Source organism: Haliotis cracherodii, unplaced genomic scaffold (assembly GCF_022045235.1).
Source record: "Haliotis cracherodii isolate W230 unplaced genomic scaffold, xgHalCrac1.p SCAF_1, whole genome shotgun sequence".
In the NCBI taxonomy this organism is placed as follows: domain Eukaryota; kingdom Metazoa; phylum Mollusca; class Gastropoda; order Lepetellida; family Haliotidae; genus Haliotis; species Haliotis cracherodii.
Genome location: NW_027266264.1, coordinates 87,933,045 through 88,048,139, shown reverse-complemented (window position 1 = coordinate 88,048,139; position 115,095 = coordinate 87,933,045). Strand labels below are relative to the sequence as shown.

Genomic DNA, 115,095 nt, shown 5'->3' with positions numbered 1-115,095 from the left:
AGGACGCTGTTATGGCAATGTCAAGGACGCTTTCAAATCTTAGGCTAAAGCTCCGCCGGAAACATCTGATCCAAATATAGTCTATTTAGCTCCTTCCTACACGCAAAAGTTAAAATCCGCCAAACCAACATTAAGATCGGTGAAATCTCGGATACTACATTCTCTTTATCAATTGAAAGGGTGCCTTGCTTGGGACGTATTCGTGAATTGGAGCACGGACCTTGAGGGACTGATTGATGTTGTAACTCATTACATAACTTCAGAGTTGACTGTTTTGTGCCTTCAAACTGTCAAGATCTTTCCGAACAATAAGACGTGGAAAACAAAAGTACTAAATGAAAAGGAAAGGGCTGTTTGTGCTGGGGACAAATTGAAGGTTGCAACTGTTCAGAAAGAAATATCATGTGCCACGGAAAAATGTAAACAATACACGTCAAAAAAAGAAAGACAGTTTGCTGATTGTGATCTTCGACGGGCTTGGAAGGGCGTTAAGGCAGTGGTTGACACAGATAAGAAACGAGCAGAAATAAGTGTTGCATATAACTTGTAACTTGAACTTTGCCAATAGTTGAATGTGTTCAACGCTAGCTTTGACACTACAGTCTGCAAAGCTAAAGGTCCTGATGATCTATGTGGGCTGGTGTTAAAGGAATGGCGTGATATATATATATATATATATATATGTAAACATTTTGAAACTTCCAAATGAATTCATTTGTACGAATCTTGATTGCTGACTTCTCCCCTGCTTTTAGTACCATACAGCCTCAATTGAATATGCACAAAAATAAATTGGATGTCTGTTAATTCAACAATTATTAAATGGATAGAATCTTTTCTTGTAAAGTTAACAAACCACAGCCAGTGACTGTAAATGGCGTAAATTCATCTGTGACCTTTACACCTACGGGTGCCCCTCAAGGATGTGTGCTCTCTCCTGTTTTATTTGTTTCATGCACAAATGACTGTATCAGTAATTTAAAGACTCGTTTAACCGTTAAGTTTGCAGGTGACGCAGCGCTGGCCGGAATTATAAAGCGGTCTGAAATTGATTATCGATACCAAATTTCGAAATGTGTCAAATAGTGCAAGGGTAATTATCTTTCTCTGAATGTTAAAATGACATAGGGATTTTAGATCTCAGAAAAAAGCAGACTGACATTCTGCCAGTGGTTAATGGTTACGAAAATATTGACTTGGTTGAACAATATAAGTATCTTGGTGCCATTATTGATTCGAAAATCACTTGGAATGCTGACACGGAGCATATTCATATAAAAAGTGCCAAAAGCAATTGTATTTCTTTCGGCGTCTTAGGTATCTTTAATTTGATAATGCAATATTCTCTCAGTTTTATAGAAAATTTCAAAGCATTTTAGCTTTTAATTTTAACTGCTGGTATGGGAGCATGTCTGTTCCGATAAATCTAAATTTCATAAAATTTCAAAAACCTAAAGCAAACTCTCACTTACCCAATTTTAACACATGGGCGATATGTATGACCAGCAAATTGTCAAAAACATGCGTAATAAAATGACAGCAGTCATTTTCTTCATTCCGAATATCAGTTTCAACCTTCTGGCCGCCGACTGCGCATGCCGATGCTAAAAACAAACAGGGCCCGGAAATAAGTCATCCAGCAAGTATTAGTCTTTTAAATGTTTAGGTGATTGATACATGTTATCAGTTCGCTGTACACAAATCTTAGCCTGTCATTATCCCTTTTATTAAAGTTTACTCTTGCTGTGATATAAATACATATATACTCAACAACAAAAGTTCCTGTGAAACCAATATGTTTGTGTATTTTCAAACAAGTAAAGTTTGGTTTTCAATATTGTAGTACATGTATGGAATCAAGTCACAAAAACGCAACTGCTACAGAAAAGCATCCATTTCCCTGCAAAAGTTGACTTTTATGCAAGCCCCATGCATTTCACTACCAAAGAATGGGTATGAAAACATGTGCGTTAACGGGATTCCATATGCATTGTTAAGCATCGTGCTGACAACAACCACTCAGAAAAACAACAAAATTCCACATTCATTGTTCAACATTACGAAATGCCACGCCTGTCCGAAAATGAGCGTCTGCGAGCCATTGGTATGCTTGAAGCAGGATCGAGTCAACGTGATGTTGCAAGACAAGTTAACGTCCACAGAAACACCATTTGGTGTTTATGGCAACAGACGAATGCAGTCAGAGACCATCCTCAGAGTGGCAGGAATCGACAAGACAACTGGATTCGAACAACACACCTACGAAATCGATTCCAGCCAGCAACAGTGACTGCAAGAAGCATCCCTGGCCTTCGACGAATATCTTCACAAACCGTACGTCGTCGACTCAGATGTGCAGGGATTGTCGCCAGAAGACCCGCAAGACGTCCCATTTTGACAGGAAACCACCGTCAAGCACGTCTACAGTGGTGCAGACAGCGTCTACGTTTGACGGCCATGCACTGGGGACAAGTTCTATTCACTGACGAGTCTCGTTTTCACCTCAGCCACAGCGCTGGACGGATTCGAGTACCGACGTCGAGGTGCACGTTACGTCAATCATTGTATCATGGAAGAAGATCGGTTCAGAGGCGGCAGCGTTATGGTATGGGATGGGATTACAGCAAGACAGAGGACCCGTTTGATAGTGGTAGAGGGAAATCTCGATGGACAGCGTTACCGCGACGAGATCATCGGCCCAGTTGTTCTACCGTTTTTGTGTCGTCATGGCCCAGGCATTACTTTCAACATGACAACGCCCGGCCTCATATAGCTCGACTTGTTCAGGATTCTCGGCAACAAAACAACGTGAATGTCATCCCCTGGCCGGCTCGCTCCCCTGACCTCTCACCAATCGAGGATATGTGGGATGAGATGGATCGGCGCCTTCGACGTCAACCACGTATTCCACAGACACTCCAGGAACTTCAAAACATGCTCCAGCAGATATGGACAGATATCCCACCGGACTGGTCCATTCCATGAGACGAAGATGCGTTGCTTGCATCGCAACCAGAGGTGGACACACGCTGTTGATTTGTAAATTGACATTTTGGCATGTTCATGTGTGTTATGAAATCACGGATTTTCTAAAGTCAGTATGGCAAATTAAACCATTTGAACACTTACATGAGTCTTTTATCTGTTGCATACCGAAATTGTTTCAGATTTGGTAAAAAACATAACTTCGCATTAAATCTTATTCAATGTCACGGGACATTTTGTTGTTCAGTATACTTTAAAATTCCATTCCTTTTCGTCACTGTGATAGTGTTCGATTATCTACGTTTTTACTCGTTGTTATATTAGTAAGTGTCTTATTTTCGTATGTACATATTTCAATATCATATATTTCCTTTTTTTTGTATTTTAGTGCTAATCAATGGTTAACTGTGCAATATGAATTTGAAGTCAAAACTGATTTTTTTTCTTATCTCTTATTTGACCTAGTATGTCTTAAAATTCTCGATATTTTGCTTGTTGTGCAGTTTTAGATGTATTTCTGCCTGTTTATAATTAGAGGGAGACAGTGATACACGGGATTTCGGGGGTACATTTAGAGGGTATTCGTTACTCAGCAGTGTGATACACGGGATTTCGGGGGTACATTTAGAGGGTATTCGTTACTCAGCAGTGTGGTACGCGGGTGTTTCGGGGGTACATTTAGAGGGTATTCGTTACTCAGCAGTGTGGTACGCGGGTGTTTCGGGGGTACATTTAGAGGGTATTCGTTACTCAGCAGTGTGGTACGCGGGTGTTTCGGGGGTACATTTAGAGAGTATTCGTTACTCAGCAGTGTGGTACGCGGGTGTTTCGGGGGTACATTTAGAGGGTATTCGTTACTCAGCAGTGTGGTACGCGGGTGTTTCGGGGGTACATTTAGAGGGTATTCGTTACTCAGCAGTGTGGTACGCGGGTGTTTCGGGGGTACATTTAGAGGGTATTCGTTACTCAGCAGTGTGGTACGCGGGTGTTTCGGGGGTACATTTAGAGGGTATTCGTTACTCAGCAGTGTGGTACGCGGGTGTTTCGGGGGTACATTTAGAGGGTATTCGTTACTCAGCAGTGTGGTACGCGGGTGTTTCGGGGGTACATTTAGAGGGTATTCGTTACTCAGCAGTGTGGTACGCGGGTGTTTCGGGGGTACATTTAGAGGGTATTCGTTACTCAGCAGCGTGGTACGCGGGTGTTTCGGGGGTACATTTAGAGGGTATTCGTTACTCAGCAGTGAGGTACGCGGGATTTCGGGGGTACATTTAGAGAGTATTCGGGACTCAACAGTGTGGTACGCTGGACTTGGGGAGGGAATATTTAGAAGGTATTACGGACTCAGAGTGAGTGAGTGAGTTAAGATTTAAAGTCATATCGACAGTATTTCAGCCATATCGTGACGATACGGACTCAGAAGAGTGGTACGTGGGGTTTCGGGGGTATATTTAGATGGTATTTGAGACTCAGCAGTGTGTTCTTTCTCATTTTGTTCGAAAAGTGTCTCTATTCTCCCAGCAGAGCAGTGAATGGTGACGTGACTGCCTCACAGGCCTCACAGGAGAGTACTTTCAGCTGTGCATCTGGCGCTTTATAAAGATACACATAATTTAAGGACCCCAAGGATCGTGATAACTCTCAGTTTTACTCGACCCTCAGCTGCAGTGGGGGATAAAGAAAACCCTATCAGCACCAGTTTCATTTGCTGCCACTAACAATATCAACGTATAATATGCTGCCCCATAACAGTATAGTGATAAATAGCATTAGTGGCGTTATAACTGTTGTAAATATATTTGTAAAATTTTGTATTAATTGTTAGTAGCAGCAAATGATTGAACTAGTCGTAAATACAATATCAAGCAATGTCGTGGTCGGCAGAAGGTTTCGCACTGTCAGAGTTATCTGCCCTATTGATTCAGGTATTCCCAAGGAGAACAATTCCAGAGTTGTCTGCCCGTGTTCATCATTATTGATTCGGGTATTCCCAAGGAGAACAATTCCAGAGTGATCTATGGCATCAGAGTTGTCTGCCCGTGTTCATCCATATTGATTCAGGTATTCCCAAGTAGCTATATGGCACCCTTTGTGTACAAACTGTTCAGGTAACATTTATTTGATGGTTCAGAGTACGACAATAAAACAACAAGTTATTAATCTTTGTTTTATTTTCAGTCATGATCATATGTTAAAACAACAAAAACGAAAAAAACACATGTAAAGTATTGTATAATTATAAACATGTAAACCGATGTATATCTGATAAATCTATATATCTTAATTCTATAATCAAATGACCGTAAAACATTGTGATAAAAATACACAGTAGCCTTGCACAACTGTTCTGTGATTGCAGCCAAGATCGCTGAATTACTGAGCAGGTCAGGTTTGTTTGCAAATATCTGTACCAGTGTACATTCAGCGAAAATTAAGACTACACTAAGTGCCAAGTAACCTGTAAGGGGAATGTGAAATGTCTTAAAAAGTAAAACTCCCAAAACAATAAAAGGAATGTAGAAGGATCTGACGGCACATGCAGTTGAGTATCGTTAATTCCCTACACCACCCACCCAACTCCATCCACCCCCGATTTCGTAACGCGATTTTGATTGGACTTGGTATAGACTCGTTAGTCCAGCCAAAATGTAAGCCCGAAATTCCAGCCAAGGAATTCTGTCGGCAAGGACAGAAACTGGACCTTTATAGTCAGTAAACTCTTTTGCCTCGATAAGATACCTATATATGTAAAACCTGGTTACAAAGAAACATACCCCACATATCAAAATTATACATATACACCTGACCCGTGATTACTGAACCCATTCCCTCCTTGTTTACGCAGTCGTCCATTGAAGCTTCAACAACACCAAAACCAGAAATATTGTTGTTAACACGAATTAAGCAAAATATCGGAGGGGAGTTGTTTTCAGGGGACTTGCCAGTCAGCAATACTATATCTATATCACGGCAACCTGTAGTCAGCAATATTACAGCTGTATCAAGGAGACCCATAGTAAGCAATATTCCAGGTATATCACGGCAATCTTTTGTCAGCAATATATCATCTTTATCGAGGTAACCTGTAGTCAGCAATATTCCAGCTATATCACGACAACCTATAGTCAGCAATATTCCAGCTATATCACGACAACCTATGGTCAGCTATATTCCAGCTATATCACGGCAACCTATAGTCAGCAATATTCCAGATATATCACGACAATCTATGGTCAGCTATATTTCAGCTATATAACGGCAACCTGTAGTCAGCAATATTCCAGCTATATCACGGCATCCTATGGTCAGCAATATTCTAGCGGCTGTATGGCCACAACAGAAACAGACTGGAATTGGGACTTGAATGGCGATGTACTGGCCTGCCTGATGTGTACCCGACATGGCGTCAGAGAGGGACTGGTATAGCCATTGTACTGAATGTGCAACAAAACTAGACAGGCACAAGGGCTGTTTGGCGTTCAATGCATTTGCTCATGGCAAACTGATTGGAGCTCAGTGATATCCGAAAACGGATCACAAGCATGTTAGGATGAAATGCTAGCAGTGATGCTTCATGGCCATGGTAAATATTTCATGAAGTTTAGTGTCGGAATCATCTGCCCAGGTGCTCGTTGTAGAAACACGATACATTGACTTCCAGGTGTCTCTTAGTTTAGAATCCATGGGTAGTAAAGCACTTCGTGTATAGCACCATGACATTCGCCATGACATTCACATGACCTGATCATGAACCACGTGATCTAGTCACATGATATGTTTGATGCGACGTATTCACGGAGGTTTCTTTCTGAAAAGTTCGAGTAATTAACTGTGATCATCTTCAACCCAGGTGAACAAAAATGTTTACCCCACATAATGTAATGAGCAGTTCCCACATAAATGTCTCACGTCCAGGTACACGGCTATGCTCTGAGGCCGCACACTCGCGGCACAGCCAAATGATTTCTGATGTGTATATACACGGCGATGATATCTAACAATGGCGTCCCCCGACCCGCAGTCCTCGGTGCGCCTGTGGAATATTTGACGCCATTATATAGGGACTGTGTCGAAAAACGTAGCCCCTGGTGTGACTGTCCAACCCATGATCCCGACTTCCGTCCGCTACTGTACTGCTAGACGTGAGACTGGAGCACTTGGCCACGTCCGTGCGCGCCATGCTCGCCCCAGCACAACGTACAACACCTAGCGCTGCCCACACGTCTCCACTGGCTTTTGCATGGCCTGACACAACTGAGTATTATTTTCTCTCACAATTTAACCTCTTTGTTAAGAGTGATGTTGGCTGCCACTCTCGCCCGGTCTTTGAAAGAGGGGTCATGCTGTGAAAACCTCCACTTCTGACCCTTATTGTTGTGGTCACATTTCTGAAGGGTCAGCCTCGGACCAGTCATCACCTCCAGACAGAGTCCAGTCTTCTCATGCTTCAACATCCCGTCCTGCAACAGGAACACAGGCATGCAGACAGAACAGTGAACACAGACACAACAGGGAACACAGGCATGCAGACAGAACAGTGAACACAGACACAACAGGGAACACAGGCATGCAGACAGAATAGTGAACACAGACACAACAGGGAACACAGGCATGCAGACAGAATAGTGAACACAGACACAACAGGGAATACAGGCATGCAGACAGAATAGTGAACACAGACACAACAGGGAACACAGGCATGCAGACAGAATAGTAAACACAGACACAACAGGGAACACAGGCATGCAGACAGAACAGTGAACACAGACGCAACAGTGAACGCAGAAATACAAACACAACAGTGAACATAGACACACATACACAACAGGGAACACAGACATATGGACAACACTGTTTGGAATAAATGAATGAATGTTGTTTCAAGTCGCAGTTTGACATTCCATCTTTGTCTTCTGCCTGTAACTAATCCAGTCTCAACCAGGCAGACCAGTGGCATGCGCAATCAGTACATGCATGGGACTGACAGACGGACTGACAGACAGACAGACAGATTACACAACATGGGACATTCCCGAGGGAGTTATGAGAGACTGTGTAAAGGATGATATACAACCTATATACAAATACTGTTATAACATCACCGATTACACACGTTTCTCCGTCGTGGCAGTTTAAAACATGTTCAAAAAGATTTTTTGCAGATTTTCGCTGGACATTGAAAAGCACATAGCTGTCCAACTTTGTATGATTTGGAATAGCCATTTTAGTAGGATTTTACGAAAATCATGAAGTACTAGAAGCCCGGCACTATATATATGACAGCAGCAAGTAAATATAAACGAGTCTGGACCAGAAAACAAAATTTGTACAACGTCCCACGCCATCGATATTTATCTGACGGGAAAGAAGTCACCGAGACTGACCTCCCAATCCATTCAGACCAATCCTAAACCGGAAGCCCCACAAGGAGCCACCGGCACTAGTCGCCATGACAATACCCAGAGTCGGTTATCCTTACAAGCCTATTATGACATATCAATAGCCTTGCTCCAAGGCTGTACTGAATGAAAAGTCCATGGACATATAGTAGTTCTATCCTCCTAATAGGCAATTCTAGATGTGTGGACAGTCTAAGGACTCCAATCTCTTATAACAACTTGTTCTTATTATTTACAAATCTATGATGTAAACTAATAATTATTGCCTTAGAGACTTGTGCAAGTCTACAATATAAAGGCTAAACCAACTTGTTACTCTCCGCTGCCGAGACTGGGCCGCGCACAGCAAAATACAACCTCTGCTGTTTTGACCTCGGTGAACCCTTCTGCTCAGTTTCAGATACTCGTCCTCACTTAATCCTGCACTTAATTCTATATGAATTTCTTTTCCCAGTCAGCACACTGCTGTCGACTGCTGTCGGTGTGTTGTATGGGGTCTCACCAGTATGTAGTCCCACGTCTCCCTGGGGCCCTCGATACAGTCCTGCAGGAACGGCACCACGTCCATCTCCTCCGTCAGCACGACGACACACTGCAGGGTGGTCCGCAGCTGTCGCCCGTGCGTCCACGAGAAACCCTGCAACAACGTCAACGTCAGCCACAACCCACTTGACAACTAGTTCATACCCCCGAGACGAGGGAGGTAACTAACTCCAAAAGTCCAGTTTTCACCATTGCCGAACTAGGCTGGAATTTCTGGGCTCGATCGAGGCGCCACCAGTGACCATTACGAGTTATGTCCCTTACAAGTTCAGATCCATTGACAAATCAGATTCCACCTCTCATATTACTTGCATTTCACTCAAATAAAATGGCGTCGCACATCTGATCGAGATCTCTCAAGATCTATGTTGTAATAAAGCGATTCTTACTTTGCGAAGTGCATCAAATCATGTAAGCACCTTGATTAAAAAACATGGCAACATCTGGAAAATATCAGTTGGCGCCAAGTTGTCGGAACACATGCTTTGCAAATCCTGCAATGAACCGGATGCCGATTTTGATTGGACTATGCATAGACTCGTTAGTCCAGCCAACTCAATAATTCCAGCCTAGTTCGGCAAGGGTGGAAACTGGACTTTCATAGTCAGCTAACTCCCTTGCCTCAGGAAGACGCAATTGTTAAACCATGTCTCCATTGTCTTTGTTCTAACAAAATAAATTGTTAGTTAAACACCACTTGGGAATGACGGAATGAGCGGAAGGCTCGAGGAACGAACCGCACGCGCATCGCGCATGTCGACTCACACAGTGTTCTCACAGTTAAACATAGAGTTCCTGAAATTTTTTTGAAAAAAACTTTAACTAAACAATGTTTTTTAAGCATTTTTGGTGATATAAATGTTGGACATGGTTTAAATAGGTTTGATCACACGGACCATGGTGTCTAATCGTTGACTAGACTTAAAACAACTTTCACAACTCTTTCAACCTGTCATGTGGCACGTCTCGTGGAAACTCGCGACACCTCCGATTTCACATAAGACGTGGCGTGTAACGTCGGTGGCCGAATGTTGTTTCGTCCGCTTGAAATACTTTATCGCACTTGCGAGACGTTTGCATTTTATCACATACTGACTAACAAGCGATGTGGTAACGTTCTTTGCGATGACAGTTATTTTCCTACATTGAAATCAGCTAAATAAGTGCTCTCGTGTCGACAAACCTGAACAGCCAACACGCCCAACAACATTAGCTGTAAAGATACATTTGCCGGCGTGAGGAAGCACTTCGTGGCACGCATATTTGTTCCCAATTAAGGCAAAAGTTGTTGTGGAATATCTCGACTGGTCTGTGTGACAATAACAACACAAACAAGTCAGTGTCTACTCACATTGCAATCGTGCCAAGTTTAATTGGTTAAGTTTTGCAATACAACGCTCCTCGTCTCAAATACACCTGTATCAACAAGCCTGAATGACACTGTATACACCAGCTATAAAAAAAACGAGTTTTTTTTACACTAATCAACAACCAAAGTGCAAAAGTACAGCAGGCTGTCAGGACCACTTTGTTATCAAGGGAGACTACTCTGAGTGCCCTAATGCTTCCTTTTTCACATCAAGTTGCGAGACACGAACCAAGTATGGAGGGTTGTGATGTGACCGACAGTCATACTCAACAGGAACGGATAGTCACACGTGGTTGAGTGTGCATCACCATGTCTGTGTGCCTTAATGCCTTTATACAACAATGACGCGACCAATCTCATTACAATCCGATTTTAAGGCTTAACAAAGATCGCGCATCTCCAGTCATCTGTCAGATGGGACAACAAGTACACTTCCGGGACACGCCCATTAATGCCTTGACTCACCTGCGCCGGGAGGCTGTTTGTACAGGGTTTGATGGTGAGCGGGTTGGGCGCTTGGAACAAGTACTCGTCATTGTCCAGGCACATCCTCAGGTCGGGGTTCTCGATCTGTACAATAAACCGATTTATTAGCGTTGCTCCAAAAGTACTGACAGATGACATATATTAAAGTGGGTTGGACACACCGTCTAGCTGTCTTCAGCGGGGTCTCCGTTTTAATCAGATTCGACTGTTTCTGACGGGTCAAACGAGGAGATCAGGGTCTGGCCGGAGTTGACAGCTAGAGCTGGTATTGAGACAAGTTGCCTAGCGCGTAGTTTGTGTCACACATGTGTAATTCACACAGATAATACACACATATGATAGGATATTTCTCCATACGTTTAAGCATGACCCCCATATATCAACGCCCCAGCCTACCTCACCCACAGCGTCTACACTGACCTCCCCGACCCTCATCCCCAGGCCCGATCCCACGACCCCTATAACCAGTCCCCAATCCCCAACCCCAATCCCCAGTCCCGACCCCAATCACCAGTCCCGATCTCTCGACCCTCATCACCGGGCCCGACCCCTATCACCAGGCCCGATCCCACGACCCCTATCACCAGTCCCCAATCCCCAATCCCAATCCCCAGTCCCGACCCCAATCACCAGTCCCGATCTCTCGACCCTCATCACCGGGCCCGACCCCTATCACCAGGCCCGATCCCACGACCCCTATCACCAGTCCCCAATCCCCAATCCCAATCCCCAGTCCCGACCCCAATCACCAGTCCCGATCTCTCGACCCTCATCACCAGGCCCGACCCCCATCACCAGGCCCGATCCCACGACCCCTTTCACCAGTCCCCAATCCCCAACCCCAATCTCCAGGCCCGACCCCCCGACCCCAATCACCAGGCCCGACCCCCATCACCAGGGCCGACCCCAATGACCAGTCCCGACCCCAATCACCAGTCCCGATCTCTCGACCCCCATCACCAGGCCCGAACCCCCGAACCCCCGACCCCCATCACCAGGCCCGATCCCCCGACCCTCATCACCAGGCCTGAACCCCCGACCCCCATCACCAGGGTCGACACCAATCACCAGTCCCAATCTTCCGACCCCAATCATCAGTCCCGACCCCCCGACCCCAATCACCCCCAGCAAATACTCACCCCTCCCCAGGCGAAAACGTCCTCCCCGTAAGCAAACAGCTCCGGCCATACGTTGTCGAGGAACCATCCAAAATCTCGACACTTGAGCCTCTGTCGTAGTTTAACGCGCTCGCTCAAATCCCCGGCGTCAAGGTTCTGTCAACAAAGCACATTCATGTATAGTTGGGGTTGCAGGAAGACTACCAAAACAACACATTTTTAGAATCTCAGCAGACAATAGTATTAACCAACATTTTTAAGAAGTTTTCTTCAAACAGTTATTTTCAGGTGTAAAGTATATCTAAGACGGGATACACTCATGCCAAATATTTCGTCGCCCATGTTATTTTGTCAAAAATAAAAAAAAAAACATTGTGCGTGAGCGGCAAGAGGAATATGCAATGCATTTCTACATGAAGATGATTATCGTCTCAGTTTGAACTGTGCATTCGACGCCGCTTTACTGTCTTACACTGGGAACTATACACTTGTCTCCGTAGAGCGGTGTGGGTGTGTGGGTGTGTGGGGGTGGGTGCTCTGGTCTCCTAAACCATTCCTTACCTTCATGGCGGGGAAGTATTCGTACACGTATTTCTTGTAGTCGCCCATCCACACCTCCACTGCTCGCTTGTAGTTGTGCATCTCCGTCTGGTAGCGCCCTGCGGGGAAGGAGTAGGGCTGGGACCGGGCGATGTGGCCGATCTTGGAACAGGGACTGTGAAGCAGCTGCCCCCCACAAAGCCATACCTGTGAGAGAGGGAGGGGCATGAACAGGTGTGTCTGTGTGGACAATCCTGGATTCCTGGTATCAGGCTCAGGTTATCTGAACGTGGACTTCCCTCACCTCAGTGTGCCCCTATCCTCAATACACGGTCGATAGATGCATCTTAGAAGAACGCTTACATCGTAGTACAATCCTAACATGCAAGTAGAACCCTTACATAAAGGTAGAACCCATACATCTTAGTAGGGCCTTCCATCTTAGTAGGACCATTACATCCTAGTAGAACCCCTTACATCCCAGTAGGACCCCTTACATCCCAGTAGGACCCCTTATATCTTGGTATGACCCTTACATCTTAGTAGAATATGTACATCTTAGTAGGACCCTTACATCTTAGTAGAATCTTTCCATCTCAGTAGGACCCTTACATCTCAGTAGGACCCTTACATCTCAGCAGGACCCTTACAGGTCAGTAGGACCCTTACATCTTAGTAGGACCCTTACATCTTAGTAGGACCTTTAACACATTAGTAGAACCCTTTCATCTTAGTACATCCCTTACATCTTTGAAGGACCCTTTACATCTCATCTCACCCTCATAGCCAGTTCAGTCCGACCAATTGCCCTATCCTGCCTTTCTCACCCTCATAGCCAGTTCAGTCCGTCAAATTCCATACCCTGCCTTTCTCACGGCCAAAGACAGTTTAGTCCGTCCAATAGCCCTATCTTGCCTTTCTCACGCCCAAAGACAGTTCAGTCCGTCCAATTGCCCTATCCTGCCTTTCTCACCCTTATAGCCAGTTCAGTCCGTCCAATTCCCTATCCTGCCTCTCTCATCCTCAAAGACAGTTCAGTCCGTCCGTTTGCCCTATCCTGCATCTCTCACCCCAAAGCCAGTTCAGTCCGTCCAATTGCCCTATCCTGCCCCTCTCACCCCTAAGACAGTTCAGTCCGTCCAATTGCCCAATCCTGCCTTTCTCACCCTCAAAGCCAGTTCAGTCCGTCCAATTGCCCTATCCTGCCTTTCTCACCCCTAAGACAGTTCAGTCCGTCCAATTGCCCTATCCTGCCTTTCTCACCCCTAAGACAGTTCAGTCCGTCCAATTGCCGCACCCTGTCTCACTCACCCTCCATGCCAGTTCGATGTTCTCTCCGCCCCAGATTTCCATGCCGCTGTCGTATGTTCCGATCTCACGGAAGTAGTCGGCATCGACAGCAAACGCCGGCCCCACCATCACAACACCTCTGCAGCACACAAAGCGCAAATCAAGGAAAGGCATATTTAGATAATGTGTTTGGTTAAAACATGTATGTCCCCCTGCGCTACAATGTATCTATCCTTCATTTTTCAGTTATTGCCATTGTTTATTTTTTCCAAATGAGATCAAACTCGATTTTATTGATACTGCAGCAATGGCATGTGATCTTTGTGTACAAAGGTGACACAGGTCGCAGACATTTACCACTTCGGTGAAACTCACAAGCAGTGCTGACAGACCATGTGGTTCAGTCATTAATCAAATCTACAACCAGCGCAACCTTCCCCAGTGTTCGCAAAGGATCAAGTTGAGCGTATATATACTGAACCGCAAAAGGTCACCCAAGTAACATTGCATGAAATGTTGTCATTTTAATATCTGGGTCATTTTTGTCAAAGTTTCTAAAATTTAACATTACCTTGTCCGGTAAAATGAAATTTGATGATAAAAAAGAAAGCAGATGACAATCGCCCAAACGCATCACGGCAACGGCCATGGTAACCCGATGCACGTGAGTACCGTGCAAATTGAAATGCACATGCGTTCCCCCATTTCTTGCACTATAAAAGTCCATCCAGATCGGATAACATTCATTCGTTATTGAATTGCTACCACATGCCAAGATTGACAAAAATCAGCGACACCAAGCCCTTGGTTGATTGCAAGCTGGACAAACCGCCAGGCAAGTAGCCAATGCATTTCAAGTCAACGTACAGGCTCCAGCAACGGTACCAGACCACCAACACTACAGAGGACCGACAAAGTAGTGGAAGACCAAGGGTCACTACCCGACATCAGGATCGTCAGATTGTGCGAAAGCATCTTCAAGATCGCTTTGTTACTGCTGCGGAAACTGCTCGACAGACCATGGGGACACACCAGCGACACATTAGTGCGGACACCGTGCGTCGACGATTGACGAGCAGACACCTCCACTGGCTCAGGCCACACCGAGGACCCATTCTAACACCACGTCATCGCCGGGACCGACTTCAGTGGGCAACACAGGGCCAACATTGGCGCCACCAGCAATGGAAAAGAGTCCTCTTCTCAGACGAGAGCCGTAACTGTATCTCAACAACAGATGGCAGAGAGTCTTGAGACGCCGTGGGGAACGTTACTCGGATGCTTGTATTGTTGAGAGAGACTCGTGGGGTGGTCCGTGTACCATGGTATGGGGTGGAATTGGTCTTGCACAGAGGGTCGGCCCGGTGGTCTTCCAGAACATCGGTCCAGTGAGAGGCAATGGTGTCACATTGATCGGTACATTGATCAAGTCTTGAGACCACACGCCATACCTCATTTGGCACGTCGTCGCAACCACGAGATTCAGCATGATAACGCCCATGCCCACACTGCGAGATCAACAAGAGACTTCCGGCAGCAGAATGGCCTGCCCTCAGTCCTGATTTAAATCCCATTGAGCACCTGTGGTAGGAGATTCAAAGACGACTCATTGACGTCCGACCAAGGCCGACAACTGCAGCTGAACTGCGTCAGGCGTTCCTCAGAGTGTGGGCTCAAGTGCCTATGGCCTTCATCAACCGCCTCATCCATTCCGTGTGTCGACGTTGCACGGCAGTCATCTATGCAAATGGCGGACACACAAGCATGGATACTGACTTGTAATGCCATTTTCTCAGAGACTAGTTTTGTGTTTCACTTTAAGAACATTTGACACTTTCATTACAACCTTGATGATCAGTTTTGCCAAGTTTTATCTTTTTAATATGTCTCAAAGTATGTTTACGGTGTTTGGTCAAATAAGGTTTCTCATATATCTGTCCATGGTGACGTTTCTTTTGCGGTTCAGTGTATATGTCTGCAGAACCCACGGTAGAGATTCTGTCTCTGACTTGGGCTCCTGCTGGTTCTTGCGGAAATAGGTTTCAAAGAAGACGAGTCGCCAGTCGAAGCCGTATCTCGTCTTGTAGCCGGGCTCGAAGTCGTACTGTAGGGTATCTGCCTTGATGTAGTCAAGGTGCCCCATAGCGACCGTGGACCGATTCCTCTTGATCTCCACCAGGAGGGGCTGGAGCCTGTGGAGGAAGAAGTCATCACACCTTGGTTAGTACGAGTGCTTGTTTGTTGTATAACACTGCTATCAGCAATGTACCAGCTGTATGACGGCGGTCTGTAAATAATCGAGCCTGGACCAGACAATCCAGTGGTTTCAGCATCAGCATCGATCCAGGAAACTGGGATACGATGACATGCATTAACCAAGTCAGCAAGCCTGACCACCCGATCCCGTTAGTCGCCTTTTACGACAAGCATAGCAAAATTGGTTGCTGAAGACCTTTTCTAACCGGGTCTTCACTGGTTCAGTAGTAAGAGTCAGTAAGTTGGGTTTTAAGACCGCTTTAAATTTATCAATAAGAAGCAGTTGGGACACAGCACGTGCGTAGAGACACGTGTGGCTGGTTCACTTGAGCCGTGACATATATACCTCACATCTTTACATGGAAGTCATGGCCCAAACAGATCGCAGTCGGCTATATGACAGCTAAATCACGACAGCAGTGTGGAGTCAGTGTTGCGCAGTCTATAAGTGAGTGAATGTTTAGAAGGGTTACTGAGAGTGTCGTACCAGTCGACGTTCACCTCCATGTGGCTGTCGAAGAAGGATACAACCTCCCCCGTGACGTACTTGAATCCTTCGAGCCGCGCCTTGATCAGACCGACTCTCTTGGGAAGGCGGATCAGCTTGACGCCTCGCTTCTCCAGGTGAATCTTGATGTATTTGTCCAGTTCCTCCTTCAGTTCAGCTGCAACAGCACGTGGTAATTGATATCGAGACACATTAACCCACAACAAGCCTCGAGGACCAATATGTTTGTTTGTTTGTTGTTTAACGCCGCACTCAGAAATCTTCCAGCTATATGACGGCGGTCTGTAAATAATCGAGAATGGACCAGGCAATCCAGTGGTTTCAGCATCAGCATCGATCCATGTAATTGGGATACGATGACATGCAACAATCAAGTCAACGAGCCTGACCATCCGATCCCGTTAGTTACGACAAGCATCGTCGCCTTGTACGACAAGCATGCTTGAACACCTCTTCTAACCCCCAACGCGTTGTCGTTCGTAGCTTGAGAAAGCAACACTTCCGTAACATACAGATGACATAGTCCAGGTGCGTGGAGAATAAACAAACGCCTCGGTCACAAGTGGTCAGATTGACTAAACGATAAATTATGAATTATTGTTATTCACACAAATCCTGTAACTCGCCTCGAGACATCATCCGTCATGCGTTACCCATGTCGACAAACACTCCATAATGTAGGTGCTTGTCCGTGGCGAGACTCTACTAGTCGAGGGGATTGAAGGGACATTTCAAGGCTCTTTATTATGTTTCATTCCCCGTTAAATACACAAACGATGTAAACACCTCGCTGCGGCATTCTCGTTGTACAGAAAAAAAACGCGCCCTTAATAAAATACCCTGCCAACAAATTTGTGAGTTGTCGCAAAACCCGTGAGTCAGTCAACAAGAGGCGGCATAGTACGAATTTATTTCAACGACAACTGAGTTTGCAGTACCCTGCGATCAATGAATGCCTGTTTGAGTTTAACCATGCCCCGCCGCAAGCAACTCTGCTCGGACGTTTTTCTACTTTATCTTGAAAACAACATGCATGCAAAAAACAGCTTCCTGGTTGTGTGCTTTTTGAATAGAATCTTGAAAACAATTAGTGGCATGTTGTGCAGAATAATTCATACCGATGTCCTGTATAATGTTCTGCAGAGTAATATCGTTGTCTTGAATAATGTTGTGCAGAGGTATTCATTTCAATGTCTTGTATAATGTTGTGCAGAGTAATTCACATGGTTGTCCTGTATAATGTTGTGCAGAGTAATTCACATGGATGTCCTGTTTAATGTTGTGTAGAGTAATTCACATGGATGTCCTGTATAATGTTATGCAGAGTAATTCACATGGATGTCCTGTATAATGTTGTGCAGAGTAATTCACATGGATGACCTGTATGATGTTGTGCAGAGTAATTCACATGGATGTCCTGTATAATGTTGTGCAGAGTAAAGTAATTCACATGGATGTCCTGTATAATGTTGTGCAGAGTAAAGTAATTCACATGGATGACCTGTATAATGTTGTGCAGAGTAATTCATATCGATGTCCTCTTTAATGTTCTGCAGAGTAATTCATATCGATGTCCTCTTTAATGTTCTGCAAAATGCAAACGGTGATATATACGTCGGTCCAACATTTATCAACTGATTTATAATGATCTAACGCCTTGTACAAATATAACAAGTAGATTTACGAGATGTCAAGTATCCCACGTTGTGTACTGTATTTGTCTAGAGTGTGGTGCCACCTGGTGTTAAGCTAGTGAACTAAAACTTACTTCTATACTATGTTCATGTCTTCCAAGACGCAAGCATTGTTGAACTGGTTAAATCATTTGACATTCGCTGACAGTTCGACTCAATGTGGTAGCATGTATCAGACGTTTCACGTTTCAGAGCAGGGGGGGGTAGGGGAGGGGACTAAATGCAGTCTAGTAAAGTATCGATGGAACATTAATAACTATTGACCCGTTTAGACAACATACCCTTCTCTTAAACCGAATTCTACCATATCAATATCTGAGAACACAGCCGTGTTTTTGTCACGAGCAACGCTCCACACTCGGCGCTATTTGTCCTAGTTTGACTAATATATGTCAACATAATGTTTTCGCAATCGAAATAGCAGGTCGCGGGAACGGGTTTATCACGCATTTAACACTGACTGTAGATTAAATCTTTGAAAGGCATTTATAAGTGATAGACATAAGGAAGAGAACTTATGGATGTCTACTTCTTTCGGAGCATATGCTTACTCCTTCATCGGGTGAATGATGGAGTAAGCATATACACCGAGACGTTGCATTCCTCAAAATGAAAAAAGGCTGGATTCTCTTCCTTATTATAATAGAATAATGTATTTTTTAGTTCTGACATCCACCCCTAGAGCTCTACACCAAGACACTCGCTGGTGACGACTTCAGACGGTGACAGAGAAAGATTCTCATCTTTACCAGCGATGACAACATGAGACTTCTGTGACAGGACTGGTAAGACTACCTAGTAGCCAGTCCTGTAGTTTGAGGGAAATTTATTTCAAGTTTGCAAAAATAATAGCTTAAACAAATAAAGTCCCTCCGAACTTAAGTTATTTATTGCTTTGATCTTTGTCGGCTTCCATTTGCCCCTTGCTATATCCATTCTTCACCGATCAGTGCTAATTACCCCCGGCCTCCCGTTTGTCCATTGTCCATTGTCCATTGTCCATTGTCTATTACTAATCTATGGTAAGTACTGGCGTCCATACTATCAGCGCTAATTATTGTAAAGTGTTGGCTGCTATTGTCTATTGCTAATCACGTATCAGCGCCATTCATCTGCTGGCTTTTTAGTTTCTACCCTTTGTTATTTTCCATCTTTTGTTATCTTATTAATTATGTTGTCCTTACATGTATAGATTTATAATTATGCTCTCTGCCTCATGGCATTAATTCACCTGATGAAGGAGTAAGTATATACTCCGAAACGTTGTGTTCCTCATGATAAAGAAGTTGACATCCATAAATCCCCTTCCTTTTGTGTATCACTTCTAAATGCCTTTCAAAGACCTATTTATTTATTGTATTTATATTTGGTACCTTGACCTTGTCGTTATCGCTAATACAAAGTCCGACATAAAACGAGAAGGCTTATACACGTTCTCTAATCTGGGGCTATTGTCAAATATCAGCAGCTACAGTCAGTGAGCGATCTGCACGACACTGGTTGTGAAGGGTTCTCTCACACGCTTATTATACATGATACTTATTTCTGAGGTCAGGAAATTCTCGTTATGTTCAGCAAACAATTTAGCCGCGAGTCAGCCTTCTGAACAGTGGTACTAACTTGATGCAGAAATTCTGCATTAGAGTTATGCTTTTGTGTCAGGTATATAGTCTCCCTGGTTCATAACGCCCCCGACATCGCCCCGCTATACCACGACTGTGTCCTTACCTCCTTGCTGCCATACCGCTGCCATACTATTGTCATACCACTGTAAAAATCTGTTATATTCCCGGGTGGAATAGGTCTTAAGCAACTCATGCTTGCCGTAAAAGGCGACTATGCTTGTCGTAAGAGTCGACAAACGGGATCGGGTGGTCAGGCTCGCTGACTTGGTTGATGCATGTCATCGAACCCAATTGCATGGATCGATGCTCATGATACCAATCATTGGATTGTCTGGTCCAGTCTCGATTATTTACAGACCGCTGGTATATAGCTGTTAATGTCTGTTACACCACTGTTACACCACTGTTAAAATCTGTCATATTTCTATTATACCACTGCTATTATCTGTCATATTCCTGTTATACCACTGCTATTATCTGTCATATTCCTGTTATACCACTGCTATTATCTGTCATATTCCTGTTATACCACTGTTATTATCTGTTGTATTCCTGTTATAACACTGTAATAATTTGTTGTATTCCTGTTATAACACTGTAATAATCTGTTGTATTCCTGTTATACAACTGCAGTAATCTATTATATTCCTGTTATACCACTGCAGTAATCTATTTATTCCTGTTATACCACTGTAATAATCCATTGTATTCCTGTTATACCACTGTAATAATCTGTTGTATTCCTGTTATACCACTGTAATAATCCATTGTATTCCTGTTATAACACTGTAATAATCTGTTGTATTCCTGTTATACCACTGTAATAATCCATTGTATTCCTGTTATAACACTGTAATAATTTGTTGTATTCCTGTTATAACACTGTAATAATCTGTTATATTCCTGTTATACCACTGCAGTAATCTATTTATTCCTGTTATACCACTGTAATAATCCATTGTATTCCTGTTATACCACTGTAATAATCTGTTGTATTCCTGTTATACCACTGTAATAATCCATTGTATTCCTGTTATAACACTGTAATGATCTGTTGTATTCCTGTTATAACACTGTAATAATCTGTTGTATTCCTGTTATACCACTGCAGTAATCTATTATATTCCTGTTATACCACTGCAGTAATCTATTGTATTCCTGTTATACCACTGTAATAATCTATTTATTCCTGTTATACCACTGTAATAATCCATTGTATTCCTGTTATACCACTGCAGTAATATATTTATTCCTGTTATACCACTGTAATAATCCATTGTATTCCTGTTATACCACTGCAGTAATCTATTATATTCCTGTTATACCACTGTAATAATCTATTATATTCCTGTTATTTCACTGTTATTATATGTCATATTCCTGTTATACCACTGTAATAATCTGTTGTATTCCTGTTATACCACTGTAATAATCTGTTGTATTCCTGTTATACCACTGTAATAATCTGTTGTATTCCTGTTAAAACACTGTAATAATCTGTTGTATTCCTGTTATAACACTGTAATAATCTGTGGTATTCCTGTTATACCACTGTTATAATCAATTATATTCCTGTTATACCACTGTAATAATCTATTATATTCCTATTTTACCCCGGTTATATACTGTTACACTCTCATTGTATCCTTGTAATATAGTGTTACACTCTCATTGTATCCTTGTAATATACTGTTACACTCTCATTGTATCCTTGTAATATACTGTTACACTCTCATTGTATCCTTGTAATATACTGTTACACTCTCATTGTACCCTTGTAATATACTGTTACACTCTCATTGTATCCTTGTAATATACTGTTACACTCTCATTGTACCCTTGTAATATACTGTTACACTCTCTTTGTACCCTTGTAATATACTGTTACACTCTCGTTGTATCCTTGTAATATACTGTTACACTCTCATTGTACCCTTGTAAAATACTGTTACACTCTCGTTGTATCCTTGTAATACACTGTTTTACGACTGTAATATTATTAGTTATGGTGCCTTATACGGTGTCATATTAAGTTAGCAGTAAAATATTTTCTGCTAACCTAATATAACACGGTATACGGCAATTAAAGACACCATAACGAATTTATTATGCTGAAAAGTTTATTCTTTTTGATTCCTACATCGCACATGTCATGTCATAATGAAAACTCGACACTTACAACCGGTATAAACGACAGGACCAGCACATATGTTACCGATACAACATAAACGTTAACAATGGAATATATAATGCACTAAATGTGAACGTTTAAACAAGTATTAAAGCTAAAATGGATGGAATTATTATAAAAATGCCCCATTTTATCAGAAATGTGCGGGCTATTGTAACTTGATGGCAGTCCGCTTTTCCCTAACGACGGGCTGCTATCTATACTATTACTATGTGACGTCATTGGCTGTTATATGGCGTTGCTATTTTTTACTCTGTGATCTCCGTTGTAAGCGTGTAATAGTTTTTATCAATGAAGTCAAGAAAGTAAAATTCTTCAAAAATTAAAGTCTTTTCACATTACAATTAATGATATTAAGACACAAAACAGTGTCGAATGACGAAATTCTGTACCAGAATAGTCATGTGACATATGTGAGGCTGGTGTTGGAAAATCCAAAATGGCTGCTACTGACGGTATACGGTCTCATAGTAGGCCAGTGACAACCATCTTGGATTTTTACTGACGGTATACGGGCTCCTGCGGGTTCAGTATTTCTGCTCTCTGATTTCTCAATCTCACTTTAAGATCATATTATATCCCTGCTATACTCCTCTTATTTAAGAAATGAACGACGAGAGGGAGTTGTTTATCATACAATAAAATACTGCGGGGACAATCAACCATGAGGGGCGCAGGCCCGAGTGATTTATTCTCCTTGCAGTGTTTATTGAACGATAAACAACGACCACTAGTACTATACACAACAAATCAACATTATTTACAACATCTCTAAGGATGATAATAAGATTTCAAGCTTTAAAAATATTTATCCTTATTTAAATGGGGGTGAATCCCTGAATACAATCCCATCTAGACAATAACGGACAGGTCCATTTGATGTACAGGTGAGTAAGTGTTGTATTTCTTGAATATTCTGACCATTCTCGCGTCGACTATCTGTAACTTTTCTCCAAAATCAGATTGAAATATCTCGCCCACTTTTGGATGCGATCGTTCGCCCATTGTGTTTATGTGTGTTACCAAGAAACACCTATGTGGATAACTCTATTCCCTCTCAAAATTAACGTCTTCCAATTTACGACGTCATCAAGCTGTGAGCGTATGTTCGAATATTTAGAAATGACGCCATAAAAGAACAACGTTTTATTGTGAAATAAACCACGCCTCGTTCTTCATTGTTCTTTGCGATTTACCGCGTAACTATGTGATAAATCGTAAAGAAAAAAGACGAAGTGTGGTTTATTTCATGATAAAGCAATGTTCCATAATGACGTCATTTTTGGAGATTCGAATATTCGCACGCAACTTCATGACGTCGTATATTGGACGACGTTATTTTTGAGACGGGAATGTCTAGTGAGTTGTTGCCCATAGGTGTAGCTGGGCAACATAGATAAACGGTATGGCCGAACGGTCGCACCCCAAAGCGGGAGACATAGGGCAATCGTCATTGGGAGAAGAGGTGCAGGTAATCGATGTGAGGATTGTAAGAATATGCTCCAAATACCCGCTTCAGCATAAAATGGGCTAGTGTGACATTGTCGAGATCGGATTCTATTGAGGGAATCATCATTATTAAAATACGGGTAGATATTTTTGAAGCGTCTAGTTGTACACTTCACCACCAGGCTGTACATAATGTTAACATTCCATATAAGACATATCATGTTATGAAGCCCGCCCTGAAGACGGGGAAAGGTAGAGGTTACTTTAATTTTATAACATGTATTTCGCCATTTTGGTTTATTGAAATTTAAAACCACGTAGTTACAGAAACGAAACATACAAAGTATGAGCATGAAATATTAATGCAATTTGTTTCCAGCATTAAGACACGCTACATCTTTATGTAGCTAATTCATGCATCTGACTATTTATCCATTAATTCAATATGCCCATGCCATTTCTTCCTCAAGGACTAATTTTTCGATTGACAAGGTCACTTCTTAGAAATGTATTGTTTTGTATAACGTGACACATCTGATACGAAATACTACTGCTTACCTTTAAGTCATTGTAACTCCGTATCCGTCATGTCGAGGCGTGAACTTGCTGTGGCTCACGACAATACAGTCTAGCATTTGTGCATGTGTAACTAAAATATTCCCACACAACTATGGATATTGATACCCAGGTTTCCACATAGATTCCTTTTCTTGGACATTGACTGATTAGCATCCAAAATATCCTCTGAAGATATATTTCAAATTTGGTAATAATATAGAAGAATGCCCTTTAAAACTCATGAAAATGTCCTGTGGTCAGTTTTCTCTTGCAAAATCACTGAATGCAGATATGTCTAGGTTTTCTCCCCTTTTACGAAATCGGAACCACAACAAATATAGTAACATGCTGAGTATATAATTACATTACTCCTAATATTCCTTCATGGTATTAATAATTTCGATTAATAGAACATACAAATAATGTCAGGCTTTATTAATAGAACAGAAGACACACCCTAACGCAGACAGACACATATGAGTTTCAAATGGTCGGCCCCTACAAACGATCACCTGGTGCAGCCTTCAGACGCCATTGTTCCGCAACAAAACCATAAAATACACAGGTAAAACAAACCATTCCGCCCACACTTGTCTAAACATTGATAAATCTATAGTGTGACGATTTTCCTTCAAGTAATATACATTTACTTTAAACTAAAAAGATTATGGCTTTTTTAATAAACTTATTAACGATTTATATATATTTGCCATTATGAATATTCACGATACTCCATAGGAAATATGTATGAGATGCAGTGTGTTACATTCACTTAACATCTTGTAGAAAGGGGATGCTTACTTGGCAAGTTGAACGCGAATTTCTATGTAACAATGCAGATTATCAAAAGCTTCATGGATATTATCATAATGGTATTTTAAATATGTATCAGTAACAGATACATGTACCTATATTGCAGCATTGAAATTTACTGTCTGAAAAGATGTTTAAGAGACATTCAAATCATAATTCAAGATTGAAACTGTGAACTTTCATGAAATTAATAATTGTTGTCTACTTCCAACACCTCAAAGAAAATACCAGTTGGTAAAACCATGTTGACGTATGACCTCACAACCGGTAACCTATTTGCACAGGATGTTAATTTTTGTGTAAAACATACCTCCCATTTTGTACGAATTATTTTGGCATATGGAACCCTTGTTATTATCTGCATTTACATTTTAATAACCAATGCTCCGTTTTTCCAAGTGCAAACACAATGTGATTATATGTTATTTGAACATGTGCATCTGTCATTATTGTTGGCAGTTTTGATGCTTTTTCCACATAAATATTTTTGTCCAAAAAATGCTGCCATGTCATACGATATACTTTTTTTAAAACAATACAGCTACCCTACGCAAAAGGAGCATCTGTACTGAGAAAGACCCGTTATAAATAGTACTTTGTATTTGTTTGTATACCAACCTTTGCATGCATTAAATCATAATTCCATACCTCCGTAACATCATAATTATGCAGCTGTGAGACATCACATATGGCGGGGGAGTGTAATGCTCTGCAATAACATTATCTTGTACTCGTGTAATATACGTTATACTCCCATTATATCCCTGCTACATTCCTGTTATACCCCTGTTATACCCCTGTTATACCCCTGTTATACCCCTGTTATACCCATGTTATATCCTGCTGTGCTCATGTAATTATTGTTTTGTTCTCTTATTATATCCGGCTATACCCCTACTATTTTTCTTGCTATACATCTGCTACTATTAGATTATGCTATATGTAGAGTGTATACCAGCCGTGTTGAACTGGTGTCCCGTCTCTGATACTCACCTAAGTCGCTCTCGTCGTCGACGAGGATGATCTCCTTCAGCAGGCGGCTGGGCGTCCTGTTGATGATGCTGTAGACGGTCCTCAGCAGGATAGAGGGCCACTCGTTGTGGAAGGGGATCACAATACTTGTCGTGGGGAGATCATCCGGGTATGTCATGCTCTGGCACCTGGGAAAACGACATCGGCATCGTAAAGGAAGGAAAACTAACCAGAGAGATAAGGTATATGTGAATAACTCCCTGTGTTCTGCGTCTACACCCCTCCATACAGTCCCCGAGCTGTCCACACTGCCTAAGGTTCCAGCCAGACCAGGCTTTAGATAGGGAGGTGGTCAGGAACTTACAACTGAAACAACTACTTGTGAACAGAGACATAGAAATAACCACAAGGCACATAAACATAAACATAAAGTGTCCAGATTTTCAAGATTTTCTGGATAAATATGATCTTTTAGGTCTGAAAGAAACCGAGATAGATACTGTAGATGAAATACTACTTGATAATTATAAACTTTTCACACATAGCAGATTCAAATTTCAAAGGAGATCTGGAGGATTAGGAATAGCAGTGGAAAATGAATATGCAGATCACATAACTGTGATTGAAAGTGAAATGGACTGTGTTTTGTGGGTAAAGTTGTCAGGATCTCCATTTGACTTGCCTCGTGATCTCGACCTGGGAGTTGTGTATGTGTTCCCTGGGTCACCCAAGTATTCATATGAAGATATAGTCCAGGACATTGGAAACAGTGTTGTGCACATGCTGTGTGGACGTGACCTGGTCATGCTGATTGGTGACGTTAAGGTCAGAACAAGACTTCCTAAACATTATTGCACATTTGACAACCACAATGAGCTTGATTTAGATGTTGATATGATGAGAGATGAACTTGGTCCTGAGTTAGTGCGAGATGATCTTTGTAAGAGAACATGGACACATCACAACCTGGCTGATATTTGTAAAAGATGTAATTTATTTATATGTTATAGACGAATTGGAAAAGATAGGACAGTGGGTCACCAATACCCGTATAATTGATTATGTCCTTTTTTCTGCTGAGTGTTTCCCTCTTATTACAAATTTGTTGGTCTCGGTATACAAGTCCCGTGTGATCATGTAACCAAGGGTAATGTTAACAATAGGCAACTGGGGGATGAACGGTAAACGAAAACCGAAGTTAAACAAAATTTTGATCAATGGTCGTGTTAATCATCTGTCTTCGTAGATAACATAGGCCGCCCCCGTGGTCTAGATGTAGAGCGTCCGCCTGGAGAGCGAAAGGGTCAGGGTCATGTAGCCAATGATCTTGCGCTCGCCCTTCGTGTACGTGAACATTTGGGACTTCTCCATACAAGGTTAACAATACTACTCGTAGTAAAACGCACAGGCGTGATCATAACCGTTGATTTGGCAATGACTGTAAGCAGACTCGGAGAAGGATTTTCAAGACAAAAAATATTTATACAAGGAATAAATGTAATTACATAGTATATGTTTAATATGAATTAATACTTTCGTAAACATAGACTGAAAATAAAATCCACTTAGAGAAAATTTGAAAACATCCCCAAAAGAGTATTGGGTGCTACTAAAAACAAACCCTGTGATAAACAAAATAGAAAGGTCCATTTTTAGCACATTCTACGATTAGTGTAAGAAGATTAACAGCAATAGTGAGGAGACGGACGGCCACTTGTTCCCCGATGAAGAAGACGTCCCAGATTTTAATGATGAGGTTTTGAATAGTGGCATTGCAGAGACAGAAATACTGACAGCCATTAAGAGATTAAACACGAGGAAGTCTTCTGGACTAGGCCACTTTACAACGAATATTTAATTTCTCCAGTTTCAAAATCATTACCTTTCTACATTGAATATTTTATGACGGCGGTCTGTAAATAATCGAGTCTGGAACAGACAATCCAGTGATTAAAATCATGAGCATCAATCCACGCAATTGGGATTGATGACATGCATCAACCAAGTCAGCGAGCATGACCACCCGATCCCGTTAGTCGCCTTTTACGACAAGCATAGTCGCCTTTTACGGCAAGCACGGGTTGCTGAAGACCTATTCTACCCCGGATCTTCACGGGCCACTATAACTGGGAGGTAGGGGGTAGATATGCGGAGAGAGAAAAACCACTATATAATCCTATTGTAGCCAATTAGATCAATTATTTTCCCATTAATTTAAAACGTTGAATGCTCTGTATAATTAAGATCAAACAAATAATGACGTCTATTAGGGCTGGTCCAGGTAAATCTCTTATGTTTTGACAAGCCATCTCTACCAGACTGTCTAACAAAGGGGGTGTCTCACAAATTGGGTATCTGACAAATGGGGTATCTGACAAATGGGGTATGCCTGCTGTAGTAGCACATCTCACTAACGCGTCAATCAACAGGACGGTGTAAGATACGAGCAAACGCGTAATTCCCTCAGCGCTCTGCTGCGAACTAGTCTGATTACCACTGGTTAAGAATGCGGTCTTCAAAGGCCAAGCAGGCGAGGGCTGGTTGCAGGAACAGCCATGTTTGCTTACACTGGACTTGAGAACAAACTGGCTCACATATCTCAGTTGGTGAGCATTGTGTAGAGACACTGTCCTACAATCAGTTTCGCAAAGCTCCTGTGGCTGATTTACCCCCAAACGGCCGAGCACGCTACATACATATCATGCTTTCATACATACAGCATACACGTTTCCATCGCACCCACATGTACCGATCTTAACACGTTTTGATAATTTTTCATGCCTATCCCCCTACGTGAAGAACGTAACTGGGGAAATATACCCCGTTGTCAGCCACTATACTGCAGCAACAGCGACACAGCATCGCGTATTGTATTAACCTTGATGTAAGCTCCGTCTGGAACACAACTGGTCATAGGGCAATATTTCAATCTTTGCTTGTTTTCAAATTGTTGGATAAAATGGTCGTACATCAACACCCATCTGCACCAAGTCATGCCAAGATAGCTTACCCCGCGTATCGCTTCAGTTGACACTAATGTCGCTTTTACTAACTGAATTTGGTTGACTCTTTCTATCCGCCCTATTAATTCTGATCGTAACGGTTGGGTTGAATCTAATCAACAAGATACACTTGTATAATGGTGATTGTCCACCTGTCAGACATCAGATCGAGAGAACGATGATAAAGAGAAAATGGTAGTGACATAATCGTTAAACGGTTATACAGCATAGACAGGGGAACGTAGAAATACACTGCGACTGAAAATTCTAAAGTAATACTATTATCACGGTGAAATATTTGCGTGCCCTGTACTACATTTCCTCGGCCGTTTTGATGCTGAATATGTTCAAGTGTAATTCTACCTCTATTTGAGTCAAGCCATCCCTCCCCACCCCCCCCACCCCACCCCCACCCCCCATCCTAAGTAATCTTAATAAGACCCACACTGAGGGTCATATGACTAGTCTGACACCGCGTCGTGGACATAGAGCACCGGGACCATGATACCTTATCACGCCATCAGTGATATATGCTACTTACAAGTGATAGATATTCTTTGCAGTGGATGGTTCGTTTCACTGCCAACGTGTACACTGTTTAGCGTGTTTAGTTTTGAATTGAACACCACCAGTTCATAGTAGAATAGACCCACATGGCAATTTAGCATAGACCCACACGGCGCCGTAGCATAGACCCACATGGTGCCGTAGCATAGACCCACATGGTGCCGTAGCATAGACCCACATGGTGCCGTAGCATAGACCTACACGCGCCGTAGCATATACCCACATGGTGCTGTAGCATAGACCCACACGAGCGCTGTTGCATCGACACACATGGCAATTTAGCATAGACCCAAACGCGCCGTAGCATAGACCCACATGGCACTGTAGCATAGACCCAAACAGCACTGTAGCATAGACCAACACGGCGCTGTAGCAGATACCCACATGGAACGGACCCGTGAAGATCAGGGATAGAATAGGTCTTCAGCAACCCATGCTTGTCATAAAATGTGACTATGCTTGTCGTAAGAGGCGACTAACGGAATCAGGTGGTCAAGCTTGTTGACTTGGTTGAGGCATGTCGCCGTATCCCAGTAGCGTGGATCGATGCTCATGATGTCAATCACTGGATTCTCTGGTCCAGGGCCCTGTTTCACAAAGCGATCTTAGCGCTAAGACTACCGTAAGTCTATGTTATAGTATGGGAGTCACGATCGTCTTAGCGCTAAGACTACCGTAAGTCTATGTTATAGTATGGGAGTTACGATCGTCATAGCGCTACGATCGCTTTGTGGAACAGGGCCCTGACTCGATTATTTACAGACCGCCGCCATATATCTGTAATACAGTGGCGTTAAACATGACCACCTATACACCATCCAGAGTGGACGGTAGGTACTGACTTGATTATCTGGGTCAATATCGTGTTCGGGAGGGGCAAGAGGCTTTATGTGCACGACTCATTATATTGCCAGAAAGTTCATCAACTCCGCGGGGTGGGACAATATTAGAATATGAACAATAGGCTGTAGCTAAACACGACAATAAACATCCCTCCATTGTTTACCAACACAACCACTGTCAATGTTTACACGCGCAGCGAACTCCGCCCCCTCCTTGCATCGCGGCACGATCTGTAGATAGCATCCCCCTAGCATTGTTTGCGATTTCTCTTTAGGGGAGACGATATTATTGAAAGCAAACATACGATTCCGTATGTTCGCAAGTACAAATTATTAACTTGCTCTCTGCTTGTGTCTTGATTATGACTTTACATCATGTACATTCTCCTTATGTTTATCGCATTAAACAGTTTGTGTTTAATAAATGTATTTCTGATTGTATGCATGAGATGGAACACTCAGATAGGTGGTGTGGGTCACGACTGTCTTATAATCAAGCAGCGAACACATACACCCGGCTTAATTACACATTTCTCAATAAGACGACGCTGAAAATGAAACAATCTGTGCAACTTTAGTAAAGCTGAGAATGGTTTCGGATTTACGAACGCAATATCACCAAGTGATATTAAACGAGTCTTCCCAGCTCTCGTAAATCCCGAACGGAACAAGAAACAACTTCGACAACAGATAACGCGGATGTTCGTGGGCATAACCAGATTGGCAATCGGTGAAACATCAATAGGGATCAAAGCATGGCATGTTTACTTCTGGGACGGAATGATGGGAGGGCAGCCTAAAGCTCCACACGTCTGTTACATCCCCATCTATCCTGATAATCAGCCTGACGGCTTCGATGCATCCAGTTGGACAAATGGAATTGGGTTATATTTGATCAATTAAGTAAAATCGAAATTGTCACATTGTCACAATCCAAAGTATCCCCATTTGCATTGACACCATTCGCAGTGTCATCATCCAGAGTGTCCCCAACCACAGTGTTACCATCCGCAGTGTCATCATCCAGAGCGTCCCCAACCACAGTGTTACCATCCGCAGTGTCATCATCCAGAGCGTCCCCAACCACAGTGTTACCATCCGCAGTGTCATCATCCAGAGCGTCCCCAACCACAGTGTTACCATCCACAGTGTCATCATCCAGAGCGTCCCCTACCACAGTGTTACCATCCGCAGTGTCATCATCCAGAGCGTCCCCAACGACAGTGTTACCATCCGCAGTGTCATCATCCAGAGCGTCCCCAACCACAGTGTTACCATCCGCAGAGTCATCATCCAAAGCGTCCCCAACCACAGTGTTACCTTTCAAAGTGTCGCTATCCAGAGCGTCCCCAACCACAGTGTTACCATCCACAGTGTCATCATCCAGAGCGTCCCCAACCACAGTGTTACCATCTGCAGAGTCATCATCCAGAGCGTCCCCAACCACAGTGTTACCTTTCAAAGTGTCGCCATCCAGAGCGTCCCCAACCATAGTGTTACCTTTCAAAGTGTCGCCATCCAGAGCGTCCCCAACCATAGTGTTACCTTTCAAAGTGTCGCCATCATGAGCGTCCCCAACCACAGTGTTACCTTTCACAGTGTCGCCATCCAGAACGTCCCGTACCACAGTGTTACCTTCCACCGTGTCGCCATCCAGAGCGTCCCTAAACACAGTGTTACCTTCCACAGTGTCGCCATCCAGAGCGTCATTATGGAGAGTTTCATGATCCAGAGAGTCATCATCCAGAGTGTCAATTATGGAGAGTTTCACTATCCAGAGCGCCATTATCCAGAGCATCATTTTGGAGAGTTTCATTATCCAGAGCGTCATTTTGGAGAGTTTCATTATCCAGAGCGTCATCATGCGGAAAGCAATTATGGAGATTTTCACGTTCCAGAGCGTCATCACGCAATGCGTCATGATGGACAGTTTTATTATCCAGCACGTCATCATCCAGAGCATCATTATGGGGAGTTTCATCATCCAGAGCATCATTATGGAGAGTTTCATTATCTAGAGCGTCATTATGGAGAGTTTCACTTTCCAGAGCGTCATTATGGGGAGTTTCATTATCCAGAGCGTCATTATGGAGAGTTTCACTTTCCAGAGCGTCATCATCCAGAGCGTCATTATGGGGAGTTTCATTATCCAGAGCGTCATCATGCAGAGCGTCATTATGGAGAGTTTCACGATCCAGAGTTTCATCATCCAGACTTTCTCTATCCAGAGCGTCATCATCCAGAGCGTCATTATGGGGAGTTTCATTATCCAGAGTGTCATCATGCAGAGCGTCATTATGGAGAGTTTCACGATCCAGAGTTTCATCATCCAGACTTTTACTATCCAGAGCGTCATCATGCAGAGCGTCATTATGGGGAGTTTCATTATCCAGAGCGTCATCATGCAGAGCGTCATTATGGAGAGTTTCACGATCCAGAGCATCATTATGTGGAGTTTCATTATCCAGAGCGTCATTATGGAGAGTTTCACTATCCAGAGCGTCATCATCCAGAGCGTCATTATGGGGAGTTTCATTATCCAGAGCGTCATTATGGAGAGTTTCATTATCCAGAGCATCATGATCCAGAGCTTCATGATCCAGAGCGTCATTATGGAGAGTTTCACTATCCACAGCGTCATTATGGGGAGCTTCATTATCCAGAGTTTCATCACCCAGAGCGTCATTATGGAGAGTTTCATTATCCAGAGCATCATGATCCAGAGCGTCATTATGGAGAGTTTCATTATCCACAGCGTCATTATGGAGAGCTTCATTATCCAGAGCATCATCAGTCAGAGCGTCATGATCCAGTGTATCATTCTATAAAACATTACCATCCATGATAGGAGCAGGACGATAAGCTGACAATAATAGTCTCGGGGGACGTCATGGGGCACTGGGTACACATTCTTGGACAACGGGGCTGTGGATACCAATTCTAGGACATTGGGGTTCTGGGTACCAAATCTTGGCCAATGGGGTTCCGGGAATCAATTCCATGACAAAGGGGCTCTGGGTACTAATTCCAGGACAATGAGCTCTGGGTACCAATGCTTGGACAATGAGCTCTGGGTACCAATTCTTGGACAGTGAGGCTCTAGGTACAAATTCTAGGACAATGTGCCCTGGGTACCAGTTCTACTCCGGAATCCCGTCAGTGAATAGTGCCACAGCAATGTGGCTCACCTGGATATGTAGACAACAGTTCTAAATGCCAAAGTCACGTTCTTTCATCACTTATACTCTAATACCTTCTGCAAATAAACTAAAGATTATTTAAGTAACAATAAACAACCAAGCAAAATATGATGTCATCATGAGACATACAGGTTTTACAGTGTTGGAGGAGAGCAGTGTTTTACTACACAGACAGCTTAAGAGCCTGAATCAATGTAATACTACATATAATTCCGATATGGAGCGAAGTGCACCCTTCGTCCACCTTATCACGGAACACCTACCTACTGCGTGTTCAACTTTTTAATGTGTGTGTGTGTGAAACACGTGCACGCAATCTTTCATATATCACAAATAAACTCGTCAAGTTTGACTGCTGTTTCTCCGTTTTGATACAGGTCATATTGGCGTAGGCGTAATGCAGCCGGAAACGTAGGGTCGTGTTGATATGTACGTTAATGACGTCCTTCTGATATTTGTGAACGTCAAAATCACAAACAGCATTATCGATACTTATGTTTTCAACGCGCACATTGTACCAGCTGTTTCACCGCCTGCGTGTCTGAAATATAAGGTATCGAGTGATGGTTCTGGATGGTTGAGAAAAAGGAAGGAACAGGTGGAACATGACATCCCCAGAACAGAAAGACGACAGGGGTGTGTAGTCAAAATATGAACGTTGGAGATGACTTGATCATCAACGGGTCATGCCACCACAAGTGGTCAAACACTCGTTACACGGCGTGCTGTGGGCCGTATCAGTCTCCCAGTGAGTGTGATCGGACTCCTCTTGCAGCGCCTGGCCCAGTTTGCCCAGCTGAGCGGGTAACACAGGCACTTCACGAGTCTCAGATTATCCTCTTTACTATGTGTTTCCCATCCCGTGCTCAGGTTTACAGTGGCAGTTAGCCGGAAAGACATTTGGCCGTTACACGTGTAACACGATATTAGATGCCAATAGGTTTAACATTGTGCATATACATATAAACTCGCGACATCAGGGGTTGTTGTAACCCAGTAGAGAGCTTATGATAAAATATATATAAATATATATGCAGAGTGGGTGTTACTACATCTACTGGTGGCGAATGGGTGGATATCAAACATTGTTTTCGATCCTGAGCGGAGCGGTAATGTCGGGTAGGGAGGAACAAGGACACAAAACAGGCCGACCGAGCCTAAATGTGCATGAGCAGCTCACAGAATGATAGACATGTAAACGAAAAAATGTCTTTTGAACATGCTTATCATGTTCGTGTTGACCTGTGTTGACCTGTGAGTGCTCAAAGTTGAACACCGCTTCTGTTTTTATTCTTCCGACACGGCGGGTTGCTTGCTGGCATGTGGCACGACTCTCGCCGCCGGCGTGTTAGGGACATATACGCCATTAACTATTGATAAGAAGTGTCCGGCTTCCAGCCATTGCTTTCATTAATATCGCATCACGTGGGCACGTGGAGGTGTTTACAGTATGTTAATGGGAAATTGGATCACAATTTATGCTTTGTTTTTGTAAAACATTCTTCAAATATCAGACGATGGTTTGCTGCGAGTCATAGATTAAAACCATAAAGTCTTTTCCTGTGCATTTGCAATGAAATAAAGTAGTTTTTTTTAAGTTTTATTATTTTGTTGGTCTTTTGGTAATGCTATTGCTGATGGCTTGTTCATGTTACGATGCAGAATGAGGGTGTTTAGTGACATCTGACGTAACATTTACAATACATATACTGATATCTGCCCGTACCACTTACACAATGTTTACTGATATCTGCCGGTACCACTTATACAATGTTTACTGATATCTGCCCGTACCACTTACACAATGTTTACTATTATCTGCCCGTACCACTTACACAATGTTTACTGATATCTGCCGGTACCACTTATACAATGTTTACTGATATCTGCCGGTACCACTTACACAATGTTTACTGATATCTGCCGGTACCACTTACACAATGTTTACTATTATCTGCCCGTACCACTTACACAATGTTTACTGATATCTGCCGGTACCACTTACACAATGTTTACTGATATCTGCCGGTACCACTTACACAATGTTTACTATTATCTGCACGTACCACTTACACAATGTTTACTGATATCTGCCGGTACCACTTACACAATGTTTACTGATATCTGCCGGTACCACTTACACAATGTTTACTGATATCTGCCGGTACCACTTACACAATGTTTACTGATATCTGCACGTACCACTTACACAATGTTTACTCGTCTGATATTTGCCCGTACCACTTACACAAAGTTTACTGATATCTGCCGGTACCACTTATACAATGTTTACTGATATCTGCCCGTACCACTTACACAATGTTTACTCGTCTGATATTTGCCCGTACCACTTACACAATGTTTACTGATATCTGCCGGTACCACTTATACAATGTTTACTGATATCTGCACGTACCACCAACACAATGTTTACTGATATCTGCCCGTACCACTTACACAATGTTTACTGATGTCTGCCGATACCACTTACACAATGTTTACTGATATCTGCCGGTACCACTAGTATCTTTCGCACTGACTTATATAACAAATGAGAATATAGCACACACTGGCAATAGAGGGTCACTGTGTACACCTATATGGGAATATAGCACACACTGACAATAGAGAGTCTCTGTGTACACCTATATTGGAATATAGCACACACTGGCAATAGAGGGTCACTGTGTACAGCTATATGGGAATATAGCACACACTGACAATAGAGAGTCCCTGTGTACACCTATATGGGAATATAGCACACACTGGCAATAGAGGATCACTGTGTACAGCTATATGGGAATATAGCACACACTGACAATAGAGGGTCACTGTGTACACCTATATGGGAATATAGCACACATTGACAATAGAGGGTCACTGTGTACACCTATATGGGAATATAGCACACACTGACAATAGAGAGTCCCTGTGTACACCTATATAGGAATATAGCACACACTGACAATAGAGAGTCACTGTGTACACCTATATGGGAATATAGCACACACTGACAATAGAGAGTCCCTGTGTACACCTATATGGGAATATAGCACACACTGACAATAGAGGGTCACTGTGTACACCTATATTGGAATATAGCACACACTGACAATAGAGGGTCACTGTGTACAGCTATATGGGATATAGCACACATTGACAATAGAGGGTCACTGTGCACACCTATAAGGGAATAAAGCACATACTGACAATAGAGAGTCCCTGTGTACACCTATATGGGAATATAGCACACACTGACAATAGAGGATCACTGTGTACACCTATATGGGAAAATAGCACACACTGACAATAGAGTCACTGTGTACACCTATATGGGAAAATAGCACACACTGACAATAGAGAGTCACTGTGTACACCTATATGGGAATATAGCACACACTGACAATAGAGGGTCACTGTGTACACCTATATAGGAATATAGCACACACTGACAATAGAGGATCACTGTGTACACCTATATGGGAATATAGCACACACTGACAATAGAGGGTCACTGTGTACACCTATATGGGAATATAGCACACACTGACAATAGAGGGTCACTGTGTACACCTATATGGGAATATAGCACACACTGACAATAGAGAGTCACTGTGTACACCTATATAGGAATATAGCACACACTGACAATAGAGGATCACTGTGTACACCTATATGGGAATATAGCACACACTGACAATAGAGAGTCACTGTGTACACCTATATGGGAATATAGCACACACTGGCAATAGAGGGTCACTGTGTACACCTATATGGGAATATAGCACACACTGACAATAGAGGGTCACTGTGTACACCTATATGGGAATATAGCACACACTGACAATAGAGGGTGACTGTGTACAGCTATATGGGAATATAGCACACACTGACAATAGAGGGTCACTGTGTACAGCTATATGGGAATATAGCACACACTGACAATAGAGGGTCACTGTGTACAGCTATATGGGAATATAGCACACACTGACAATAGAGGGTCACTGTGTACAGCTATATGGGAATATAGCACACACTGACAATAGAGGGTCCCTGTGTACAGCTATATGGGAATATAGCACACACTGGCAATAGAGGGTCACTGTGTACAGCTATATGGGAATATAGCACACACTGACAATAGAGGGTCACTGTGTACAGCTATATGGGAATATAGCACACACTGACAATAGAGGGTCACTGTGTACAGCTATATGGGAATATAGCACACACTGGCAATAGAGGGTGACTGTCTACACCTATATGGGAATATAGCACACACTTACAATGGAGGGTCACTGTCTACACTTATATGGGTATATAGCACACACCGACAATAGAGGATCACTGTGTACACCTATATGGGAATCTAGAACATACTGGCAATAGAGGATTACTGTGTACACCTATATGGGAATATAGCACACACTGGAAATAGAGGGTGACTGTCTACACCTATATGGGAATATTGAACACACTAGCACCAGAAGGACACATGGGCTCATTGATCACCCTGAAATGGGATAGACACATCCTTAACATCGCGTCAGTTATTGACCGCCCTGACAAACCGACACGCATTTCACTAATTCGTTTAACGCCATTCTCCTGTGCTAGGCTGCATGTTAGCGGTTATTGATGCTACAACTACTGGCCATCAAGCAGCAGCAAGTACTGACAATTCCCAGCTACGTAGTCGGGCGTCCGCACTGTGAACATTACGCTGTGGTACGCGTGGCTTTAGTCCCCAATCGGGTGCAATTATCACCCTGAATGTAAGGCGACTATCGCTGTATGGATGAGTGAGTGAGGTGGGTTTAACGCCGCTTTGAACGATATTCCCTATATCTTGCGGCATGGCAGTTTGATGTGGGTTTGTTTGTCTGTTGTTTGTAGCTTAACGCCGCTATCAGCAATATTCCAGCTACATGACGGCGGTCTGTAAATAATCGCGTCTGGACAACACCATCCAGTGATTGACATCATGAGAATTGATACATGCAATTGGGATACAGTGACATGCATCAACCAATTCAGCGAACCTGACCACCCGATCCCGTTCGTCGTCTCTTACGATAAGCATAGTCACCATTTATGACAAGCAAGGGTTGCCGAAGACCTATTCTTGAAGTGGGAGGAAAGCCAGAAGTGATGCAGGTCTCTGACGTTTACCACTTTGGTGAAACCCACGATCATGGATACGGAGCTGACAAACCTTGGATTCGACCCTACGACCATAGTTTTGTGACGAGCCTAGGGGGATGGATGCATTCTACACAGCGAACTGCGGCAGTGACACACTCTTTCTCTTTCTCTTGAGTTGAGTTTAACGCCGCTTTTAACAGTATTCCAGTTATATCGCGGCGTGTCAGCTTAATGTGGGAGGAAAGCCAGAAATGATGCAGGTCTCAGACGTTTACCACTTCAGTGAAACCCACGAGCATGGGTATGGTGCTGACAAACCTAGAAACACAATCCAGGCGAACCGGGATTCGAATCCATAATCATAGGTGTCTGGCGTGCCCAAGGGGCGCATCTCTGCAAAGCGAATCGTGGCGCCCAGCGCAACAGAAGAAGGCAGTTCCAGCTTCCAGATCGAGCTGGTTCTGACGCTGCTGTGAAGCTGTTTTAGTTGTGTCACGAAATGTCACGGGATGTCACGGTGTGTCACGGGATGTCACGGTGTGTCATGGGATGTCACGGTGTGTCATGGTGTGTCGGTATTATGAAACAATCTGAAGTATACCCACACCAATCCACAACCAACCGGTCTATTAATAGCTAAGGGGCGCCACTCTGTAACCATAGTAACATGAAGCTATCGAGAAACAATGTCATTCAGCCGCATCGTCTTTATGTTGTGGTGGAGGCTGGATATAACAGTTTGTTACAAATCAATTACGCTAACGATAGTTTAGTGTCGAAACTGCGGCAATCCCTCCCAGACCTGTATAAATTGTAAAAATTCCAGCAGAAGTTTCCATTGCTGTAGCTCAGTAGTTAAAGTGCCTATTTTCCACACAACTGGTTCGGGTCTGTTTCTCGACACTGACCCAGTCGGGGACAGTTGTCCCCGCCTTATAGCAAAACCTATTTTACTACAGTATTATTGAAACATGATGGTGTATCGCCCGTGTAACCATGGGGACCAACGACCTGAACAACACAACGACCCGAGCGGGCCCAGCACCCCACAATGGGTTCTCCACCCAGACGATTATGTAACAAGAATGTCTCGGATAATGGCGTTGTAAACAAGAGATGAACGTGGATGACATGCACGACATACATACATGATATCACAGGTACACAGATGCTACCTACCCGACTGGCCTTGAGTCCGGGACGAGTCTGTTGAGGGGAATGATGTCACTGGCGTAGACGTTCAGCCGGTATTTCTTCATCGCCCACTCCGCCCGTCGCTTTTCCTCGGGTGCAAGGACAACGCCCCTCCCCAGTTCCCCTGCCAGTCGAAGGTCATTCGTACCATATTTCGTAATTAAAGCATTGTCGTCCTTTGGGTGTCCATGGTTGATGTACACTCTCTTGAGGCTGTCTGTCCGGTGAGTAGTTGTACTGACGAAGTGGTATATCTTCCCCACAACCAGCAAAACAAACACCGTTCCCAGCAGCAGACCGTATCGGAAGTGAATACGCATTATCAATGTCTATGGCCAGAGATCCACGTGCTTTCATCGCAGTCGCCAAGTCTCTGCGTATGTGTTCTCCCTACGCCACTAGTTGAAGTCTCATGTGAACATGTTATTGTTCAACACAGGTATATCAAGACAACCACTGACATCATTCGTCATTTGATCAGAACGGCCGATTCCAATATGTATCACTCGTTATTCCCACACACATAAAGTGTTCCTGACAAGTTTCTCCCTCAGTTGTGAACGTGTCAGCGACACATCCAATATTTATACACGTAAAGTAATTTAACAGACGTGATTAAACCTTTTGTCTGATTCTGTTCTGGATCTTAACATGAAAGGCGAGGCGGGCGCTAACCTGACGTACCTGCCGAGTGGGCTGTCCTACATGTGTTCAGGTATTGATTCCACCGAGTGTATCCCTTGCTCATGTCAGCCACACGTTGTACAATTCCAGTAACGTTTAATTAGAATTCAGCCTCACGTGAAGCTCCACACTGTCCGACGACGACAACGACACTGTGGCACGTCGTCATGCAGCATGACGCTGAAGCAGGCATCACTGCGAGTACCCTCCTCCCGACCCACCTGTGGGACATCCCGCGTGGGTTGCACCTTCAATCAGCCGTCCACAAATCCAGGTATTACAATCAATGGCGCTCGGTAACGCGCGGTGATCAGTGTGGCGAGGTGGTGAGAAGCCAGTAGGTAGACGGTTGTCGGCGCTCCTCCACAACCTACCCGAGGGAGTATCGGACAGCCTAATGCGGAAGTCCCCGTTTACCTTGGCTACAGCTAGCTCACTGGGACTTAGCTCTCTGTGTACATTTCACTTTAGACGAGGTCCGTGTGGTTTTTCAAGCGCTCGGAACACGTACTCACAAGGCAGCGTCGAATGGATACCGACAAATGTAGTTACGACAAACTGACAGAATACTTTGAGAACAGTGCCAACAACACGAGTCTGTCAGTGTCAACAGCCCGGCTGTAGCAAGGACAAGCACAACACACACCGATTTCTCCTACACCTCGATATAACGCTGATCAAACTTCACACCTAGCCGGAAACAGCCCTGGCGACACAATAGCATGCCGAGATGCATGCAGTAGTATGTCTTATGCCGCTCCACACACACAACCGTTCCGCTTCACGAGTCTTCACTGTGGTATGCCCTTTCCTTATGTTCCCGTCTCAAGATTAGGGACAGTAAGATAATCGCCCGGTACAGACCGACTCACGATACCAGCCCGGTCACTTTACACACACCGCCCATATACCTGTAAGCCGCTCTGCGAGCCGATTGACGTTTTCAATCTATTGAAGCGTTACGTCACTGGTTCAAGCTTGCTCCTTGTTGAGATATACTTGCACGTACACCGACCACATCTCACACAAGTGCCACCACGAAAGCTGCTTTTGTGAAACTGGATAGCGCGACCCTCTTGCAATCGTCGCCTGGCATCACCTGTAGCGTCCCCTAACTAGCCAAACACGAGTGACATTGATCCCTTATTAAATGATGATTGGTGACAAGGTGACTGTCTCCTGTCGCCGAGCCACTTCCACTGAGATCTCATCGACGCCCAAATCTCACGGTATCTGCACGCGTTCCCAGGGGAAGGATGAAGTGGGGTCGTCGTTCAGGTTCCCGACTCGTCACCCTGTACCCTCGAGGTATTATCTGTAAAGGTACACAAATCCTCTTGTATCTGTTATCAGACCTCCTTTTTTAGTGACCTCAACACTACACAGATACTGTCAGTAATCACAGGATTACGCTCGTCCCGTTTACCCTGTTTCGCCTGTATTACTTCAGGAGACACACGGGTGGCCCAGTCAACGAAGGGGATGCAATGTGTACTATGCAGAGAACACATGTATGAAATTGGGTTTTCCCCCCAAATCGAGCTAACGTGTCGTGGTAGAACTGAACATTTTGTTCAAAGTAACGTTTAACTAAATAATACTGGCCTCGGACTTCAAACCCCTGTGTACAGTTGAATATTTCATACCCCTGAATCCTGCACCCTGCAACATACCCCACTGGCATACCCCTCCCCCATACACGTGCACGCTCCAACATACCTCTCCGACATACCCCTGCCCCATACACCTGCACGGTCCAACATACCCCACTGACATACCCCTGCACCATACACCTGCACCCGCCAACATACTCCTCCGACATACCCCTGCACCCTACACCTGCACCCGCCAACATACTCCTCCGACATACCCCTGCACCCTACACCCTACCCCTACACTTTACACCTGCACCCTGCAACACACCCCAGCACCATACACCTGTACCCTGCAACACACCCCAGCACCATACACCTGCACCCTGCAACACACCCCAGCACCATACACCAGCACCCTGCAACACACCCCAGCACCATACACCAGCATCCTGTAACACACCACAGCACCATACACCTGCACCCCAGCACCATACACCTGCACCCTGCAACACACCCCAGCACCATACACCTGCACCCTGCAACACACCCCAGCACCATACACCTGCACCCTGCAACACACCCCAGCACCATACACCTGCACCCTGCAACACACCCCAGCACCATACACCAGCACCCTGCAATACACCCCAGCACCATACACCAGCATCCTGTAACACACCACAGCACCATACACCTGCACCCCAGCACCATACACCTGCACCCTGCAACACACCCCAGCACCATACACCTCCACCCTGCAACACACCCCAGCACCATACACCTGCACCCTGCAACACACCCCAGCACCATACACCTGCACCCTGCAACACACCCCAGCACCATACACCAGCACCCTGCAACACACCCCAGCACCATACACCTGCACCCTGCAACACACTCCAGCACCATACACCAGCACCCTGCAACACACTCCAGCACCATACACCAGCACCCTGCACCATACACCTGCACCCTGCAACACACCCCAGCACCATACACCTGTACCCTGCAACACACCCCAGCACCATACACCTGCACCCTGCAACACACCCCAGCACCATACACCTGTACCCTGCAACACACCCCAGCACCATACACCTCCACCCTGCAACACACCCCAGCACCATACACCAGCACCCTGCAACACACCCCAGCACCATACACCTGCACCCTGCAACATACCTCGGCACCCTGCACCCTACCCCTGCACTTTCCACCTGCTACCTGCAACACCCGCCAACCCACCCCACCCTGCACCATACACATGCACCCTGCAACACATCCCAGCATTATACAGCGCCACCCTGCAACACACCCGAGCACCATACACCACCACCCCGCAAGACACCCGAGCACAATACACCTGCACCTTGCAACACATCCCGGCACCATACACCTCCAGCCTGCAACACACCCTAGAACCAAACACCTGCACCCTGCAACACACCCCAGCACCATACACATGAACCCTGCATCACACCCCAGCACCATACACCCCCACCCTGCAACACACCCCAGCACAATACACACCTGCACATTGCAACAACCCCAGCAACATACACCTCCACCCTGCAACACAACCCAGCACCATATACCTGCACCCTGCAACACACCTCAGAATCATACACCTGCACCCTGCAACACACCTCTGCACCATACACCTCCACCCTGCAACACAACCCAGCACCATACACCTCCACCCTTCAACACACCCCAGAACCATACACCTGCACCCTGCAACACCCTCCCAAACCATACACCTCCACCCTGCAACACACCCCACCAACATACACCTCAAGCCTGCAACACACCCAGCACCATACACATGAACCCTGCAACACACCCCAGTACCTTACACCTCCAACCTCCAAAACACCCCAGCAACATACACCTGTATACTGCAACACACCCCTGCAAGATACACCTCCAGCCTGCAACACACCCTAGCACAATACACATGCACCTTGCAACACACCCCTGCAAGATACACCTCCAAACACACCCAGCACCATACACCTGCACCCTGCAACACACTCCATCACCATACACCTGCACCCTGCAACACACCCCTGCAAGATACACCTCCAAACACACCCATCACCATACACCTGCACCCAGCAACACACTCCAGCACCATACACCAGCACCCTGCAACAAACCCATCACCACACACATGTATCCTCCAACACACCCCTGCAACACACCCCTGCAACATACCCCTGTGCCCTGCAACATACAACTGCACCCTGCAAAACACCACATCACCATAAGCCTCCACCCTGCAACATACCCCTGTACCCTGCAAGACACTCCATCACCATACAGCTGCTCCCATCAACAAAATCCTGCATCCTGCAACACACCCAAGCACCATACACCTCAACCCAGCACCAAACACCTGCAACATACCCCTGCACCATGCAACATACCCCTGCATCCAGCAACATACCCCTGTACCCTGCAACATACCCCTGCACCCTGCAACATACCCCTGCACCCTGCAACACACACCAGCAACATACATCTGCACCCTGCAACATACCTCTGTATCCTGCAACATACCCCTGCACCCTGCAACATACCCCTGCACCCTGCAACATACCCCTGCACCCTGCAACATACCCCTGCACCCTGCAACTAACCCCTGCACCCTGCAACTAACCCCTGCACCCTGCAACTAACCCCTGCACCCTGACACAACGTATTGTTTGAAAGGAGGACCCACAATGCATCATGTGTCAGGACATCTAGCAGAGGACCCACAATACACCATGTGTCAGGAATTCCTGCTGATGACTAACAGTACATCATGTGTCAGGACATCTAGCAGATGACCCACAATGCATCATGTGTCAGGAATTCCTGCTGATGACTAACAGTACATCATGTGTCAGGACATCTAGCAGATGACCCACAATGCATCATGTGTCAGGAATTCCTGCTGATGACTAACAGTACATCATGTGTCAGGACATCAAGCAGAGGACCAACGATGCATCATGTGTCAGGACATCTAGCAGAGGACCCACAATGCATCATGTGTCAGGACATCTAGCAGAGGACCCACAATACATCATGTGTCAGGACATCTAGCAGAGGACCGACAATACATCATGTGTCAGGACATCTAGCAGAGGACCCACAATGCATCGTGTGTCATGACATCAAGCAGAGGACCCACAATACACCATGAGTGAGTGAGTATGGTTTTACGCCACTTTTAGCAATATTCCAGCAATATCATGGCGGGGAACACCAGAAATGGGCTTCACACATTGTACCCATGTCGGGAATCGAACCCGGGTCTTCGGCGTGACGAGCTAACGCTTTAACCACTAGGCTACCCGACCGCTCCAATACACCATGTGTCAGGACATCTAGCAGAGGACCCACAATGCATCATGTGTCAGGAAATCCTGCTGATGACCAACAATACATCATGTGTCAGGAATTCCTGCTGATGACTATAGTACATCATGTGTCAGGACATCTAGCAGAGGACCCACAATACATCATGTGTCAGGACATCTAGTAGAGGACCCACAATGCATCATGTATCAGGACATCTAGTAGAGGACCCACAATGCATCATGTGTCAGGACATCTAGCAGAGGATCTACAATACATCATGTGTCAGGACACAGAGGACCCACAATGCATCATGTGTCAGGACACAGAGGACCCACAATGCATCATGTGTCAGGACACAGAGGACCCACAATGCATCATGTGTCAGGACAAAGAGGACCCACAATACATCATGTGTCAGGATATCCTGCAGAGGACTCACAATGCATCATGTGTCAGGACACAGAGGACCCACAATGCATCATGTGTCAGGACACAGAGGACCCACAATGCATCATGTGTCAGGACAAAGAGGACCCACAATACATCATGTGTCAGGATATCCTGCGGAGGACTCACAATGCATCATGTGTCATGACATCTAGCAGATGACCCACAATGCACCATGTGTCAGGACACAGAAGACTCACAATACATCATGTGTCAGGACATCCAATATAAAACCCACAATGCATCATTAGTCAGGACATCTAGCAGAGGACCCACAATACATCATGTTGTTTTGGAAAATTATTCACCAATTCAGAAAACAGACGCCATAAGAAATGTTCTAGATGATCATGGTATCTTGTCCCCGGGGGTTTTCGAAAAAGGCTTTTGACTGTTGGTAACATTTTGGTCTTAAATACATATTTTAAGATTTTCGAAAAAGAAATTGTATTGTGCATTTATTTATTTTACGAAGGTTATCGACACTGTTTGGAGGGTGGGACTTTCGTCCAAAAGGCATAAAAGTGGTATTGTAGGTAAATTCCTAACTTCAGTGAACATGTGTATAGCAGTATAAAATAACTGACACAAGCAACATTATGTCGTCAAACTACTTCCCTCGTTGTACAGATATCAGGCAGGGAGAGAACTTGTCACCGGTGCTATTTTCAATATTTTTAAATGACATTTATATCTAAAGGCTGACGAGGGATTAACATTGACATTAATTCTGCTGATAACTTTAATATCTCGAATATTCTATTTTGGTTTCAGTGTATCATCTGTCTTTATGCAGATGGCATTGTTCTTTTCGATGAAACGCCCCAGGGACAACAGAATACTCTCGTTACATTTTATGATCATTGTACAACGTGGAAACTCAACGTAAATAACGCAAAAAAAAAAAAAATTGGAAAAGGGGGCAGCCAAGTCTTCTAAATTACATTAGCCGGTCTCAGAAATTCAACACCACACATTATGGTCTATGGTGAACTGGGCCGAGAACTTTTTTAATATTTGAGTTTGTTATATCTTTTCGGCATCAGCTTTCTTTTGGAAATAGTCCTCCCAAATTATCCCATTAATCCAGATTATCCCAGATTATCCCATATTGTATAAGACAGTGGCGAAAACGTGCCCATGGTTACACTTTATGAAACAAATTTTAAATAATGTTGGCACATATTTCATTATCCTTCTTTGTGCGCCACGCACTAAGTAGTCTCGAATGTTGGACGAGCACTAAATTCTTTGAGTGAGTGAGTGAGTGAGTGAGTTGGGTTTAACACCGCTTTAAACAGTATTCCAGTTATATCGCGGCGTGTCAGCTTAATGTGGGAGGAAAGCCCGAAGTGATGCAGGTCTCAGACGTTTACCACTTCGGTGAAACCCACGAGCACGGGTATGGTGCTGACAAACCTAGAAACATAATCGGAGCGAACCGGGATTCGAACCCACAATCATAGGTTTCTGGCGTGCCCAAGGGACGCAACTCTCCAAGAATTGGTTTGATAGTAAGTTCAGGTGGAAGTTAATCGAAGGTGAATATCATTTCTTAGTAGTTTGTCCGTGTTTTTGTACCATGAGAAATACTAACCTCAGTATTATTTACTTATTATAATGTAATCAAAATATGAATATTTGTTGGCTGTTGGATAAGCTCATGCTACATATGTGTAAGAAACTCATACCTTAAGAACAATGTCTTGGTAATTTTGCTATCTATCACTGTATAATTTTTTCAAGGATCTTTGTAAAAGGGCCTGTGGCCTTTCTACCGAATAATCCAATCAATCAGTCAATACCGAGTTCAAAGGTCTGTATGTGTAGATTATGCTCTGACGTCATTATAATTAAACACTTTTCCTTGTTGTACAATACGATCCCACATGACAAACTTCATTCCTTGATTCGAGGGGAATGTGTCCCTGAAAGTGATGGACGGAGGTATCATTACATATATGGATCAGAATTTGTGCTCGGATAGGCAAAATCAGAACACGGGAACTTAGGCTTTAGATATATTCCTGATCTGATATCGTTCAATCATGGCCAAAGAACCAATTCATTTTCACTGATTTCCCATAATTTCCTATAATTATGGAAATGTTTTGTCGCTTTAAGTAACGAAAGGCCCGGTGTATGTAGGTCAGTCCCTGACTAGTGTATATGTACACGCCGAGTTGAAAGGTCTGGTGTATATACTTATTCTCTGACTTGAGCTATTATTTGCCACGAAGTACACTCAGTCAATCGAATGTTGTTAACAATTACCGACCAGTTTGAAGACAAAACTCACTGGAATCTTTGACTCAAATAGGCTTGATAAATACGGTCGTACAATATTATTCCAGTGTGGCTTAGGATGACGCACGTCATCACGCAATGTCTGGAGCGCAGATGTGCGGCAGATACAGGACACCCTTAATCTACTACAGCGCTGGAATAACAGCCCCGCAGTTGCTGGAGAGAAATCAATGTCGCAGACTTAGATTAATTCACGAGTATGTTCAGTTTCTATCTAATCAATAGATTATGAGGTGCCGAGTACAGCGGCTAATGGACAGTGTATCCTTGTCCAGGGATATGGAGCACATCTCGCCATTGGGATCGGAGGATGTCGGCAGGGTTTCCAACACATCAGCTCACCCAATTAGCTGACTAATATAACTCACACACATCAAACACACCTCAACTCACACACCTCACCTCACACATCACCTCACACGGCTCATCACACACACATCAAATGCACATCACTTCACACACCTAACCTTACACACACCACCGCACACACATCACATACACCACCTCACACACTTTATCTAACACCCTTCACCTCACACATCCCACCTAACACACATCACCTCACACATCCCACCTCACACACATCCAAACGTATACACACCACCTCACACACATCACAAATACCACCTCACACACTTTATCTAACACCCATCACCTCAAGCACACCACCTCACACACATCACCTCACATACATCAAACACACATCACCCCACACATCCAACCGTATACACACCACCGCAAACACATCACACACATACACACCACCGCACACACATCACACATACAACCTCACCCACATCACATACTTCACCTCTCACACTTCATCTAACACCCATCACCTCACACACATCAAACACACCTCACCACAGACACCTCACCTCACACACACCAACGCACACACCTCACACATTTCACCTTACACACATCCCACACATCTAATACACATCACTTCACATCACACATACCACCGCACACACATCTAATACACATCACTTCACATCACACTCACCACCTCACACACATCACACACATCTAATACACATCACTTCACATCACACTCACCACCGCACACACATCACACACATCTAATACACATCACTTCACATCAAACTCACCACCGAACACACATCCCACACATCTAATACACATCACTTCACATCACACTCACCACCGCACACACATCACACACATCTAATACACATCACTTCACATCACACATACCACCTCACACACATCACACACATCTAATACACATCACTTCACATCACACTCACCACCGCACACACATCACACACATCTAATACACATCACTTCACATCAAACTCACCACCGCACACACATCACACACATCTAATACACATCACTTCACATCACACTCACCACCGCACACACATCACACACATCTAATACACATCACTTCACATCAAACTCACCACCGCACACACATCACACACATCTAATACACATCACTTCACATCACACATACCACCGCACACACATCACACACATCTAATACACATCACTTCACATCAAACTCACCACCGCACACACATCACACACATCACACACATCTCATACACATCACTTCACATCACACTCACCACCGAACACACATCCCACACATCTAATACACATCACTTCACATCACACATACCACCTCACACACATCACACACATCTAATACACATCACTTCACATCACACTCACCACCGCACACACATCACACACATCTAATACACATCACTTCACATCACACATACCACCTCACACACAATTAGTGTTGTAAAAGCGTTGTCATCTGAATGATACGCCGTTCTGACACAGTGACAGTGTTGTAAAGGTGATGTCATCTAAATACTACGCCACTCTGACACAGTGACGGTGTTGTGAAGGTGATGTCATTTCAATGTTATGCCGCTCTGACACAGTGACGGTGTTGTGAAGGCGATGCCATCTCAATGTTACGCCACACTGACACAGTGACGGTGTTGTTAAGGCGATGTCATTTCAATGTTAGGCCACACTGACACAGTGACAGTTTTGTCAAGGTGATGTCATCTCAATGTTAGGCCACCCTGACACAGTGACGGTGTTGTAAAGGTGATGCCATTTCAATGTTAGGCCACACTGACACAGTGACAGTGTTGTAAAGGTGATGTCATCTCAATGTTACGCCACACTGACACAGTGACGGTGTTGTGAAGGCGATGCCATCTCAATGTTACGCCACACTGACACAGTGACGGTGTTGTTAAGGCGATGTCATCTCAATGTTAGGCCACACTGACACAATGACGGTGTTGTAAAGGTGATGTCATCTCAATGTTAGGCCACCCTGACACAGTGATGGTGTTGTGAAGGTGACGCCATCTCAATGTTACGCCACACTGACACAGTGACGGTGTTGTTAAGGCGATGTCATTTCAATGTTAGGCCACACTGACACAGTGACAGTGTTGTCAAGGTGATGACATCTCAATGTTAGGCCACCCTGACACAGTGACGGTGTTGTAAAGGTGATGCCATTTCAATGTTAGGCCACACTGACACAGTGACAGTGTTGTAAAGGTGATGTCATCTCAATGTTACGCCACACTGACACAGTGACGGTGTTGTCAAGGCGATGCCATCTCAATGTTACGCCACACTGACACAGTGTTGTAAAGGCGATGTCATCTCAATTTTTCGCCGCTCTGACACAGTGACGGTGTTGTAAAGGCGATGCCATCTCAATGTTACTCTGCTCTGACATAGTAATTCTGTGAAGGGGATGCCATCTCAATATTACACCGCTCTGACACGGTGACGGTGTTGTAAAGGTGAAGTCATCTGAATATTACACCGCTCTGACACAGTGACAGTGTTGTAAAGGTGATGCCATCTCAATGTTACGCCACCCTGACACAGTGATGGTGTTTTAAAGGCGATCCCATCTCAATGTTATGTCGCTCTGACACGGTGACAGTTTTATGAAGGCGATGCCATCTCAATTTTACGCCACTCTGACACAGTGACAGTGTTGTCAAAGCGATGCCATCTCAATGTTACGCCACACTGACACAGTGACGGTATTGTAAAAGCGATCCCATCTCAATGTTACGCCACACTGACACAGTGACACAGTGTTGTAAAGGCGATGTCATTTGCATGTTTCGCCACTCTGACACAGTGTTATCAAGGCGATGCCATCTCAATGTTACGCCACCCTGAAACAGTGACGGCGTTGTCAAGGCGAAGCCATCTCAATGTTACGCCACACTGACACAGTGACGGTGTTGTCAAGGCGAAGCCATCTCAATGTTACGCCACACTGACACAGTGATGGTGTTTTAAAGGCGATGTCATCTCAATGTTATGTCGCTCTGACACGGTGACAGTTTTATGAAGGCGATGCCATCTCAATTTTATGCCACTCTGACACAGTGACACAGTGTTGTCAAAGCGATGCCATCTCAATGTTACGCCACACTGACACAATGACGGTGTTGTAAAAGCAATCACATCTCAATGTTACGCCACCCTGACACAGTGACGGTGTTGTAAAGGCGATGCCATCTCAATGTTACGCCACACTGACACAGTGACAGTGTTGGAAAGGCGATGTCATTTGCATGTTTCGCCACTCTGACACAGTGTTGTAAAGGTGATGTCATCTCAATGTTACGCCACTCCGACACAGTGTTATCAAGGCGATGCCATCTCAATGTTACGCCTCTCCGACACAGTGTTGTAAGGGCGATGTCATCTCAATGTTACGGCACTCCGACACAGTGTTGTTAAGGCGATGCCATCTCAATGTTACGCCACACTGACACAGTGACGATGTCATCCTAACGGCTTGTGTTGACTTGGTGTTTATGGCGGGTGTACGACATTCGACACGAGTGTGATAACGTGCAGCGGAGGGTTCATCTCAACTGACTGATGTCTGAAGTAAACACCCCACCGACCCAAACCACAACCAGTCGAAAGTACGCATGTGATGAATATACGCTACATAACAACATCCTAGGACAGGCATCAACTGACACCGGCCACTCCTAACATAGGACATCTTGTAGAACACCTACCTCGCAGGCTTGACGCTGTGGAACCACCCGAGGCTGCATGAGCAGGCATGAGTCTGAGAACGTCTTGAGATCAATAGCGCCGCTATGGACATACGCCGGGCGGTGTGTGGAGCAGTGTGTGGAGCACTGTTCCTCCCCGCCCTGGCTCCCTCCTTCCCTCCCAGCGTACCCGCCCTGTATTGATTAACTCCTGCATCTTCAGGGAAGTCATGTCGTAATGGCGCTGCATGCTTCGCCTCGCTTCTTGACGCCGAGCCTGTGATGATGTTGACACCCTTGCTTTGGTTCCTTCATGAACCTTATTAACAATGTAAGAGGGACTGAGAGACTTTGGGACAATGTGAAAGACAAGCAATTAGGCAGGATTTCCGACTGTGCGTTTGATCGCTGACCCATTACACTGCACTGACGTCTGCTTCACTGGAAACATGGGCAGAACAATACAACACACGCATGATTCAACATCGTACAACATGACACAACCTTGCACAAACATGAATCAACATTGTACAACATCGTACAACATGACACAACATCGCACAAACGTGGACAACATTTTACAACGTGACACAACATTGTACAACATCGTACAAAATGACACAACATTGTACAGCATGACACAACCTTGCACTAGCATGGTTTAACATTGTACGTGACACAACATTGTACAGCATGACACAACATTGCACAAACGTGGACAACATTTTATAACGTGACACAACATTGTACAACAGTATATAGCATGGCACAACCTTGTACAACATGACACAACATTGTAAAAGTATGATTCAACATTGTAAAACGTAAAACAACATTTTAAACATGACCTTGCACAAGTATGATTCAACGTAATACAACATTGTACGACATGACACAACCTTGTATAACACAACACAGCCTTGCACTAACATCGTCCAATATCGTACAACATGACACAACATTGCATAAATATGAATTAACGCTGTACAACGTAATACAATACTGTACAACATGACACAACATTGTACAGCACGATACAGTGTTATTCGTTAATGGAGGAGCTGGATGACTGTGGTAGAATTATTTGGGCAACTCATGTTAAATATTTAGTCGACATTTATGGATTTGGTTATGTGTGGCACGAACAGAATATTGGTGATGTTAATTTTTTCTTGCAGCTGTTTAGACAGCGTTTGTTGGATTGTAACAAACAGAGAATACAGAAGAAAATGTATGAGTCTTGTAAATTAAGGTATCAGAGGAAAGGATATTGTTTATTCACAACGCTTTTCTCGGCTATGTAACAATGGTTGTATTGAGGACGGAGTCCATTTTGTGTTTGTCTGCCCGTTTTACGTATCATTAAAACAAAAATATATTCCTGTAAGATTCTATAACAATCCAGGTATCAATACTTTTAGCAATCTCTTTAATAGCCAAAGTGACTGTATACTCAGAAATGTAGCTAAGTATGTGAAGGAAGCTCTATCATTACGTATAAAGACCTAATACTGGACCCTTATTAATGTTTTCAATGTAAATTGCCTCAACTGTGTATTACTATATATAACTGAATTGTACACGGGCCTATGGCCTGCCATACATGAATAAACATAATATATATATATATAAACAACCACATACATAACATCTTACAACGTGACACAACATTGTACAATGTGTCACAACATTGTATAACGCGACCCAACATTTCTCAACGTGACACAACATAGTACTTGTGTCATTCATCAGCGTAATTCAAGTGGACACAGTTTATTATACAATCAACCAACATAAACATTCGTCTGGTTCTGCTCTAATGTCCCACAATAAACATGGCGTATTCAACCTGTACTATTGTATGTTCTGCTCCACTGACAGAGAGTGTTTCACTGACTGACAAGAGGAGAGGTATTAACTGAAGGAAATCATGAAAACAGCGTTCGTAAATATCTTTTGTTTGACATCCAGTTTTCATTTGCTGAGCTTATACTAATGAAACTTTCCCCCAAAGTGTTATTTCATCTGATTCGCGTATATAGTGTATGAGTATTTAAAGAGTAGGTGCATTTTTGCCACGTGTATTTATGAGAACTTGTATCTGTACAGGTACTCTCTCAGCGCCCCACCATTGGGGAGTCCACGACTATTAAACCAGAGTACATGAGGACGGGAAGTGGCCGTTTTGTTATTTCCGCTGATTACTGGATCCCAGAGGCCATTAGGAGCCCGGCATCACCGAACATACCTGGTCAGCTGTGTGTGTGTGTGTGTGTGTGTGTGTGTGTGTGTGTGTGTGTGTGTGTGTGTGTGTGTGTGTGTGTGTGTGTGTGTGTGTGTGTGTGTGTGTGTGTGTGTGTGTGTGTGTGTGTGTGTGTGTGTGTGTGTGTGTGTGTGTGTGTGTGTATGTGTGTTGACTGAGTTTGTACATTATTTCTGAATCGGTTTGTACGTGTTTGACTAACTCGGTATATAATGTTTGACTCGGCTTGCGTATGTTTGATTAAGTATGTACATAATATTTGACAGGATTTGTACAGGTTTGACTAAGCCTTACATAATGTTTGCCAGGATTTGTACAGGTTTGACCGAGTCTGTACATGCAGCACAATGTTGACCCAGGAAAACGATGAATGTGTTTGCATAATATAGCGTTCATCCTCGCCGAATGTTAACAACCTCCCTGGCACCTATAGATACACATTTGACTTACTTTATATGTTCGCTGGCCTGAAATCATGCGATTGATTTAGAGATTGTTGAAGTGGAGTTTATACCAGGACTGGATGCTACAACACATTGATAAAGGGCTGGTGAGATATTTATGGCGCGTGAGTCTGGTCCAGTGAATCTCTTCATGCTGACTTCCCTCGAGTGTGCAATTCAATAGTAAGAACAACAGACAGGGGTTGAACGTGAAACTGCTTTACAGCTTCTCCTTTTCACGTTTTCAGGCTTTTCCGATTTGCCAGATGTGCCAGCAAGAAATAAACCCGCCCTACCCACATCATATAACCACGGCAGGAAGGCAGTGTTCACACTGCATGGTGAGACTACCGCGCACTCTCTTCCACGTGGATGAACCACGCCCTCGGTGGGTTGATGTTAGTGTCAGTCGGGAAGATGATGCGTATTCAATACGTACACGGCGCCAGCTACACTTACATTGACATTGCATGTTTGGCACATCCACACAGATGGAAAGACTTGCACTGGCATCAAATAAATTGTAAACGTTATTCTCAAAGACCTTCATGACGTTGTTGAGGAGCACGTGTCTTCACTCCCTGTCGAAATGAATCCATGTATTAATGTGCCTCTATAGTTATTAATTAAATTAAATTTACAATATAATGCAGACTTTTCATCTCTGATGTGAGTAATCGGTCCATGAATCTGTCCTTGTCAAGGAAGGTTAATTGCTCTAGGAGCTGCACAGATGTATCTTCTTCATGACGGACCGTGAACATCCGGGGCAGAATAGGTCTTCAGCAACTGATGCTTTCCGTAAAAGGCGATCACTATTGTCGTAGGAGACGCGATGGGATCGGCTGGTCAGGCTCGCTGACTCGGTTTATAGGCAGGTATTTGTTACGTCTACCAGTGTGGTTTGTTACGTCTACCTGTGTGGCGGGCAGGTAATTGTTACGTCTACCCGTGTGTGTGTGTGTGTGTGGGGGGGGGGGGGGGGGGGGGGGGCAGATATTTGTTACGTCTAACAGTGTGGCGGGCAGGTATTTGTTACGTCTACCTGTGTGTTGGGCAGGTATTTGTTACGTCTACCTGTGTGGGGGCAGGGGGGGGGGGGGAGGGGCAGATATTTGTTACGTCTACCTGTGTGGGGGGCAGGGGGGGGGGGGGGGGGGAGGGGCAGGTATTTGTTACCTCTACCAGTGTGGTGGGCAGATATTTGTTACGTCTACCTGTGTGGTGGGCAGGTATTTGTTACGTCTACCAGTGTGGTGGGAAGGTATTTGTTACGTCTACCAGTGTGGCGGGCAGGTATTTGTTACGTCTACCTGTGTGTTGGGCAGGTATTTGTTACGTCTACCTGTGTGGGGGCAGGGGGGGGGGGAGGGGCAGATATTTGTTACGTCTACCTGTGTGGGGGGCAGGGGGGGGGGGGAGGGGCAGGTATTTGTTACCTCTACCTGTGTGGCTTGTTACGTCTACCAGTGTGGCGGGCAGGTATTTGTTACGTCTAACAGTGTGGCGGGCAGGTATTTGTTACGTCTACCTGTGTGTTGGGCAGGTATTTGTTACGTCTACCTGTGTGGGGGCAGGGGGGGGGGAGGGGCAGATATTTGTTACGTCTACCTGTGTGGGGGGCAGGGGGGGTAGGGGCAGGTATTTGTTACGTCTACCTGTGTGGCTTGTTACGTCTACCAGTGTGGCGGGAAGGTATTTGTTACGTCTACCTGTGTGTTGGGCAGGTATTTGTTACGTCTACCTGTGTGGTGGGCAGGTATTTGTTACGTCTACCAGTGTGGTGGGCAGGTATTTGTAACGTCTACCTGTGTGGTTTGTTACGTCTACCAGTGTGGTGGGCAGATATTTGTTACGTCTACCAGTGTGGTGTGCAGGTATTTGTTACGTCCACCAGTGTGGCGGGCAGATATTTGTTACCTCTACCTGTGTGGTGGGCAGGTATTTGTTACGTCTACCTGTGTGGTGGGCAGGTATTTGTTACGTCTACCTGTGTGGTTTGTTACGTCTACCAGTGTGGTGGGCAGATATTTGTTACGTCTACCTGTGTGGTGGGCAGGTATTTGTTACCTCTACCTGTGTGGTTTGTTACGTCTATCAGTGTGGTGGGCAGATATTTGTTACGTCTACCTGTGTGGTGGGCAGGTATTTGTTACGTCTACCTGTGTGGTTTGTTACGTCTACCAGTGTGGTGGGCAGATATTTGTTACGGCTACCTGTGTGGTGGGCAGGTATTTGTTACGTCTACCAGTGTGGTGGGCAGATATTTGTTACGTCTACCTGTGTGGTGGGCAGGTATTTGTTACGTCTACCTGTGTGGTGGGCAGGTATGTCACATTGTGTTTCAGACATAACCCTTGACACTGCTTCGTTCATGGTTGTTTGAAGAGTTATCAAGTATCAATATAGCAATGTCATATTTCTCAACAGAAGTCTTGTTATCTTTTAATTTGGTGGCTGTGGGGCGTGAAGTCTCCGCCATGTATTTGTGTCCACAGTTGAATGATATTTCATACACACATCCCCGGGGGTTTGGGGTGGACTGGACCCAAGAAACACCATGTAAACTCATTTGTCCATACTGACGAGTCTTTCATGAGTAAAATGGGTTTCCCGGCACCGATACATACGACCGGTTTGATCTTTATCGCTGCTATACTATAGCTCTTGGTGCAGAACAATCTTAGATGACAAATTCACCTCTTCCAAATTTTCAGTTGAATAATTTATTAAGCTTTTCCGGAAACATTTGTCGGGTCTAAATTCTGGCATACGCATTTTTTAGATTCTTCTAGAAATACAGAACGATTTATGAACCAAAACAAAAGACAACAATGCGCACGTAAAATCGCTGTAAAGCTGACCCTACGGACTTCCGCGAGCTTGTTCACCATGTACATCCACGCAGCATATGCTATCTAATCTTGGCGGCCAATTTATAATCATCCAAACAAGAAGAACGTGAATATCGCTAAAATGGAACCGCAACCATGTGAATGCAGGCTGCGATAGTCCCAGTATCATCCTTTCTGACATAACAAAACACTCGCGCTTTCGGAACAACCTCGCATATTTCCGTAAAATGCGGCTCCATAAATATTATATCGAGTGGTGTCGTCAAGTGACATCCAAAACGGTTCTACCGTAATGTCGATCTCGGATAACGTGTAGTGTATATTTTTGAAAGGATGCATAAAAAAGGTCATTAGCGTAGTGTAACCCGAGATACACAACATTGTGGAGGTAGGTTCATAATGTACTGTTTCCGGCAGGGGAAATCCAATTCTAAGCCAATCAGAATTCGCGTTAGAACGGATGTCAAACAACAACACTGTTTCCGTGAATGGCGGCGGAAACAAATCTGTATCGTAGACTACGCTTCAAAGAAACTAAACACTAGTGCCATCTATGATTTGACGTAAGTACATCCAACTGATGAGAAAACGTGAGGCTTTGGTGGGATTGGTTCACAAATCTATTGAACTATTAGAACTATGTACATTGGTTCACTGTCCCGCCGAATGAATGTGAAGTGAACGCTTCTAGTTCAGACATGTCTCAGAGTTAGAATATTCTGTTTGTACAATGTGATATAAGAATACAACAAATCTCTTTGACCTCTTGGATTATCCACATTCGATGATTACGTGGTCAAGCGCAGATTGCATATCATGTATACAGGAAACTATCTCTATTACGCTGAACACTGTGCTTTGTGTAGCTCTTTAGCATAGTAAAAAGAACCACTTGGGTACCTCTCGGCAAGTTTGGCTCAACACCGGATTATCAACATACAGACCAGAGGTATCTGAGTAGCTACCATACTATAAACACTGCAAGTTGTATCCATATATTGTATAGTGAATGCACAATTTATGATTGGCTAATTTTGTATGTTATATCAAACTCCAGTATAACGTACTTTGATGTACTAATTTGCAACAACAGAGACAATCACAATATATCCAATGTTTATGGTATTTGTTATCACAGATTCTGTTTTGTCCACATTTATTTCATTCAGAGTGACATCTGCTGTTTCATGGGTACATGCCATTTATCAAATATATATTTTGGCTCAAGATTTATGTTCACTTCTCTCTAGACTTGTAGATCTATATAATTTTACCACAAATAAATTAATATGAAATGTATATTTGTTTAAAGATTAGATTAAATCTACCTTGACGTAATTTTCTTTCAGACTCATATGTACACAAACCCACAGTAAGCAATGGTCAGTGTGTAGCATGGTGCCTGATCATGTCAAAACCAGTTAAATCTACAGCCAAAGCATTAAGTTAATGGGATGTAATGATTAAAAAAGAGCATGAGACAGTGTTTTACATGACACACTATTGTGTATCCAGTACACACAAACGTTTAGATTGGACACAGAAAAAGAATCTACTGCGTCCCATGGGACGCACAATAATAGTAATTGTTTCTGTAGCGCATCAAGAGCCGTTTTGAATGTCTGTCATTTCATCCATCGATCATGACCACTGTCCACATGATCACTGACTCAATCAAGGCTGTAAAGTAATCATCAAGACCCACAGTATACCATACCTTTTCATTACTTAACTGGAACCTCGTATTGCCTGCCAGGACCCTTAAAGTTATTGTGTGTCCCCTGGACCCCCCACTGTTAGGAGTTGTAAGACCCTGATAAAAGTCAATAGATCCTTGTCATAGACTTTATGTACAAAGATAACATTTAAAGAGATCCTAGATTCAAATACTATTGGTGCCATCCTCAAGGACCCCAGGACTACCCTTAATTTGAAATAATCAAATTATTTTTATGGCACCAGTACTTCTTGAAATAAAATCCATTCTGCAGCGTCAGTTTGTTGATATGTGTGCCGTATCATGTATCATGACCCTACTATCAGGGTATTTTTCTTAATTTAGATTAAGCTTTCTTAATCTAGAAATTGAGTGTGGATGACATCATACTGTACCAAGAAATTTATGAAAATGTAAACTTTATAATGTAAACTGCATTGAAACTGAGTGTCACTTTTTATTGTGTGTCCCCTGTATGGTAATTGTAGGCAGTTGACAAATTGTACCCCCAATCTAGATTTGAGCTATGTCCTAACTTCAAGTATGATTGCCATAACATGATCTTATTTGCTTCATGGTAAAGGATAAAAATGAGACGTGCATGAACTTGTGGTCACACTGTTATTGTGATCTGTCACAACTGTGTTAAAAGTGGCGACCCCGAAAACATTATATTCACTGTATCCACTGTTTCTCCAGATTGTTGATGCGTGTCTGGTCTGCCAACACCCCTGGTCCCCAGCTGTAGGACACCAACTCACTAGGACACCTACGTGATGGACACCAGCCAACAGGACACCACTTTCAACAGCTTGTCAAACAAGTACATCACAGAGTCGCCAGCGTTTAAGGGACAAATGGACAGGGTATGTTGAGCGATCACAATTTATTACCAGCTGAAGGAAACAGGTGATGTATCCAGTGTTAAAAATTTGCACTAGTCCTGTAGTCCTTACCAAACTGCCCAAAAGTTAAGGTATCTTTATGGCTAGGTCTAATTTGTCATTTTTAAGGGCTGTGCTCTATGTTATCAATTTAAAGACTAGTGGACTAAAACTGTTAGTTTCTACTGCTGTGTATTTATATTTTTCCTAAAGCAGGTCCCACTGCAGATATATTGATCTCTAGTCATGCTAATACTTTCATTTTTTCAGCAAATACAAGGTGTCATTTTGAAAAGTGGTGGGAACCTGTTTCAAAAGAAACCAAGGAAACCAATACAGTCCAATCCAGTTACCTCACATTTACCGATATCTTGAACCTTTTCTCTGTTCCCGCAACTCGCTATATATAAATGCATATGATTTTCCTGCTTATCTCAAATTCGAGATAAAAGACATTTCGCAATCTTGAACTTTGGACTCGGTTCCAACTGTGACTTTACTGTAGAATTTTGTATCTATTTCTCAAAGCTGGTATTTACCACATTAACAATTTTGAGAAGCCCAATTTAATCATCTTACATGGGTTGAGGACTTCTCCTTGTAACCAGAGTTAAGAAATGGTAGGTCGTCTCACGTACACGTTACGTCTGTGACTGGTTATATGCATATCTAGTTTTTTTTCCCATACATCTAAGATCACTGTAAAAGTACAGTGCAATTTGAATCAATTGTCCATCAATGATGTACTTATCTTTTAACCCAAGTGTAATGGTGAGTAGACAGGAGTAAGAACATGGAGGCACTTCCTGTTTACACCATAAGTTTTAATCAAAGTTGGATAAAAGAAATGAAAGTCGCGTAATGCTATTCACAATGTCCAAGCATTGAATTAATCAGCTTGAAGTGAGAGTGGCACATCCAACTAGACAGACCAAATAGAAATGAACTTCAGACGTAACATTATCACATTGTTGCGATATACTGTAAGCAATTCAGTGACCACGGGCCACCTAGACCGCATAGCACGCACTCAGCTGTTGTTGATTTATGACTGCAGGTACTGATGGCTGCTATGCCTGATAAGATGGATGTACATGTACACATCATGTCAATCCTACATGTCATTACACTGTACATAATTTGTAACAATGGTTTTTGTTCATTGCCTGTGAAATACATTTCAATTTGTCATCATAAACATATATTGTGTTCTAAATTTCTCAAGTAGACAATCACAATGATCATACTGCACTGTGTCTATAGATAATGCTGTTACTTGATGTGTCTGGATGTTCATGCCTCGCTATCTCGAATGTCCGGGTATCTTGAATATACAACATGCTCCTGCAATGTTTGAGATAACAAGGTTCGACAGTACATCCTCTTTCCTGAGTTGCCTTTTATGTAAATTGTTTGAAAAAAATATGTAAAAATGTCTTAAAAGCCTTTACACCTCAGTTATATTCTTCAATGATCTGACACGCCTGAACATACAGAAGTATACATCGTACATTGTTGTACAGTGTACAGAGAGCTTTATCCTTGTTAACATGAGCCAGTTGTAGGGAATTGCCATGTCCTGCAGTCATCATCTTCGTCAGATGCTTGTCACCAACCACGGCGCTCACTCCAATTATACTTCAGTTTATTGAGCAGCAGCAGAAGCAGCACCTTGCAGATTCCTGGACCTGTCTGAGGTTAAATTTGACACTGTCATCTCTGGGTGTTTCAGAGTGGTGTTTTTTCCGGTCTACTGGACATCAGCGGTCAGCATGACGTGGACATGAGTCAAATGAGAATCCAGATGAAGCAGTTGAAACTGGACTTACAGTCTGAGCAAGGTAAGTAGAACAATATGTGCGAGGTACGTGGAACAATGTGCGAGATACGTGGAATAGTCTGAGCAAGGTACGTGGAACAATATGTGCAAGATACGTGGAATAGTCTGAGCAAGGTACGTGGAACAATGTGTGCGAGATACGTGGAATAGTCTGAGCAAGGTACGTGGAACAATATGTGCAAGATACGTGGAATAGTCTGAGCAAGGTACGTGGAACAATGTGTGCGAGATACGTGGAATAGTCTGAGCAAGGTACGTGGAACAATGTGTGCAGGGTACGTGGAAAAGTCTGAGCAAGGTACGTGGAACAATATGTGCAAGGTATGTGGAACAATATGTGAAAGATACGTGGTACAGTCTGAGCAAGGTACGTGGAACAATATGTGCAAGATACATGGAACAGTCTGAGCAACGTACGTGGAACAATATGTGCAAGATACGTGGTACAGTCTGAGCAAGGTACGTGGAACAATGTGCGAGATACGTGGAATAGTCTGAGCAAGGTACATGGAACAATGTGTGCAGGGTACGTGGAAAAGTCTGAGCAAGGTACGTGGAACAATATGTGCAAGGTATGTGGAACAATATGTGCAAGGTACGTGGAACAATATATGCAAGGTACGTGGAACAATGTGTGCAAGGTACGTGGAACAATAGGTGCAAGGTACGTGGAACAATGTGTGCGAGATACGTGGAACAATGTGTGCAGGGTACGTGGAACAATATGTGCACGGTATGTGGAAGAATGTGTGCAAGGTACGTGGAAGAATGTGTGCAAGGTACGTGGAAGAATGTGTGCAAGGTACGTGGAACAATGTGTGCAAGGTATGTGGAATAGTCTGAGCAAGGTACGTGGGACAATATGTGCAAGATACGTGGAACAATGTGTGCAAGGTACGTGGAACAATATGTGCAAGGTACGTGGAACAATATGTGCAAGGTACGTGGAACAATATGTGCAAGGTACGTGGAACAATGTGTGCAAGGTACATGGAACAATGTGTGCAAGGTACATGGAACAGTCTGAGCAAGGTACATGGAACAAAGTGTGCAAGGTACGTGGAATAATGTGTGTAAGGTACGTGGAACAATATTTGCAAGGTACGTGGAACAATGTGTGCAAGATACATGGAACAGTGTGTGCAAGGTACATGGAACAATGTGTGCAAGGTACATGGAACAATGTGTGCAAGGTACATGGAACAATGTGTGCAAGGTACGTGGAACAATGTGTGCAAGGTATGTGGAACAATGAGTGCAAGGTACATGGAACAATGTGTGCAAGGTACATGGAACAATGTGTGCAAGGTACATGGAACAATGTGTGCAAGGTACATGGAACAATGTGTGCAAGGTACATGGAACAATGTGTGCAAGGTACGTGGAACAATGTGTGCAAGGTACGTGGAACAATGTGTGCAAGGTACATGGAACAATGTGTGCAAGGTACATGGAATAATGTGTGCAAGGTACGTGGAACAATGTGTGCAAGGTACGTGGGACAATGTGTACAAGGTACATGGAACAATGTGTGCAAGGTACATGGAACAATGTGTGTGAGATGCATGGAACAATGTGTGCAAGGTACGTGGAACAATATATGCAAGGTACGTGGAACAATATGTGCAAGGCACGTGGAACAATGTGTGCAAGATACGTGGAACTGTTTGAGCAAGGTATGTGGAACAATGTGTGCAAGGTATGTTGAACAATATGTGCTAGATACGTGGTACAGTCTGAGCAAGGTACGTGGAACAATATGTGCAAGGTACGTGGAACAGTGTGTGCAAGGTACGTGGAACAATGTGTGCAAGGTACGTGGAACAATGTGTGCAAGATACGTGGAACAGTCTGAGCAAGGTACGTGGAACAATATGTGCAAGGTACGTGGAACAATGTGTGCAAGATACGTGGAACAGTCTGAGCAAGGTACGTGGAACAATATGTGCAAGATACGTGGTACAGTCTGAGCAAGGTACGTGGAACAATATGCGCAAGATACGTGGAACAGTCTGAGCAAGGTATTTTGAACAATATGTGCAAAATACGTGGAACAGTCTGAGTAAGGTATGTGGACACACTTGTGGCATAATGTACAGAAAGGTATGGGTACCGTGAACATGTTGACAGAAGAAAGACTAATTACTAACAGTGTAAGTTACTACTATTGAACAGACAGTTGCACTTCACGTTCACCTTCTTAACTGATTTCAGATCTTACAAATCAACTACGCCGTCGCTTGAACACAGCAGAAAAGGAGCGTCTTGAAGCTGCCAGTCGATTCAATAATGAGGTATGTTTGTTTGATAAGCATTATGATACAGCAAAACATGATATCAATAAGATTGGCCACACCACTGCTTTTGTCCATGCTGTGTTTTTATGCACAATTGTTTTTCCTGTTTGAAACTGCTCTAAGTTGCTAATAGGGGACAACAGTCAGCACACTATTTGACACATACCCATCTTCCTGACGCAAGAGAGTTCACTGATTATAGGCTGGTATTTTGGAGTTACGTTTTGGCTGGACTAACGAGTCTATGCATAGTCAAATCACAATCGGGCAACGAAATTGAAATTTGGTTCGTAAACTGTCGATTGCAGGATTTGCAAAGCATGTGCACCGCCAACTCGTTAACAGATATTTTCCAAATCTTTTCTTGTTTTTAATCAAGGTACTTTGATGTATTTCGCGATGTAAGACACGTTTTATCCCAATATAGACCTTGATTATCAATCAGATTGTCTTGACTGGGCGCCGCCATTTTGTTTAAAGCAAATGCAAGTGATATGAGAGGTGGAATCTGATTCATCCATAGGAGAGGCTTAGAAGGGACAGAACTCTTAATAGCCACTGGTGGCACCACGATCGAGCCAAGTAATTCCAGCCTAGATAGGCAAGGGTGGAAACTGGAGTTTTAGTGTCAGTTAACTCTCTTGCCTCGGGAAGATGCCATATCCCCTGCTACAACACAAGTCCTCCAGCTGCCTATAGCCAGGGTGTCTTTAAATGTTGTAGTTTCTTCCCTGATGTCCTGAAAATCATCTTCATATTGTGCTGGGATAGTCTTGAGTTAGATTTCTGAGATGGTTTGTTTAAGGATCAAGGTGCCGACTACTTTATCCTGCGATAGTTTGTTAGTGAGGTCATAATAGGCTGACTTCATGACGCTGTTCAAATTACCTCCCCTGTGATCTAACATAGCCTTGGTAACAATCTTTCATTACTAACAAGCAAGATGGCACATCAACATCAAATTGATGAAATATAAGTTTCTTTGAATTTGGTGATGTTTTGAATATTATTAGTTGGGACAAAATATGACAACATGATGTCAACCATCTCTCATGCCGCGATTTTTGAAAATAAATACAAACCACTGTCCGTGCCACAGCAGCAAAGTTTTCCGAGATGGGCGTTGATGCTGTAGGAAATAGGGGCTGTTTGTGGACACGGGCATTAGTAGTGACTGAAGAGTTCCATACCGACATGAAGTGTGTGTTACTGTATCATGTAGTGCCACCAGCTCGGTAAGCTCAGTATGTCATGGCTTGCAGTTGCTGCAGTCGGCTAATATTAGTAGTGACTGAAGAGTCCCATACCGACCTGAAGTGTGTGTTACTGTATCATGTAGTGCCACCAGCTCGGTAAGCTCAGTATGTCATGGCTTGCAGTTGCTGCAGTCGGCTAATATTAGTAGTGACTGAAGAGTCCCATACCGACCTGAAGTGTGTGTTACTGCATCATGTAGTGCCACCAGCTCGGTAAGCTCAGTATGTCATGGCTTGCAGTTGCTGCTGTCGGCTAATATTAGTAGTGACTGAAGAGTCCCATACCGACATGAAGTGTGTGTTACCGTATCATGTAGTGCCACCAGCTCGGTGAGCTCAGTATGTCATGGCTTGCAGTTGCTGCAGTCGGCTAATATTAGTAGTGGAGACAAAGTTGCAATGTATAGAACAGAAAACACCTCAACTTACAATAACCAGCGACACAGAACCTCGGCTATGTTTACATGGGTTAGCTCAGCCCCACAATGCACTTGTAAAATGTTTCAAGTCATGTCTTGCTGAAGCAGTTAATATCAAAACTTAAATTTAAATTTGATGTATTGCTGCATGGGGTTATGGATGATGACTCTCTAAACGGACAATAAAATGGGACTTCACCATAAGCTATCAATTTTGTTTTTATAACATACTTTGTCTCTTGTCGTAAGGCTGCGGGCAATTAGTTGGAACAGCCCATCGTTTAGCCCTGTTTGAGGATTTTCAGTTTACCGCACCTCTTACTACAGTTTTGATTTTAAACTCATATCCCCCAAAACACAACGTTGGTTTTAAACTCATATCCCCCAAAACACAAGGTTGGTTTTAAATTTGGCATCTTAGAAAAGTACTGACAATTGCTCTACCATGATGTGTGGTGCAATAAGGTTAAGATTGGCTACAGGAATTATGGCTGTTATGCAATAGACATAGAATTCTTAGAATTTTACACAATGATATCTATTGTTTGATTTCTGTTTTCAATATTATTACACATTATTCATGTTAGAAATATTTATTTTTGTTGTGTGCACTGGTTTTAGGTCACGACGCTGGAAGGTCAGTTGGCCCGAGTAGGGTCCCAGATAGAGAAGGGCGAGGCAACGCGTCACAGTCTGGAGTTTGAACTGACAAAAGCACGGAGGGAGCTGAGTCAGCAAAAACAGACCAGGATGGAGAGAGAGGCGGTCCTCATGGAGACAAATGATGACCTGAAACGTAGGTGCCGCTCTTCAGGCAGGAACATTACAGGTTTAACTCCTATATGCTTGATGCATTGTGTGAGATAGCTGACCTTTGTGATTGTACTTGGATGTGTTGTGATACCTCTGTGTGGATGGGTGATCATCAGATGTGTTGTGATACGTCTGTGTGGATGGGTGACCACCAGTGGTGTTGTTATACGTCTGTGTAGATGGGTGATCACTAGGGGTGTTGTTATACGTCTGTGTAGATGGGTGACCACCAGGTGTGTTGTTATACGTCTGTGTAGATGGGTGATCACTAGGGGTGTTGTTATACGTCTGTGTAGATGGGTGATCACCAGGTGTGTTGTGATAAGTCTGTGTAGATGGGTGATCACCAGGTGTGTTGTGATACGTCTGTGTAGATGGGTGATCACCAGGTATGTTGTTATACGTCTGTGTAGATGGGTGATCACCAGATGTGTTGTGATACCTCTGTGTGGATGGGTGATCACCAGGTGTGTTGAGATACCTGTGTGTGGATGGGTGATCACCAGGTGTGATGAGATACCTCTGTGTAGATGGGTGATCACCAGGTGTGATGAGACACCTCTGTGTAGATGGGTGATCACCAGGTGTGATGAGATACCTCTGTGTAGATGGGTGATCACCAAGTGTGATGAGATACCCCTGTGTAGATGGGTGATCACCAGGTGTGATGAGATACCTCTGTGTAGATGGGTGATCACCAGGTGTGTTGTGATACCTCTGTGTAGATGGGTGATCACCAGGTGTGATGAGATACCTGTGTGTAGATGGGTGATCACCAGGTGTGTTGTGATACCTGTGTGTAGATGGGTGATCACCAGGTGTGTTGTGATACCCCTGTGTAGATGGGTGATCACCAGGTGTGATGAGATACCTCTGTGTAGATGGGTGATCACCAGGTGTGTTGTGATACCTGTGTGTAGATGGGTGATCACCAGGTGTGATGAGATACCTGTGTGTAGATGGGTGATCACCAGGTGTGTTGTGATACCTCTGTGTAGATGGGTGATCACCAGGTGTGATGAGATACCTCTGTGTAGATGGGTGATCACCAGGTGTGTTGTGATACGTCTGTGTGGATGGGTGATCACCAGGTGTGTTGTGATACGTCTGTGTGGATGGGTGATCACCAGGTGTGTTGTGATACGTCTGTGTGGATGGGTGATCACCAGGTGTGTTGTGATACGTCTGTGTAGATGGGTGATCACCAGGTGTGATGAGATACCTGTGTGTAGATGGGTGATCACCAGGTGTGTTGTGATACCTGTGTGTGCATGGGTGACCCCCAGGTGTCTGATATGTTGCTTGCACTTATTGTCTTCATTATTTCCCTGCCCTGATGATGTTGCTCCAAAGCTGCTCATTACCGCCTGAAAGCAACATAATAACTATACAATAATTAATATTATGTTATTCATCACTTGAAAGTGGTTACTGTGGCAAGAGTTGATGTGTTAGTTAGTGTCTCCTTCCTCTATTCCAGGTAAGATTGGTGAAGTGTCGGAAGAGATGCTCGCGCTGCAGAAACAAGTGCAGGCCGTCCACCAGTCCAGTGAAGGCACAGAGATGAAGATGAGGAAAGAACTGGAGGAAAAGGTCAAATGTCATTGATGCTCTTTCTAGTTAACTAAACAATATAATTCATTGAACATGATTGAAGCCAACAAACATGTCAATAGTGTAAATCAGTTCTTTGTCAAAATGTGGATACCTTATAAATTCATGTTGGTTTTCATTAAAACTATCAAAAGTATAAAAAAATTATTGGTGTTTTGGTGACATTCAAGATATATGTTTCTGTATGTGTGCTGTATGACAGAAGACTGACTTATTGAGGCTTTCTATTGATGCTTCATACCCGTGAAGATCCGGGGTAGAATAGGTCTTCAGCAACTCATGCATGCCGTAAACGGTGACTATGCTTGTCGTAAGAGGCGACTAACAGTCATCGTATCCCAATTGCACTGGATTGTCTGGTCCAGACTTGATCATTACAGATGGCCGTCATGTAGCTGGAATAGTGCTGAGTGTGGCGTTAAACAACAAATAAACAAAGAAACAAACTATTAGGCTTCACTGTATAATGCACACCTCTTCTTGAAATTTTATGATTTTGAATTCCTGAGAGGTCATCATTGGGAATTAAGAAATGTTTTTCTACCAGTCACACTATGTTGTTGCTGATAACTACTGGTTGGTGTGACAGGAGTTCCTGCTGAACCGGCACAAGAACGACCAGGAGGTGATGAGGACGGAGAGGGAGAAGCTGGAAGCGCTCCTCAGGCAGCACCAAGGGTAGGCAGAAGCTGATTACATGTGTATTCTTTACAACCTGAGACCCGTGAAGATCCGAGTTGAGAACAGGTCTTCAGCAACCCAGCAACAGGCGACTAACAGGATTGGGTTGTCAGACTTGTTGACTTGGTTGATGCATGTCATGGTATCCCAATTGCGTGGATCGATGCACATGATGTCCATCACTGGATTGTCTGGTACAGAATTGAATATTTACAGACTGCTGTCATATAGCTGGAATATTGCTGAGTGGGGCATTTTCTCATGTGCACATTGATCTAACATCCCCACTGTTTGAAACCCAAGCCTGGTTGTTCCATGGATGACACTATGAGATGGGTTTAACATCTGGTTGAACACAATACATACACTTTCAACACCCTCATACAAGTGTTGAGCACAATACATACACCTTCAACACCCTCATACAAGTGTTGAACACAATACATACACCTTCAACACCCTCATACAAGTGTTGAACACAATACACCTTCAACACCCTCATACAAGTGTTGAACACAATACATACACCTTCAACACCCTCATACAAGTGTTGAACACAATACACCTTCAACACCCTCATACAAGTGTTGAACACAATACATACACCTTCAACACCCTCATACAAGTGTTGAACACAATACATACACCTTCAACACCCTCATTCAAGTGTTGAACACAATACATACACCTTCAACACCCTCATACAAGTGTTGAACACAATACATACACCTTCAACACCCTCATACAAGTGTTGAACAAAATACATACACCTTCAACACCCTCATACAAGTGTTGAACACAATACACCTTCAACACCCTCATACAAGTGTTGAACACAATACATACACCTTCAACACCCTCATACAAGTGTTGAACACAATACATACACCTTCAAGACTTGTATGAGGGTGTTGAAAGTTTATGTAGTATGGTCAACACTTGTATGAGGGTGTTGAAAGTTTATGTAGTGTGGTCAACACTTATGTTGAAGGATGTTAAAGATGATGGAAACTACTCAGTTGTCTGTACTTTAGTTGATGCTCTTTATTTTTAAACTTAGCCTATATCACACTTGAATATTGTTAAAAGAGACTTAAAACCAAACCCACTCACTCATTCACTCACTGGTTTACAATCTCACCTACACTGGCCGCACCGGTCTGTATCTCCTCTGTTGTTAGTCACAGTAGGAGAATTAATCCCTGATACCTGCACCCAGCTGTTATGACTGATGTTGTTGTTATTTATATTCCAGAGAGAATAGCCAAGTTAGGTAACATGACTTGTTGTATTCCCTTTCGAAGTCCTTCATGGGTAGAACTTGTTTAACTAAAGACTGTTGGCTTGAACAGTAGATAGTGGTGCAATCTGTAAAAGATTTGTACAGAGAGATGTGATAGTGCTGAGACTGTAACCATGGTAACAGTAGGTAGGCCAATTAACACTGTAACATTAGGTAGGCCAACTAACACTGTAACATTAGGTAGACTGACTGACTCTGTAACATTAGGTAGGCCAACTGACACTGTAACATTAGGTAGACCAACTGACTCTGTAACATTAGGTAGGCCAACTAACACTGTAACATTAGGTAGGCCAACTGATAACTGTAACATTAGGTAGGCCAACTGATACCTGTAACATTAGGTAGGCCAATTAACACTGTAACATAAGGTAGACCAACTGACACTGTAACATAAGTTAGGCCAACTGACACTGTAACATTATGTTGGCCATCTGACGCTGTAACATTAGGTTGGGCGTCTGACTCTGTAACATTAGGTAGGCCAACTGATACCTGTAACATTAGGTAGGCCAACTGACATCTGTAACATTAGGTAGGCCAACTGACATCTGTACAATTAAGTAGGCTGACTAACATCTGTAACATTAGGTAGCCAACTGGTACCTGTAACATTAGGTAGACCAACTGACAGTGTCACATTAGGTAGGCCAATTAACACTGTAACATGAGGTAGACCAACTGACACTGTAACATTAGGTAGACCAACTGACACTGTAACATTAGGTAGACCAACTGACAGTGTAACATTAGGTAGACCAACTGAGAGTGTCACATTAGGTAGGCCAACTGACATCTGTACAATTAAGTAGGCCGACTAACATCTGTAACATTAGGTAGCCAACTGGTACCTGTAACATTAGGTAGACCAACTGAGAGTGTCACATTAGGTAGGCCAACTGGTACCTGTAACATTAGGTAGGCCAACTGACATTGTCACATTAGGTAGGCTGACTAACACTTACATTAGCACATGATTAGGTAGGCCGACTGATACCTGTAACATTCGGTAGCCAACTGATACCTGTAACATTAGGTAGGCCAACTGGTACCTGTAACATTAGGTAGACCAACTGACAGTGTCACATTAGGTAGGCCAATTAACACTGTAACATGAGGTAGACCAACTGACACTGTAACATTAGGTAGACCAACTGACACTGTAACATTATGTTGGCCATCTGACGCTGTAACATTAGGTTGGGCATCTGACTCTGTAACATTAGGTAGGCCAACTGACTCTGTAACATTAGGTAGGCCAACTGATACCTTTAACATTAGGTTGACCAACTAACATCTGTAACATTAGGTAGCCAACTGGTACCTGTAACATTAGGTAGACCAACTGACAGTGTCACATTAGGTAGGCCAATTAACACTGTAACATTAGGTAGACCAACTGACACTGTAACATTATGTAGACCAACTGACACTGTAACATTAGGTAGACCAACTGACACTGTAACATTAGGTAGACCAACTGAGAGTGTCACATTAGGTAGGCCAACTGACATCTGTAGCATTAAGTAGGCCGACTAACATCTTTAACATTAGGTAGCCAACTGGTACCTGTAACATTAGGTAGGCCAACTGACATTGTCACATTAGGTAGGCTGACTAACACTTACATTAGCACATGATTAGGTAGGCCGACTGATAACTGTAACATTAGGTAGGCCAACTGATACCTGTAACATTCGGTAGCCAGCTGATACCTGTAACATTAGGTAGGCCAACAGCCACTGTAACATTAGGTAAGCCAACTGGTACCTGTAACATTAAGTAGGCCAACTGACACGTCACATTAGGTGGGCCAACTAAAACTGTAACATTAGGTAAGCCAACTGATAACTGTAACATTAGGTAGGCCGACTGATACCTGTAACATTAGGTGGGCCAACTAAAACTGTAACATTAGGTAGGCCGACTGATACCTGTAACATTAGGTAGCCAACTGGTACCTGTAACATTAAGTAGGCCAACTGACACGTCACATTAGGTGGGCCAACTAAAACTGTAACATTAGGTAAGCCAACTGATAACTGTAACATTAGGTAGGCCGACTGATACCTGTAATATTAGGTAGGCCGACTGATACCTGTAACATTAGGTAGGCCGACTGATACCTGTAGCATTAGGTAGGCCGACTGATACCTGTAACATTAGGTAGGCCGACTGATACCTGTAACATTAGGTAGGCCGACTGATACCTGTAACATTAGGTAGGCCAACTGATACCTGTAACATTAGGTAGGCTGACTGATAACTGTAACATTAGGTAGGCCGACTGATACCTGTAACTTAAGGTAACCCAACTGGTACCTGTAACATTAGGTAGGCCAACTGACAATAACAATAGGTAGGCCAACTAACACTAACATTAGGTGGGCCAACTGATACCTGTAACATTAGGTAGGCCAACTGACACCTGTAACATTAGGTAGGCCAACTGACACTAACATTAGGTAGGCCAACTGATACCTGTAACTTTAGGTAGGCCAACTGATACCTGTAACTTTAGGTTGACCAACTAACACTGTAACATTAGGTAGGCCAACTGATACCTGTAACATTAGGTAGGCCAACTGATACCTGTAACATTAGGTAGGCCAACTGATACTTGTAAATTTAGGTAGGCCAACTGATACCTGTAACTTTAGGTAGACCAACTAACACTGTAACATTAGGTGGGCCAACTGATACCTGTAACATTAGGTAGGCCAACTGACACCTGTAACATTAGGTAGGCCAACTGACACTAACATTAGGTAGGCCAACTGATACCTGTAACTTTAGGTAGGCCAACTGATACCTGTAACTTTAGGTTGACCAACTAACACTGTAACATTAGGTAGGCCAACTGATACCTGTAACATTAGGTAGGCCAACTGATACCTGTAACATTAGGTAGGCCAACTGATACTTGTAAATTTAGGTAGGCCAACTGATACCTGTAACTTTAGGTAGACCAACTAACACTGTAACATTAGGTGGGCCAACTGATACCTGTAACATTAGGTAGGCCGACTGATACCTGTAACATTAGGTAGGCCAACTGATACCTGTAACTTTAGGTAGGCCAACTGATACCTGTAACTTAAGGTAGGCCAACTAACACTGTCACATTAGGTAGGCCAATTGATACCTGTAACATTAGGTAGGCCGACTGACCTGAGAACTCTGTTATGCCAAATGAAATTAAAAGATGGTACTTGAGGAGATAAAACAAGGACTGGTCAACTCAGAGCCAGTATACTGTGTCTTGTTTGGGTATGCATGTTAAACTACTACATGTACGTCGTATCTCAGTGGGCTAGCACTAAAAAAATGGAATAAATCTGCACTAGTACAAGCAGCCACACACCATGCACACCACTCTGTAAGTGCAATAACCGTGACCCCCATTCCATCTTACCCCAGACATTATATGTATTTTCCCACAGTTTCAAAACCATCGGGGAAGAATATTGCATAAGCAAGCCCATTAACTGTATTGGTAATGTTTTAACCCCTACACTGGCTACAGTTAAAATACATGACATTCATACAGTTTGGGCCATAATTATAGAAAATTTATTCCATTTTTAGACAAATTCTAAGAGAGTGCTAGTTCTTATTTTCGCTTTGCTATTTGATAAGAACTCTTGCTTTACCTTGAATCATGAACAGCTACAGGCAAATATTGATTATCATTTTTAACTACTAGCCTTGTTTGATAGTATCACTTCAATATGTTCCAAAATATTTTGTTCGATACTTACATGAAAGTTTACTTGACAAAATTTGTGTTATGTTTTACATCGATACTCATGATGTCAGTCATTGGATTATATGGTCCAGGCTAATCTACTTACAGACTGCCGTCATATAGTTGCAATATTGCTGAGTGCGGGTTAAACATCAAACAGACAAAACCAGGTGGTAATAAACTCTCCCATCTGTTTCAGCACAGTGTCAGGGTTGCACGAGCAGATACAGGAACTAGAGAGTAAGTCCGCGCAGTTACAGAGGTTGCCCTCAACCCTGCATCGTTTGAAACATGCCCCTGCCTTCATATACACTGGGGTAACAATGGAGGTCTCATCATATCTTGACATGTTTAATTCAATGATAGTGTAAGTTGAAGAAACATGTTTGTCACCAGCAGGATTAAAAACGTGCCTCTTCCTGGGGCAAAGACTAGAAAAGTCCAGTTTCCACCTATCCTGAACTAGGCTGGAATTCTGGAGTTACATTTTGGCTGGACTATCAAGTCTATGCTTAGTCCAATCAAAATCGAGTAGCTGTCTACACACACTGTTAATAAACAACACGGATTTCAAAGTGCAGATTTCCGTTGACTGCAGGATTTGCAAAGCATGTTTACCGCCATATTTTGTTAATCTATTCATGTTATTAATCAAGGTGCTCAATTGATTCAATTCACTTTGGGGGGTAAGACTTGAATTACAATATATAGATCTTTAATATCGATCAGATCGACTTGACTGGACGCTGCCATTTTGTTTGAAGCAAATGCAAGTGACACGAGAGATGGAATCTGATCGGTCAATAAGAGGGTTATGGAAGGGGCATAATTCACGGGATAACTAGCCACTGGTGGTGCTACAATCGACCTGGAAATTCCATCCTAGTTCGGCACGGTTGGGAATTGGACTTTTATAGTCAGTTAACCTTTATAGTCAGTTAACTCCCTTGCCTCAGGAAAATGGAAACTGCAGTGCCAACAGCTGGTGTGGAAGCTGGAAAAGTTGTCTTTCTTGGTCAGGGCTGAGTTTGCTTATAATCAGGATAATAGGCCCACCAACATAGGCACCTGATTTGTAGGTGATTGATAAACAGGCTTGAGTTGGTTCGACAGGAACTGCACACATTCTCTAGGATATTTCAGCCTCAATACCTAAGGAACATATGATGGGTTCAGGGCCAAATGACACATGCATTATGTATGGGCCTTTCAGATAGCATTCTTAAAGTTAAACATAGACCTCTTGAATGTCTTTTTAAATAATTTGGTTTTAGCAATTCCTTTGTTGTGATTCAGGTGAGAGGACAAGCTTGTCCGACCATCTGCGGAAAGCATTGTCAGAAGTGGATTATGGCAAGGAAAGAGAGGAGAAGATGAAGAAAGATATTGATGTAAGAATGTTGAAGTTGAATGCATGTGGGTAAATACATGTTACAGTTCCAGCAGGATTAAAGAATCTCATTGATCAGATATGGGCAAAAGCAAACTGAACATTAAAACACATCAATTTTTTTACTTATCCTATCTCACGCAATGCATTTCTCCTTCTTCCAATCCTGGTATAGGAAATGCCCTAGAACAAAGTGTCCAGCTTCAGAAAGCATATTAGCCTAACACATCCAAGCATCACCATAGTCACCACCTATCAAATCCGTCACGCACTATAATCCTGTGCACTGCGACCTTTGACGACCTGAACACCTGACATGAGTCAGAAATGAACCTTGGAATTTCACTTCTTTTGTTTATTATTGTTGCAATTTGGGTTGCCAGAATGAGTAGCTTTTGGAGGGCAACTCATCTGTAAAGACAGATTTGAAAACATTTGAAAATTTTACTTCTCCTATCTTACACGATGTCGCCCAACCATCCCTCCAAGCATCTCAGTTGCTCCAGCCGCTACACCTTGAGAAAGAAAATGGTCGGGTTGCACGGGATTGATTGGTGCATGATCCAGATGGACAATGGCTTGGGAACGTATACAACGTGGTCAAGGAAGCTGAGGTCGGGTCGCACGGGATTGATTGGTGCATGATCCAGATGGACAATGGCTTGGGAAGGTATACAGATTTGTCAAGGAAGCTGAGGTCGGGTCGCACGGGATTGATTGGTGCATGATCCAGATTGACAATGGCTTGGGAAGGTATACAGAGTGGTCAAGGAAGCTGAGGTCGGGTTGCACGGGATTGATTGATGCATGATCCAGATGGACAATGGCTTGGGAAGGTATACAGAGTGGTCAAGGAAGCGTAGGCCGGGTTGCACGGGATTGATTGGTGCATGATCCAGATGGACAATGGCTTGGGAAGGTATACAGAGTGGTCAAGGAAGCGTAGGCCGGGTTGCACGGGATTGATTGGTGCATGATCCAGATGGACAATGGCTTGGGAACGTATACAGAGTGGTCAAGGAAGCGTAGGTCGGGTTGCACGGGATTGATTGGTGCATGACCCAGATGGACAATGGCTTGGGAAGGTATACAGAGTGGTCAAGGAAGCTGAGGTCGGGTTGCACGGGATTGATTGGTGCATGATCCAGATGGACAATGGCTTGGGAAGGTATACAGAGTGGTCAAGGAAGCCTAGGTCGGGTCACATGGGATTGATTGGTGCATGATCCATATGGACAATGGCTTGGGAAGGTATACAGATTGGTCAAGGAAGCTGAGGTCGGGTCGCACAGGATTGATTGGTGCATGACCCAGATGGACAATGGCTTGGGAAGGTATACAGAGTGGTCAAGGAAGCTGAGGTCCGGTCGCACGGGATTGATTGGTGCATAATCCAGATGGACAATGGCTTGGGAAGGTATACAGAGTGGTCAAGGAAGCTGAGGTCGGGTCGCACAGGATTGATTGGTGCATGACCCAGATGGACAATGGCTTGGGAAGGTATACAGAGTGGTCAAGGAAGCTGAGGTCCGGTCGCACGGGATTGATTGGTGCATAATCCAGATGGACAATGGCTTGGGAAGGTATACAGAGTGGTCAAGGAAGCGTAGGTCGGGTTGCACAGGATTGATTGGTGCATGATCCAGATGGACAATGGCTTGGGTAGGTATACAGAGTGGTCAAGGAAGCGTAGGTCGGGTCGCAGGGGATTGATTGGTGCATGATCCAGATGGACAATGGCTTGGGTAGGTATACAGAGTGGTCAAGGAAGCGTAGGTCGGGTCGCAGGGGATTGATTGGTGCATGATCCAGATGGACAATGGCTTGGGAAGGTATACAGAGTGGTCAAGGAAGCTGAAGTCGGGTCGCAGGGGATTGATTGGTGCATGATCCAGATGGACAATGGCTTGGGAAGGTATACAGAGTGGTCAAGGAAGCGTAGGTCGGGTCGCACGAGATTGATTGGTGCATGATCCAGATGGACAATGGCTTGGGTAGGTATACAGAGTGGTCAAGGAAGCGTAGGTCTGGTCGCACGGGATTGATTGGTGCATGATCCAGATGGACAATGGCTTGGGAAGGTATACAGATTTGTCAAGGAAGCTGAGGTCGGGTTGCACGGGATTGATTGGTGCATGATCCAGATGGACAAGCAGTGATCATGGTGATGAATAGGGATGTGTTGGAGTGAGATGTTTTTTAAACTTTGTTCTGAAGCGTGTTTCTACACCAGGATCAAAGAAGGAAGAGAGATGCATTATGTGAGATAGGATAATGTATGTAAATGTACAACTTATTATATAATTTCCAATTTCTTCAGTCATCTCGCTGTAATGTCAAATATTGCAACATGACAGAAAAGTCAAGAGTTGCAGTATGTGATAATTTATTCATATTTCATGTCACTAGACTAAATGCCATGTTTTTATTGCAAGTTTGTTCCCTGTTGGGATTCTGGGTGAAAATTGTTCATTCCAAGCAAACTAGGGTTTGTCATACAAGTTGACAAAATGGATTTGGTAGACTTGGTTGGATGAATATCAATGAACCCTAATGGCAGGGGTCTTTGCTCTTAATATCAATCACTGGTTTGTCCATCACAGACCGCCTACGTAGTCAAGTGGTAGAGCTTCCGCCCAGGGAGTGGCAGGTCCGGGGTTCGATCCCTGTCCGTGTCATCCTAAAGGACATTAAAAGAAGGTACTTGTTGTTACTGACATTTAGGGGCTGAAACAATTACTGGTCGGCCCAGAGTCAGTATACTGTGTCTGAGTGGGGTATTCATGTTAAACAGCACTGCTTCGTGGTATCTCAGTGGGCTAGCACTACAAATCGGCATCAGTCCCGACTACTACAAGCAGCCACTCTCACACATGGGCATGCCTATCGCTATGTAAGTGCAATAATCGTGGACATGGACATGAAATGTAATTTGTGGTATTTTTGTAGGTTGCCGTCCACAGGATCAAGTCCTTAGAAGAGAACATCGAAGCAGAGCGAGCGGCTCATCTGGAGACCAAGTTTAACTCTGAGATTGTACAGGTAATTTGAGCAGCACTTACCAGCTAGAGGCAAGTGGAAGTTATAGATTGTGTGGGACTCCTGTTTATGGGATGATAGTGTGGGAGACCCTGATGGTGTCACCTGGTGCATGGATAGTGTGGGTGATCCTGATGGTGTCACCTGGTGCATGCATAGAGTGGGTGATCCTGATGGTGTCACCTGGTGCATGGATAGTGTGGGAGATCCTGATGGTGGCACCGGGTGCATGGATAGTGTGGGTGACCCTGATGGTGTCACCTGGTGCATGGATAGTGTGGGAGATCCTGATGGTATGACCTGGTGCATGGATAGTGTGGGTGATCCTGATGGTGTCACCTGGTGCATGGATAGTGTGGGTGATCCTGATGGTGTCACCTGGTGCATGGATAGTGTGGGTGATCCTGATGGTGTCACCTGGTGCATGGATAGTGTGGGTGATCCTGATGGTGTCACCTGGTGCATGCATAGAGTGGGTGATCCTGATGGTGTCACCTGGTGCATGGATAGTGTGGGAGATCCTGATGGTGGCACCGGGTGCATGGATAGTGTGGGTGACCCTGATGGTGTCACCTGGTGCATGGATAGTGTGGGAGATCCTGATGGTATGACCTGGTGCATTGATAGTATGGGTGATCCTGATGGTGTCACCTGGTGCATGGATAGTGTGGGTGATCCTGATGGGGTCACCTAGTGATGGATAGAGTGGGTGGTCCTGGTGCATGGATAGTGTGAGAGATCCTGATGGTGTGACGGGTGCATTGATTGTGTGGGAGATCCTGATGGTGTGACCGGATACATGGATAGTGTGGAAGATCCTGATATTGTGACCGGGTGCATGGATAGTGTGGGAGGTCCTAATATTGTGACCGGGTGCATGGAATGTGTGGGAGATCCTGATGGTGTGACCGGGTGCATGGAATGTGTGGGAGATCCTGATGGTGTGACCGGGTGCATGGATAGTGTGGGAGATCCTGATGGTGTGACCGGGTGCATGGATAGTGTGGGAGATCCTGATGGTGTCACCTGGAGCATGGATAGTGTGGGAGATCCTGATGGTGTCACCTGGTGCATGGATAGTGTGGGAGATCCTGATGGTGTGACCGGGTGCATGTTTCAGCTTCGTGTGCGGGACCTGGAAGGGGGCATGGACGTGGAGAAGTCGGCCAACATCGAGGCCACCAAGGCAGTGGAGAGACTGGCCAAGCAGATCAGGTAGAACATTTAATTATTAGTATACACCAGGACAGTTCAGGAAGATGATTTGGTGATCAGGACACACCAGGACAGTATTACTGTATGTTGCAGGGAGACTGAACTCTAGCTGTAGTATTACTAAGTGAAACTGACTGACTGTATGTTGCAGGGAGACTGAGCTCCAGCTGTTGTATTACTGACTGCCTGACTGTATGTTGCAGAGAGATTGAGCTCTAGCTGTGGTGTTACTGACTGCCTGACTGTATGTTGCAGGGAGATTGAGCTCTATCTGTACTATACTGAACAACAAAAGTGCCTGTGACATTGAATAAGATTAATGCAAAGTTATGTTTTTACCAAATCTGAAACAATTTTGGTTTGCAACAGACAAAAGACTCCTGTATGTGTTCAAATGGTTTACTGACCTCAGAAAATGTGTGATTTCATAAAAAACATGAACATGCCAAAATGTCAATTTACAAATCAATAGCGTGTGTCCACCTCTGGTTGCAATGCAAGCAACAAATCTTCGTCTCATGGAATGGACCAAGCGTCACACAAAGTCCTGTGGGATATCTGTCCATATCTGCTGGAGCATGTTTCGAAGTTCCTGGAGTGTCTGTGGAACACGTGGTTGACGTCGAAGGCGCCGATCCATCTCATCCCACATGTGCTCGATTGGTGAGAGATCAGTGGAGCGAGCCGACCAGGGGATGACATTCACGTTGTTTTTTTTTTAAAGAGAATCCTGAACAAGTCGGGCAATTTGAGGACGGGCGTTGTCATGTTGAAAGGTAATGCCTGGGCCATGACGACGCAAAAACGGTAGAACAACAGGGCCGATGATCTCGTCCCGGTAGCGCTGTCCATTGAGATTTCCCTCTACCACTATCAAACTGGTCCTATGTCTTGCTGTAATCCCACCCCATACCATAACCATCGACGTCGGTACACTCGAATTCGTCTATCACTGTGGCTGAGGTGAAAACGAGACTCGTCAGTGAAAAAAACTTGTCCCCAGTGTAAGGCCGTCTAGCGTAGACGCTGTCTGCACCACTGGAGACGTGCTTGACGGTGGTTTCGTTTCAAAATGGGACGTCTGGCGGGTCTTCTGGCGACAATCCCTGCACATCTGATGAAACGAAGTACGGTTTGTGAAGATATTCGGCGAAGGTCAGGGATGCTTCTTGCAGTCACTGTTGCTGGCTGGAATCAATTTCGTAGGTGTGTTGTTCGAATCCAGTTGTCTTGTCAATTATTGGTTACGTGTGGCCTGTCACTCCAATGATGGTCTCTGACTGCATTCGTCTGTTGCCAACATTGCCATAAACACCAAATAGGGTTTCAGTGGACGTTAAATTGTCTTGTAACATCACGTTGACTCGATCCTGCTTCAAGCATACCAATGGCTCACAGATGCTCATTTTCGGACAGGCATGGCATTTCGTAATGTTGAATAATTGCGTAATTTTGTTGTTTTTTCTGAGTGGTTGTTGTCAGCACGGTGCTAAACAATGCATATGGAATCCCGTTAACGCACATCTTTTTATACCCATTCTTGGGTAGTGAAATGCATAGGGCTTGCATAAAAGTCAACTTTTACATGGAATGCATGCTTTTCTGTAGCAGTTGCATTTTGTGACTTGATTCCATACATGTTTACTTGTTTGAAAAATACACTAAAATATTGGTGTGACAGGAACTTTTGTTGTTGAGTATATTACCGAGTGCAGATTGAGCTCTAGCTGTAGTATTACTGAGTGCAACTGACTGACTGTATGTTGCAGGGAGACTGAGCTCTAGCTGTAGTATTACTGAGTGCAACTGACTGACTATGTTGCAGGGAGATTGAGCTCTAGCTGTAGTATTACTGAGTGCAACTGACTGACTGTATGTTGCAGGGAGATTGAGCTCTAGCTGTAGTATTACTGAGTGCAACTGACTGACTATGTTGCAGGGAGATTGAGCTCTCGCTGTAGTATTGCTGAGTGCAACTGACTGACTGTATGTTGCAGGGAGATTGAGCTCTAGCTGTAGTATTGCTGAGTGCAACTGACTGACTGTATGTTGCAGGGAGATTGAGCTCTCGCTGTAGTATTACTGAGTGCAACTGACTGACTGTATGTTGCAGGGAGATTGAGCTCTAGCTGTAGTATTACTGAGTGCAACTGACTGACTGTATGTTGCAGGGAGATTGAGCTCTCGCTGTAGTATTGCTGAGTGCAACTGACTGACTGTATGTTGCAGGGAGATTGAGCTCTAGCTGTAGTATTACTGAGTGCAACTGACTGACTGTATGTTGCAGGGAGATTGAGCTCTCGCTGTAGTATTGCTGAGTGCAACTGACTGACTGTATGTTGCAGGGAGATTGAGCTCTAGCTGTAGTAATACTGAGTGCAACTGACTGACTGTATGTTGCAGGGAGATTGAGCTCTCGCTGTAGTATTGCCGACTGCAACTGACTGACTGTATGTTGCAGGGAGATTGAGCTCTAGCTGTAGTATTACTGAGTGCAACTGACTGACTGTATGTTGCAGGGAGATTGAGCTCTAGCTGTAGTATTACTGAGTGCAACTGACTGACTGTATGTTGCAGGGAGATTGAGCTCTCGCTGTAGTATTGCTGAGTGCAACTGACTGACTGTATGTTGCAGGGAGATTGAGCTCTAGCTGTAGTAATACTGAGTGCAACTGACTGACTGTATGTTGCAGGGAGATTGAGCTCTAGCTGTAGTATTACTGAGTGCAACTGACTGACTGTATGTTGCAGGGAGATTGAGCTCTCGCTGTAGTATTGCTGAGTGCAACTGACTGACTGTATGTTGCAGGGAGATTGAGCTCTAGCTGTAGTATTACTGAGTGCAACTGACTGACTGTATGTTGCAGGGAGATTGAGCTCTAGCTGTAGTATTACTGAGTGCAACTGACTGACTGTATGTTGCAGGGAGATTGAGCTCTCGCTGTAGTATTGCTGAGTGCAACTGACTGACTGTATGTTGCAGGGAGATTGAGCTCTAGCTGTAGTAATACTGAGTGCAACTGACTGACTGTATGTTGCAGGGAGATTGAGCTCTAGCTGTAGTATTGCTGAGTGCAACTGACTGACTGTATGTTGCAGGGAGATTGAGCTCTAGCTGTAGTATTACTGAGTGCAACTGACTGACTGTATGTTGCAGGGAGATTGAGCTCTAGCTGTAGTATTGCTGAGTGCAACTGACTGACTGTATGTTGCAGGGAGATTGAGCTCTAGCTGTGGTATTACTGAGTGCAACTGACTGACTGTATGTTGCAGGGAGATTGAGCTCTAGCTGTAGTAGTGCTGAGTGCAACTGACTGACTGTATGTTGCAGGGAGATTGAGCTCTCGCTGTAGTATTGCTGAGTGCAACTGACTGACTGTATGTTGCAGGGAGATTGAGCTCTAGCTGTAGTATTGCTGAGTGCAACTGACTGACTGTATGTTGCAGGGAGATTGAGCTCTAGCTGTAGTATTGCTGAGTGCAACTGACTGACTGTATGTTGCAGGGAGATTGAGCTCTCGCTGTAGTATTGCTGAGTGCAACTGACTGACTGTATGTTGCAGGGAGATTGAGCAGGCCTACAATGATGAGAGGAAGGTGAAGAAAGAAGCAGTACACAAGATGGAAAAGTAAGACGACAATCTACTCTCAGATATTTGAAGCAATAAGGTTATAAGTAAGGATAAGAATTTATGGATGCACAACTTCTTTATTACAATTAAGAGCGACGTTTCGGTGTAGGTTCTAACACCGTTATCAAGCAAGTGATAACGGTGTTAGAACCTACACCGAAACGTCGCTCTTAATTGTAATAAAGAAGTTGTTCATCCATAAATTCTTATCCTTACTTAGTACTCCAACTTCTAAATGCCTATAAAAAAAGAAGGAATAAGGTTATATTCTGGTATGACTATAACTACTACCTAAAAAGTTTTCTCTAATCATTCATTTAAATTTTGTCTGAATGACATATATTTATTACTTATATTAACAGTTGATGATGGTTGTACACAGTTGATGGTTGTACATAGTTGATGGTTGTACACAGTAGATGATGGTTGTACACAGTTGATGATGGTTGTACACAGTAGATGATGGTTGTACACAGTTGAAGGTTGTACACAATAGATGATGGTTGTACACAGTTGATGGTTGTACACAGTAGATGATGGTTGTACACAGTTGATGGTTGTACACAGTAGATGATGGTTGTACACAGTTGATGGTTGTACACGGTTGATGATGGTTGTACACAGTTGATGATAGTTGTACACAGTAGATGATGGTTGTATACAGATGATGGTTGTACACAGTTGATGGTTGTACACAGTAGATGATGGTTGTACACAGTTGATGGTTGTACACAGTAGATGATGGTTGTACATAGTTGATGATGGTTGTACACAGTTGATGATGGTTGTACACAGTTGATGGTTGTACACAGTTGATGATGGTTGTACACAGTAGTTGATGGTTGTACACAGTTGATGGTTGTACACAGTTGATGATGGTTGTACACAGTAGATAATGGTTGTACACAGTTGATGGTTGTACACAGTAGTTGATGGTTGTACACAGTAGATGATGGTTGTACACATATGATGGTTGTACACAGTAGTTGATGGTTGTACACAGTAGATGATGGTTGTACACATTTGATGGTTGTACACAGTTGATGGTTGTACACAGTTGATGATGGTTGTACACAGTAGATGATGGTTGTACACAGATGATGGTTGTACACAGTAGATGATGGTTGTACACAGTACATGATGGTTGTACACGGTTGATGATGGTTGTACACAGTAGATGATGGTTGTACACAGTAGATGATGGTTGTACACAGTAGATGATGGTTGTACACAGTAGATGGTTGTACACAGATGATGGTTGTACACAGATGATGGTTGTACAGCAGTTGATGATGGTTGTACACAGTTGATGTTGTAAACAGATGATGGTTGTACACAGTTGATGGTTGTACACAGATGATGATTGTACACAGTTGATGGTTGTACAGCAGTTGATGATGGTTGTACACAGCTGATGTTGTACAGCAGTTGATGGTTGTATACAGATGATGGTTGTACACAGATGATGGTTGTACACAGTTGATGGTTGTACACAGTTGATAATGGTTGTACACAGTTGATGTTGTATACAGATGATGGTTGTACATAGTTGATGTTGTATACAGATGATGGTTGTACACTGTTGATGGTTGTACACAGTTGATGGTTGTACACAGTTGATGGTTGTACACGGTTGATGATGGTTGTACACAGTAGATGATGGTTGTACACAGTAGATGATGGTTGTACACAGATGATGGTTGTACACAGTACATGATGGTTGTACACAGTAGATGATGGTTGTACACAGTTGATGGTTGTACACAGTTGATGATGGTTGTACACAGTTGATGGTTGTACACAGTAGATGATGGTTGTACACAGTTCATGGTTGTACACAGTAGATGGTTGTACACAGATGATGGTTGTACACAGATGATGGTTGTACAGCAGTTGATGATGGTTGTACACAGTTGATGTTGTATACAGTTGATGGTTGTACACAGATGATGGTTTTACACAGATGATGGTTGTACAGCAGTTGATGATGGTTGTACACAGATGATGGTTGTACAGCAGTTGATGTTGTATACAGATGATGGTTGTACACAGATGATGATTGTACACAGATGATGGTTGTACAGTAGATGATGGTTGTACACAGTAGATGATGGTTGTACACAGTTGATAATGGTTGTACACAGTTGATGGTTGTACACAGTTGATTGTTGTACACAGATGATGGTTGTACACAGATGATGGTTGTAGATAGTTGATGGTTGTACACAGTAGATGTTGTATACAGATGATGGTTGTACACAGTTGATGGTTGTACACAGATGATGGTTGTATACAGATGATGGTTGTACATAGTTGATGGTTGTACACAGTTGATGGTTGTACACAGATGATGGTTGTACATAGTTGATGGTTGTACATAGTTGATGGTTGTACACAGATGATGGTTGTACATAGTTGATGGTTGTACACAGATGATGGTTGTACACAGATGATGGTTGTACATAGTTGATGGTTGAACACAGTTGATGGTTGTACACAGTTGATGGCTGTACACAGTTGATGGTTGTACACAGTAGATGATGGTTGTACAGCAGTAGAGGATGGTTGTGTGTCAGGTTGGAGAAAGAGTACACAAGTGTCCGAAGGAGGCTGACCACAGACGTGGAGAACAAGACCAACATGATCGGCCAGCTGTCACAGGAACTAGAGGTGCACCAGAAGAACTTCAACGAGCTGAAGGAGGAGCTTGGCAAGGTAGGACTAGGTGTCCCAGGTGTTGTAGTACTAGGTATAGAACCACCAGGTGTTGTAGTACTAGGTATAGAACCACCAGGTGTTGTAGTACCAGGTATAGAACCACCAGGTGTTGTAGTACTAGGTATATAACCACCAGGTGCTGTAGTACCAGGTATAGAACCACCAGGTGTTGTAGTACTAGGTATATAACCACCAGGTGTTGTAGTACTAGGTATAGAACCACCAGGTGTTGTAGTACCAGGTATAGAACCACCAGGTGTTGTAGTACTAGGTATAGAACCACCAGTTGTTGTAGTACTAGGTATAGAACCACCAGGTTTTGTAGTACTAGGTATAGAACCACCAGGTGTTGTATTGGTAGGTATTGAACCACCAGGTGTTGTAGTACTAGGTATAGAACCACCAGGTGTTGTAGTACTAGATATTGAACCACCAGGTGTTGTAGTACTAGATATTGAACCACCAGGTGTTGTAGTACTAGGTATAGAACCACCAGGTGTTGTAGTACTAGGTATAGAACCACCAGGTGTTGTAGTACCAGGTATAGAACCACCAGGTGTTGTAGTACTAGGTATATAACCACCAGGTGTTGTAGTACTAGGTATAGAACCACCAGGTGTTGTAGTACTAGGTATAGAACCACCAGTTGTTGTAGTACTAGGTATAGAACCACCAGGTGTTGTAGTACTAGGTATAGAACCACCAGGTGTTGTAGTACTAGGTATTGAACCACCAGGTGTTGTAGTACCAGGTATAGAACCACCAGGTGTTGTAGTACTAGGTATATAACCACCAGGTGTTGTAGTACTAGGTATAGAACCACCAGGTGTTGTAGTACTAGGTATAGAACCACCAGGTGTTGTAGTACTAGGTATAGAACCACCAGCTGTTGTAGTACTAGGTATAGAACCACCAGTTGTTGTAGTACTAGATATTGAACCACCAGCTGTTGTAGTACTAGGTATAGAACCACCAGGTGTTGTAGTACCAGGTATAGAACCACCAGGTGTTGTAGTACTAGGTATATAACCACCAGGTGTTGTAGTACTAGGTATATAACCACCAGGTGTTGTAGTACCAGGTATAGAACCACCAGGTGTTGTAGTACTAGGTATATAACCACCAGGTGTTGTAGTACCAGGTATAGAACCACCAGGTGTTGTACTAGGTTTTCAACCATCAGCTCTTTTACATCCGGTCATTGAATATTGCTTTTGTGGTCCCCAGGGTGTGCCTCTGTACTTCATGTATAATGTGTTCCACTGAGAGGGCACCTGTTATGTACCATGTTTGTTGTACAGGCCAAGAAGCGACAGGTGTACCTGGAGGATACGTACGGCGGCTGTATGAAGGAGCTGGACATGCTGATCTCCACCTTCTCCCCTCCACCCACAGACAAGACCAAGAAAAGCACACGTAAGTCCAGAGCCAGCAGGTGCAGCAAAAACAACCAGTGCCCCATCTTCCCTGACAGTAACATGATGCTGATGGTGAGTCTGACATCATTGTATGGCTCTATTGTCTGGCCATCCTTGTGTTCAGGGAGTTTAAGACCTCCTCAGAGGCTGATATTCAGCCCCAAATCTGCAGCAAATGTCAGTATTACTTCCCAATTCATGCTACTATAGTCATACATGGTCTTGTAGAGGCCATTTGTTTTATATTATTGCATTGATTGCAATGTTAAAATGCAGTGGAAAATAATAATTTTGAAAAGAAGTGTCAGGCACTTAGTTTGGAATCCTAGATAAATCCCTGGCTTTAGCCTCAAAGAAGTCTGCTGGTTATTGGGCCGCCTTTCCATGCAGATGTTGCCTTTCTGCAATTGAAACTAGTTTGTGAAGCCAGACACCTGGGAGAAGTAGGAGGACCGCCTCTGTGGCCTTGTGCTAAAGTCTCCACCTGGAGAGCAGAAGGTCCGGGGTTTGATCCCCGGCCGAGTCATACCAACACACATTAAAAGATGGTACTTCTTATTATTCTGCCTGGCGCGCAGCATCAAGGGGCTATCACTTTATAAGTGCAATAATCTTGGATTCAACTTTAAGCCCCTTTTTACCCAACCTCACAGAGAAGTAGGATGTTATGGAGAGTTAGATCACTGCCAGTCAGTGGATGCTACATGTTGAAGGTGTGAGGAAAGATGAAGGGAAGGCCAAGAAACTGCCGAGTCCATCTGCCCTGCTGGAGACACTGCGGCGCCTTCTCCATGATTCCAAGACCAAGTTGGACACCACGTGTGAAGAGGTACGTCACAGAAGTGCACCGCAGTTGTACATAAACATCTCACATCAATTTTTACTTGCGTAAAATTGTTCCATTTGGATATATATGTTAGATATTAAGATTATACTTGTGGAGACGCTCAAGCCTCAACTATATAGGTTTTCTTCTTCAGGGTACAACCATAGTGTGCATCTTTTCAGGACAAAGTCTGATTCAGGTATTAACGGTAGATAATCTTATTGATGGATTCTCTCAACACTTGTATTTCTGATGGCACTGAGTGTTTAGCGTGTTCACATGGAGGAAAGTTCTTGGTTCTTATCAATGGTAAGCATAAGTAAATACATTGTATTTATCATGCATTTATCATATCCTCAAGAGAAGACTCACATAACAGTCACATCCTCAGAAACCTATGCCACATTGCTGGGAACCAAATATTTTTCTTCAGTTTTTCTTATTTTGTTTGATTTGAGTTTTCTATGTGACTATCTTTCCCTCAGTTGTCTAAATGTAAAAAGACTGGGGACAAACTGTCAAAGGAAGTGGACACGTATCGGGACATGGTGCAGGCCAAGGATAAAGCTCTGGAGGTAGTTGTCAAGCTGTACCTCTCTCTCGTGTAACACTTGTAGGCCACCCTTCACACACAGGTCCAGTATCTCACAGGCTACCCTTCACACAGGACCTGTATATCACATGCTACGGTTCACTGTATGTACACACACAGGTCCAGTATCTCACAGGCTACCCTTTACACACAGGTCCAGTATGTCACAGGCTACCCTTCACACACAGGTCCAGTATCTCACAGGCTACCCTTCACACACAGGTCCAGTATCTCACAGGCTACCCTTCACACACAGGTCCAGTATCTCACAGGCTACCCTTTACACATAGGTCCAGTATCTCACAGGCTACCCTTCACACACAGGTCCAGTATCTCACAGGCTACCCTTCACACAGGACCTGTATCTCACAGGCTACCCTTCACACAGGACCTGTATATCACAGGCTACGATTCACACACAGGTCCAGTATCTCACAGGCTACCCTTCACACAGGTCCAGTATCTCACAGGCTACCCTTCACACACAGGTCCAGTATCTCACAGGCTACCCTTTACATACAGGTCCAGTATCTCACAGACTACCCTTTACACATAGGTCCAGTATCTCACAGGCTACCCTTTACACTCAGGTCCAGTATCTCACAGGCTACCCTTACACACAGGTCCAGTATCTCACAGGCTACCCTTTACACACAGGTCTAGTATCTCACAGGCTACCCTTTACACATAGGTCCAGTATCTCACAGACTACCCTTTACACACAGGTCTAGTATCTCACAGGCTACCCTTTACACACAGGTCCAGTATCTCACAGGCTACCCTTCACACACAGGTCCAGTATCTCACAGACTACCATTCACACACTGGTCCAGTATCTCACAGGCTACCCTTCACACACAGATCCAGTATCTCACAGGCTACCCTTTACACATAGGTCCAGTATCTCACAGACTACCCTTCACACACAGGTCCAGTATCTCACAGGCTACCCTTCACACACAGGTCCAGTATCTCACAGGCTACCCTTCACACACAGGTCCAGTATCTCACAGGCTACCCTTTACACATAGGTCCAGTATCTCACAGACTACCCTTCACACACAGGTCCAGTATCTCACAGGCTACCCTTCACACACAGGTCCAGTATCTCACAGGCTACCCTTCACACACAGATCCAGTATCTCACAGACTACCCTTTACACACAGGTCCAGTATCTCACAGGCTACCCTTCACACACAGGTCCAGTATCTCACAGACTACCTTTCACACACAGATCCAGTATCTCACAGACTACCCTTTACACACAGGTCCAGTATCTCACAGGCTACCCTTTACACACAGGTCCAGTATCTCACAGGCTACCCTTTACACACAGATCCAGTATCTCACAGGATACCCTTCACACACAGGTCCAGTATCTCACAGGCTACCCTTCACTAACAGGACCTGTATCTCACAGGCTACCCTTCACACAGGACCTGTATATCACAGGCTACCCTTCACACACAGGACCTGTATCTCACAGGCTACGGTTCACACACAGGTCCAGTATCTCACAGGCTACCCTTCACATAGAGGTCCAGTATCTCACAGACTACCCTTTACACACAGGTCCAGTATCTCACGGGCTACCATTCACACACAGGACCTGTATCACACAGTATGTTACAGGCTTCTAAAGTTAATCCATATTTCATATGTTAGGAAGCAGCTCTTTTAATTGTCAACGTAAAAAATATACTGTTTATCATGTACATACAGGTCGATTTTCTTCCTAGAGGAAATATGGTATGTTATTGACACACTGTGTAGAAACTGTGTATCAGGGGAAATATGTCCTTTCATATGCTTGTGAATCCCAAGATCTGGGCGTTTCTGGTCTAGGGATACTTCTTATGTGTATAGTATGGGTAAGTTTGACGTTAGTTGACTGTACTAGCTCAATGCAGAGGGACAGTAGTACTCATGCCCACAGTGATATGAAGACCGTCCTTATTGATTCCCCTCACCTTCTTGCTGTATTACCCCCAGGGAGAAGGTTGAGTCTGTGTACGTGCGGTATTAGTTGCCATATGTGTGTGTTTCTGCAGGACGCCCAGAAGAACTACACCCGCACTGCGAAGGAGCTAAGCCGTGTACGTGCTGAATCTGGTGAGCTGGAGGGGATTCTCACCAGGACCAAAATAGACCTGCAGAGTACCAACTCCAATCAGGATAAGGACCGTACTCGGATACAAGGACTCTCTGAAGAGGTAGGTACACATTGACTTCCAGGAGGAGGTAGGTACACACTGACTTCCAGGAGGAGGTAGGTACACACTGACTTCCAGGAGGAGGTAGGTACACACTGACTTCCAGGAGGAGGTAGGTACACATTGACTTCCAGGAGGAGGTAGGTACACACTGACTTCCAGGAGGAGGTAGGTACACATTGACTTCCAGGAGGAGTTAAGTACACAATGACTTCCAGGAGGAGGTAGGTACACACTGACTTCCAGGAGGAGGTAGGAACACACTGACATCCAGGAGAAGGTAGGTACACATTGACTTCCAGGAGGAGGTAGGTACACACTGACTTCCAGGAGGAGGTAGGTACACACTGACCTCCAGGACTCCAGGGCCCACTTGCACAAAACGATCTTAGCGCTATGACTATTGTAACCCTTTGTTAAAGTATGGGAGTTATGATCATCTTAGCGCTAAGATCGCTTTGTGCAAGTGGGCTCAGGAGGAGGTAGGTACACATTGGCTTCCTTGAGGAGTTAGGTACACACTGATTTACACAAGCAACATACAAGCAGTAACTGTCCCAGCAGGAGGTTGGTATATCACCATTTGTGAGACCTATATTTAAGTTTCTCTTTTTTGTTTCAAGTCTGCAAAGAAAAAGCATGTGAGATATTTTCAATTCATCCAATTAACTAGTATTCCAATAGTGGCTATAATAAAGTGTCTTCTGTCATGTAACCATCTGTTCGACATGTCGATGTCACAGTGCCTGGAATGTTAGATCCCTACTGCTGTGGTAACACCACCACACACTGCTCACACTGGTAACATCTCTGCTGAAGGCTCTGGTTTCCATATCAGTGTAGATAGAACATATACTTAATTAGATGCTAATATATGTTCTCCCTGTTGGATGGCTGGATAGAAGTCTACAAGTCTCCATACTCTGATCTGTCACAAGTTGGTTACCTGCGACAAGTCTCCATACTCTGATCTGTCACAAGTTGGTTAACTGCGACAAGTCTCTATACTCTGATCTGTCACAAGTTAGTTACCTGCGACAAGTCTCCAAACTCTGATCTGTCACAAGTTAGTTACCTGCTACAAGTCTCCATACTCTGATCTGTCACAAGTTGGTTACCTTCTACAAGTCTCCATACTCTGATCTGTCACAAGTTAGTTACCTGCTACAAGTCCCCATACTCTGATCTGTCACAAATTGGTTACCTGCTACAAGTCTCCATACTCTGATCTGTCACAAGTTAGTTACCTGCGACAAGTCTCTATACTATCATCTGTCACAAGTTAGTTACCTGCGACAAGTCTCTATACTCTGATCTGTCACAAGTTAGTTACCTGCAACAAGTCTCCATACTCTGATCTGTCACAAGTTGGTTAACTGGGACAAGTCTCTATACTCTGATCTGTCACAAGTTAGTTACCTGCGACAAGTCTCCATACTCTGATCTGTCACAAGTTAGTTACCTGCTACAAGTCCCCATACTCTGATCTGTCACAAGTTGGTTACCTGCTACAAGTCTCCATACTCTGATCTGTCACAAGTTAGTTACCTGCTACAAGTCTCCATACTCTGATCTGTCACAAGTTGGTTACCTGCTACAAGTCTCCATACTCTGATCTGTCACAAGTTAGTTACCTGCTACAAGTCTCCATACTCTGATCTGTCACAAGTTGGTTAACTGGGACAAGTCTCTATACTCTGATCTGTCACAAGTTGGTTACCTGCTACAAGTCTCCATACTCTGATCTGTCACAAGTTGGTTAACTGGGACAAGTCTCTATACTCTGATCTGTCACAAGTTGGTTACCTGCTACAAGTCTCCATACTCTGATCTGTCACAAGTTGGTTACCTGCTACAAGTCTCCATACTCCGATCTGTCACAAGTTGGTAGCAGGAAAGCAACCTGTGACAGGTCTCTCTGTATTATAAATCCTTGTACCAGGAAACTGATGTAAAGGAATGTAGGACATGTGTATCAGGAGAAGTAGATTTGCTTGAATCTGTATCTTGATGGAGTTTTGTTTGCAAATTAAATAAATTGTGTCAAACAAGTGTTTTGAAGTTATGTATGATTATCAATAAAATATCATTATAGCGATTTTTTACTGACCACTTCAATGAAAATAAAATAGAAAAAAATAAGAAAATTAGAATGTATTATGTCTTATCTTATGTTGTAGATGTTGTCAACGCAGTATGTGTGTTCTTGTGTTTCAGATGTGAATATTGTCAGCATTTTCTTTGTGTTTCAGATAATGAAACTAGTTAAGCGACACCGGGCAGAGGACGAGGTATGTGAGGGGGAGGGGGAATTCATGGCCCTCCCCCCCTCCTGGACACCCCCCTTGCAGCAGGTGGGAGGGGCAGGGAGAGGGGGAGTGGCGTGCAGTGATGGGGGCTGGTGCTAACACAGCATGGTTTTGTTTCACACCAAGGCTCCGTTCTGCAAAGCAACTCAAGCTCTGTGATGACACGAGTCTGTGGTGAAGTATGGGAATCATGACAGGCATTGCGCTGAAGTTGCCTTGCAGAACAGTGCCCATGTGTTGGTTGCATATCCCCTGAAGGGTACACTCCGTATTAACACTGACAGTTTACAGACACTGGTAACGTCCATGAGATGCAGGCACTGTAGAGGGGGGGATTTGTTTTAGTAAAGAACATGACAGAAATAACAAGAGAATTGAATCAATGCTTGACTACTGTAGTTGGTTCAAGTTGAAGATTGTTTTACATCATTTGCAAGACTTTCTCCAGTACACTTAGCTCCAGATAACCTTTTTGAGCTATTAAGTTTTTACTCAAATGTTTCTATTTTAATTGAGTTTATTACATTTTTCATTGGGTGACCAATATTTTTGCACTCATCTTTTCATCACTCTATTGGGTTTTTCCCAAAATGAGTGAACATTTTAATATTTACAAAAAGTGAAATAATGTTTTAGATGTTTTATATAACAGTTCTAAATATAAATGATCGACTCGGAAAGTAAATTAGCTTGTAATTGTGTTTTGGTAATTAGCTCCTTTGTACGCATGCTGAAAAAGCTTCACTGGTAATTTAAGTGTGATGTTTTTATACAGTAGCGTGTCAGTACTTGTGGACATTACCTGTATAAGTTCACCTCTCACCACTCCTACTAACATGTGACATGTCCAGAGTTCCATCACGAGATGTGTTTGCTTATGCTGATTGATGTTCGAGTTCCCGGCCGAGATGGCGAAACTGAGGATATGGTTACAGTACATCACCTGGCTGACTGTGTGTCATTTTGTTTGTTTGTTTTTTAACGCCCTCAGCAATATTCCAGCTATATGATGGCAGTCAGTAAATAATCAGGAGGCACGGATGGCCCAGTCGACTAAGGCGCCGCGATTCACTTTGCAGAGTTGCGTCCCTTGGCCACACCAGAAGCCTATAATTATGGGTTCGAATCCTGGTTCGCCCCTATTATATTTCTAGCTTTGTCAGCACCAAACCCGTTTCCTGTGGGTTTCACCGAAGTGATAAATGTCTGAGACCTGCATCACTTGGGGCTTTCCTCCCACATTAAGCCGACACGATGTGAAATAACTGGAATACTGTTAAAAACGACTTTAAACCTAACTCACTTACTCACTTAAAATAATCGAGTCTGGACCAGACAATCCAGTGATTGATATAATGAGCAGCGATCTACGCAAATGGCATAGGATAACATGCATTAACCAAGTCCGTGACCAGGACCATCGTACCCCTACTGTGTGAAGCGTTGCTCATGTTATCACTCACTGGCTGGCCTTGCCCTTGATGTTTTCTCCCTTCACATATTTTCATCCGATGTCATATTCTTGAAGTGTGGTCACTAATATAAGGAACATAGGTTTTATATATGTTGTTTTACCATAACCATGTTAGAAATGTTTTGTTATGTGTACTCTGTTTTCAGCAGATTTGAAATATATGTGTTACCTACCTATTCTCTGCATGTCCCATATGACATTCCTCTGTGTTCAGCAGCTGGGTTATATATGTGTTACCTCCATATTCTCTGCATGTCCTACATGACATTCCTCGGTGTTCAGCAGCTGGGATATATATGTGGTACCTCCCTATTCTCTGCATGTCCTACATGGCGTTCCTCTCTGCTCAGGAGAAGCTGGCGTTCCTGCATGGCCTGTATCAGCGTCTGCTGGCTGGGCGGATCGTGGTGCCGGCGAGGGAGAAAGGCTTCAACCAGTTGTCATGGACGGAGGTGACAGAGGCAGTGTACCAGCAGGTGGTGGCCATGATTAACTCTCTACAACAGGCTGATGAAAAGGTACTCTTGAAAGTCAGATCATGGACTATTGACACACATTATCATTCCGATATTCCTTCAGAGCCCCCTTCCACACAGCGATCGTATCACTACAACATGTTAAAGTATGGGAGTTATGATCTTAGTTACCAATTGCTTTGTGAAACGGTGCCCAGAATCCTATCATCCTGTGACTGCTGTCATCCTAAGGCTGTGGGTTTCATTGCTGTGGGTTTCATTGCTATGGATTACAGCTGCAGTACATGTTAACCAGACAATTGCATGCTTATGTTTGCTCCTGGTAGAAGTGTTCTGTGTACATGGAGTTTCAACCTTGTTCCCTTTGATATGAAATATATCAACACAGGCCATAAAAACGTTTCAGCTTTTGTCAAGTGTTGATATCTTTTACAGTAGAACGTGGATAAAACGAACTACAAGGAACCAGAAAAATCAGTTTGTTATATCCGTTGTTCGTCGCTCGGACACGTCCGCCATCTTGGATAAAACAAAACACAATACTCGTAACTGCAGCATTGACTTGTATCAGCAGTTATCACTTCATAGCATTCAATTGATAACATTTCATAACATTCATTTAAGTTGAACAAGGTTGATCCGTCACCGCTGATTGTGTTGATTCGCCGCCATTGTGTAGATTTGCCGCTGATTGCATACAGCCAATTGTCAGTGACACTTGACACTGAGTGAGATGTCTTAGTTCACTATACACGTCACTAATTAGTGGAAGATGGGCTTGTCGGTGATCAGATATCAGTTCGGTGTATCCCTTAGTTCGCTGTAGAGAGTTCGTTATATACGTAAATTTTATATGATATTATATGGGAGATAAATCGGGGATTGTTTAACAGTTCGTTGTATTCGTTTGTTCGCTATATCCGTGTTCGCTAAATCCGTGTTCTACTGTATGTCAAATGACACAAGGGTGAGATTTTATTAATCATTCAGAATGATTCTTAATTAACTGTTTCAGTTTGTACACAGTAATAATCAGTGTCTTCAGTGTTACAGCTAAATCTAATCAGTTTCAGTTGCAGAGAGGTTACAGATGTCATTTGTGACAGCACAATGGTCTGCCTATTTCGTTTTCTTTACTGATCTCGCTCAAGCATTATCTCCTGTGGAAGATGGGTGATAAATATTTCGATATCAAAATATACATTGGCCACTTTTTCCCTGTTCACTTTAAGATTAGAAAAGAAAAGTAGTACATTGCTGTGTTGCTAGATGGGGGGGATGCAGACCCTTCAAACTATCAGCCCCCTGCGGGTGTATTTGATAGACATAATGACCTACTGATTGCTGTGTTGCTAGATGTGGGGGATGCAGACCCTTCAAACTATCAGCCCACTGCGGATGTATTTGATAGACATAATGACCTACTGATTGCTGTGTTGCTAGATGTGGGGGATGCAGACCCTTCAAACTATCAGCCCACTGCGGATGTATGTGATAGACATAATGACCTACTGATTGCTGTGTTGCTAGATGTGGGGGATGCAGACCCTTCAAACTATCAGCCCACTGCGGATGTATGTGATAGACATAATGACGTACTGATTGCTGTGTTACTAGATGCGGGGGATGGAGGAGGCAGTGGCGGCAAGAGATGAGAAGATCAACACAATGCAGCAGTCGTACGAAGACCAGCTGGACAAACTGACATCACTGACGAAGGAGCAGGAGTCGTCATGGCAGAGACAGAAGGAAGAGTTGCAGCAGCACTACACGCAGCTCATCGGGGACCTCCAGTCTCGCTCCAAGGTCGGCTTGCAGCTCTTTGTTTGTCAGTGTGTTGTTTTTATGTCACAGTCAGTAATATTACACTTACGTCATGGCAGCCAGTAAATCATCAAGCAGACCAACTATGTTTTGGAAATGTGCAAGATTTGACCGGGATATTTTTCATGATAGAATGGAAACATAATACCCTTGATAATCTCAATGTCAGCCTCAACTTACTATGGTTGAGACCGCCTTCATGGTTTAGTGGCAGAGTGTCTGGCTGGAGAGCAGAAGGTTGGCGATTTGATCTCCGCCTGCATCATACCAAAAGACATTAAAGATGGTACTTGTCACCCTGTCTGGCACGCAGCATTAAGGGGCTAAAATAAAGACCGATAGACTCGGGACTCGGTATACTGTGTCTGAGTGGGGTATTCATGTTAAACTGCGGCATTGTATCACAGTGGGCTAGCACTATGAATTAGTCTGGACTTGTACAAGCAGACATACAGGCACATGCAAGTGCAATAATCTTGAGCGTGATGTTAAACCCCATTTCACCATACCTGAATATGTTTGAAACAATGGGGAAAGCAAGGTTTGTCACTCTTTATTTGTTATGGTGAACTACAGACCACATCATTAAGTTATAACAGAGGAGACACATGGTGCTCGGCAAGTCAACAGAATATATACCTAGGCATCAAAATGTAGCAAGAGTCTGAGATCGGAAACACTTAAGTACACTTACTGTCAAAAGAAACATGAACATCAGAAACATAGAGAAATATGTATGTTAAGAAGAGATGTTCCCAATGTGCATCAGTTAATGACAAAACTAACAATCAGTCGAGTGTTGCCACAGAGCAAGTATTATTCTTTTCGTCATACGCTACTCGTGATTTCCAGACCAAATGCCATACCTGCAAGAGACAAATTGTGTATCTGGAGTAATGGATCTATGACATCACATGATGTGTTCATGAGCATCGGGTTCACACAACCCACCAGTATGTTCATTTGTGATTCAAACCAATCTAATATCTTTTGAATATGAGTAAGTACAAAAATATTAACCAAATTGTATGCTGTTCATGTTTCTTTTGGCGGTGCGTATATACATCCTTCAGTCATCTTGCTGTAATGTCAAATATTGCAACATGACAGAAAAGCCAAGCTGTGGCAGACCAGGCGTGGGAGAAGATCCGAGCTACGGGCAGCGTGCAGCAAGGTCTGGAATCGGAGTGCTCGGAGCTGCGGAGGTACCTCGATGATGCAGACACCCAGATCTCATCTCTGTCCTCTGCCTGTGCGCTCCTCGCCGGCGCCCTCTACCCTCTGTACGCACGGGCTAACGAGCTGGCTAGTGAGCGTCGTGTTCTGGAGGACCAGATGATTGGGTGGGACACCTGCCGGGAGCGCGCCCAGTACCTAGTCAGTGTCCTCAACTCTGAGCTCAACGCTGAGACTGACAAACCAGAGAGAGATCGCAGGAAAAAAGAGAAAAGAACTCCAATTTTGTGCTTCCGGACTGGTGTTATTGCTGTGATGGCTGCCAACAGACTGTGTCATCTGGGCCGGGGATCGTGTAAGATGTTTGTGACGTACGATACGTTGTCTGGCAGCAATGGACTGCTGGTGTGTACCGGAGGCATCAGGCAATCCAGGAGAGTATTCAGAGGTAATAAGTTTGTTCCACATGACCACCTCTGTGGTCTAGTGGATAAAGCATCTGCCCGGAGAGCAGATGTTAAAAGATGGTACTTGTGTTTCCCTCCCTGGCATTAAGACGTTAAAACAAGGACTGGTCGGCACGGATTCTGTATACTGTGTGTCAGGCGGATATCCATGTTAAATTGCAATGTGTTATGTCAGTGGGCTAGCACTATGAAACAGGTATTATTCTGGACTAGTACAAGCAGACATTCACATGTGCATGCACTTCATGATATGAGTGGAATAATCTTGAACATGATGTTTAACCCTCACCTTGTTCCAGAAGCAGGGGTGGTGGGGTAGCCTAGTGGTTAAAGCATTCGCCCATCATGCCGAAGACCCGGGTTCGATTCCTGACATTGGTACAATGTGTGAAGCTCATTCTGGTGCCACCCACCATGATATTGCTGGAATATTGCTAAAAGTTGCGTAAAACCATACTCACTCACTTGTTCCAGATGCATGTTGCTGTGTAAATATAAAAACAATAATTTCAAAACTGATGCAGAGTTTGTCATAACATAACTAATGTTATATTTTGGATAACACTTTCTTAGTAAAGTACAGATTCTAGTACTTTTTTGTCCGGGATTCGAACCCACACCTGCCAGGGTGAGGCACCTAATCGCCAGCACACAGTCAGCGATCTAACCCACTCAGCCACCGAGGCTTCCACAAAAATGAAAGTCCGACAACTGGTAGTCTAGATCACGTACTTTGAGTACCCCCTGACAAGTGTCATAACAGTTCTCATGAATGATACTGACATTGTGATACTACCAGGTGTCGGTCTGCCTGCCGCTGAGGAAGATGAGGGTGATGAAGGGGAGGTCACTCGGCCAGGGGAGAGTCACCTACTGAACTGGATGACTGGCAATGCCATCACAGACCTGGTAGTTCCAGCGATGTCAGACTTTCTTGAAGTCGCTGGACAGGTCAAGGAGAAAGGTAAGTTCATCGCGACTCGCTCAGGTGTGTGTCTGGAGTAGTTGCAAACAATAAATGTGTCGGAGTGAGGATATTGAGAGTTCTACTTTGAATTCACATGGAGTTCAGAAGAACATCAAGGGCTGGCTAGCCCAGTGGTTAAAGTGTTTTCTCTCTGAAGACCCTGGTTCCATTCCCCACATAGGTTTAATGTGTGAAGCCCATTTCTGATGTTCCCCGCTGTGATGTTGCTGGAATATTGCTAAAAGTGTCGTAAAATCAAACTGACTGACGCACACAAGAGCTAGGTATGTGCAGCCCTGCTGTAGGTACGGCTGTAGGTTGGAGATGATGAGCATGCTGAGTGAGAGGCCCACACCTGTCACCATGCCATGATATTGTTAGATGTGTACTAAAGCTGGCAGCCATAGGATGAAGCCTTGATGGCGATACAGAAGGGCACAGACCACATTATATATCATGATCTTCATATTGATATGCTCAATTTAAATTCTCATCTTGTCCCCCATTTTAATGATTTACCTTCCACAGAGAAATTTGTTACATTACTCAGTTGTAACAACATTATTTTCAACAACTTGGATCCACATCGGGTATCGCATTATACATGCATGCACACATGTTCCTGTTGCTTTATTGTATTAGATGGAATCGATTGGAATGTATAATATTGTAAGAGTTCAATTGGCACATGTCTGTGGGGGGTTCTTCTGCAGGTGATTGAGTGAAGGATGAATTAGCCCCATGTCTGTGTGATGTATTACAGGTGGAGCTGTTGAAACGAGGGCCCTGATTGGTGCAGCAAGGAGCTCCTTCAGTAAGCTGTTGGACAAGCTGGGTGTCCAGTTCCCCGGGATCAGCCTGCAGCCAATGTCTGCCCTGCGAGAACGAACATCCCTGGTGCGAGGACTTGGTCGATGTCTCTCACGCACGCTAAGTGGACTTCCTGTGGCAAAGAAACAAACACTTGCCTCATCGCAGGTACTTCGCGTCATTTAACTCTCACAGCCAGCAGAACGCGTATTTTCTGAGATATCAGTTCTTAAAAGAATTTGTTTGACTTATTATATTGTGTTAGGTTTGACATTTCACTGTCAGCTCCGAAAACATTTACACAGGTTAGCTTGCCAGGATTAGACACAGACACTAGTCAAAGACTTGTGAAAATCTGGAGGGTTTGTTGTTTTCTCCCTGAATCTAGTTATTTTACACATACCACTACAGGCCTCAAACTTTAAACTTTTACCTAGTAGCAATATGGCTACAAGTATTTTTTCCAGGTAGCCAGTGGTAAAATCAATAAGTAAAGCCAATATTGTAGGTATCCAAAAGCATTTGAAATTATGTTTTTTCAAATAACCAATTTAATATGTATAAGTCATTGCACTAGTCTTGGAATTGTATATTAATGGAAACTGTACTTGAGTTTTGTTATTGGTGACTCGAACAATGATGCAATTTATGTTCTCGATTATATAGGTATATCCTTGCTTATCCAATGAGCATTGTCAACTAAAATAAAATACTTAATACATTAATATTTATGTATTTCGGTTCAATGTCGAGTTAATGAGGAATATTTACAAGTACAATTATTAGCAGACGTGTTTTTCAAGATCATCTGTTATTTATTTTTGTGTCTTCATATGTGTAGCAACAGAATTTTGTTACCACAAGATATTTTTCAAGGTAGTCATTTGGCTACGTCTGAATTTCAGACAGTACACAAATCAAAATTTAGGTCGCATCGTCGACCGTTTTAGTCGTAACTTTGCGGCCTGCACTGAACTGAAATGAGCTGTGGACAGGTTGGAGGTGACCAGTGGAGGTGGTGTGGTTTCAAGTCAATATAAGTTAATGTATACAGATTTATTAGCCTTCAGAAACACACCTGGACAAGTATAACTGGGGAATGAAAACTAGACATATTATTAGACTGTTTTATTAGTTGTGAAATAGTTTTTCTGAATTGAATAAACTAAAGTTTTGGATTGTAAGTGTTCATGTCCCTGTTTACATGCTGCGCGTGAGACAGCACATAGGATGAAGGGTACAGCCTGGAACCTGATGACACTTGTTATATAGGTGTTGCATTCATGTGACAACCGGTGAGCTCAATAAGTGTGTAATGTTGACACTTCTTTCCTCAGGATTTGATGATTGCCCTGCAACACCACATCGTGGACTTCACGCAGCGTCTGCACCGCGTGGAGGTGGAGCGGAGGCAGTTGCTGGCAGAGGTGGACCAGCTCAAGCGGCAGGTGGTGTCCGAAGTGGGGGAGGTAGCAACCACTCTCGACAAGATGGCCGATGCCAAGGAACATGTGCGTTACTTACACAGCAGGTTGTGTAATACTAGGAATTGTATTGGGATCGTTATTGATAAATGTTATGATGCACTTACGGTACTCAACCATCTTGTGGTCTAGTTGTAGAGTGTCCGCCCAGAGAGCGGAAGATCCGGGGTTCAGGCTCAGCTCGGCTCAGGGTCAGTATACTGTGTCTGAGTGGGGTATTCATGTTAAACAGCTGCATGGTGTCCCAGTGGGTAGCACTAAAAAATCGGCATCAGTCCAGACTAATGCAAGCAGCCACACACACATGTGCATGCACGTCACTATATAAGTGCAATAATCTTGCACACAACGTTAAACCCTGTTTCACCTCACCCACTCATCTAAGTACCCAGTGTGTCTTGCAAGCCTGGGGCACAGGTGGTCCAATTGTCTTAATTGCAGCAATTCCCTGTGAAGAGTTGCATCTCTTCGGCATGCAAGATATCTATGACTGTGGGTTTGAATTACAGATTTATTATTATTATGTTTCTAGGTTTGTCGACACCATATCCATGATCGTGGGTTTCGCCAAAGTGGTAAAACATTTAGGACCTGCATCCCTTTAGGCTTACCTCCACATTAAGTTGACAGGCCATTGTATGACTGAGTTACTGTTCAAAGCAGTGTTAAACCAATCTGATATTCATTTACTTAGTTAAACATATTCAGTTAAAGTTCATACGACGCAGTCCTAATGTATGTTGAAATATTGCAAGGAGCTGGATGGCTGCAACATATAGTTATAGATGCGGAGGTCTCATTGGATGGCTGCAACATATAGTTATAGATGCAGAGGTATCATTGGATGGCTGCAACATATAGTTATAGATGCAGAGGTATCATTGGAGGGCTCCAACATATAGTTATAGATGCAGAGGTATCATTGGAGGGCTGCAACATATAGTTATAGATGCAGAGGTATCACTGGAGGGCTGCAACATATAGTTATAGATGCAGAGGTATCACTGGAGGGCTGCAATGTATAGTTATAGATGCAGAAATATCATTGGAGGGCTGCAATATATAGTTGTAGATACATAGGTCTCTTTGGAATGACCTCCTCACTGACTCTCTCCCCTCCCGACAGAATCCCAAGTATGTGACCATGGAGAAGTTTGAGCGAGTCTGTCAGGAGCTGAACAGTGCGCTGCGTAGAGAGCAGCAGGCGCAGCACCTGCTGCAGGAACAGAGTCAGCAGCTGGAGGAGCTGAGTGTCAGGCTGGACCTGTGTGCCACCCAGGGCATGGACAAGGAGGTGACTCTCACAGAAGCCGTGCAGGTCAGTCACAAGAATGTATTGATTCATGCTGGTCAGTCACAAGGACATATTGATCCTTGGAGGTCAGTCACAAGGACATATTAATCCATGGAGGTCAGTCACAAGGACATAGTGATCCATGCAGGTCAGTCACAAGCACAAAGTGATCCAGGCAGGTCAGTCACAAGGACATCTTGATCCATGCAGGTCAGTCACAAGGACATAGTGATCCATGCAGGCCAGTTACAAGGACATATTGATCCATGCAGGTCAGTCACAAGCACATAGTGATCCATGCAGGTCAGTCACAAGGACATGTTAATCCATGCAGGTCAGTCACAAGCACATGTTAATCCATGCAGGTCAGTCACAAGGACATCTTGATCCATGCTGGTCAGTCACAAGCACATAGTGATCCATGCTGGTCAGTCACAAGCACATAGTGATCCATGCAGGTCAGTCACAAGGACATATTGATCCATGCAGGTCAGTCACAAGGACATATTGATCCATGCAGGTCAGTCACAAGGACATATTGATCCATGCGATCAGTCACAAGGACATATTAATCCATGGAGGTCAGTCACAAGGACATAGTGATCCATGCAGGTCAGTCACAAGCACATATTGATGCATGCAGGTCAGTCACAAGGACATCTTGATCCATGCAGGTCAGTCACAAGGACATATTGATCCATGCAGGTCAGTCACAAGGACATATTGATCCATGCGATCAGTCACAAGGACATCTTGATGCATGCAGGTCAGTCACAAGCACATAGTGACCCATGCAGGTCAGTCACAAGGACATTGATCCATGCAGGTCAGTCACAAGGACATATTGATCCATGCAATCAGTCACAAGGACATATTGATCCATGCGGGTCAGTCAAAAGGACATCTTTCTCTATGCAGGTCACAAGGACATATTGATCAACGGAAATATCTCATGAGACAGTGTACTGTGTAGGTTAGCCAAAACTTGGGCCCGTAGGCTACTTAGATAAAATGAATACCTTGCAGATATCTCGAGTGTGTTTGCAGGGTCTATTCTTATTTTAATACGATATGTTAACCAAGAAATCTGTATGTGTGAAACTTAGTGTGAATCAACCAACAAATGGTGTACAATTAATAATTGTATTACAAAATTAACTAGCTTTACATTTCAACACAAATTACGGCACAGCAATCACAATGGCAGAACACAATACAGTGGTAGTACAATATTCAATGGCAATAAATGATATGATGGCAGTGGTCAGTATCAAATACAAAAATGGGGGACAGTGGTCAAGCTTCCGAGATGGGCTTGGCAGGGAATCAGGATGTTGAGCGATCCTCACATGAAAGATGGTTTTAATGCATGAAAGACAAAATGTGTGAAAGATTTGTAAACATGTTTTGTCCCTTATATAGCTAACCAGATACTCAAAAGTTCCATATGTTTTGAAAACATACTATCACTGTGGTATACCGGACCGAAAGTTTACACAGCACACTAACAACTAGATATCATAACTTCCTTCGACTGATCACTGCCCAAACACAATGCCGTTCTATTGAATCTAAACAGAAACAATGTGGCACAGTTATAATCACTGTTAAAGAATAAAGTATAATGCCACATAACAATAGTTACGATGTCTCTGCAGGGGCTGTCAGAGGCGAAGGTGGAGTTGCGGCGGCGGGAACAGTCCATCCGCCAACTGCAGAAGCAGGTGCTCCAGATGGAGATGGAGCGCAAGTCTGTCACCGGCAACATGGCCGACACCGAGAACGCACTGCACACAGCAAACAGGTAACGTTTAGTTTAGTCCTTGGACCGTTTAGTCCTTGGAGTTGAATGCATTTGCCCTGATAATTTTTGACAGTTGTGCAACAAGCAAAGACATTGTAGAATATTTGACCCATTAAGTGATACATAGTCTGCTGTAGATATGTGTGTTCTACCTCGCATCCTGTGGAGCTACTAACTGTCTGTACTATTGTTCTTCTCCAGAGATAAGGATATCCTGTCTCACTACATGAAGTCGGTCGAGGGAGCACTCCATGAGGTGAGAGACAGCTAACACCCTACACATGTGGTGTCAAAAGAGAGACAGCTAACACCCTACACATGTGGTGTCGGTAGAGAGACAGCTAACACCCTACACATGTGGTGTCAGTAGAGAGACAGCTAACACCCTACATATGTGGTGTCGGTAGAGAGACAGCTAACACCCTACACATGTGGTGTCAGTAGAGAGACAGCTAACACCCTACACATGTGGTGTCAGTAGAGAGACAGCTAACACCCTACACATGTGGTGTCGGTAGAGAGACAGCTAACACCCTACACATGTGGTGTCGGTAGAGAGACAGCTAACACCCTACACATGTGGTGTCAGTAGAGAGACAGCTAACACCCTACACATGTGGTGTCAGTAGAGAGACAGCTAACACCCTACACATGTGGTGTCGGTAGAGAGACAGCTAACACCCTACACATGTGGTGTCGGTAGAGAGACAGCTAACACCCTACACATGTAGTGTCGGTAGAGAGACAGCTAACACCCTACACATGTGGTGTCAGTAGAGAGACAGCTAACACCCTACACATGTGGTGTCGGTAGAGAGACAAGTTAGGGGTCTTGAGAGAAAGTGGGGACACACACATGATAAAAGGAGTCTTTGCGTCTTTTCAGTTAGGAAATAGCAGTTAAGAACCATGTTGATATTCTGGGGTAGACTATGTATGCATGTACCTGCTTGAGAGGTGACTAAATGAGAGATTAGATTGTGTCACACTGTACAGTCAGCTCCAAGAATACAGCTGTACTGTCACGTGACAGATTATTTGTTTGTTCACAATTTCACTCATGTTGGTGAACAGTATTGTACACAAGTACCAGACATATTTGAGCATTAATAACAATCATTTTGTTTTTAAATCTAGGCTAAAAGACAAATGTCTCTACTCAAAGATCCTGGTCGCCATGATGCAGAACTTTCCAAGGCTTTGCTCAATGTTGACTTTATCCCCACTGATGTTGGCAAGGCAGGCCCAGAGCTGATAGCATGTCAGGTGTGTATGTTGTAGGCAGCAGTATGATAATGTGTACTGTTTGGGGAATAAGGATTGCTTTGTATTGTGAAATATGAATGTATTAAGTATATGGGAATGTGTTTCTCATCAGGATTGTTTTCAAAATTTTACAAATCCTAAGAAAACGGGCACCTTTCAGTCTTTATTTCACTCTAACCTGACACTGATATCCTTCAGAACCTTGTGGGTGCCTTCATAGACACCCAGCACCAGGCTGTGGCCAAAATCCACTCCCTGGAGGACGAAATCGAGTCACATCGACGCCATGTAGCCAGCCTCAAACAAGAGCTGAGTAATGCAGTACGCCGAGAATACTCTCATCAGGTAGGTCGACCTCCAATACCCGCAGGTAGATGTACTCTCATCACGTAGGTCAACCTCCAATACCAGCAGGTAGATGTACTCTCATCAGGTAGGTCGACCTCCAATACCAGCAGGTAGATGTACTCTCATCAGGTAGGTCGACCTCTACTACAGGCAGGTAGATGTACTCTCATCAGGTAGGTCGACCTCCAATACCAGCAGGTAGATGTACTCTCATCAGGTAGGTCGACCTCCATTACAGGCAGATAGATGTACTCTCATCAGGTTAGTCGACCTCCAATACAGGCAGATAGATGTACTATCATCGGGTAAGTCAACCTCAAATACCCACAGGTAGATGTACTCTCATCAGGTAGGTCGACCTCCAATACAGGCAGATAGATGTACTCTCATCAGGTAGGTCGACCTCCAATACAGGCACATAGATGTACTCTCATCAGGTAGGTCGACCTCCGATATCGGCAGGTTGATGTACTTTCATCAGGTAGTTTGACCTAGGTAGACGTACTCTCATCAGTCGTCCTTCAATACCGGCAGGTGGATGTACTCTCATCAGTCGTCCTTCAATACAGGCAGGTAAGATGTACTATCATCAGTCGTCCTTCAATACGACATTATTAACTCTAATATTTGTTGATGAATGCTGCTCTTACTGACTTTTGTTTTAGATTAATGTGTCAGGAAAGTTTCTGAAGGACAGCACATTGTGACTTACAGCAGGACACAGAAGCCATCTTGTGACATTTTGTTTTATTCCAGCAGGACAGTTCTCCTCCTCCTGATGAATTTGAAATTATTCCTTCCGTCTCGGACCCGGATGTCTCCAGCAGCAGAGAAAGATTTGTTCCTCTCAGGTAGGAGAGCTTTACTGTAGGTTTACCTGAACAGAAGACTATCACACTACAGGGTCACCTGGCTCGGTTAGTTTGAGAACAGATTTGTTCCTCTCAGGTAGGGGAGCTTTACTACAGGTTTACCTGAACAGAAGACTATCACACAACAGAGTCACCTGGCTCGGTAGTTTTGAGGACAGATTTGTTCAGGTTTAACTGAACAGGAGACTATCACAGAACAGGGTCACCTGGCTCGGTACTTTGAGGACAGATTTGTTCCTCTCAGGTAGGGGAGCTTTACTACAGGTTTACCTGAACAGAAGACTATCACACAACAGGGTCACCTGGCTCGGTACTTTGAGGACAGATTTGTTCCTCTCAGGTAGGGGAGCTTTACTACAGGTTTACCTGAACAGAAGACTATCACACAACAGGGTCACCTGGCTCGGTACTTTGAGGACAGATTTGTTCCTCTCAGGCACAAAGATCTTTACTATAGGTCTAGCCATCATATAGCAGGAATATTGCTGAGTGTGGCTTTAAACAACAAACAAACACAAAGTACTAAAGGTCTCTTGATCAGAAGACTATCACCTAGCACGGTCTTTGAGGACAAAATGAAGACAAAGCATTAGTGTCCTTCTTAGGTTGAATGATTCACCACTAAACATGACACTTATGTATGATTTGCCTCATGAGTCGTGCCTGATGTGTTGTATGATTTCTCTGTTTGCATTTAGAGAGGATTCTGAGGTTTCTTACTCTGTTGGGAGACCCAGTCCTATCAAGTCAGGCCCTGGATCCGCACACAAACAGGGGAGGTAAGCAGCCATGCAGGGAAGAGTCACATTTGTTAGATAATGCATTTGCTTGCACTGGACCAGTGAACTTGAAACTTCACATGCTTGGTGCCACCAATGATTATACCTTAATTTGTTCAAGAGGTTTGGATATGACGTTCATCATGGCCTCCACAGCAGCCAAATTGAAAAGCAATTGATGGCCATTTTTTGTTAAAAATGTAATTTTGTATTTGTGTATTGTACCGCATGTATATATCTTATCCTCTCTGTTCTAGGTCTCCTGGGTTCCACACACCACAGAAACTTCCCAAGTCTTCCCGGGATCGCCCCCGAACACAGTCCTCCAATGCACGGTAGTGCAGAGTGTGTCTGTCATTCATCTGTGATATGTATGTTGCTGTGTGATGGTCCTCCATGTCAGAAGCTGTTGCCGTCCATGTTGTGTACAGTCAATGTATTGGACTTCCCCTGTTTGTCAAGGTATTCATGTAAGATTAAACAAGTGCTCTTCTTATCAAGAGAGATGATGGTGATGGGATGAGCCCTGGACCATTCAGGCGAAGATAATAATGTGACTGTCTATCCAGACTGATAAATCAAATATCAACATATAGAATATTTGAACACTTTCAAGTTGTCATGTTGGTAATGAAAACGATATTCTGTTCTCAGAAACATATCTTCTTGATGTATAGGCAGGTTTCAGTAGGATACCTGGGCCCATGTGCACAAAGTGTCTGCACGATACCTGTGCCCATGTGCACAAAGTGTTTAGGACTAGGAGTCTACAACTATCTTTGATTAGGTACAACAGAAGTCATACCATGATTACTTGTACAGTAAAGAACCTAGGCCTCATACCACGAGACCTGTGAAGATCCGGGTTAGAATAGGTCTTCAGGAGCCCATACTTGCCGTAAAAGGCGACTATGCTTGTCGTAAGAGGCCATTAACGGGATCGGGTGGTGAGGCTCGCTGACTTGGTTGACGCATGTCATCATATCCCGATTGCGTCACTCACTGGATTGTCTGGTCCAGACAGCCGTCATATAGCTGGAATATTGCTGTGTGCGGCCTTAAACAACAAACAGACAAACCAAATCATTCCTCGAAGTGATTTTAGCACCTTGACTAATGCAAGTCTATGTTCAACTATGGGAGTATGATCTTTTCCCTAAGATTGCTGTATGAAACAATTCCCTGGCACTATCTATGACATGTTCAGGTAGGACCTTTTTGTAGTATGTAGTTTCTGATTAACTGCATTTAATTGTGTACATACATATATAAATATATCATTTGCACTCCTGAAAATCCAGGGTTTTTATATTACAATTGATTGCATTTACCTTGTCTTCAACTTATTCCCTATATCAGCCGAGTATTATGTATGTTTATTGAAGCATGGAAAGATAACGCCATGGGTTTATAACATGCACTTGACCATCAATCAGGTGATAAATTGTCAATTTGAATACTTTTATACCATCATATTGTGTCAAGTCTTGTAATATAAACAACAGTGATTTCTACGAATTTAGCCAGTATAAACTCTTGCATACAATTGTACAGAAGTCAGCAAGCCATTTGTGTCTACTAGCTGGTTGCCGCGAATAGCTGCAAAATTGCTGATGCGGCGTTAAGCAATATTCACTCACTCACTCACTACTAGCTGGAGTGTCTAGTGTGAAGTCCTTGTGTGTGTTTGTGTAAGACTGTATGACGCAATATCTAGAGAAGTGTGTATGACACTGCAATGTCTCCTCACAGGCCGACACAGTGGCAGGGTCAGCTGCAGCATCATCACATGTGTCTCGCCGTGCTCAAGTCCAATGTGATGTAGCTGAAGCCCATTATCACTGTACCCGTTATGTTTATCTGATGTTATGGCTATGGTTAGCATCAAGTTTTGCATTTGTATGTCTCATTGTTTGAATTATACATATACTGTGATATTTATTACATAATAATAATCCACACAAACAATAAAATATCCAACCAATATTGTGCTGTTATTGATTCAATTTTTCTTCAAAGGAGTGATAGATAATCCATGACTGAAGGTGTTGAGTGCGTTGTCTTCACAAGTGATTAGAAATTATAAGCTGTGTGTGCTTATGTATCATAAATATTACCTAGTACAATAAACATTGTATTATGCGAGCCTTTGGTTGAAATAAAATGTAATTCTGAAGATAATCAACGTTTAAAAAGTACTTTCGATGAATGAATTAACTTTTAGAACATGTGTATGACTGGTATGTCTTTACCTTCTCCATTTACCATAGAGTGCCAAATGATTTGCAGCCAGGTTTATCCAGAGAATCACCCACACATTGGAAAACTAATTCATTGGAATATCCTACCTCTGTTACATCATAGACATAATTCCTCTTTTGGCTGTCATTACACTATAAAATGTTTGCATTTTCACCAGACGTCCTCTTCACTGACAGCTTATCTAATAGCTTTGAGGTAAACCCTATACTCAGCCTTAAGACAACTTCACATGCACGAGGAGGGAAAATGTGTATACTGGTGTCTACATTATAGTTTTGCTGATCACAGCCCAGCACCTTTTGGATACATTATAACAGCTTGTACAAGATCAAAGATTGTTACCAACAAGATTCGTCTGGCGACACATAGTTACACTTGAGTATCGAAAGGGTGACACACTTGGACGCTGTCAAACCCTTTGAGGGAAGATCCCTTTGCCTGTCCCTGAAACTGAGGAGCAGGCATCCCACTCTGACATGGGCACCACAACTTATTACCTGCACCTGGTGGATCAGGTGGCCCCTCAAGGTTTGGAAGAGGACTCCGAGTCCCACGTACCCAATTGGATCAATTCTCAAATCATCAGTGTCCGCCATGTTTGAAACACGTTTTGAAACCATATGACATGACCTCAACAATCTTAAAAAGTCTGTTTTTAAGAGACTGCCTCCATGGTCTAGTAGTAGATCGTCTGCCTGGAGAGCGGAAGGTCCGGGATTTGAATCCTCAATGCTTCATATCAAAAGACATTAAAAGATGGTACTTGTTACCCTGCCTGGTGCTCGGCATTCAGGGGTTAAAGCGAGGACTGTCTGGCTCGGAGTCAATATAGTGTGTCTGAGTGGGGTATTCATGTTAAACTGCGGCATTGTGTCTAGGTGGGCTAGGACCATAAAATCGCCATTAGTCCGGACCAGTACAAGCAGCCACACACACACGTACATAAAGGCAACAATCTTGAACGCGAAGTTAAACCCAGTTTCACCAACCTCACCATTTCACCTCACCTGTTTTTGAGCAGAACAATGTCAGATCTCTGTCAGAGTCGAATTATGACAGAGTGTCCTTTACTCAGACGTTGCAGGTCTACCAGCCCGCGTGACAACATGAGGGTAGTGTCTGGAGATTATGATGTTCATAGTTTCTGTACTATCACAAGTCATTAATGATACCGTTTGGGTTGCGGTAGAAATAGTTATTTAGATATTTGCTCTTAAATCTTTATACACTGGACATACACATAAAAAGTGATATTCATCTTCACTACAATCAGTTTTACAAATCCTACAAAGTCTATGATCTCTTGCAATACCTTCGTATCTGCCTGTTTCAATAAATAGATGATGAGAGCCAAAACGAAATCGAGAAAGAGCAGTTCTAACTTATGTAAATTTACACTTAATAGATAAGGTTCTAGTATAATAGTAGTCTTAAATGTAGTGTAGTAATTTGCTTTTCTAGAACTGTACAAAGAACCATGCTATATTTGGATGAACATATCTTTTAAGGTCTGTGTCAAACGGGAGAAGAAATGCTGTGTCATATCTACATGTTGCTGTAGCCAAATATAACCATATCCACATTCGTATAACATGTTTTTAACTTTTGATGCCCAATTTTGTTTCCCATGGCTGTCGTAGAGAAGCATCACATTATAACATTTTCTAGGGTATCTTGAAGATGGCATGTTTGACCCAGTACTTAATAACCTTTAAATAACTATTGATATACATGGGAAACCGTCCGCATTCATCAAATACGTTTGCGTTTTCTGTGCTAGATTTTACACCCAAGAACTTTTTACATGCATATTAATGTATTTTCTCAATAAAATCCAAATGTTCTATGCCCCAAATTTCTGATCCATACAATAGAATCGGTCTTATTTTTGTATCAAATATTTTAAAATAAACATCATATGTAATATTGTCCAGAGTTCTAAGACTTTTTAATATGCCTACAAAAAATTTCTTGGCTTGCAATGAAATGTTAATTGCATTCCTTGACCAAGTTAATCTACTTGTAAAACACACGCCTAAGTATTTATAAAATGGAACAACTTCTACAGGCTTCCCTCTGTAAAGCCATTTTTTTTTCTTGATATGTTACCACCATTTTTAAAAACTACAACTTGGTTTTATCCATATTTACAGTAAGCTTTGACCCGTCACAATAACTCTCTTATACATATATTTGCTTTTGCAAGCCAGGTTTTGTGCTCCAGAACATGACTATATCGTCAGCGAAAAGAAGCAGAAATAATTTAATATTTTCGGGGTGTAGTTGTATTCCATCAGTGCAATTATTTTGGATTTGATATGCTAAATCATTTATGAAGAAGGAAAATAAGAAGGGACTTAATATACACCCTTGTCGGACAATCATGCCACTTACAAAATTATCCGATATAGCGCCATTGTTCCGTACACACGCCTTCACATTTTGATATAGAGAGCACAATAACTTTCCAATTTTGCTACTTCGCCCATGTCTTTGTAAGAGTGAGCTCAAGTTAACCATTTTCACAGAGCCAAAAGCTTTTGCCAAATCTACGAATACTGCATATAGCTGCCCTCGTTTGTTTCACTGATAGATATCTCTGTATGATAGAATATAGGATAAAAGCATTGTCAGTGGTGGAGTATCCCTTTCTAAAACCTGCTTGTGACTCACTTATTTTACCATAAGAATCCGCCCAGAAAACAAGTCTCTTATTAATAATTGAAGTAAATATTTTACTGAATGTACTTAGGAGAGTTATGCCTCTATAATCATTAACATCGCTGGTTGCGCCCTGTTTGTGAAGAGGAACAATAATGCCAACTGTCCAATTATCTGGAAAATATTATCTCTCTAAAAGGATATTAAAAATAAGTTCCAAATATGGTATTAAAATATCTGGGGAATGTTTCAAAACCTCTACTATCACATTATCATTTCCAGATGCCTTATTATCTTTAAGGTTGGATATGCTGTAAATAATTTCCTCTTTAGATATTGGGCATTCAAGAATATCAGCTGTTACACTGTCAACTTTATCTTTTTTGAATTCCATGTCAAATACATTGTTATCGTCATGGCTATATGGAACTGAAAACCAATTCCTGGAAATGCTCAAACCAGGCTTGAATATCAATGTCATTTTTGCAATATCTATTTGAGTTAATGGCTTTTAATGATGACAAAATGTTTTAGAATTATCTATGTTTGATTCCAACAGTTTCTGTTTTTGTTCGAAATATTCTGTCTTTTTTTTCTTACAAACATCGTTGTACTGATTTCTTACTCTATAATAGTTTGTTAGTGATCCTCTGTCCTTATTCTTTCTAAAGTTACTTAAACGTCTACATCGTTCCTTTTCAAGTAGCTGGCATTCGTTATCAGACCATTGTTGATCATGTTTACAGCCCTTATTCATATTCTTCATATCAGATGCAGCAATAATAACAGCTTCAGTAATATACCCAATACTTTCTTCAATGTTAACAAATGCTACATCTACAGCCTTCTCCAGTAAATCATGCGCAGTCCCAGAAATAAGGTTTATTCTAGACTGTTTAGCCTTCTCTTCAACCCACACAAATTTGAAGGAAGCATTGTTACCTGTATTGAGTGGCGTAGGGTCAGTTACAAGAAGCGTACGTAAACTAGTCGTGACCGGAAGGTGTGATGAGACGGTATGTCAAAGCTATGGCGCATATCAAACAACTAGGACGAGACAATAACATAATCCACCACACTCGCACCCTGGTTTCCTATAAAAGTAAAATCTCCCATCCCGGCGTCTGACCCGTACCTTCCATTCATCATATGTATATTTAGTATACTGCATAAATCTAGTAAGCTCTTACCAAAGTTATTCAAAGATAAATCCACAGAAAATATTTTTAAGCTGAAATTGTCTAACAGAAATCCCCATACACTGTTATCATGTCCCTCGAGATATTCAAGGATATCATCTTCTTCAAAATCATCATCATCTGTCGTATCTACATGAGGCGTCCTGCAATCACGCTCGGTCTCGTCGCATCCCTAGTGGGTTGCTGTCCTGTCCCAGGCCTTAGAGCGAGAACTCAGAAGTCGTGGTCCTGTGTGTGTGAACCTCCCCGTGAGGGCCTATGTTCCTG

General features: G+C 43.5%; 2 protein-coding genes across 4 annotated transcripts; one reads left to right on the top strand and one right to left on the bottom strand.

Annotated features, from left to right (window-relative positions):
- Positions 1 to 5,211: 5,211 nt before the first annotated feature.
- LOC139453759 (polypeptide N-acetylgalactosaminyltransferase 1-like) lies at positions 5,212 to 52,230 on the bottom strand. Its single transcript, XM_071235227.1, has 11 exons — positions 52,201 to 52,230; positions 39,732 to 41,745; positions 25,818 to 25,984; positions 16,474 to 16,651; positions 15,719 to 15,922; positions 13,752 to 13,869; positions 12,462 to 12,647; positions 11,922 to 12,056; positions 10,762 to 10,866; positions 8,887 to 9,021; positions 5,212 to 7,445 (listed from the first exon to the last, which is right to left on the bottom strand). The coding sequence occupies exons 2-11, from the start codon at positions 40,064 to 40,066 to the stop codon at positions 7,257 to 7,259; spliced, it is 1,752 nt and encodes a 583-aa protein (XP_071091328.1). The 5' UTR covers positions 40,067 to 41,745; positions 52,201 to 52,230; the 3' UTR covers positions 5,212 to 7,256.
- A 5,989-nt stretch (positions 52,231 to 58,219) lies between these two features.
- On the top strand, positions 58,220 to 110,679 carry LOC139453736 (coiled-coil domain-containing protein 171-like). Of its 3 annotated transcripts, none has more exons than XM_071235213.1 (33): positions 58,220 to 58,303; positions 60,157 to 60,323; positions 62,074 to 62,182; positions 64,396 to 64,475; positions 66,775 to 66,949; positions 68,447 to 68,559; positions 69,170 to 69,258; positions 70,517 to 70,534; positions 74,512 to 74,552; positions 75,609 to 75,703; positions 78,652 to 78,744; positions 79,862 to 79,956; positions 83,520 to 83,585; positions 86,165 to 86,303; positions 87,608 to 87,722; positions 88,438 to 88,553; positions 89,036 to 89,125; positions 91,195 to 91,356; positions 93,609 to 93,647; positions 95,490 to 95,657; positions 97,233 to 97,421; positions 98,550 to 99,063; positions 99,882 to 100,046; positions 100,813 to 101,027; positions 102,197 to 102,370; positions 103,470 to 103,661; positions 105,296 to 105,441; positions 105,643 to 105,697; positions 106,579 to 106,707; positions 106,906 to 107,052; positions 107,815 to 107,906; positions 108,626 to 108,706; positions 108,964 to 110,679. In XM_071235213.1, the coding sequence occupies exons 2-33, from the start codon at positions 60,234 to 60,236 to the stop codon at positions 109,043 to 109,045; spliced, it is 4,074 nt and encodes a 1,357-aa protein (XP_071091314.1). In that variant the 5' UTR covers positions 58,220 to 58,303; positions 60,157 to 60,233; the 3' UTR covers positions 109,046 to 110,679. The 3 variants fall into 3 exon arrangements, with proteins under 3 accessions (XP_071091314.1, XP_071091308.1, XP_071091319.1); XM_071235207.1 differs by having other exon boundaries at positions 107,812 to 107,906; XM_071235218.1 differs by lacking the exon at positions 70,517 to 70,534 and having other exon boundaries at positions 107,812 to 107,906.
- Positions 110,680 to 115,095: the final 4,416 nt, after the last annotated feature.

Excerpts from the sequence above, each read along its gene's own strand:
- LOC139453759 (XM_071235227.1), bottom strand. The coding sequence starts at position 40,066 with ATGCGTATTCACTTCCGATACGGTCTGCTGCTGGGAACGGTGTTTGTT. Across the intron at positions 15,923-16,473 it reads ATGGAGGTGAACGTCGACTG|GCTCCAGCCCCTCCTGGTGG; the intron begins GTACGACACTCT and ends CTTCCTCCACAG. Across the intron at positions 10,867-11,921 it reads ACGTTTTCGCCTGGGGAGGG|ATCGAGAACCCCGACCTGAG; the intron begins GTGAGTATTTGC and ends TTTATTGTACAG.
- LOC139453736 (XM_071235207.1), top strand. The coding sequence starts at position 60,234 with ATGGACACCAGCCAACAGGACACCACTTTCAACAGCTTGTCAAACAAG. Across the intron at positions 74,553-75,608 it reads GCAGATACAGGAACTAGAGA|GTGAGAGGACAAGCTTGTCC; the intron begins GTAAGTCCGCGC and ends GTTGTGATTCAG. Across the intron at positions 105,698-106,578 it reads TCGAGGGAGCACTCCATGAG|GCTAAAAGACAAATGTCTCT; the intron begins GTGAGAGACAGC and ends TTTTAAATCTAG.